The sequence below is a fragment of the Megalobrama amblycephala genome, linkage group LG13, assembly GCF_018812025.1.
Source record: "Megalobrama amblycephala isolate DHTTF-2021 linkage group LG13, ASM1881202v1, whole genome shotgun sequence".
Taxonomy (NCBI): domain Eukaryota; kingdom Metazoa; phylum Chordata; class Actinopteri; order Cypriniformes; family Xenocyprididae; genus Megalobrama; species Megalobrama amblycephala.
In genome coordinates, this window is record NC_063056.1 from 23555143 (window position 1) to 23699321 (window position 144179).

General features: G+C 36.7%; 5 protein-coding genes and 1 long non-coding RNA gene across 20 annotated transcripts in view; 1 reads left to right on the plus strand and 5 right to left on the minus strand.

Annotated features, from left to right (window-relative positions):
* Positions 1-4251, plus strand: part of oprd1b (opioid receptor, delta 1b) — a 16293-nt gene extending 12042 nt beyond the window's left edge. For both annotated transcript variants that reach the window (XM_048152265.1, XM_048152263.1), the window contains exons 2-3: positions 1206-1558; positions 2410-4251. In XM_048152265.1, coding sequence (XP_048008222.1) covers positions 1216-1558; positions 2410-2942 — 876 coding nt within the window. In that variant the 5' untranslated portion in view covers positions 1206-1215 and the 3' untranslated portion in view covers positions 2943-4251. The remainder of the gene's footprint in view (positions 1-1205; positions 1559-2409) is intronic.
* A 16819-nt stretch (positions 4252-21070) lies between these two features.
* Positions 21071-26557, minus strand: LOC125244113. Of its 5 annotated transcripts, XR_007179228.1 has the most exons (7): positions 25634-26553; positions 25155-25214; positions 24744-24823; positions 24448-24502; positions 24116-24191; positions 22005-22073; positions 21071-21711 (listed from the first exon to the last, which is right to left on the minus strand). It is a non-coding gene; the product is annotated as an uncharacterized LOC125244113 (long non-coding RNA). The 5 variants fall into 5 exon arrangements; XR_007179231.1 differs by having other exon boundaries at positions 24116-24502; positions 25634-26554; XR_007179232.1 differs by lacking the exon at positions 22005-22073 and having other exon boundaries at positions 25634-26550.
* A 4423-nt stretch (positions 26558-30980) lies between these two features.
* Positions 30981-39417, minus strand: rcc1 (regulator of chromosome condensation 1). 2 transcript variants are annotated; one of them, XM_048153319.1, is made up of 10 exons: positions 39255-39417; positions 38417-38523; positions 36769-36956; positions 36474-36653; positions 36298-36394; positions 36092-36214; positions 34097-34243; positions 33890-34009; positions 33631-33783; positions 30981-31768 (listed from the first exon to the last, which is right to left on the minus strand). In XM_048153319.1, exons 2-10 carry the CDS (start codon positions 38490-38492, stop codon positions 31593-31595), a joined length of 1260 nt encoding a protein of 419 aa, XP_048009276.1. In that variant the 5' UTR covers positions 38493-38523; positions 39255-39417; the 3' UTR covers positions 30981-31592. The 2 variants fall into 2 exon arrangements, with proteins under 2 accessions (XP_048009276.1, XP_048009277.1); XM_048153320.1 differs by having other exon boundaries at positions 38417-38517; positions 39255-39415.
* Positions 39418-40402: 985 nt separating this feature from the next.
* On the minus strand, positions 40403-88558 carry phactr4b (phosphatase and actin regulator 4b). 5 transcript variants are annotated; one of them, XM_048152447.1, is made up of 16 exons: positions 88416-88558; positions 76207-76308; positions 75394-75438; positions 59859-60029; positions 59287-59367; positions 54766-55215; positions 52927-53331; positions 50363-50494; positions 48063-48573; positions 46593-46885; positions 43544-43724; positions 42957-43012; positions 42505-42566; positions 42216-42353; positions 41908-41984; positions 40403-41819 (listed from the first exon to the last, which is right to left on the minus strand). In XM_048152447.1, the coding sequence occupies exons 3-16, from the start codon at positions 75404-75406 to the stop codon at positions 41804-41806; spliced, it is 2586 nt and encodes an 861-aa protein (XP_048008404.1). In that variant the 5' UTR covers positions 75407-75438; positions 76207-76308; positions 88416-88558; the 3' UTR covers positions 40403-41803. The 5 variants fall into 5 exon arrangements, with proteins under 5 accessions (XP_048008404.1, XP_048008405.1, XP_048008402.1 ...); XM_048152448.1 differs by lacking the exon at positions 88416-88558 and adding an exon at positions 87484-88060; XM_048152445.1 differs by lacking the exons at positions 75394-75438; positions 76207-76308; positions 88416-88558 and adding an exon at positions 69356-69617.
* An 18691-nt stretch (positions 88559-107249) lies between these two features.
* On the minus strand, positions 107250-112715 carry LOC125244239 (endothelin-2). The gene is made up of 5 exons (XM_048154312.1): positions 112489-112715; positions 111581-111731; positions 111115-111228; positions 108790-108969; positions 107250-108672 (listed from the first exon to the last, which is right to left on the minus strand). The coding sequence occupies exons 1-5, from the start codon at positions 112544-112546 to the stop codon at positions 108603-108605; spliced, it is 573 nt and encodes a 190-aa protein (XP_048010269.1). The 5' UTR covers positions 112547-112715; the 3' UTR covers positions 107250-108602.
* Positions 112716-119278: 6563 nt separating this feature from the next.
* The window catches only part of LOC125244068 (transcription factor HIVEP3), a 73467-nt gene continuing 48566 nt past the window's right edge, over positions 119279-144179 (minus strand). For 4 of the 5 annotated variants that reach the window (XM_048154000.1, XM_048154002.1, XM_048154004.1 and 1 more), the window contains exons 2-7: positions 130713-135343; positions 130381-130532; positions 125429-125604; positions 125216-125317; positions 122934-123529; positions 119279-121005 (exon numbers count right to left, since the gene is read on the minus strand). In XM_048154000.1, the coding sequence (XP_048009957.1) occupies positions 120256-121005; positions 122934-123529; positions 125216-125317; positions 125429-125604; positions 130381-130532; positions 130713-134906 (5970 nt within the window). In that variant the 5' untranslated portion in view covers positions 134907-135343 and the 3' untranslated portion in view covers positions 119279-120255. Of the gene's footprint in view, positions 121006-122933; positions 123530-125215; positions 125318-125428; positions 125605-130380; positions 130533-130712; positions 135344-139803; positions 140180-144179 lie in introns of those variants that run through there. The other variant, XM_048154005.1, reaches the window with a different exon arrangement.

The following is a 144179-nucleotide window of genomic DNA, read 5'->3' on the forward strand; positions in this document are numbered from 1 at the left end:
ATGAAAAACGGGATTGATGGCAATGCTGAAGAGTACAAAATAAACAACTTGGCAAACCAGTATTTCCCTATGAATGAGGAACTTGTGTAAATTTAGAGATGCAAACATGAGTCATGGATATACAACAAAACATGTTATGCACTCAGTATAAAAGACTTAATGGAACGTATAATAATGGATTTATTCATCTCACCACACATATAGCCATGTACAAAGAGAGGAATAAACTGTAGTGCCACTAATGGATGTGCTGTCTTCTCTCTTCAGCTCTGTGAGACTTCAAATGTCAAGTCCTCAAAAGAGATCACTGTGTGGGCACCAGACAAATCTCAAAGACAGGATAATCAATGTATTACAATTTATACCTTTGGCATTGGTCTTTTCTTCAGTAACTATTTGCATCCCTTTATAGGCAACCCCATCATTCATCAGCCCACTATTTATTTAAAAAATAAAACAGAAAAAATTATGAGCTGATTATTGTATGATATTACAGAGAGACTCTTGAGACACCATTTAATGAAAGCATGTTGTTAGCCCCTGCTGGTAGATGTTGTAACTACACCTTTTCACTCTTTCTCCATAGACAGCCATTAAAAATGAGCCGTTTAGCCATTATAGCCAAATTATCCATTATAGCTATAGCCATAATAATAATAATAATTATTATTATTAATATTGAAGAAGAATCATTATTTTAGCTGCACAGAACTCTTTACCAGCTTTAAAATAAACAGATATTGCTAACAAGTTTGAAAAAAAAAAGTGTAAATGTTTTTAATGGAAAATAACAAATAACACTTTGCAACTAACATAACAAATTTTTGTTTTAACAAATCATCTAAAAAATAATAAATATGCCAATGCATGTCATATCTGGCATTATTTTAATAAGTCAACATATTATTTATTGGAATAAAAGTTGGATGCAGTGTGAAAGGCTGTTAAATGATGATTAACTCCACAAATGGAAATATGTGCTCATGTTAATCATATCTGATATTTATAATGAAAAGGGCAAAAGCAAGAAGAGCCCCAAATCACATACAATCAGCACATCCAATTCATCATTCATCTGCATCTGTATTCATGAATGTTCATATCGTCATTGCAAACCCAGGTGCAGCTAATCGACATTCAAAAAGTATGAAGTGCTTGTGTAGCTGATTCTCTCAGACTGACTTTTGCTCTTTTTTCTTCAATAGGTACACAAAGATGAAGACAGCTACCAACATTTACATCTTTAATCTAGCTTTGGCCGATGCATTAGCCACCAGTACTCTGCCCTTCCAGAGTGCCAAATACCTCATGAGTACCTGGCCATTTGGTGAGCTCTTGTGTAAAGTGGTCATTGCTATTGACTACTACAACATGTTTACCAGTATTTTCACATTGACGATGATGAGTGTGGACCGTTACATTGCCGTGTGCCACCCAGTGAGAGCCCTGGACTTCCGCACACCCGTCAAAGCAAAGATCATCAACATCTGCATATGGATTCTCTCCTCTGCTGTCGGCTTCCCAGTCATGGTTATGGCCGTTACAGTGACAGACACAGGTGAGGACAAAGCGAGTGGGGCAAAAAGTCTGAAGTATTTGATTTTATAGCGCAATAAACTAGATGTTAATTTTGAGTAACTAACATTTTAAATCCAAATTTGCTAGTTACTTTGTATATTTTTGCTCCGATAATGAAATAGTTTTTAACAAAACCATGCTGAATTAGTTAATGCTCTCTAAACAAAACACCATAGTGTTTTGCTGTGGATGAATCATTCTTTTTGAACAAATCAGTTGAATGAATGATTCAGTGCTTGCTCATATAAAGACAATCACTTGTTTCGGGTTCTAAAGAAATCAGTATTTTTAATGAATCGGTTGATTGAACTCAATGACTCGCTTATAAAGACAGTAGCTTGTCCGACCGAAATTGCAAACTGTCTACGTATGGTTTGAAAAGTACTTTGTTGCTGTTAATATAGTGTGAATATGGGTAGTATGAACAAACTATTCATCATGTTGTCATTGTCATGTGACATGCCAGCATCAATGCATTGCTTGACTGCCATTCACAACTCTTCTCCCATGGCTTCATGGGATAGTAAAGCGTCTATCAGATACGCACTTTAGAATCTTTTTGCCTATTCCCTATATAGTAGGGAAGTAAGCATATTCTGACACAGGGAGTCACTTGTCGTCACCTGGTGGAATAATATAACTTGAATATACTAATATATTTCAGTGCTCTTGGAACGCACTTGGCCAGTCTGACTCAAGGACTGGAAATAACTGTTGTAAAAACGAATAGTTAGGGAATTACAAAACAACTGATCAGTAAATTCAATCAAGAAATGACTTTAGGCTTACCAAATCTTCTTATCTTTTTCTTTACATATATATTCTCCTCAGGCAAAACGGTCTGCATGTTGAAATTCCCAGGCCCAGATCCACAGTATTGGGATACTGTGACCAAGATCTGTGTTTTCATTTTCGCCTTTGTGGTTCCCGTTTTGGTCATCTCCATCTGTTACGGCCTGATGATCCTTCGCCTTAAGAGTGTGCGCTTGCTGTCCGGCTCCAAAGAGAAGGACAGGAACCTCCGGCGCATCACCCGCATGGTATTGGTGGTGGTGGCAGCCTTCATCATCTGCTGGACCCCCATCCATATCTTCATCATTGTCAAGACTGTGGTGGAGATCGACCACAAGAATCTGCTCGTGGTCGCCTGCTGGCATCTGTGTATTGCTCTTGGCTACATGAACAGCAGCCTCAACCCGGTCTTGTATGCATTCTTGGATGAAAACTTCAAGAGGTGCTTCAGAGAATTCTGCCTGCCCTTTCGTTCCCGCATGGAGCACAGCAGCTTTTCCAGAGCCCGTAGCGCCACGAGAGAGCCCATCTCGGTGTGCGCCAAGTCTGATTCAATGAAGCAGCCCACATGACTAGACCTGGACCAGATGCCTCCTGGTACACTACCAAGGACACAGAAAGACCTGCAGTCTGAGGTCACCCAGATCTCCACCACTGAGTTTTAAACTCCTCTTAGGTTAATAAAAGTTGACGACAAGCTCATATACCGAAAGGCAAAATCCTTGTTTTATTAGTCATCTTTTTTTCCTACGTTTCTTGACTTACTACGTGATGGGAAATGTGATGGATAGCTCTAAAATAATCAGCAAAAATTATGAGATGATTTGGACCATCAAGATTCTAATCATGCATTGGAAAAGACATCAAATATGTGGCCTTGAATGGTCAACAGGAAATGCATACATTCATTAGTGGTATATGAGCCATCAAAGTGGATTCCCGTAATCAGATTTTAAAATAAAAGTGAATGCATTTCCCTGGGATTTGTGGGATCTTGTTATTGAATTACATTATTACTGGGGTCAAACGATGCACTGAATACAAAAAAAAATTCTAATACAACAAAATAAGCTGTAAGATGGATATTTCAAGACAAACTTGCTAGTTTTTCAAAGAGCGATGAAAATGTACAGAGGTCTTTTGCCACTCCATAATAAGAGGATTTCATTAAACCTGAAGATAAAGATATATGGAGAAAGAGAGGCGTCGGATACAGAGAATGGACCAAAATTTCATCCTAAGGTTTGCTGAAAAGATTTGCAAGGATGACAGAGTACTTCCCTCAGGATGGCTGTTAAAATACACTGTTACATAAACTCTCGACACATTCATTTCATGGTGCTTGATAAGGTGTAATTTTGTGCTACTAGTGAAGGTGTTTGATAACCTTTGACTATGAAGTGCACAGTGTTTAGACATTCTGACTCTATCACAAAGGGACACTTAGATATTTTCTTTGTAGTTCTTTGTTATGAAGTATTTAGTGCAACAATTCTTGCATTTCATTGCCATTAGTACAGAATGGTTGTTTTTTGACCTTCTTTAAATCCCAAAGTCGAAGTGACATTTAACGATTCATTTTGTAATATTAGCATTTCATTCTAAATGTCAGCTTTGCTGTAAAAGGAGAGTTTAGTTTCTTGAGCTGTTATAAACAAACCTTTTCCAGTCAGGAATGTGTTTATGTATTAGCAGTGAGTATTGCTTTTCTGTAGAACCTGTATGTACTTTTGTGAAACTGTTGCATATTTCCTCATGAATCTATTTTTTATGGTTTTATTGCACAGTATTTAGACGTCACCAATTATCTTAACCGTCAATGTCTATATTGTGAAAGCTAAAGTAGCCTATTAAAATTTGTTGCATGGGTGTTGGGAAAAATAACCTTTATCTCAATAATTTTCATTCCCCACATGATAAGTGAGCCATAGTATCTAAAATATACATTTGTCATATCATATATTGAATAAGCCTGCACTCTTTACCTGTTTTAAAGATGTAAATTTTGTTTGTTAAAAATATAACACAAAAGCACTAAAACAGCTGGTAGAAATGGAAAACTACTATGCTAATTTTCTGCAGGTACTTGTAAAGGTTGGAGACTCAAGTACTTTTACATAATCTCTTCAGCAGACAACCTATAGACCCCCATTATGAAATATACTGGATAAGTGCTTTTATACTGGGCTACACACATCTGAATCAGGATAAAAAGTTAAAAGAGGCTATTGTACAGTGACTTCTATAAAGACAAAAGCTCCTGATATTTAATCTATTGTATTTTTCACTGATTTTTGTTGTTCTCATTCCAGTTGAAATGAAATGAAATTTTGTTTCACTCAGTGTGCTTATATAATAATGGAGTAATGTTCTGTAGATCACATGCTTAGTGTAGTCAATCAAGCATCTGAAAATTACAGACAGTGAGAGTTGGTCCAAAAATACATTGTCATTGAATAATTACTTAAGTCACCATCCACTTCCACTGTATGGAAAAACAGAGCATCATGGTAAAAATCTCTCATTTATTATTCCTCATTTATTTACTCATCATATCCCTTTCTTACCAAACGAATCTTGAATCTTTTTTGTTCACTGTATACTTAGATATATTGCTCATTTGGTCAAATTAAATTATGTCTGGTTTGCTTCCATTGTGACAAATAGCCTAAAAGTAATCATGTGTGGAAATCAATTAACTCATTCCTAACTCTCTCTCTGCAGTTTTCACAAACAGGATATAAACTGAAACTGTGAAAGTTGTTGATCTGCAAAAAATATTGATTGTCAGCCACAGGAGGTCAAAAAAATATTTCATTGTCTATTCTATACTCGAACTTTGCTGTTAATAGGGCCAAGCTGATTTCCCCCCCTCTTTCTGTAGCTAGTTTTGCAAAATGGTGTCCTGTTTACTGTGGCTTTCAATATATACACTAAACTGCTCTGTCTAAATTCCAACACAGTGAGAGGTACAGAATCAGTCCACCTGTTATTTTTGAAAACAGTACACTCTAAACAAAAAATGGTGCTAAATAGCACTAAAAGTAGTTCATTGGCTTGTAATCATAGGGGAACCACTTTAAGTGTTATTATAGCACCTATCTTTAAAGGTGCTATACAGCACCTTTGTCAAATGGTGCTATGTAGAACCATAAGAGTTGATTGAAAAGCCAATCAACATCTCTTAGCTTTCTCTCATCATCCAATTGTATTCATCCTTCCACACAATTTAAATTGCAACTGACAGCTCTCAGTATCTGAACTGTCTTGTTGCATCCCACCTCCACCCCATTCTCCTCCTTAGACTTTAGATCTGTTACTCCACTCTCATTATGTTGGCTATAAAGGGGAATTTACTAGAATGGCAAAAGCTGTTTTGAATCACTTTTAGGCTTTTCTGAGGTCAAAAAGTCTTGTGTAGGGGCCCGGGAATATTTACTTATAGAGATTGAAAACCATGTTATCTTCCACGTCAGGAAATACACTGTATTTCATGTATTGTTGTTTTTAATCCTTTCACCAACTAAAGTAAGAGGGAAGAACCTTTAAAGAACTATACAGGGGCTTAAACGGGTTCTTTGTATGGCAGTAGTGCTATATAGCACCTTAAAGGATCATTTTTGCAATATTACTTGAAACTGTCTTTACTAACTGATAAAAGACTATTTATTAGGTGCACTGAAAGTAATATTAATATACATCATCTGTGCACGAGGTAGGGCCTTAAAAACATCAGCCAATCGTTTACGTGATCATCGCGTAAACGATTGGCCCTCTGGCTTGTCAATGACCGCCATGACGTTCCTTGTGAAAGACGAGCGTGGCTGCGCGCTCCAGTAACTTTCCACACTCCACAGGCGCCGCATGCAATGTTTTTGTCAGGAGACAGGAATAACAAGTGCAGATCATGAGTTACCTGCGGTGAGTCCGACATAATGAATCCAAAAAACACGACACCGCGAATGCCGTTGGTAAACACTCGTGTTCCAATACTCGTGGACGCGTTTTGGGAGGCGTTCCTTTGAAATGAGCAGTGAAGGAGGGGGGCTGTTCTTACGCATGCGCTCATTTCAAAAACTCAGTAACAGTCTTTGGATTCTCAGTCGACAAAAAAAATCCTCTCTATCACCTTTAACCACCCCAAAGAACCACAGAATAACCAATTTTTGTGTGTGTGTATGGCTGCATGTAAGCATCACACAATGTCCAATAGACAATAATGTTGCTAATGCCAGTGAAGTGACAAGTATCTTTCTACTTGTGCTAGGCTAGTTGCAGACAGTCTTTCAATTGTAGAACACAACTGAATATAAAATACAAACAGGTCTTTTCCATTTACTCAAAATCACAGACTTGAATATATTGGAATCTAAAAAACTAAAGTGAAATAACTAAAAACATTAATTAAGTTCAACTAAAAATATATGTTTAAAATGAAGATAAATTAATTTAGTGTAACAACTTGCCTTAAAAAAATCGAGTAAAATTAAAAAGCCATTTTCTTTTGTGTACCCTGACACTTAAAGCAATGGTGTTTGCAGTATACCTTGTGCCATAGTGGAGATAATGGACTCTGGAAATGGCTACTGAGCCTCACAGAGTCTCAACCAGCCAGCAGACACAATCTTAGATAAGCATATTCTGAATAGCGAACACCGTCATTATGGTCAGCAAATATCATTTACGTGCTTCTCTGGTTCTTTGTGATTGTGTTTTGGAGTGTCAGTTACATAATGGCATAAACAGCGGATCAGAGAGCATGTTGTTTACACTGAGAGGAGGGAAGCATCACGAGGCACAGTAATGACAAGAGACACAGCATGTCAGCTAGATTGATCAGGAGGATCACACGCCGCACAATATTGCGCTCAACCCCTTCAGTGTCCTTATGAGATTCATTACTGAAAAGCTGTGGGCTAAATCAGAGAATCAGTGTGGATTTTAAACTCAGCTCACATTCTTGCACATTCTTGCACATAATTCTCTAAGCTAAGCAGGTCCCTATAATTTATCTGAGGAGAATATGGCATACCCATATCCAGTTAAGACCTTCCATTAAAGGTTGCCCTGCTCAGTTTCCATGGTGACGTGGTTGTTTACCCATCAAGATGAGATGCTATACAATAACGACTGGTCTAATTGTTAAAGACATGCTGATATTATAAACATATGATGCACATTCTATGCCTGAGAGAAAAGAACATATAATCCAAACAATTACAGGATGCCAGTTTTCAGTTGTGAAAACAGAAGTGCAACAATTTTATCGGTTATGGTGCACTCTATTAAAAGATAGATAGATAGATAGATCCTGATTCGGATCGCTTTTCAAACAGCCAAATTGCTGAAATCACGTGACTTTGGCGCTCCGAAGTGCGGATTCGACACACTGATCCATTATGCTCCGATGCTTCCTGAAGCAGTGTTTTGAAATCTGCCATCACTATAAGTCATTATTTAGTTTTTTGGCACACCAAAAATATTCTCGTCACTTTATAATATTAATATTGAACCACTGAATTCACATGAACTGATTTAAATATGTTTTTAGTACCTTTATGGATCTTGGGAGAGAAAATGTCATTGCTCCCTATGCAGGCCTCACGGAGCCATCGGATTTCAACTAAATATCTTAATTTGTGTTCTGAAGATTAACGAAGGTCTTACGGGTGTGGAACGGCATGAGGGTAAGTAATAAATGACAGAATTTTCATTTTTGGGTGAACTAACACTTTAATTGTTCTCCCACATTCCTTGTATCTAGCCGATCTGACATGATAATAAACCCAAACGAAAGAACATATGGCACGGTGGCTCCCGTCATGTTTCATGGAACTCTTATGACATTTCAGAGTTTTCTCTCATTACACGGACATACGTAATCAAATTCTATGACAAGAGTCCGATCTACCATGACACGTAAGGAAATATATGTGACGCAGATATCACAAAACCATTTAAACATAACACAAATTCTTTATTTATTATATCAGTAGTTAAGGGTAAAAGACTTGTCGTTTTTAAAATATTCACAAGTCTTTTGTGTCGTGTTGATTCGAGTCAAGTCTGAAGTCATTTCAGGTCGAGTCTGAGTCAAGTCTGAAGTCTGTTAAAATGCAACTCGAGTGCGACTCGAGTCCGATCCACTAACTCGAGTGCCCATCTCTAAGATAGATGGATGGATGGATGGATGGATGGATGGATAGATGGATAGATAGATGATAGATCTAGATTATCTAGATTAAAGACGCATCTCTTCAGCCAAGCATTCACATAATGCATCTCATACCAGATCAATTGCACATGACTATCTTTGCTTAATGTTATGAACAGCAGCTACGCTAATTATTCTCCATTTGCTTTTCTGTTTTACTTTGGGACACCCATCCTGAGCTGACTAGAGAAGACATCAGCTTCAGTTTGGATCCAGCCTCTTAAGAAGACCTCAGATGAACAACACCTATGAAGAGACGACGCCAACTCCTGCGAGGACTTCAGAAGATGCAATCATCTGGATCAACATGCACATTGCCCAGTTTCTATATATCCTAATTATTGTTAATATGTAATTCATTTTTCCAGGAGCTCATTGCTTCTAAGTTCAGTTAAACTGCTAACAGTGATTGTAAATGAACTGCCTAAATTATTACATTATTTGCTAACTGCATTCTTTAAATTGTAATGTTGACATGCATTCTCTGTAAAGCTGCTTTGAAACGATATGTATCGTGAAAAGCGCTATACAAATAAATGTGAATTGAATTGAATTGAATTGATTGATTGATTGATTGAATTTTAACACCGCTACTGATAACACACCAGGAAAGAGTGAACATTTTCAATCACTGATGCCTTTTGCTTTGCATTTTGCAGCACGTTTGCAGTCAAAAAGGCTCATTTATTGTTAATTTATTGGTTACAATTTATTTACGTCATGTGTAACATGTTGGCATGAAATGGAAGTTGCAATAGTCTTTTCTTACCTATTGTGATATATCCCATTTTAAATGCTTCTCTAAAAAGAAAAAAATGTAGGAGAGGACATGATTTTGTCCATGGAGAATTGATTGGATCATTGTGATTTGCTATTGGTTTGCTCATGTGAGTGACAGGTTATCTCGCCCTCACACCAGTAAGCACGTCATCAAAGAGATGTCGCTGCAAGAGGGAGTGAAAGTTGATTAACGATTATGAGAGTATTTTTTTCCATTAATAACAAATTTGGTAATATTTCCAAAAATGCATGAATAGTCCATTTTGTTTTCATTGAGACTAAGGAAAAAGCTATAGAAAATCCTTATGCTTTTAACAATTTTTGGGCTGCCAGCTGTGAAACTTCTCATTTTCCTGCCTTTTTGGAACTACATGATAGAAACTTCAGCTAACAATGATTCATTTATACTCATGAGCAAATAAGGATGTCCTTCTCTCAAAAAACATTTAATGTAGCTTGCTGGCATTAAAAATAATAACATTTAATGCCAGTGCCCTGTCCACTTCTCAGTGTAGCTACCTCATGCTGTCTCACACCAGGCATCGAAAAACATTGATGACAGCATTAAATGATGGTGGTCAATTAAGTGCTTGCAGAAGAGGCTGTTAGCATTTCAAAGCTTTCTGAGAAAGTGGGCCTTGAAGGGCTTTTCAACTGAAATACCCCACAAAGTCTCTCAGCATGACTCACTGTGGGCTGTAACATAAAGAACAGACCGAGAGCACAATGCCATTTCCCCTTCATAAATGCTGAAGTGGTGCTTTGATCTGCAAATTTTATCAATAGCGACCAAACCATTTCCAGCCTCAAGTGCTTTCAACAGTTTAGTATATACTTACATAAGCATCAAATCTGATATTCCATATATCTAACAGAGTATACATTTCTGCTGGGGAACAGAAAAAAAAATGACAAACAAAAACACAAGAGCTACAACTGACTTCAGCCACAGCCTTAGATGAAATTAACTGAAGATAGAAGAAGACATTAAATATCTCCAGATCTCAGCAGAGGAGGATTAAACAACTCCACAAACAGCATTACAGTTTCACATATTACTAACTTTAGACTTTTTTCTGTCATTCATCTACAGAAGTTCTTATTGAGAATTAACAGAAGTTTAACGCTCATGTTTGTTTCATTTGAAGTTACCATAATGGTGAACAATGTTTCCATTAGTTGGACTCTTAACTCTTATAATATGTTTTTGTTCTCTGGCTGCTGTGATCTAGCTGTTACTGAAATTTTATATATAAACCTGACTGTCATTGAAGTCTCTTAGTGGAATGAAACCAACCATCATTAAAATCTTGTAAAGAAACAAAACCATTTGTCTTTGAAATCTCGTAAAGGAACAAACATACCACCACTGAGATCACATAGCCGAAAAAAAAAACAGCCATCAATGAAATCTCATAACCGAATAAACCTGACCATCATTGAAGTCTCTTAGCGGAACGAAACCAACCATCATTGAAATCTTGTAAAGAAACGAAACCAATTGTCTTTGAAATCTCGTAAAAGGAACAAACATACCGCCACTGAGATCACATAGCCAGACAAAACCAGCCATCAATGAAATCTCATGACCGAATAAATCTGACCATCATTGAAGTCTGTTAGTGAAACGAAACCAACCATCACTGAAAACTCGTAATGAAACAAAACAAATTGTCTTTAAAATGTTGTAAAGGAACAAACTTACAGTCATTGATATCACATAGCGGGACAAATCCGGCCGTCACTGAAATCTCATAACCAAATAAAACAGACGTCATTGAAGTCTCATAATGGAACGAAACCAACCATCATTGAAATCTTGTAAAGAAACAAAACCAATTATCTTTGAAATCTCGTAAAGGAACAAACTTACCATCATTGAGAATACATAGCCAGACAAAACCAGCCGTCAATGAAATCTCAACACCGAATAAAACAGGTGTCATTAAAATCTCGAAACCTAATAAATCTGACATTCATTGAAGTCTCTTAGCAAAACAAAACCAACCATCATTGAAATCTTGTAAAGAAACAAAACCAATCGTTTTTTAAATCTGGTAAAGGAACAAACTTACCATCATTGAGATCACATAGCCGGACAAATCCAGCCGTGACTGATATCTAGTAACCGAATAAAACGGATGTCATTAAAATTTCGTAACCGAAAAAACCTGACCGTCATTGAAGTCTCTTAGCAAAACAAAACCAACCATCAATGAAATCTCGTAATCAAAAACAAAACCAATTGTCTTTGAAATCTTGTAAAGGAACAAACTTACCGCCATTGAGATCACATAGCCGGACAAAACCAGCCATCAATTAAATCTCATAACTGAATAAAACAGATGTCGTTAAAATCTCGTAACCGAATAAGCCTGACAGTCATTGAAGTCTCTTAGCAGAACAAAAATCAACATTCATTGAAATCTTGTAAAGAAACAAAACCAATTGTCTTTGAAATCTCGTTAAGAAACAAACTTACCGTCATTGAGAATACATAGTCGGACAAAACCAGCCATAATTGAAAACTCATAACCGAATGAAACAGGTGCCATTAAAATCTCGTAACTGAATAAACTTGATCTCATAACCAAAATCTCATAACCGAAAAACCTGACAGTCATTGAAGTCTCTTAGCGGAACGAAACCAACCATCATTGAAATCTTGTAAAGAAACAAAACCAATAGTTTTTGAAATCTCATAAAGGAACAAACTTATCGTCATTGAGATCACATAGCCAGACAAATCCGGCCGTCACTGAAATCTCGTAACCGAATAAAATAGACATCATTAAAATCTCGAAACTGAATAAATCTGACAGTCATTGAAGTCTCTGATGGAACTTCTGATGGTTCTCATTCGGAACGAAACCAACCATCACTGATATCTTGTAATGAAACAAATTCGATTATCACTGAAATCTCGTAAAGGAACAAACTTACTGTCATTGAGATCACATAGCCAGACAAAACCAGCCATCAATGAAATCTCATAACCAAATAAAACAGAAGTAATTAAAATCTCATAACCGAATAAACCTGACCGTCATTGAAGTCTCTTAGTGGAACAAAATAAACCATCAATGAAATCTTTTAAAGAAACAAAACCAATTGTCTTTGAAATCATGTAAAGGAACAAACTTACCGTCATTGAGACCACATAGCCAGACAAATCTGGCCATCACCGAAATCTCGTAACCGTATGATCCTGACCGTCATTGAAGTCTCTTAGCAGAACAAAACAAACCATCATTAAAATCTTGTAAAGAAACAAAACCAATTGTCTTTGAAATGTCATAAAGGATCAAACTTATCATCATTGAGATCACATAGCCGTACAAAATCAGCCATCAATGAAATCTCATAAACGAATAAAACAGGCATCATCAAAATCTTGTAACCGAAAAACCTGACAGTCATTGAAGTCTCTTAACGGAACAAAACCAACCATCAAAGAAATCTTGTAAAGAAACAAAACCAATTGTCTTTGAAATCTTGTAAAGGAACAAACTTACTGTCATTGAGAATACATACCTGGACAAAACCAGCCATCAATGAAATCTCATAACTGAATAAAACAGACGTTGTTAAAATCTTCTAACCGAATAAACCTGACTGTCATTGAAGTCTCTTAGCAGAACAAAAATCAACATTCAATGAAATCTTGTAAAGAAACAAAACCAATTGTCTTTGAAATATTGTTAAGGAATGAACTTACCATCGTTGAGAATACATAGCCAGACAAATCCGTCCGTCACTGAAATCTCATAACCGAATAAACCTGACCATCATTGAAGTCTCTTAGCGGAACGAAACCAACCATCGTTGAAATCTTGTAAAGAAACGAAACCAATCGTCTTTGAAATCTCGTAAAGGAACAAACTTACCACCATTGAGATCACATAGCCGGACAAATCCAGCCGTGACTAAAATCTCATATCTGAATAAAACAGGAATACATAGCTAGACAAACCCAGTCATCAATGAAATCTCATAAACGAATAAAACAGGCATCATCAAAATCTCGTAACCGAAAAACCTGACAGTCATTGAAGTCTCTTAGCGGAACAAAACCAACCATCACTGAAATCTCGTAATGAAACAAATCCGATTGTCTTTGAAATCTTGTAAAGGAACAAACTTACCGTCATTGAGATCACATAGCCGGACAAAACCAGCCTTCAATGAAATCTCATGACTGAATAAAACAGACATCATTAAAATATTGTAACTGAATAAACCTTACCGTCATGGAAGTCTCGTAATGGAACAAAACCAACCATCATTGAAATCCTGTAAAGAAACAAAACCAATTGTTTTTGAAATCTCGTAAAGGAACAAACTTACCGTCATTGAGATCACATCGCCGGACAAATCTAGCCTGACTACGTCAGACTTCCTACTTCCGCTCAATTTCATTTCGCTTCTGTACTCAGTCTGATACAGCGTCAGAGCTTTGTGTTTGCCACCGGTCTGGAAACAGCCGGGCCAATCAACGAACAGAGGGCGGGCTGAGAGCCGTGACGTAGATGCTAAGCGCCGAGTTTTACATTGTAGGTTAGAGAAATCGAAAACCGAAACGACCGCGGAAATGGGAAACGAGACACGGGATGCAAACTTCGGGATGCATTAACTTCGCATAATCTGCAAAAGTCGTTTACAGCCATGTTCACTCCGGTATTTCGCTCACATCATCATGTGTTTACAACAGGTTTACAGTGGAAGTTCAATCATAGATTTGAGTTCGATGCATGATGTCTGTGCTTCGATGCGGCTGTACAGGCGGATAACATACGTCATAACTAAACGTATCTGATTGGCTTACGGGTAACCAATGATTTTAAACTTCAGACAAGCGTCCCCTAGCGAGAGAGAAAACACTTCTCTATTATGCCATTCCAGACTCTGTCTACGAAGCAAAGTGAAGTAGCAGAGTCTGGTATTACCAGGCTAGGACAAATCCGGCCGTGACTGAAATCTTGTAACCGAATAAAACAGACGTCATTAAAATCTCGGAACTGAATAAACCTGACCGTCATTGAAGTCTCTTAGAGGAACGAAACCAACCATCATTGAAATCTCATAAAGGAACAAACTTACCATCATTGAGATCACATAGCCGGACAAATCCGGCCATCACTGAAATCTCATAACCGATTAAAACAGGCCTCATTAAAATCTTCTAACTGAATAAACCTGACCGTCAATGAAATCTCTTTGCGAAATGAAACGAATCCAATTGTCTTTAAAATCTCGTAAAGGAACAAACTTACCGTCATTGAGATCACACAGCCGGACAAAACCAGCCTTCAATGAAATCTTGTTACCGAATAAACCTGACCGTTATTGAAGAATCTTAGTGGAACGAAACCAACCATCAATGAAATATTGTAAAGAAACAAAACCAATTGTCTTTGAAATCTCGTAAAAGAACGAACTTACCGAATAAAACAGACGTCATTAAAATGTTGTAACTGAATAAACCTGACAGTCATTGAAGTCTCTTAGAGGAACGAAACCAACCATCATTGAAATCTCGTAAAGGAACAAACTTACCGTCATTGAGATCACATAGCCAGACAAATCCGTCCGTCACTGAAATCTCGTAACCAAATAAAACAGACGTCATTAAAATCTTTTAACCGAATAAACCTGACAATCATTGAAGTCTCTTAACTGAACAAAACCAACGATCATTGAAATCTCGTAATGAAACAAACTTACCCTCATTGTCATCACGTAGCTGGACAAATTCGGGTGTCACTGAAATCTAAAACCAAACAAAACAGACGTCATTAAAATCTTGTTGAATAAACCTGACAGTCATTGAAGTCTCTTAGTGGAATGAAACCAACCATCACTGAAATCTCATAATGAAACAAAAATGATTGTCTTTGAAATCTCGTAAAACAACAAAGGGACAAAACCGACTGTCACTGAAAATTGATTGTCATTGAGATATCTTAACTGAACAAAATCAACGATCATTGAAATCTCTTAACCAAATAAACCTGACAGTCATTGACTGGTTCTGTTTCCCACAGGATTTTGTGAGACTGTGGTGGGTGGACATCAGGCCCTCTAGAGGGGTCCGGCTAGCTCCGCCTTCCTTCAGTCTTCACCTCAGTCACACCAGCTCGTCCTCAGCCCTCAGGATCCCCGCTTCCTTCTTCAGGGGGTTGTCGCTGCGGGTCAGTCATGGTCACCAGGGTCATCGGCTCTGCTTCACTTCCTCGGCTCTACGTCTGCGTGAGGGGCTCTTCTTCCAGCGGCTGCCCATCCGTCGATCGTCATCAGGATGATGACAGTCGGTTTTCATTGTCAGTCAGTTTTGTTCAGTTACGAGATTTCAACGATTTTCATTTCGTTACAAGAGTTCAATGACATCTGTGTTATTCGGTTATGAGACTTCAGTGACGGTTGTTTTTGTTCAGTAAAGAGATCTCAATGACAGTCAGTTTTCAGTGTCAGTTTTTTTTTCATTATGAGATTTCAATGATGGTCTGTTTTGTTTCATTACGAGTGTTCAATGATGGTCTGTTTTATTTCTCTACGAGAAATTAATTTTAGAGAAATACATTTTCTTCTGTTATGAGATATCAAAGACAGTCAGTTTTGTTCTTTTATGAGATTTCAATGACAGTTGGTTATGTTCTTTTACGAGATGATGATGATAAAAAAAACAAAGCTACTAAAGTGTCACATAAAAACAGCAAAAAAAAAAGCGTGAGAATAAACGAAATTACTACGACAATTCAGCTCATTATTTATTTAAGCTGCAATGCATGATGGGAGACATGGATGAATTTGAATTGGTGCCACCCAGAATGCGCTGCAACATTTGTGTGTGTGTGTGTGTGTGTGTGTGTGTGTGTTTTCTAATCAGAAATCCCTTGGGTTATAGTAAAAATGCTGGGTCTTATGTTGTAGAACCACAGGGCTGCTGTAATCAATAATACAAATCTGACAAGATTGGGCAGTAAATGAGTTTGTTGATTTAGTTCAAATAATGGTTATGTGAAAACATAAACAACACCACCTGATCATATTTTGTCTTTGCTTGGCTTTACAACAGCCAAAAAAAAAGAAAAAAAAAAGAAAAAAAAGAAAACCCTGATCTCCATGATGGTAATTTAAACATTGTGATTTTCTCTTTTGGTGATTCTGCTTGTTAACATCAGGCACCTTCAATAATGGTCAATCATCACTCAAATAATCACTTAATTATCTCATTAACTTTAATACTCTTGATTATGGTCTCACATATACTACCAGGAGAGTTAATTTAAGTTTTTGCTGTGTACCATAGCTGAAAAACTAATGAATTTGCAAAAAAAACTTTAAAAACTCTTTGTAACCAGAGGTGTAAAGTCCAGGTTCAGAAAGTAAAAGTCCTCCTCAGTATTTTGTTCTAATTACCTGGATTTGCTAATTAGCAAGTTTTTCAATTGACTCAAGGACTTCAATGACAGTTCATTTTTTTCCTGTTACAGGATTTCAATGACGATCAGTTTCGTTTTGTCACGACATTTCAGTGACAGTCTGTTTTGTACAATCTGTGTTTCATTCGTTCAATCGTTTTTTGATTTAATATTGAAAGTAGAAAAAAAAATAAAAAAAACAACAAAAAAACCCAAAAAAAACAAGAATTCAGCTTGATTTTTTGTTTTTTTTGTTCAGGAGTAGAAAAAGGAATAAATGGCTTGAATTTGGATTTCAAATTAAACGCCCCTTTCTGCTGGTCAGCAGGAGATCAAACTGCGCCGTCATCTGTTCTTCCTCAGTTCTGCACAGCAGAATAATAGTCCTCCGCTGCTGCAGTTCGCTGTGTTTTGTTTCATGCTTGTTGCGTGTGCCAGAAAGATGTTCAAGGAGATTGTGATGCACTAAAGCAGCACATTCTGTTGTTTTCTTTATTTTTCATAGGCATGACATTTTGAATGTACACAAATAAAAAATAAATTTTACCATTTTGAATGATGTCCTACTCTTATCTGTATGACTACGACTATGATGGTCAGTTTTGTTTCTTTATGAGATCTCAATGACTGTCAGTTTTGTTCCTTTGTTCCTTTACGACATTTCAATAATGGTCAGTTTTGTTTCATTACGAGATTTCAGTGACGGTCGGCTTTGTTCGGTTATGAGATCTCAATGGTTTGTTTTGTTTAATTGCGAGATCACAGTGGTCGGTTTTTTTGTTCCATTAAGAGATCTCAATGATGGTCAGTATTGTTCTATTATGAGATTTCAATGACGGTCGGTTTTGTTTCTTTGTTCGTTTACAAGATTTCAAAGACAGTTATTAGTTTGTTTCGTTACGAGATTTCAATGATGGTCGGTTTTGTTCCTTTATGAGATTTCATTGATGGTCGATTTTGTTTGGTTATGGGATCTTGGTTGGTTTTGTTCGATTATGAGATCTCAATGACAGTCGGTTTTGTTTCATTATGAGGGTTATGTTCAATATATTCAATAACTTTGTATTGCCATGATCTGGATGGGAGTGAGGTTTAAGGGGGTGAGTGTATTGAAGACCAGCTAGTACAGAACTGTACAGGTAAACCTCACTCCCAGACTTCAAGAGGTGCACTAGCAAAGGATGATAGAGACTGTGGTTTTTAGCCTCCTTGTTAGTGTGCCCACTTCTTATGCCGGCGACCTGGGTTCAAGTCCCACTTGGAGGGGGTGCGAGTAGAACCCAGAGGGTTTATACTTATAACAGAGCAAATGTTACTCTCTGAACATATTTTTGTAAGATGTGTTGTGAAAATGAAATGTGAATATATATTTCCATTACATTTTGTTCAGATACCAAATATTTTGACAAATACAAATATACACTTCTGGGGCCCGTTTCAGAAAGGAGGTTAAGTGAAAACTCATGTTAACCTTGAAATGATGGAAACTTTGGTTTTTCCATTTCAGAATGGGAGGTCTAGTATTCAAATCAAGTATTTTTTTTAAAATCTTATTTCAAGTACAAATATCTAAAAATTCTTAAATCAAGATGCATTTTCTATAGCCTATAAGAAAATGATATAAGATATTTAGCCTTGTTTCCTGGGGGTAATCTAAATTAAGTGCATTTTACTTAAGTAAAATGATCTGCCAGTGTTAAGTAAAATGATCTGCCAGTGTGGTAATAAAATAATCTTACTGCAAACGGAAAACAAGATTAATTTACTCTAACTCCACCCACCAATGTCACACAAGGTTAAAAACTATACGCAGGATTTCACAGCTTCAGTTGTGTATGAAGTATCGCCAAAGAATATACACTAACAAGAAGCGACACTCAATAGAAAGTTCCATTGTAACACTGGCGCCCAGCAGCAGCCCTGCGTTTCCGCCATTTTGTGGTGAAAGCGAGTCGGCAGTCCACTACCCAGATAGCAAACTGACATAGAATCAACGTAGAAACGACGTTTCTCGTGACATCGAAACGACGTTGATCTCCGACGTTGATCCGGCATCAGTTTGCTCATCGGGGTAATGTTGAATCAACGTCAGACACTCCATTCAAATCTAACGGAAAATCGACGCAATTGGTTTGCTTACCGAATGTTGAAACGATGTTGATTTTCGGATGGTTGAAACGACGTTATAGAATCGACACATATTCAACATAAAATCGATCTAAGTGGTTTGCTTACCTAACGTCGAAACGATGTTGATTTCAGTTGAGTGAAACGACGTTGTAGATCAACACGTATTCAACATGAAATCGATCTAACTGGTTTGCTTATACCCAACGTTGATGTTGATTTCATTTGGGTGAAATAACTCTATACAATTAACACATTTTCTACTTATTTTAAAAATCTCCAACACTTAATACTAAAAGATAAGCCTGTTTACAAAATAATCACACATCACAATCAGTTAACATTGCTTTAATATTTACAAAATACAGTTAAAAATAGCCTACATCGTTAGAGCATACAAACCTTCTATACATAGAAAAGGCATTTACACTCAAATACACAAAGAGATATAAAAGTTAATTATAGGCTATTATAAATAATAAGTTACAAATTAAAAGCAATATTTACTCAAGTATAAAACTGGTCATGTTCTTTTGTACCAAATGTGTTATTTTTATTGGAGCACAAAAGGAGATGTAAGGCAGAACATCAAGAGACTGACAGCCTGAGTCAGAATACACTATCACTGCTTCTTTTCTAACTGTGACTGAGACTTTATGACTCTCTCCTTTTGTGTTCAACAAAAATAAAGACATATAGGTCAGTAGATGATTTATAAAGAAATCTTACCCTTGAAAATGGAGGACAGAAGAATATAGCAGATGAATTGGTTTTCCTTTGCAATTAAAATGTAAGTTCCTTGCTCTTGTAACAGGGATGTAAACTCATCAGGGGTGAAAAGGGTGACAAAGATGTAACCCACAATTTCAATACCATGGACAATGAAATATATTTTTTAATTACTTTTTTAATTTCAAAGTTTATGAATATTTTAATTTATTTTATAATTATTATTGACATATCAAAATTAAAATATTTCATTTTTATCTAAATGTAAACCAGTGTCAATTCATGAAGTGCCCCAAATGATTTAACGGATTCACTCCTGTAATTGGATAAATGCGAATGTCACTCCTGAAAATTTGCAGTGCAGGTGGTTCTCTAGCAGCGTAAAAATAAAACTGTGAATACAGAAAGCAACGTGCATATTTATTATAATATTGCTCATTTATTATAATTCTATAGCCCCCAGCTGTTAGAATAGCGACTCAATTATGCACATGCTGTATTATATCTAGCATTATTGTAGTGAAACTGAGCAACTGACAGTGGAAGGTGTAGACAACATTTCAGTGAAGTCATCAAAATGTTTTAGGAGTTGAAAACTTAGTTCCTTTCTCTCTCAAAAACACAACACAACAGTTCAACCTTTTAAATTTCAGAGTGTCTATTTACATAAAGTGCAAATAGCGTCCCTTGTTGGCAAACGCTATTTACACTAGCTTTTGGGCCACTCAAGTTTGAAAAAAGAAGCACAGAAGGCAACGTCTTCAGTGACACAGCAGTAGCGAGTAGGGAGTTCTGGCTTTTGATGCAGGTTCAAATCTGCCTTTTGCTAAGCTCGCATTTATTTTCAATAAAAATGAAAATAATGTTCTAAAAGAGGAAATAAGCTGCAAATGAGTGTTTAATAATATTAAAAGTGTTTATTGGGTAGTTAGGAGAAGGTGTAGGGAGGGTTTTATTCTACCAATAAGACAGCATCCATTTAATCATTTTAATAAATACAATCATTTACACTCTATATTATTGCATCCTGTTAATGTAAAAATACTGAGGTGCAAATAGTATCTGCCAATATTAAGTAGGCCTATAGATAGCATCTATTTACTCTTATTGCAAAGAATTGATACTTTACATGGTGTAAATAGAATCTATCACTATTTTCACCTAGTGTAAGAAAATGTGCTATTGTCACTTAGTGCAAATACAAATCACAAATTAAGAAACTCATAGGCTCAATTTTTTTTGTAGATCAGAAAAATTTGGCCAATCATGCATATTTCTTTGTGTATGATTTTGTGAATCACCTACACTGTTTGGCTATTCTCATGTGGTAACATTAAAGAAATATTAAGTGCTAGCTACAAAAAACAAAAAAAGTTTGTAATACAAAAAAAAAACATCATCCATAAAAGAGACTTGTATCCCTTTAATATAGACTAAAATATTGAATGTCAAATAGTAGCATTTATAATAAATATTTAGCTACTGTTCATTTCTTGCCAAAACCATACTTCTACAGTGCATGTAATTTCAGGGTGGTGCGGTGTTGATTACTGATTGATTAATAATGACAAGATCAGATTGTCAGATTGTATATCTTTACATTTTGAATATATTACTGTTTGTTAAAATTTGAATTCATGTGATTAAAAAAGATGCTGCAAAGTGTGACATATCAGGACTGTTACAGTGTCCGAAGAACACGGCTTAAATGTGAGCATATGAATTTCTTAATTTGTGAAATAGGATTTGTGCACCTCCAATGAAGAATTTGAAAAGGTGTAACAGCTGTTTTTGTAACTGGAGAAAAAAAGTTTGCAACTTTTAAAAATTCTTTCAAATTTTTTAATAAAAAAAATAAATAATAATTTACTGATGTTTGACTATTCTTTAAAATTAGAAATCCCACTATCACAGGTGCTCAGTTTTGCTATAGTAATACCCTCACAGAGCATGGTAGTAATCAGCCATCCATTTAAAAGCAGAGGTCTTTGTGGTGTACTGTTGGTACATTTGTCCACTCCAGGCCAACATCTGATGTCCTGGTGCCTTCAACTGGGGATCCCTGAGATCCTGCAATAGAAATAGTACAGATCAAAATCATACATCATACATACCCATTACAAAGTATCTCATCTGGTAACACAAATTATCATTCCAGGTTTAGTTTAAGTTTAGCTCAATATACAATATTTGTGGCATGATAATGCCCAAAAGAAATGATTTCAACTCGCTCCTCTGAACATTCCTTTAACCTGGCATTTTGTGAGAAGACCAATGACCTTGTCACGTCTTCTTTTACATTGTAATTTTCATATAAGATAAATAATTAATGCAAAATATGAAACATCCATGTATTTACAAACCTCATTTGGATAAATACAATGGTGGAAAACTTGAATCAGTATTACACAGGAAAGCCTGTCAGTGATCTGCTGTAAAGTAAAAGGAAATAAATAAATAAATAAAGGTGAAAGACACCGATAACACTGTAAAACTGTATTTTCATAGTGGGTCCTTTTATAATAAAGTCATTATATTATGTTTTTAAAAGATCTTGTTAATTTTGTTTAATAATATGAACAATATTAATAGCAGTAATAGTAGTAGTATATATAAATGCTAGAAAAATTTCACCATGACCTGTTTACATGAACATAATGAGAACAGAAAGTAAAAAACAGCTCCATCTGAAACTTTTCAATCAAATCAAAGGAGTACAAGCTCCTGTTCTAAAATTATAGTACACGACACACAAATGAGAGGTACAGTCTCTCCCTAATCTTACAAAATAACAACCATCCTGACAAACACATGTTGTATGAAGACTAGAGTTGGAATAAAACACCCCTCTTAGTCCTCACATATCATATAAAAGTGAATATGAAAAAGAGTTATTTTTTTTCCCCCTCCTCAAGTCCATATTGTCCTTTCATCTTCAGGAAGCCATCTTTCAGCCTCCATGCAGTGGTTGGATAAAGCTACATTAGGTTAGGACAGTCTTAAGAAGTTATTTCATGTGACTCATAGAAGTTATGTCAGTTACATGTATGTCATATGGATAGGGATAGGTATCGTTATAGTTCTAACGGTATTGCTACTGTTACTTATTGATCGGGTACTTCAACGATATTCTTATTGGTTCTTTTTATTATATACAAATTAAGAACATAATTAACATTGCTTTATACATGAAATCAACTGAAGATAAAAGACATTAAATCTCTCAAGATCTCAGCAGAGGAGGATTAAACAACTCTAAACAACAACTAACACTTTTTTTGTGTCGCGCCTCAACAGCTAAAAGCTGACCGACTGTTGCAAAGCACTTGGTCTACGTCAAAAATAGAACGGGGAACCCGCTTACTGTCGGGAATTTGTTGTGTTGCCTCACTCCTCATCCAGTGTAGACAATATCACAGATTATAACAGGTTCTATTATTAAACATGCTGAGATGTTACTGTTTATGTGATCACAGATATCCCGTACATCACAGCACACATGAGCTTTGAAGCAGTCTGTCTCAATCGAGATGTGTTATAGGCTGCCCACGATAGGTATGGCAATATCCATCGGCAACTGTAACAGATTTTAGATTTTTGATTTTTCATCTTGGGATTTCAAACAGAAACAAGATTTTTCTTGCCCCATTGGCAGATAATTTTGCTTGTTTTAAGCAAAAAGTCTTTTTTAATTTTTTTTCCCCCCAGAAAACAAGAAATATTTTATGTAATTTTAATTATCTAGAAAAGGCATCTTGATTTAACAATTTCTAGATATTTGGAATATAAACAATACAAAAATACTAAGTAAGAGAATTTTTTTGTAGTGCAGGACATTTTTAAATATATCTCCGATTGTGTTCATCAGAAAGAAGAAAGTCATATACACCTAGGCTTGATGGCTTGAGGGTGAGTAAATCATGGGATAATTTTCATTTTTGGGTGAACTAACCCTTTAAGGTCTTCTTTTATCTTTGGTTGATTTCATCTAAGGCTGTGGCTGGAAGTTTTTCTCTTATTCTGTTGTTGTTGTTTCTTTCCTTCAGTAATTCTGCTCATTAACAGCAGGACTGGTTTACGTCATGTGACAAGCATTGATAACGACACAAGAGTGGGTAACTTCTAGGCAAGGACTAAAATAGAGAAATTTCATATGAATTAATATCGATTCTGGAATAAAATTTTATTTTTTTTTAAAATCGTAAACAAATTGCGATAGTTAGGTGAATCGATTTTTTTTCCCCCAGCCCTAACATCTATATAGCAATAATGAATAGTGCGTGTAATTTCTCCAGTACCGACAGCAGAACCGATAATGTTCAAGCTTATCGATACTCTGGTCTTTCAGAATTTAGCCCCGGGGCCTGTTTAATACCAGATTTCGGTACCCATCCCTATATATGGGTAAGTTCATAAGGATGAAAGCTTTAGTCAGTCTCTTGATTTGTGACTGTGCAGCTATTGTGAAACTCACCATCTTCATGTATCAAGTGTGAATGGCATCTTGTCCTGAAGAATCACAGCTCCAAACGCTAGAGATTACATCTCATCTGGTAACAAGAGTACAGCCATAACTGTAAGAACTCTAATGATATCTTTACCCCCTGATATTGCATTGATGATATAAATTCAAACATATTAGAGGCATAGAGTATGAGCAATGAGTAAGCTGGCCAAATTTCTGAGAAAAATAACTTACATGCCTAAAGTTGTCGACCCCCTGAACCACAATCAGCATTTATAAGTAAAAAGTATTTAAGAATATATCAGTAAAAAATACATGCACGTATACAAATAAATAAATACCTTTGAGTGGAACAGTATGGCGTCTCTTCACTTGAAAACACAACTCAAAACAGACCTAGAGAAATAAAATAAAATAAATTAACGACCATGATATCCTGTTATCATAATAGTTAAATAAATGATTATAACTACAAGCATAATAACATTATACTTGTCACCTATGTTACCTCATTTAGCTGATTATTTAGCCTACAGGCCTTTCAAGGAATGTGAGACTTCTTTCAAAAACAGGTAAAAACCTTACAGACCCACAACTTTTCAAAAGTAGTGTACTGAATGATTGAGGTTTTGCTTACTATAGTCATCTGGTTCATGGCCTTTGACAGGAGGTCACTCAGCTCTGCTGGGGTGCAGGAGGCCATCTGCATGGAAGGATCTAGGAACACAACATGGAATTTGTCTCAGAGCCAACAATATTTACTACAGGTTTATTACAAGGAACCAAGCTAGAGCAGAGGTGGGAAGAATAATATACATAATATTAAAAAATAATTTCTTAAGTTAACAGAATTTATATTTTTAGTATTAGAATTCACTATTGTACATACAGTGTCACTTACATTTGGATGTCAAAGACTTCTTAATAAATTAAAAATATAATATAATAATAATTTTGCAAAAGAAAACTGCAGATGCATGGTGATATAGGTTAGATATATTGTGAAATAAATGCATATTAAATTATTTAATGAGCTTTCTCAGTTCACCTGTGTTTCCTCCTCCTCTGTCAGCTTCCCCTTTGTTGTAGAGGGGGTTTTCTGTCGACCCTGAAATTACAGTAGAGATCAAAACATGTTTGAAATAGTTTCAGTTCATTTTCGCGCTCATGTAAGTGACGTCACCGATTATCGGTACAGCAAGCGCATACTTTTAGTTTAAATAAATAAATATGTTTACTATCATTCATTGATAACTTGCCAGCAAAACCTTTACAAAACTATCAAAACATCTCATCTACACATAAAGACGCGATTAAAAGCCCAAACTTTCATTAAACAAGAGCTCAATCTATAGTTAACGTTAGCCAACCGCTTCTGAAAACGGTTGAGATTCTAACGGACTTTTTCAAAGACAATAAATCATTTCTTTTAAGTAAATATTCAACAGAAGTGTGTCAATTACACTTAAGAAAAGTGTCAGGAACAGTTTTATATACTATGTGTGTGATTTTATCGACTAAACTTACCTAAAATCAGTGAAAACAACAGCGAGAGAGTCTTGCTGCCTGACGGTTCCCCGTTTCCATGGCAACTCAGATCCGCTCCAGCGTTTGAAAGCGATTCGAACGTTCAACGCGCACGCGCATTAAAACACGCCACAGTCACGCAGCATTTACAAACATAAACATGTAGAATTATAACATTATGTAAATAAATACATCTATAATTAAAACAATACATCATTTAAAATAATTAAATAATTATTAAATCATGAATTTAAAATGCATTTTGTAGTTCTATCGACCCATTCGTGCAAAATGAGAAAGTGAAACTTTAAAAGAACTTCTTTATATTTTTTGAAAACGTGCTTGGAGTATTTTTATTGTACAATATATTAGATTTTTTTCATGTCCACTACATTGAGCACAAGACGGAAGGAACAACAACAAAAAAAATGTAACCATACAGTATTATGAGATAGAGTTCAAACACAGTATGTGAACTAGCGTTGAAGATTTTGAACACATACTGAAACAATGAGCAATGACAATCAGAATGAAAAAAATGTAAGATAGGATGGAGTCTCAAAAAACATTTTGATTCTTTTTGTTGGTCGAGTGGGTGAATTATGTGTGTACTTGCTGGTTTTGATAAATATGTGATTGTGTGCATATACAGTAGCGTCCAGGCATCAGTGTGTGTGTGTGTGTGTGCGTGTGTGTGTTGCTTTGTGTACACTCATAGTCATTTCACATTCGTTGTTTCACAATATTGTCTCTTGTTAAAAACTATACATAACATGATTCATGAATAGGTTATATTTTTTAAATATATTTTTACATATGTACACAGGCCTATTTATACATGTAACATGAAGATCAATTTTTAAGCTTTATGTTCTATGCATTTTTAAAATATAAACAGTAGGCCTATATATATATATATATATATATATATATATATATATATATATATAAATTTATAAATACACACACACACACACACACACATATATATATGAAGACTTCAGATGCAAAAGCCTCTAAGTGCCATCTGAAATTCTTATAAAATGAGCATTTTTATGAAGCTTATATGATTATGTTCAGTTATTTCACTTTAATGGCAATGATAAGGACCTATTAATTGCCATTCAAGTGAAATTACTGAACCTACGAGCTTGATAAAAATGCTAATTTTAGAAGAAAATTTCAGACGGCACTTAGAGGCTTTTGCATCTGAAGTCTTCATAATATTAACAATGTTTCTCATACAGTATGTTGCATTTATGGTTTTCATTAACGCTCCTTCTCGTGTGTTTTATGACCTGCCTGCGATACCGTTTGAGCAATCTTCGGTAGGCTATGCTTTCATTTAATATTAAAATGGATGGCATCGGACAAAAAAAAAAAAAAATCACGGAAACTTTGAGGACTGCTCATTTTATCGTCAGAAGAGCCTGCAGATTTCGCTGCTCAGTTATGTGGATTTATTATAAATAGCCACTTATATAAACTTGTTTAATTTACTTAAATAGGGTTTTTATAATGAATTAAAATTATATCAGTAAATAAGACAAAAGACATGCACGTCCTATTCCGTCCGAAAAGGGATTTTCTAACCAAGTTTCAACATATATTAGACGTTGTGATTTCGATCATATGCGTCGGCGTAGCTATCAGTTGATGAAACAACCTCATTTCGACATTGAATCGATGTTATATTTTCGACGTAATAACGTTCTGATGTTCCGATCAAATAGTGAACGTTGAATCAACATTGAAATTTGATCGGCGACTGATACTGATCTTTACAACCAAAAATAAACGTTGAATCGACGTCTGTTTGCTATCTGGGTAGTTTCTATGGCAATATCAACTGCTTTGTTAAAAAAAAAAAAAAAAGTACATTAAAGCTAAAATCCAAGCTGAATGATGACAACAAAGAATAAAATACTATCACTAGTGATCATCAAATCTTTTTAACAGTTTATTTTACATACTTTGTGTTTAAGTCTTCCACTTTTTTCACAAAACCTTTGCTCTTTAGAAACAGTCAGTTTGGGTTAAAATTATTTAAAAGATCTAGTATTAGCATTATAAACACTAAATTAATACCAACATATGAAATTAAATTAAGGACATGCATCAGAAAAATTTAGAATGTTGGACAATAAATTAATATAACAGCTTGATTTTGCAGTGTTGTCTAATGTCCGTTAAAGCAAAAGTGTCCAAAGTGGGAATTATGCGATAACGGACACAGCATTTACATTGTACAGCAAAACATTTATTGATAAACTTCATTCCAATGCTGTCTTTAAGCAACATCGCGCGCAATACAATCTTAATTCCGTTCTTTTTCTAAATTAAAAATAAATATTATTATAATCCTATCCATTTCTGATAATTCCAGGTTACTATGGTTGCGCAGGTTGTTTACACATTGAAACACATATCGTTCCCTCAACATGATCTCGAGGCTACGTCTTTACATCGCTTGACCACGACATAAGGATGTCGTTACCTCGACAAAATGATCTCATGGCCACTATTATCACGTTCCCACGAATATCTTGTGGCCACGACATATTATTACGTTCCCACGAGTTTATATGTCGTGGCCACGACAAAACTAAGTGTGAACTGTAAGTGAAGTGCCCTCTATGCTTTTGCTGCGTTCACGCCACCTCGTATTTACCGGAATCTTGAAATTCGGAGCTGTTCACGTCTTTTTGGTCCGTGGACTGGGAATTATGCGTTTCCATGGCACCACTATCAACGCCTAAATAAATCTACAGGTGGTACAGCGGCCACATGGTACATGTGGGAGCTTTCAGAAAACTCCCATCTTACAAGCTGTAATTACGAGCTCTACGAGGACGTGAACGCTTTTTACAAGCTAGAATCTCGTAACTACAGGAATTACGAGGCCGCGTGAACGCACCTTTTTGCCGAGCTCTCTTTTCTCTCTCTTCTCCCTTTTCCCATCACACATCACATCAGAAAGGCATTTATTTTCAATTAAAAAATAAGAAAAAATGTTCTAAAAGTGGAAGTAAAGTGCCTAGTGTTTAATGATAAGAGTATTTATAATTTTAATAAATCACTTCTTGCATCCTGTTAATGTACAACAATAGGTGCAAGTATCTGCCAGTAAAAAGTATAGCATCTAATTTATACTTATTGCAAAGAACTACTACTTTTACATGGTTCATTGTCGTGGTGCACGCGCTAAACCGAAAACTCAGTTCAAGTTTTAACTCAGATAGTTGAACCTTATTAAAACGGGCCCCAGGTGATACAAGGATTAGTGTTTTATTATTATTATTATTATTAGTCTATATATTTTTATTTTTTTCTTGCAAAAAGTGTTTTTATCTATTTGGCCGGAGTTTTTTGTTGCATTTACACTTTTCTGACCAGCAGGGGTCACCAGCGTGTGGTGTTTCAAATGATTCGAAGCTGAATCATTTTGCAGAGCAATTGGTTTGAAGCTATGGAAAGCTTTGTTTCGCCCATCACAAGTGTAATGTATTTTTTTCCAGTGTGGAAGTACTATCAACAATTCCCTTTGCTGGGAGTTGGATTGACAGGCGATCTGACCAATCATAACGCTCAATGTGCCGTTTTGTCCGACTTGTAGCAAAGAATTGTGCAGGTAAACTTGCGCTAGATACTGTGGTCTTTGGTTGTTCTTGTTAGTGGGCCCATCTCCCATAGTAAGCAACCCGAGCTCGAGTCCCGCTTGGCGTGGTTAAGAGGGCATGTTAAATTTTTATTCAATGGTTTATTTTTGATCAAATAAATGCAGGCTTGATAAGCATATGAGACAAAAACATTAAAAATATATGTAATGTAGGGGTTATTTTTGCCCCAGGGTTACACCCCTTATTTTCTGGGGTTTATTTGAACCCTTTATTCAGTACACACTGAAAAAAAAAAAAAAAAAAGATTTATGCTGCTTGTTCAAATTACTTAATTAAAATGAGCTAAAGCAACACAATTTCTACACATTTTGTCCCAACTTAATTTCATCGTGTTTAATCCACGTAAATAGATCTAGTATTGAAGTTTACTTAATCCGTTTGTGTTGGGATTACATGAATGAATTTTGTTCAGTTAACTGAAAATGGGCGGTGCTTGTTAGTTCCCATCATGCATTGCATATGGATAAAGAGAGAAAATGTTTAAAAATTTGAGTGACCGCTCTGTCAAAAGATAAATACACCTTGCATATGCAACCACTAAAAAAAAAAAAAAAAAAAAAATAGTATGCCTCCATAGTTTTGTGTGCTTTCATTTGTTTTCTGGAGTAGAAGGATGCCCGTGTCCAGTTGCATAAAGCACCTTAAGTGTAATTTTCCTTTATATTTTCCTTCAATCCAAGTCTTCTAAACTTAAGGTGCTTTATGCAACTGGGCACTGGAGAAGTTGCTGACCATCTTGATGACAGGCAAATATTCCAATTTAGTAGAAAAAAAATCAATGTGATTTTCTTGTGATAATGTCTAAACCAGTACATTAAGGACTTTCCTCCATCTCATACATTCTGATTTTCACTTCCTGCCCTCCATCTGAATTTCGTGATTGCAAACAAGTTATAAGAACTTCTGTAGATGAATGACAGAAATAAAGTCATTCTGGTTAGTAATATATAAAACTGTAATGCTGTTTGTGGAGTTGTTTAATCCTGCTTTGCCGAGATCTGGAGAGATTTAATGCCTTTTTATCTTCAGTTGAAGATAACATACGTGTGAAAAAAAAAAAAAAAAAAAAAAAAACTTTGCAGGATTTACAATACTGATGACCTTTAAAATGCATCACTGTTTGTGAAAAGGGTTCATTGTGAACAGAATTCTGAAACACCAAATGATCATGCAATGGAATAAAATAGCTTCTCTTCCTTGCAACTGATATGAAGAATGTAAATATTTAACCAAGTCAAAAACAAAATATGGATACCTGCTAACCTGTTAATTTCAGTATCAGCAGATGCTATTAAGTTAAAAAAAAAAAACAAAACAAGTTACATAAACGATAAAAGCTTCTGTGGTTTCTTGGTTTGAACCATAAACAACGCAAAACATAGGAATTTTGAGTTTGTGATAGTGATTCCTATATAGAAAAATTACTTCCTGCCCTCCAGCTGCATTTCAGGCCACAGCAATGACGTCATAAGCAAACCTATTCATCTGTGTAACAGAAAAGTAGGCATTTCACATTCAAGAGCACCAGTTGACAATTAAAATAGATAAATCACTACAACACGATATACACTTCCAAACCTTCTTGGGTAAAAGGCATTAAGTGACTTCTTACTCTAATAAATCACTAAATGAGTAGTTTGTGTTTTAAATAAGTAATCATAGGTCAGTTTCTGTAAAGACTCATTTTTATTAATGTCCACAGGGCCAGCAATGCATGGATACAATATTTGTTTCATCAAGAAATTAGGAAAACAGTTTAACACTGCAAAGTACAGCAATACCAAATCTGTTTTTTTTTGTGAGACATAGATTAGACCTGCTATTGTAACCGTTTATTGCTCAGACCAGAACATGGAATTTAAAAAACGGTTTGTGGGACTTTTCTAAAACACTTATTAAATCACTTTTCAGCTCATACATGCATACAATCATTCGTGACAGGCAGTCTCCAGGAGGCATACTAAAGATCTTGGTTAAAAAGAATTAAGAAAATAAAGCAAAGAAGAAACAAAAAGTCCATAAAAAAGGTCTCTGATCATCTACCGGACCATATCCAGTGAATGTTTGGGCTCCCCATAAAGCGGGATAAAAGGTTTAATTAGATGATACTCATCCTACCCTCTTCACAACCTACCATCTCCCTCATTCGCTGGCTTAGCTTAGCACAGCACAGGAAGCATTATCAACCCCAGAGTCCCCCAATCTTGATCAAGCTTTAGGTTACAGATACCACTGATACAGTAGATTGGCTCAGCTGTCTTTAGTCAAGGAGTTAAAGATCAGCTCTCCTGCTTGTCTTTGACCAGCAGGACCGTGTGCTGCCCTCCACTGGACACTGATAGAACTACACGGTTCTCCAGCTGCTTGCCCGTCATCTCCACTGGGCTCCATTCATCATCCTCCTCTCCTGTACCCAGCTGCATGTTGGTGCCCATTCCCCAGGAAAACACAGAGCCTAGCCAACAGATACCGTTGTTAGAAAACTAAAACACAGCTTTTAAGTAAGATCAAAACAAGCCAAGAGTACATTCTATGTTATTTGTTAATGTCCTAAAAAAAAAAAAAAACACTGCTCTGAGTGGTGCAATTAATGTAATTAGTGGTTGAGGATACATTTGTGCATTTGCAATTTAAAACTACAGGGATAAACAATGCTACAACCCAAACCCAAATGGTATCAAACTATAAATGCACTGATCAGTTTTGATCAGACAAGTAAAACCAAGCTATATAGTAGTAAAACCAAGCTATACTGAATTTAGGCATCGCAGCATTGTGTACAATATGAAAGATATTAAATTTATAAATGCATTTAAATATCTGCCATAAAGTAAACTACAGATTAAAAGTTTGGGGTCAGTAAGGTTTTTTTTTTTTTTTTGAAGAAATTACAATTATTCAGCAAGGATGCGTTTAAGTGATCAAAAGTGACAGACATTTAGGGTGCGTTCACACTGGTCATGTTTGGTTCGATTAAAACGAACCCTGGTGCGATTGCTCGGATAGTGCGGTTCATTTGAACATACCGGTATGTGAACGCTGCCATCCGAACCCTGGTGCGCACCAAACAAGCGGACTGAGATCGCTGAAAAGATGGGTCTCGGTCCGCTTCCAAACGAACTCTGGTGCGGTTCGAATGATACATGAACGCAACACGGACCAAAGACATGTAACCGAACCAAAAACAGGAAGACGAGACCCTAAAAAGGACAGAATACTCACGCATGTCGGTTTTTCTTGTCATAGTCGTGAGTTTGCCCATCACAGGCATCAGACGCGCGTCTCCATGCAGCAGATCATTTGTGTGTGTGACGGATGGATTCCCGCCGGTGTTTTGACTCCTTTACACATTTTATAAGCTCTTCACGAGTTCCCAGCTGGCCAAAATACCATCACATGCAGGCTACGCACCGCTACGCACACACAACGAGTGCATTTACCTCAGAAAACAGCACTGTTTTGGAAGTTCCGTCTCAAAATAGGCAATACGTCATAAAATCCGACCAATCACGTTGTGAATGTATCCCTATGCCTTAAGGTTCGGTGATAAAATTGCCAATGTGAACGCTAACCGGACCAGGACTAAATGTTTTTCTTTCTTCTTCTTTGGTCCGGACCAAATGAACCAAACAAACCGAATTACAAGTGTGAACGCACCCTTAATGTTACAAATGTACTGCTCTTTTGAACTTTCTATACAAAAAGAATCCTGAATAAAAATGCATTACGGTTTCCACAAAAATATTAAGCAGCTGTTATCAACACTGACAAGAAATGTTTCCTGAGAACTAAATCAGCATATTAGAATGATTTCTGAAGGACCATGTGACACCGAAGTCTGGAGTAATGATTGCTGGAAATTCAGCTATGCAATCATAGGAATAAATTACATCTAAAAATATTAAATTGCAATAATATCGTACAATATTACATTACTATATTACATTATATATTACAATATTACTTCTTTTTTTTAAACTTTTGCAAGAGAGAACAAAGTTTCTCAGGGAAACGCAATACTCCCATCTTATTTTTGTCCATCACCACATAGGGGGCACAGTAGTTTTTGTATATTTGATCAAATAAACACAGCCTTGGTGAGCATGCGTGTTCTCTTTAAGTTCTCTATGCATATTTATACCAAATTTGGTTGTGGTTTGAAACTGTTTACAATGCATTTAAAGTTTTGCATAACAACTTGTAGCGGCTAAAAATATTTAGAATTAGTCAAAACAAACCTGAAGCCAAAAAGGTCTCAGTTTATGCTGATTTGAGGTGTTTGGAGTGCATGTAAACCAGGACAGGGCATATTCTCACCTTGTTTGGTGACAGCATAGCTCACAGAGGCACCACAGGCAACCACCTGAGCGTCACTGATCACAGTGACAGGTGTGGGCTCACTCTTCTCCCCTGCATCCTTCCCCAGGCCCAGACGGCCATACTCCGCCCGACCAAGACTGTACACTTGTCCTGTGAATGAAGTCAGTAGTTGAAAGTCATTTGATACACTACTTGGACACATGATTCAATGCCAGTGCCAAACGTACATATTAGAAAAAGTTTTTGGATGAATTACCTTCTGAATTCAGGCACAGTGTGTGATGCTGCCCCCCAGAGAAACCCACCCAGGAGGTGGTGGAATTCTTGAAAGAACCGAGTTTCACAGGAACAAAGCAGGTGTCTGTGCTTTGGGTGCCTGTATTAAAAAAAAAAAAAAGAAATCTCTAAGACTGTAAAAGACAGACCATTTAATTTTCAGGACTGGATGAGCCAAGAATCTTACCAAGCTGGTGGTAATTGGACAGGCCAAATCCATAGACGTGCCCCTCTTTAGATACAGCAAAGGTGAAATACGCTCCACAGAAGACATCCGTGAAGATGACCTTCCCCCGTGGCTTAATGATAACCATCTGCGGCTCCAGCAGTCTCACTGACACAGAAAGAAAAAAATTATATGAACACCGCAGAAGACAGAACTTAACCAGCAAAGGTGGTAACTGGAAAAGGATAAGACCACAGAGTTATTTATATTTTACTAGCATTCAAACATTTGGGGTCATCCTTCTTTGAAAGAAAGTAATACTTTTCATCAAGGATGCATTAAATTTATCAAAAGGAAGATTGAAAACATTTATAATGTTACAAAAGATTTTATAACAGCATTTCAAATGCTATTCAAAGAATTTTGAAAAAAATTCTACACAAATATTCAGCACAACCCTTTTAGAAATATTTCTAGAGCACCAAACCACCATGTTAGTTCATTTGTGAAGGATCATGTGACACTGAAGACTGGAGTAATGATGCTGAAAAGTCAGCTTTGCCACCACAGGAATTACATTTTAAAATGAATATAGAAAAGTTACTTAAAATTGTAAATTTCACAATAATACCATTTCTAGTACTTTTGTTAGAGTAAATGCAGGCTTGCAAATTTTGGGGTCAGTAAGATTGTTTTAGAGTACATTTTAAAATGATCAACATATTCAGAAAATTCTATGCTTCCAGCTTCTATGGATTATATTTTCAATCAATTAATTTTTACATTTTTTCAATTAATCGAATAATGTAATTTATCGATTAATCTATCGTTTATTTTCTGAAAAGCCGATTAATCCTTTGGTTAAATTACTAATAAATAATAACCGTAACTAAACTATGTATGAATTATTACCTAATGATACTATTTATGACTAAAGATAAGGTTTGTGTAGGCCTAATTAGGAAAGGTGTTTACTATTGCTGCATTCACAGTCACTTTTACACCATTTCAATCAGCGCTCTAAGGTTCTACGACAGAAAGCCAGCTCCTGCATCAGCATCACACGCACGCGTTGTTCTGCTCCACTGAACAGTGTCAGCCAATACTGAGCTGCCGTTCTGATGTAGAACCTGGAAATGCTGAGTGTAAACAGCGAACGAGAATGACACAAGAGAAGATATTGATGAATAAAGTCGCTATTTTTGTATTGTTTTAGCGCACAAAAAGTATTCTCATCGCTTCATAACATTATGGTTGAACCACTGTAGTCAAGTTGACTATTTTAACTATGTCTTTAGTACCTTTCTGGACCTTGAAAGCGGTGGTTAAATTGCTGTCTATGGAGTCATATACCTCTCGGATTTCATCAAAAATATCTTAATTTGTATTCCGAAGATGATTGAAGGTCTTTCAGGTTTGGAACGACATGAGGGTGAGTAATTAATGACAGAATTTTCATTTTTGGGTGAAGTAATCCTTTGTAAGCGGTTGCAGAGAGTATGTTTGAGCCGCGTGTCTCACAAGCGTCGCACCCACAGCATTTCAAAAATGCTGTATGAACGCAGCTGTATTAAGCACAAAATATGAGCCTGACATCCGTATTCTAGTGTTGTGTTTATACATTTATAAAAAAAAAAAATAATAATTTTGAGGCAGAAGAGCCCTGGGATGTTTTCATTTCAGATGCTCTTGCACAGAAGTTGTGCTGCTGTGGTAGGCCTATGCCATTTCAGTTTTACAGAGTGTGCAGGGCACCATTTTATTTGGTCTCTTTTTAAAAAAAAATTCCCACAATTTAGGTTGGGCTCGATAACCAACCGCTGATTTTCAGCATGCCCGAGAGTCAGAGCCGCCATCATCGGAGATGACCATAAACAGTGCGACGAATCAATGAATTACATGCAAATCAACTAATTTATGTAAATTGATGTAATCAATTACAATGACACATCGTTCCAGCCCTAAAATTCATTCACATTCCAGTAGTGACTATTCGATCAACATGGAGATACATACTCAACCCCTTCCTGCCTCCACGGTTAGCAAAGTGCTCAGCCACACGGCCCAGCTGGCCTTGTTCTCCACATCCTGAGGTGTACAGCTCTCCGCTCACAGTCAGCATCACCAAATGGTCATTTCCTTTAGAATGAATTCAAAACATCATGAGAAAGATTTCAAAGAGAATGACTACTAAAGTCAAAGCTTGAATTCCTATAACCCACCTGAGACTATTTTAACCACTGGCTTTTCTATAGGAACTTTGACGGGGAATGTGCATTTTTTCATGGGCTCCAGGAGTCCAATGACACCATTATTGTCCTGCAACAGAAAGGAGAGGTCAATCAAAACTGGTACATCTTTTCCACTTTGTTGCAGTATACATAAAGGCTATACTCACTCTAAAAGAGCCCCAGACATAGACGGTCCCCTCCTCCGTGAGGGCAGCGGTGTGACTGTCTCCTGCAGAAACCTGCACAACCTTTTCCCCAAGGTCCACCTTTGCTGGCACCATCTCTGAGCCCTCCTCGGATGTATCACGACCCAGAGCACCTTCATCATTACAGCCAAATGTATAAATCTACACAAGGATGAGATAACAGGCAGGGCATCAGAAAAAATATAAAATAACTTTGAACAGTCTTGTTAGTTGGGTTTTTTGAGGTCACGATTAATGTTATTTGTGCTCAGCTTACATTTCCAGTGTCGCTGAGGCAGACTGTGTGCATGCCTCCAGCCACAGCCTGCACGATACCCTCAGGAAGAGTCACCAGAGCTGGTTTCTTCCTCTCCAGCACATCCTCCCCCAGGCCAAGCTGCCCAACATCACCCTGCCCGAGAACAAGCACCAGGCCCTTCTCCTGGCCATGACTACTGTGAGAGACTACAAACAACCACAGAAAAAAAGCAGCATGAGTTTTCAAATCTGGATATTACAGAAAAACTACTACTGCATTTTTGTACTTATTTGATTCCATAAGGGGTCGTTACATTTATGACATGTGCTGTAAAGCGGTAGACCAATCACAACAGACAGGGCCATCTGACCAATCAGAAAAGGAAGGGTTTAGATAGGAAGTTTACACCTGGTATTGAGATAAGTTTCGGTCGATCGGATCACAAGTAGACAAGGCAGACACATACCCCTTTACACCTGGAGTTTTAATCAGTCTCTTTTGTCCACTTTCAACCACTCCGGTCCCGATTTCTTTGAGGAAGGGTCTATGGGTGGCTAAATGTATGGGTTTTTTTCAGATCATTCGATCTAATGGACAAAATAAGCTCACGCAATTTACATGTGAACGTGCCCAGAGACGATGGAAAAACATACTGAGAGCAGCAACTTTTGTTTCTGCTTTGATAGCCCCAAGACCATGCTGAACGCTGTGAGTGTGTGTTAGAAATCAGGAATGGTGAGAGAACATTGTGCTTGGTACATTTTCATCCTCAAATCAAACTTGGGTCTTTAGCCGACAAAGCTTAAATCCCATATGGCTAGCGCGCTTCCTATAATGTTCAAACAAGTCAGTAGGTGGAGAGAAGGCGACCTTTTGCGCTGTTCGGACATTCGTCCACATGAGCGTCTACACTACAAAAGCAATTCGGTTGTTAAGTCTGAAGTCACGCGGCAGCGTTTCCGGGTCCAAACGCTCTCTCATATACCACAAGAAAACAGACGATGCTAATATACACACATGATGGGGTGTAATACTACCAAAAAAAAATTATAATCATAACCTTTAATCGCCATACCAAAATCCCAGATGGCCAGACAGTGATTCATCTTATAAATCGTTAATATATTAATGTCTGTGATGCTGTGAGCACAGAAAATGCTGTGTAGACTAAGTATTTTAAATTTTAAAATGTTAAATGTTTAATAAGTTAAACATGAATAAATAGTGCTCATAAACGGCCATGGAGATGGCATTCTCAAGTGAAACGAGCCGAGGCTTGGACCCAGAAACGGCGTTCCTTACGTCACGACTTAAGAAGATATGGTCAAATCCATTTTCGACTATCTCTGGAAGTGGTCAAATTGGACATTCTCAAAATGTTTTACACCCCATTTACACATGCATTTAGCATCATCCACTTATGATTCGATCAACCTAAACGCATCTTAATACCAGGTGTAAACAGGGCCAAGGTGTTTAGATAGACCCAATCCTTTATCAAACCGTTTCAGAAACTGCAATTTTTTTTTTTTTTTTTTTTTTTTACTTTGGATGCATGCAATGCAAACCTACAGTAGGAGACCTACAAAACAAAATTAAGAATGCTTAAAACAGCATAATAGGGGCATCATTTTGACTACATGAAAATTGAAACAAGACTGCTTACCTTTTTGTTTTTTCGCAACTGTTGAGTTCTCAGTTGCTGCAATCGTTTGTCTCTTTACAGCTTTTTTTGCAGGCATGGTGACTCCAAATTCTTAACAAAACCTAAAACTATAAATAAAGACATGTTAACAAAAGTAACTTCTTCAAGGCTTAACTAAACAGCATTTGAGGCCTACAGGAAAAAAACAGGCCAGCGCTGCTAAAGTCATGAAACAAGTTAATTTCAACTTTATACTATTATAGTTCTCAAAGATAGCAGTCTACCTAGATAGCATATTAAAGCATTATGTGCGCCAATTTGGTCTTATAGGCGCACACAGCTTTTTTGAGGGGCATTATAATAGCTAAAAATGTGGACAACATAGGCAACTGGGTTTTAGGACAGACACTTTTTTTGGCGCTGACTTCACAGACTATGACTGACAGCAGCAAATGGTTGATGGCGGTTTATCAGCCAAACATGGCATTGGAAAGAACAGACGATGGTCTATTTTTTCAGCTTTTATGCATAATTTAGATGCAGGAAATGAATTTAAACATGGCGGAATAAGAGCCGAGTTCAAGTTCAAAGTCATAGGAACAACCCGCTAAAAGTTTCAACAGATCAAGCCTTGTAAAGCGACACCCTGGAGTCAAGAGTCTACACGGTTCACCCCGGCAACATTTAGTCTGACGACAAATTATTTCATAACTCACATCGCACAAGCATCACACTTTAAATGGGATTAAGAGCAATGAATGAATTAAACAGGCTCAATCATGCTTGTTCGGCAACAGATATTTCACAAGGACTATTTGCATTACATTTCCTGTGACTATGAGAGACAATTTCATCTTACCGTCGGTAGGCAGCTGAGAATGATAACCAACACGTATGAACAAAAAATGCCCGGGTTCAAAGCTTTTGCTGGCTCGAGAAGGTTTATGAACACCAATAACTCCTTGAGAGAGTGTAACGCACGCGTGTCTCACTCCTGTCTTGCTTCATGTATTTCACTGGATTCGCGCTAATATACAAATGAACAGGCGCCGCCTATTGGAAAGGCGGGTAGGACAATTTTGTGGTTGAAGAATGGCTGCGAGCAGATACACCACAACCAAAATAATAATAAATGAAAAAACTGAACAAAATCAAATCCAAAGCACATTTCTAATTATGTGGTGGGACTTTTTTTAAATCAATGCAAAAGGTGTGTAAAGAAATCATTACCTTTTTTACATTGTTGTTTTTATTTGGATCTTATTATGGTATTTATTGATATTTTGAATGAGCTTTTATTTTTATATTTTAATTTTATTGAAAGTGTGTTATGTGTTTTAGTTTATTTAATCTTTATATTTAGCCTTCATTTATTTTTATTTTAGTTTTAGTAAGTTTAATTCTTAAAATTATTTTAGTTGACAAGGCAAAATGTTTTCGTCTATTCTTCATATTTTATTTGATATCAGCTTTATTTTAATCACTGAAAACATTTTAATATTTTAGTATTAGTTAACAATTAAAATATTGGGTCAGACATCTGAAAGCCACTACAGATGTAAAAATGACCATATACATTGTGACAAATGCAGAAATGAGGAATATTACCCATTTCTGGCCCTTCCTCGGCACTAACAGTACTCTCTAAAACCTCACTGCACCTTTGATGTTACATGCTAATTGTGGCACATTTTTTATCTGCTTTGCAACGTATTATGTGCATAGCGTGTTTATTTTCATAACTGCAATTTTGCAACTGTAATTTCTCATATTTGCAATGTAATATCTCATTTGGACATCTCAGAACTGTGAAAAAGGATCCAACAAAGACCGCAATCTGTCTTTGATTGACATCTTTATTTCTGAAATTCGGGTCCCCAGAGGAACTGTGGCAGAGATTATTTTAAATTCTAAAATGTGAATCATTACCCATTGGGTTCTGTGCACAAAATGATAGTCAGTATGTCATAAGAATGCATTTGTAAGTAAGAAAGAGCGACACAAACATTATTGGTAAGCATTTTAATTTAGATTTAGTGTTTACACCTAAACAGCAAATTTACTGTCAGTTTCACATATAATTAAAAAGCAATAATATACACCGCTACATTACAATGGAACATTCTGCTCCCATTCTTGTAGTGCTGAATAATACACTAATAATTTTGTGCTTAAAAAAATAGTAACCTATATGAGTTTCAATATATTTAAAATATTTTTTAAAATAAAAGGAAGACAAGATATACACAAACAGTCAGTTTCATCTACAGAATAGATCTGTACAGCAGAGCAATTCCTATAATCCTACTGGCCAAAAACAACATAAATGACAAAATAATGGCAAAAAAATGAAGAAGAGTTCCTGCCGCAAAAACCTCCCTGTCAACAGTACTTTACAAAAACGTCATTTTTAGAGCTGTATCAGTGCGTGTCCGGACTAAATTCATTCTCCTTTTAAATGGGTAATAAATAATCAGGAAATCCTTTTTATTTAGAAATAAAATATTTTGTAAACATAATTTGGACACTTCTTAAAACTGAAATAGCTGGACCTCACTTTTACAGAGGTGATGCAATTAATAAAAAAAGATTGTAAAAGATAACAGATCACAGTTTCGCTGTAGATCAATAGTGAGATATGCAATGCTTACATTCTATCTAAAAATTTAACCTATGTTCTATTCTTTTCAAACAGTGAGGACCACAAAGTAGGGGGAATCTGTAACCCTGTCTCGAATAAAGCGAAAGTTATGAAAAAAAAAAAAAAAATCTTGAGCCTTAAAGTATCTAACATTTAGAACGTTCCAAACTAAGAGAAAAATTACAGCAGCCTATACAAACATACACAAATACACAATTAATGTCCAGGCTCAGGCCTTATTCTTGCAGTTCCTCTGTCTGCCCTGCTATTTGTCAGTAACTAACACTTATTACTGTATTTATTATTGTCACATCATTATTATTACTATTATTTTTAACTTTGTTACACTTCCCTGAAAGGAAATAAAGTTTATCATATGAAGTAAAAGCAGAAAAAAGGCCATTCAGAGAGTAGAGAGAGGAATATCTGCCATTGGCACAAGTAACATCCTCTAAAAAGTCCTTCATCGCCTCTCGTTCTTGGCACGTGGGTCCCCTAAAGTCCAGGAGAAATACTGCATCTGTCCCCCAGAGGTCACCCGTCCCACACGTCAGTGGGTGGACAACTGAGAAACGGTCTGTTTTGATTTTGTTTTGATTCGTTTCTGAATGCTCCAGGTGACCCTGTGGCATTGAAGAAGTACATTCATAGTAAAAGCAGTCTGAGAGGCGCTCTGACACCCTGAGGCTCCTCACCAGAAAAAACAGCCATTTCATCCCAATATCCACCGGCCTTTAAGTGCTTCGTTTTCCAGTTAAAAGACGCCGCTAAGGACGATGGAACCTAGAAACGACACAAAACCACATAAAATCAATGGTTAGATGCTTTGCACTTTTCTGTATTTTTATGTTGCAAGTAACAATACACTTACCTTGTGTAAATTCTGCTTTCCTCGTGCACTTCCATCTCAGAGCTCTTAAACTCATTGAGCTCTTTACGAATAGCAGCCTAAACAAAGAGGTTTAGTGTTGGGGGTAACACATTATAAGTAACACGAGATATGTAATCAGATTACTTTCAAAAGAAAGCAGTGTGTTTGAAGACTATTTATATTCTCCAGGACTCAAGTCAAATGATATATAAAGAGCTCTAGATCTTTATATAGACACAAATGTTTGTGTGGCTGCATATGCAAGTTATGCAGATGTAAATGAGATGCTTTCGTTTTTGTAGTTGTACCTTGTCTGCGGGGGTGAGTTTGGTCCATGGCTTGTCAGCGCGGCGGTCATAGTCCTGAGCGCACGTGACCTCCACGTACTCGTGGAAACGTAATATTTTCCGAGCCTGTAGTTCGGCTACAGTCGGTCGTTGACTCAACTGAAAAAATGAAAAAGAAAAATGCATGTCACAAATGCTGTCGAATGTTTGATTGGAATTACTTTAAGCAAGATCACTGTCAATGCTTGCTAAAAATCAACTTTAAAATTATATTCCAGGTCAATTTTAATGCAAGCAAACCGAATCGCACCTTTCTGGTGAGTCTGCGCTTGATCTCCCTGACCTCTGCTTGTCTGTCCGCTTCGTTTTTGGCTGGAAAAATGAGAGAAACCATCAACACCGATTAGGCTGAATCAGATCCAATATCATAGAAAAAGTACTGAAAACTGCGAGCACATAAAGGACAGACAACTATTAAAGTACAAAATAAAAGTGGACAGGAAAGTATTTTAAATCTATGAGAGAAACACAAGCAAGGACTTCACTCTATTTAGCAGAAAGCATCTGTAATAATATCTTATGAACAAAGAGAGATGGAGAGTGAAATATATGTGGGTCAGTGTCAAACCTTCAGTGAACACTGAGGGAATAAATGAACAAGAATAAATGAGTAACTAATGAAACGAGAAAAAAGGGACAAGACGGAAGCAGGGAAATAAATCATGATACAATAACTGGAGTGAGCATAAAGAGGCAATTTACGCTGGAGAATGTTTCTCTGTTCCAACTCCTCAGCAGTAGGTCTCTGGCTCAATCGTCTACAGATAAAAAAATAAAAAAACAAACAAAAAACCTCATCATTCATATTTTCTCTTTATTTTGCACAATATGATAAACAATATTTTAATTATGTTTAAATATAATTTACAATGTAATGTAATGTTTTAATATATATTACATTTAATGTAATTTAATAGGCACGATATTGTTCTGTTTATTATAAGCACACAGTGCAGTTTTGTCATCTGTCACTTTCAATGCTCAAGCTCTTTAAAGCATGATGGATTCTGATTGGCTGCCATTGTTTCGACAGCTGGAAACAATCATTGTGAAAGTGATTCCAACGATATTGTTTATCTGTGCCGTTATAGTTGTGGTATGGACTCTGCTATTCTTTTACATTTAGAGCAGTTTACATAACTATATCTTTATCATTATAGTTATTGTTCTTGTGGGCCTTAACTTCTCGTTGGTTCTTCTTCCACGAGTATCAGCCTATGGCCGATTCACAGTTCAACAGTTTTTCAGTGTAATCATTTATGTGGGTGTGTGGCTGAGAGGGCTATTACCGAGTGAGTGCACTACCAATCTGTGTGCGGATGGCCTCCCACTGCTCCTTGCTCTGCCACGACAGACCCGTGTGCTCTACTTTGGCCTGCCTCTCAGGAGCCTGTCTGTCTGGGGCAGAGGGCCGACTGCTCAGCTTCAGCGCCAATGTGTCCTTCCTTTTCACCCTGCTGGCCAGAGCACCTGCAGCGAGCAAACACACATATACACACGCATGCAGTCAGAAGTTTTGGCTCTCTTATACGGACAGATGTCTGAATATACAATCCTACTAAAAAAAAAAACTGTGGAATTAATACAGACAGCAGAAGGCCCATTCTAAAAACACAGACACAAATGTATTATACAAATGAACACACATTTAATAATATATACACAACAATGTACTATATATATATATATATATATATATATATATATATATATATATATATATATATATATATATATATATATATATATATATATATATATATATGCAATATGACAAGTAGCCACACTCGTAGCCGTGCGATATGGCTGTATATCAGCACGGCTGTGATTTGGGCCACAGGCCGAGTGCCGTAGGCAATCACAGCGTGCTGATAAACAGCCATATCGCATGGCTACGAGTGTGATATTGCGTTTATACAACAGTTCGACGGCACAAGTGTGTAAATAAATAAGAACAACAATGGAGTGTCTTTAAAAACCCTCTTTTGAGAGGAACTACTTCCTTCCGTCACGGATTCAAATCTCAAGTTGACAGTTTAACAGTTGAGCCCAAGCCTCCGTTACTAATTCTAAAACATCACTTTAAAACTAGTAACGAAGATTCATTGAAGTTCACTGTAATATGTAGAGTATTATGAGAAAGAGATATCCTGAGCCAATGTATTACCTGCATCTAGCTGATATTCTTCAATCTTATATTCATAATCACAAAATCAGTTTGAATGTCTGCTGAGAAAAGCGATATCTTTTGTCTTTGTCCTTTTAACATTTAAGACATTCCCATGACAGTGCTAGTCGATGCATTTGTCAGTTGCGTCTCGTAAAATGTTTAAAGTAAAAACAACGTCCTTGTTTCTTTGTTTCAGTCCATTTCAATATAAAAGTCTTTGCGATTGACTGACTCACTCTCATGCTGCCATCTCATGGCGTATTAATGTAAGTTTCACTGAAGTTACGAAACTTTTATATGAATAAACAAACAGTATATCTACACCAGAGGTTGCGTTAACCGAAAATTTTCTGTCATTGACGGAATTTTTTTTTGCAGTGACAGAAAAATCTGAAGGCCATCCGTCATTTTGACAGATTACACTGAGGCTGATGTAACTTGTAACTGTAATTCCCACCCCTGTCCAGTTGGTGGCGAGTGTGCTCCAGTGTGTCTTCGCGCTCCAGAGTAAAATGAAAACGATGCGTTTGATTACACACAGGCAAGCACCCAATTTTTAAGTCCATTTTATAATAATAAAGTTATAATACTTATACTTAAATAATTAAAGGTGCCCTAGAACTTTTTTTTTAAAAGATGTAATATAAGTCTAAGGTGTCCCCTGAATGTGTCTGTGAAGTTTCAGCTCAAAATACCCCATAGATTTTTTTTTATTCATTTTTTTAACTGCCTATTTTGGGGTATAATTAGAAATGAGCCGATTCAGGGTGTGTGGCCCTTTAAATCTGGTGCTCCACGCACCAAGAGCTTGCGCTTGCCTTAAACACCATAAAAAAAGTTCAAACAGCTAATATAACCCTCAAAATGGATCTTTACAAAGCGTTCGTCATGCAGCATGTCTAATCGCGTAAGTACAGTGTTTATTTTGATGTTTACATTGATTCTGAATGAGTTTGAGGCTATGCTCCGTGGCTAACGGCTAATGCTACACTGTTGGAGAGATTTATAAAGAATGAAGTTGTGTTTATGCATTATACAGACTGCAAGTGTTTAAAAATGAAAATAGCGACGGCTCTTGTCTCCGTGAATACAGTAAGAAACGATGGTAACTTTAACCACATTTAACAGTACATTAGCAACATGCTAACGAAACATTTAGAAAGACAATTTACAAATATCACTAAAAATATCATGTAATCATGAATCATGTCAGTTATTATTGTTCCATCTGCCATTTTTTGCTATTGTCCTTGCTTGCTTACCTAGTCTGTTGATTCAGCTGTGCACATCCATACGTTCTGCCCTTGTCTAATGCCTTTCATAATGTTGGGAACATGGGCTGGCATATGCAAATATTGGGGGCGTACACCCCGACTGTTACAGTATGTAACAATCTGTGTTATGTTGAGATTCGCCTGTTCTTCTGAGGTCTTTTAAACAAATGAGATTTATATAAGAAGGAGGAAACAATGGAGTTTGAGACTCACTGTATGTCTTTTCCATGTACTGAACTCTTGTTATTCAGCTATGCCGAGGTAAATTCAATTTTTGAATCTAGGGCACCTTTAAATTTCTAATCCAGCTCGTTTTGTTTTAAATGGTTTGTTTTGTTATTTTTCCTGTTGACTATCAAGTTTATGGTCAACGAATTTCTTTTCTAGGTTACGTGACATTGTTTCCAACTTTGATTGAACTGATTAGGACGTGAAACAGATTTCGGTAAGCTACTGTGTCTTGCAACATATTTTCTGATGTTCATTCATGTTTATTTTGTTCTGTAAAGTAGTAAAGAGGAAGGGATGGGATGATCGCATTCAGTCATGATCCGCGACAACTGTTAAAGATTAAAACTGAAAAGTGAAAGTTAAAACTGAAAGTTGAACAGTCTCTGTTCAACTTTCTTTTCATAATATAATAAATGCATATAATAAATAAATGCATAGCCTAGGCCCATTTGCTTATCCTGTAAGATCGTGAATAAAAATGAAAATATGGATGAAAAAAAGACACTATTAAACGTCTTATTATCATTTAAATCTAAAAATTAAAATGACTGGTAATAATTGGTTATGACGGAATTTTCACTATCCTATCCGTCAAAATGACGGACAGTGCGAAAGTCTAACGTGACCTCTGATCTACACATGCAAACACATATATATACACACTTGGTGGGCTATCATCCTCCTCGTCTTCATCTGATTCATCATCCTTGTACAGCACGGGTCCGTCTGAATCGCTCTCCTCTGGCTGCTGATCTTCCTCATCTTCCTCTTCCTCACTGCTGTTGTTTCCTTCAGGGATGATGCTGACGCTCAGGTCCCCCACCAGACATCTGCGGCTACGAGGCTCAAGATCTGGTTGGGACTGAGGGGATGGGAGGTGATCAGGTGGAGGTTCCTCATCATCATCATCGTCATCCTCTTCCTCCTCCTCTTCATCAGAGTAGTCATCCTCATCCCTGAGCAAATAAAAATCCATTTCATATTGGACCCATATGCATATTAATGTACTGTATTTGCAACTTTTTACTGTCAGGGACATTCAAGAGAGGATAAAAAATATTGTGGAGAAAAAGGGAAAGCAACATAAAGATGGATTAAACCAGCCTCTCCCAAACTAGTATCAAGGCTCAATGTGTGGACACCAGTACAACATGTTTCTGAATCAACATCTTTGTTGATCCTGGAACAACATTCCAATCAACCAATCAGATTTGAATGACAAGTTTAAGGTTTATGTCAAGTTTAAGTTTACAACCATGATTAGGTGCTTCTACATCAGTGTTATTCACCTATCGGATCCCTCGGATTTTAAAGGTGCCCTAGAACTTTTTTTAAAAAGATGTAATATAAGTCTAAGGTGTCCCCTGAATGTGTCTGTGAAGTTTCAACTCAAAATACCCCATAGATTTTTTTTTATTCATTTTTTTAACTGCCTATTTTGGGGCATCATTATAAATAAGCCGATTCAGGGCTACTGGCCCTTTAATTCTCGTGCTCCACGCCCACGGAGCTCACGCTTGCCTTGAACAGTGCATAAAGTTCAAACAGTTAATATAACCCTCAAATGGATCTTTATGTTGTTTTATAAATGTTGTTCCAGGATTAACAAAATATGTGAAAATGTATTACATGGCAAAATCACACTGGCTCAATGTCTATGGAGGGTCAAGCAGCAGCAAGAGCATGAAGAAGAAGGACAGAAAATTACTAGTTCAATGTTTATCACTGCTATTTTAAAAGTTTTGTTGAAATTGAAGTAGTGACAGAACTTTTTCTTCCTTTGTGGCATACATTTGAGTGTAATGAATTATCAAAAAAGAAAATAAATGTAGGGCGGGGACTTGGTTCTATCAATCAATTGTTGATTGGAATTTGACTCATGAAAGCTGGATTTAAAAAATGAATTCAAGTTTGCAGTGAATTGTGGAAAGATGGGGTTTAACTGCACTAAATGATTGGAGAAGTCCAGCATACACCATTAGAGAGAAGTCTTAGATTTAGATTAAACGTTACAAGGTTAAAAACATAGGCTGCTGTAAAACATTACAAACTGACTAAATATTTTTATTTATTATTTAATTTTTGATTGACAGCTCTAACCGAAAGTAAAGAAAGTGCCCAGATTACACTCACAGTTTGAGAGGCTGGATGGTCACTGGCAGTGGGCGGCCGCCCTGGTACTCCGGCGGTGTCTCAAACAGCAGTGAGTGGGCACGCTGGGAGCCATCTGGGTGTGGGAGGGTGGGTCCTGGGCTACTGAGCGCCCTCTGGATCATGATGTGTAAGGGAACGGGTGCTTGACGGGCAGGCGGTTCCTCTGGAGGGCTGGGGGGGTCAAAATGGACAGGAAGTGGCTGGGGCAGGGGGTAGGGGTAGGAGTGTTGGTGGAGGAGGTGATGGGTGTGGGCCCGTGGAGGGGACGGGGGGATGTGTGAGGGGAGAGGTGGGGATGGGGGAGGTGGGGGCAGCTGGTAGCCCCCAGGGATGTTGGCCCTCATGTCCTCGGACAGAATGGAGGGAAGAGAGGAAATGGTCAGTGGGGAGTCTTCTGCATTGCGCTTGGTAACAGGCGTGGTTCTCTTCGGGGGCATGGGGGGCGAAGGTTTGACTGGTACTAGGTTGGTGCCTCCTTGTGAAAGTTCAGCTGTAGAATATTATGCATAAAGAAACATTGTAAATTTAAGTAAGTAATTTTTCCAAACATACTGTCTAAAGGTCAAACATTACTGTACTATTTACTCTAATTAAAGGAACAGTTCACGTAAAAATGAAAATTTTGTCACTCACCCTCATGCCATTTCAAATTTTTGAGACTTTTTTAAAATAAATCTTGTCAATTAAATTAGTTGGTCCAGTTCACAAGTTCAACTCCCTTAACTATTAAAAATCATTCTTTTAACTCAAATAAATCTAGAAATAAAATAAAATATGAATATTAGATGAAAAACTATGTAGAAGTACCACAATTACTAAAACTAAAACTTAATTATAAATTAAAGCTAAATAGAAATATAAAAAATAAAAACACCAAAAGCACATAAGTCACTAAAACTTGAAAATATATATCTAATAATAGCTATATAGTGAATTAAATAATAGCTCATTTAAAATATTAATAAATATTGTAATAGTAAATAAATAATACTAAAATAAATACTTCACTGGAGAACATCAGTGAAAAATGGTTAAAATTTCCATCCGTTCCTCACAAAACGCTATGGTATGACTTCATAAGTCATATGGACTACATTTATGATACTTTTAAAGCACTTATGTCTTTTTTGAGGTATGAAAGCTCAATGTAACTGCATGGTAAAAAGCATCCAGTATAGGGCTGGGCGATATATCGCATGTGATTGTGTGGCTTGTCAGTGAACTACGGCTCTGTTTATTAAATGCCGCTCCATTTGAAAGCAGGTGATGGTGATTTAGCGGTAATCAGGGAACCGGCTTTACTGACGAAATGCGCGTGACAATCACATACGATATATCGTCCAGCCCTAATCCAGTATGGACAAAATATATCCTTGTGTTCCACAGAAGAAAGAAAATCATACAGGTTTGGAATGAGACGAGGGTGAGTAAATGATTACAGAAATTTCATTTTTGTTGAACACAGACTTTAAAATTTTCACATTTCAGATCAGTGATATCATATTAGTAGAATTAAATGACTCCCATTCCGATTCGCCAGTAACGCCACCGAAGACCAACTAATTCTTACAGAACACATTCTAAGCAAGCAAGTTCATTGACGAAAAGCCATGTGACTGCTAATCAATGCAATCAGAATCCCATGTCACATGACTTACAGATGAATTGCTCTACACATAACTGCCGAAAATATAGCGTAAGTATAATGAAGTACAGCGGCCAAACATTATTAATGAGAAGGAAGCATAAAGTAAGTTCAACATGCAAACTGCATGTTAAAACATTCTTTGCATTAGCCTGGCTGTCTTTCTACAAATCAAAAGCATAAATTTTAGCCCTAAAGCTAAGCAACCCGCAGGTTTTCAGCATGTGATGAGGTGGACTGGATTCATTCCTCGTTCTCTAATCTCACAGCTGCTTGTGGAGCAACTGTTGCCTGGAGTAGCTTATGCAGAACATATGCTGGCATCTGGCATGATGGGGCATTTCCAGCAGCGGTGGCTAAGATCGGCTCAATTCCACAGGGGGTCTTCTAGTCGTTTAAACACCTGTTAATAATGTGCTGCACGCTTTTGACAGCTTTAATGCCCAAAACATGCGGTTTTGCACTTGAGAATGTGAGTGAGAGAGAAAGAGTAGCAGCAAGGGGGGCGTGTTAGTCTCACGCTCAGGTGGTGCACTAAAGGCATGCTATGCTGAGGGTGAGAAAGATGAGGCTAGCGCACACAGCAGCAGATGAAGGACGCAGCTTTGGCGACAGGCCTGGCCTCGACGTTTACCTGTGCGCATGCCTCCTGCCCGCCGGCAGAGGTAGACAGGCAGGGACAGGTAGACGTCATGGTCACCCTCACGCTTCCAACAGGACCAGTAGAGGGGGAAATCGCTGCCGTCACCCCCGTGCAGGGTGGAGGCTGGCGGGGGACAAAAACACAGTCCCCGGGCATCAAACAACATACACCTTTACAAAAGCAGTGACGACTTACTCCTTTAATTGACTGTAAACAGCACAACAGTGAGACTACACACACAGAAGGTTTTTAAAGTCAATGTGAAATCAAAACGGACCCCATTCATTTTCCTAATGCACGTTCCTGGTCTTTTTGTGAATGATTAATTGGTGCAGCTTGTTTAAAACTTTACAAAATATTTCAATCAAAATATAAAAGCTTAACATGCTCTTCCTCTGAAAACACTTTCCTTTTCTAGTGACATCACTTCGCCTGAGCAAGCTATTGGATAACATTAACCAATAGCCAAAAAGACTAATTTCAGGCATTGAAATAATTACTTGTTTTATCCTTTATCCCATTTTTTTCTTGTTGAATATCCTGGAAATACATTACATTATGGAAGTAAAATGGGTTGCAAATGGCAATTCACATTGACTTTAAATGCATATGTGAGATAAAGAACCAGCTAAAGCCATAGATATGATCCAAATAAGTCACCAGCACCATTATCTTCAGAACTGCCATTACACCAAGAAAAATGCCACAGCACTGTGCAACCAGTCAAAGTAAAAGAAAACCTATGCATTTTAAAATGTTCTAGTTAATTCTTTTTTTTTTTTTTACAATAGCTCTTCTTATGCAACAGAGCTACTGTCTGGTGTCTGTGGTTCAACATCAAGATCTGAACCATTCCAGTGTACTGTGACCCAGCAGTAAAACAACAACAACACCACATAAGGGAGATGTACAGCTCTGCCTGTCAGAGCCACTGACTGACATGCTTATTGACTGGTTTCCAAAGGGACAGCAGGAGGCAGTGTGGAGACTGAATGTTTGATACACGATGTTTAGACACTACAAACCATGAAAAGATTGATGCTTTGGCTTCCTTTTGAGCTATTTTTGTTGTTGGAGGACAAAATAATATACCTTGTGCCTACGAGCAAATTACAGCCATGCTGATATTCGATTCAGCAGGACTGTTGTGTTATACTGCTTAAATATATAATCCCTAAAATAAAACAGAATATATTGATGACGTTCAACATCTCTTTTTCCCTAAATAGGTTCCAGTTTTTCATAGTTCAAGTCAAGGGCTAATATAATAAAATAAAATTCAACATCAGATATTGATATCAGCGGGATGAAATTTTGCATGCGGCTGCCAGGAGAACTTCTCATATGATTAAACAAAGAAACGCATTCAGTAAACAATTCTCCCAAATAAGAAAGAGTTCCCACTAAATTGAAACAAACATGTCTATTGTTTTCCTGCAACAATCAGGGACAAATGACAAATCCAAGATTACGGCATAAATGAAAACATTGTCTTTAGTAATAACTCGGTATCTCGCAATCAAAGACTATTATCAAGTTGATCAGCTTAAGGGTCATGAACCCAAAAGCAAAAACTGGCTCTGTAAGCAGAGAATAGCAGAAATGTATTGCCGAAGTGTAATAAATACATGGTTGGGTTCTCTTGACGTATATCACACGGATTTAATGTAATTTACACAACAAATCATATTTCTTTTCTGAAATATAAGAATCAGTGCATTCTGTATGAGATGCTGTAGTGTTAATCCTGTGAGCAAATGCAGTAGGTTTGCTTTGACACATTTTAAAATATCAATACTAATATTCAAATTATATACATACAGTTACACACATAGACAGAAATTACTAATATTGCAATCTTTAAGTATGAAAGGATTTCCTTGTTAGCCTCTACATAGGTGGTTTAGGGTTGTCACAGTAGGTGAAGTATCTGAATTTTACTGGAATTCCTATTTTAATTTTAATAAACTGTTTCGACTTCCCTCACAGAGCATTTTATTCATTTCCTCATTTACGGTATTACGAGTTTGCCTAACACAGCACTCTTGACTATGTAAGATAACCAAACAAATGTTTCCACTGCTGATCAGTTCCTGACTACAATATATATGCACTAAAATATTATACAATATATAAATACTATATTATAAAAATATGCATAAACTGCATAAATGTGAGTTTTATAAATATATGTATTGACAAATTATTTTATAAAACATACTCATTTTAATACAATTAAAATGAGTCATCTATGGTGGTTTGCAGCACAGTAAATGCGCCAACCATGAAAACGTTTTATATAGTTATCCTAGAAACTGGTAATTTATAAAGGTCAAATAATTCATAACAGTGATTGCTAAAAATATTGGTAGGGATTATCAACATTGAAGTCTCTTAACTTTTGTAGAGACATGCCCTATCTACACCCATAGAGAAGATTATGAGGACTTTATCAGTGAGCTTGCATGAGGAAGCAAATTAATTGTGACTAGTAATTTCACTGACTTTAATAGAGGTCATCTTATATCTCGTATGACATGTTTGTGACCACTCACCCAACATGGCGGGGTTGTTGCTACGGTTGATTGGCTTGGGTGGAGGGAGGGGGGGCTGTTTTGTGGGCTGAGTTGGGACAGCGCCCATTGAGGATGGCCCTGAGGAAGTGGTGAGGGGAGGGCCACTGGAAGCTTGTGTGTTGGCACCAGCTGAGGAGACGTTTCGTAGCGGTTTTCCAGCTGTGCTGACAGCTGAGGAGGAGGAGGAGTTGGAAGAGGCTGAGGAAGAGGAGAAACCAGCTGCAGGGTTGTGGACAGGGGTGCGAGGCAAGCTGTCAACACCAGGTTCCGGGGTGGAGGTCATAAGCCATTTCGGGGGCATGACAGATTGCTTGGGGGGCAGAGGCTCTCGCAGTGTGTCCCTCAGAACCTCTGAGTTAGGAACATATTGATTGCTGTCAGACTCTGTAAGGGAAAAAATAATATTTAGTTACATGAAAAACTGATTAATATATTTACTTTGTGCTTCATAATAACTCAAGCTGATCTGAAGTAAGGATTATGTTTATTACTTCAAAGTTCAAAATTCACAGAATAACCACTTCAATGAATCGATTCAAAACTCTGATTCAGCCATTTATTTGTGTCAGCATTGCTATTGTTAGCTAAAACTATTAAAAATAATTTTTGCTCATTTATATGAGTATATAAATAGTAATATAATATAAATATACTCAATATAAATATTAATACAAAAAAAAAAAAAAAAACAACTGAAAATGAAAAATGTTGCCTTGGCAACTAACTAAAATTAAATAAAGTTAAAATTTAAATACTAAAATTACTTACACAATTAAAATTACACCTAAATATTAAAAAGACAAAAGCTAATACAAATGAAAAAGCACATAATAAAATTACTAAAATTTAAAAGAGTGAAAACTGAAAATGTAAAAAAGGCAATTCAAAAAATGAATACATAATAATAATAATAATAATATATATTAATAATAATAATAAAAATAATAATAGTAGTATATAATAATAGTGTATAAAACACTAAATTAATCATAATCATTAAAACATGTTCTGGCAAATTCCTATGTGGTATTTTTAATATATTAAAATGTTTTACTAAAAATAAATGTAGGTGCATAAATATATTTTATTATTATTTTCTAATAGAAATTCATATTAAAAATATAATTATTATAAAATATATTATAATTACAATAATGAAAAACTGTGGAAAACATGCCTTGATTATTATAATTGTATTATAATATTGTATATATTATAATGATTCTTATTGAATTGTTTTCGTTATATTAAACAGTTTTCATTGCTACAATGGCAGTTTGGTTGAAATTATAAAATAAAAAAAAAATAAAAAGAAAAAGAATACAAAAGATTTCTAATCTTTTTAAGACAATTTAAGACACTACAGAACAAAATACATAAATATCAAAACGCACATTGAATACCATCAGAAAGCTGAAAAACATTTCTATAATTCTTTCAATAAGCTACATTGCTCTAAACGTAGAGCAACATTTGAATGGTGACTAAATCTAAATTAAAACTGTCTCATCAGTCCTAGTGGTGAGACAGATCTGCCTACAGAGGAATGGTTTGGAATTAAATGATAATGTTGGCTTTGATGAGGATTGAGGTGACTGTGGTTTATTAATTAGGAAAGAACAGGAGAACTCAGCTTAGCTGTGCTCAGTTCCTAAATAAGAACCTTAGCTGGAGCAGAACCCATGGGAACACAGACACTCGTCTCACTCCAGTTGGCCCAACAGAAGGTGAGGAAGTGATGGCGGAAGTGTGGTAGAACAAAGAAGAGGAAGGTAGAAAGGGAACTAGAGAAACATGAAGAGAATTGATCCTACAAACCTCGTCTTCCCCTTCCCTCTTCGACAGACGAGTGACGGGGAAGCGTCGGCTTCCAGTCTGATTCGGGGCGAGTCCTGCGCCCATCCTCAGATGGGGCTTTCATTAGCCCAGGCCTCTTGTCCACTTCAGCGTGAGGTCTTCCTCCACGTCGGATATCATCTCCCTGCCAGGCTAGATTAGATTTCCAGTCCTCCGTCCCGACAGACCAACCGCTTCTCCTGCCTTCGTCCTGATTGGAGGCCCGGGGGCCCAATGCTCCGCGATGATCCCCATCAGAGGGGGCGCGACCTCTGCGGTCATCATGCTGCGGCAGCCAGACAGGGTTGACCCTGAATTCAGATTCAGAGGGCGAGTGAACCTGCTCTAGCCCCAGACCTCCACCAACTCCTACAGGCAGAGTGTGACCATTCTTCACATAGTGTGGCTTGTGGCCATGGGCCTCACCTGATTCTGTTAACAAAGAATTATAACAAAAAGATTAAAACATAACTACTTGGCAAGTATCTGGATTAATATTATATTATAAAAGGCAGGTCAACAGTTTTACTATTGCCATCCTCAACATTAGTCAAGATTATCTATAGTCAGCGCAGTGCACTTTTGCCACCGCTTTTTCATAACACCAAAACAGATTTTCATTTTATCTTGTGTTACAGATGTTATTTGCAGAGTTGAACGCAGCCTAGTAAAACGTGAGGGAAACTACAACTTATTCTGGACTAAGATGGAATGAAGATAATGCAAATTTGAACAAATTTCAGCAATCCTGACAAAGTGTTTGACAACTTAACACCAAATGGAGCCTGTCATTTGTCCGCCTCATTCCTGACGAGCCTACTGCGTTCTGAATTATGGATGGCACTTGTGGTTCGAGTAACTTTCATTCAAAAAGACTGAAACCAATCATTTCAATTCATAAGGTTGCCCTACAAATAAAGCTTATCCATCAATTTTCCTTCATGTTTTATTTCCAGACATCATGAGAATAACATAACGGCTGGTATTTTAACGTGACGTTACAATAAAAATATCTATGGCAAGAGCTCTTTTCAGTTGCTGCATTATTTTCCTCATGATTATTTTATTTTTTTTCCCCCCTTGCATTCAACTGTAATAGTATAAAAATGGACAACATATACTGCACAATTGTGGTCTGTTCTCCCGATTTAATTAAAGATATATACAATTAATAATTCACTGGAATGCACAAAGAATCCTCAGATCCTAATGTCTCTTTCCAGGTTTGCTTTCACAGGTAAATACAATTTATTATCTGTCAAAATGACGGAAATGACTTTGAAATAGTATACGCAATGCTGAAGTTAATGAACATTTTTGATTAAGGCAATGTATGTTACATAATACAGATACACATCACTATAGTGATATTCAACCCATCCGTTATTGCTGTGGAAAGAATCGCTTGTTACTTTCTCGTGGAAAGAAAGTACCTTGTTGATGCTTTTATACTTTTAAATGTCCTTTTAATATTCAATGGTTGAAGGGTGAGTAGAATAATCTCATGATTGTAGCCATGATTGTAAAAAAACAAAAAAACAAAACATTATTGCGTTCATGGAGCGAGCCTTTCACTGATTGTTTACAGCTACACCCATAATTCGCACCGAGCATCATGGGCCGTAGGAATAAGGTGGATAGTCAAGTTGTTAAAACTTAATTTGGTTCATTGATGAAACCATGTTTTCTGTATTCAAGCTCTTTTCTGTCAAAACACTGTTAAAGTAGCCTGGCTTATATTGTGCGCTATATTATATAACGTCTTCTGAATATGTTTATGTCAGAAAAACATACTTTTCTCTTCTGTTGTGTGTCTTTTATGGTTCTTTTTGGAGTTTGACAGCATTCACTTTCTAACATCTATACTCCATGGAGGAAAGAAAGTCATCCAGGTTTTTATTTCATTACTTTAATTAAAATGTGTGTCATTAATATTTTTTCTGTCAGGACCACTATCGTCAAAGATGATCGGCAATTGGCATACAGTCTGGATTGGTGGTATGGTTCTGTTCTGGGCAAGAACTCCCTGCCCATCCATGTAGTCTAGCATGAATAAGAGCAGGGAGAGCAGCAATAACCCCCCCTACTAACAGTACAGAACCAACATAAATGTATTGTATATGTCATTAATGTTGAATATTTTAATGTACACATAATTTAAGAATTAGTTAAAGTGGGAATCAGAAGGCCAAATCCTGACTGGATGAGAGGAGGAGCTGGGGATGGAGAAGGGTAATTAGCTCTTGAGAAACGTGATAGCTGCTGGTAATACTGAAGGACTTATATATGAATTCTGTGATAGGCATTGTATTCTTATAGGTAGATGTGGATCAGCTGAGAGTCAGCTGATGCAAGCTTGACTGATGTGACCTGCCAGAACTAATGCTACGCTTGATTATTATTTAGTATCCACGAGCAAAAATGCAGGTCATGAGGTCATGCTTTGTGAATCAACCCATATTGATTAATTAACAGTAGGGCTGTCAAGCGATTAATCGTGATTAATCGCATACAAAATAAAAGTTTGAGTTTGCATAATATATGTGTGAGTAATGTGTGTAAATAATATGTATATATAAATACACACAAATTAATGTATATATTTAAGAGATATATGTTATGTACAAAAAAACATTATTTTTATATAATATAAATTATATAAAAATATAAATAAATACATATACTTGTAAATATTTCTCAAATATATACATGGATGTGTTTGTATTTATATATACATAATAATTACACACAGTACACCCACATATATTAGGCAAACTCAAACTTTTATTTTGTATGCGATTAATCGTGATTAATCGTTTGACAGCCCTACAGTATACACACAGACACACACACACACACACACACACAAAGGATGTGCACAGACCGAAATAACACTCTTCACCTTTAAGTACAGTGTTCATTGAATACATTTTTTTTTTTCTCCTGAGAGCCTTGCAAAGAATTTGCATTTAAAAAAAAAAAAGGATCAGGTTTGAATCAGGTTATATTCTAATGTGGTTTGCTTCTGAAGTACGACACAAGTCTCTATCTTCAATTGGCTCTGAGGTACAGGTTGCGTCTCCTCACACATCTCTCAGAGGTTACACGAGCAGCTCTCAAATAAATAGGCCTCCAAAGCAGCCAGTTCACAGCACATGACTTTCAAAGCTTTTTGCTGCAGGGCACAATTTGCTCCACTTTCTTGTCTTAAGAAAAACTGCATGTCATTTCCTTCCCAAAATATGAAGACTCAAAAAAAAAAAAAAGTATCAAATTGAAATTTCCACACTTCATCTGCCTTGAAAACTGCCGAATTTGTCTCATCTCCCCTGACTGCTGCCACATTATGTGGGGGTGAGATGACAACCTCACTGAGCTGTCTGTCTTTCTCTGATGTGAAGGGAGTCTTGAAATGAACTGAAATTAATGTACAGCACATGTATCAAAACAGCTTTGAAGCAGAGAACTGTGATTCAGCACTAATTGATGCCACACATCTGTAAATGAGGGGGAAATCATTCCCAATGTTTATTTTCCTTCTGAGGCCCAGAGTTTTCACTGTTGGTATGTCCAGTATCCTCAAAGACCACAATGACAGGAATGTAAGAAATACAGCGAGACCACTCAGAAATTAAAGGCGCAAACCCCCTGCCTGACACACACACACACACACACACACACACACACACACACACACACACACACACACACACACACACACTTGGGTGTTTCTTGGGTGCTTTTGGACCTATGGACTTTTAATAAGAAACTCTCATAAAATACTTTTCATACAATCACTAGTTTACATATGATCTAATAATAGTGTCCAACTATCATATACATTTCTCAAATGAGAATAGTGTTATTTTAGTCATTTTTCCTGGACCAACAAATGTCTTTTCCAAAATGGCCAACTCTTTGCCAACTAAAACTAATTTCATACAGTAGCTAGAATTTTATGAATCCAAAATAGATAGATGGAATAGGAATAAGTAGATACTAATATTTTTTTTAATGCAATAAGTAATTGCATGATTTGGCCAAAAATTACAACTTAACTGATAGACAAAAATTGGCTTTGGTTAAAATGACGTGACAACTGATTATGATGCATTTTTAAGATGGATTCTGGGTGTGAGGAAAAAAACCAACAAAATCTACACATGAAAAGCATTTTAAAAGTGTCAAAAATCTGTTTAAGTAAAAATCAAACCCTGGGACATTAAAGTGCCCATAGTTGAAGAAACACCCATTTTCTTGAGCGCACACACATCTAAATGGGGACGCTGCATTGACTTCCATTGTTTTTATAGACAGATAGTTATAAATACTGTAACCTTACCTAACCTTAACCCTAACAGCAAACTTTCTGCACTTTATTTACTTTTTATATCCTTTTTATCCCCAAAAGGAGGTTTTGCCAGGTTTAGCTCACTTTAGGATACACATTTCTTGGTACAATATATCGTTACAGACACACACAAACACACTTTTCTCTCCTACCATTGTCAGGAAGCTCCTTTAGCACTCCCTGCTCGATCAGTTCCTGTCTTGGCCTCCTCATCGACATCTTTCTTTCCAAAACTGTGGGGGGAACAAAACACTATATATAAAAGCTAAACTCTCAACTGCACACAGCTGTATGCAACTTAATGGTTTTGAACCACAGATTAGTGCATCTCCTGCAAAGGCCTTGTATGATGAGTGCCTTCAGTGTTTATGGATTCAGGCTAATTACTGAATATTATCATTTGAATTACTGGACATTTAAAACACATTTAGACATCAAAAATAAACCAAAATAAGGACAACTGTTTACTTTTGTATGTTAAACATTTTTAGTACAGTGTTGGATGAACATTTAATGTCAGGTATCAAGCCCTCAAGCAAAACCAGTTACGAACCACTGGGCAAAAGGATTTTGAAATCATCTCATTATTGTTCAAAACATCTGAGAAAACATTCATATCAGCAAAGGAAAGAAAACATTAACAAACAGTAGGGTGTGATTTTAGAAAAAAAAGTCAAGGAAACATATTTTCCAAAACAAACATGAAGAAAAAAGAACAAAGGACCTTCTGAAGTTTCCTGAAACTTCTCGCTGCTTTTCTTCTTCCTCCATTTCCAGGGTTTGAAGATCTTACCCAGGGTAGAGAACTTTCCCTTGCGCTTGGGAGGAGGGGTGCCTTCCCCTGCCGTGCCCCCTTCGCTCCCCATGGTGCTGTGCTGGTGGTCACCCTCATCATCTGGAGAACAGACAGAGAATTAGTGCCTTGACTGACCCGTCAAACACAGGGTATATCAATGGCTCCAAGAGGCCTGGGGTCAGATGGTTTATGTTACTTTGTGTTGTGCAGAGTGTTTACGTAAGCATATTATATATAGCGTGCCACATCAGGGTGAATTATAATATTGTGCCATCATACGAAACATGACAATCATACTGTCCCATACATGCAGCTGTGTCCTGTGCACTGGATCCAGAGACGCCCTCAAGCATGAAATACTTGACACCACAACCCTTCTCCAACCTCAATATCAAAACATACTAAACTGCTGAGCCTCCTAAGAGTCACTATTGTTTTAAACCCCAACGCAGAGTGTTTTCTGGCGGCTCTCGTGAGAAGACGAGCTGATCCCCATTGCGAACCTCAATCACATCTCAGCATGGTGAGCTGGCCAGAGGCCACTGCATCCCCATGTTACACACTCACATTCCTCTCAGGTCCAGCACTGCCAAGAGACTCACAATCTCATATCTTTGGCCCATTCAAGTGGGTGCCGAACATGGCTTTGAACTTTCCGGTTGATGGGGATGGGCCTCACTGTACTCTCTTTTGTACACTGTGCATCACATAAGTACAGTAAGGTACAGGACCAGGGCCATTTAAAATATTTTTCCATTTAGAGATTATCGGACTATAACAGTGCCTGCTTGGCTGTGACTGTTATTAAACACATTCTCTGTTTGAAATACAAGTGACTTTTTAGCACATTAAGCCTACTGTTTAAAAGTTTGGGGTCAGTATGATTTTTTTTTTTTAAGTTGATATAAAGTGACAATAAAGACTTCAACATTGTTACAAAATACTTAAAATAAATGCTGTTCATTTTAACCCTCTATTCATCAAAGAATCGTGAAAAACTATCACGGTTTCCATGAAAATATTAACCAAATCAGAATTTTAGACAATTTTAGTAATGAATGCCGAAAATTCAGCTTTGCCATCACAGGAATAAATTACATTTTAAAATATATAAAAACAGAAAACTAATTTAAATAATAATATTAATAATATTAATTCACAATATTAGTGTTTTTACTGTATTTGATCAAATAAATGCAGCCTTGGTGAGAGAGAATATTATTGTTAGAGTAAATTAATTACTACAGAAAGTTCCATGAACTTTCAAAAATTATAATCATTTTTACAAAAATATTAATATTTTCCATGACTTCTTCCAGCATGAAAAATTACACTTTTGAAATTCCCTGACATTTTCATGTGTTCCAGAACTGTGGGAACCCTGTAGGCTGTTTTTATTTCAATATGCAGTCGAATTCAAGCATTAACAAATATAAAAGAAAATCATTTTGTAAAGAAAATCATATGTTGGCACTAGTGCTGTCAATCGATTAAAACAAAAATTAATATTATTAATAATCACACCTAACATTACATTTCTTTAACATTTTTAGACTGTAATACTTTCACATTGAATCTCCAAAATAATGTAGAAACAACATAAAAATGGTATATTTTAAATATATTTGTTTAATTGCATCTTTTTACTAAGCACTATGAATGAAGGCCAACATCACTGATACCAGTACTGACACTGATGATTCTATTAAATTGATTTTTTTCCCTAAATTTTAATCATTAATTATAGCCATTCATCATCACGGTATAATTGAAAGCTATCAATTTTAACAATTAATAGGCTTTAAAAATATATAACATATTTAAGTGAACTTAAAACAATTTTTACGTGAACCCATTGTAAAAAAAAAAAAAAAAAAAAAAAAAAAAAAAAATGTCACATTTAGCTGTGCCTTTAGTATTTTAGGGCTCAACACTAAGGTTTTTTTTTTTTTTTTTTCTACTAGCCCAGGCAGGCCGGGTTTTTACATATACACATACATACATAAATATATATTGTTTTTTTTGGTTTTGACCCATGTAACCGTGTAAACGGTGCTTTAAGATTTTCATGTAGGTCTAACAGGTAAATACACAGAAACTGAATAATCAAACATTGCACAGTCTTCACTGTAGATTATGAAATCTACAAAAGTGATTCAGTCAAGAGCAGTGAGTGATTTTCTCTTTGTCTGTTGTTCTTGATTAACATTAATAAACATTAAAACAGCAGCAGGTTTATTAGGCTGCTGTCACTTTAAGACCTGACACGGATCTGACACACATGACAAATTCTTTATGTTCATTTAACACTTTTTAACTCGTGTAAGACTATGCTTACAATGATAATTGCCAAAAATTGGCATTTTGACATAATTCTGTGTACTTTTGTCCATTCAAGCATGAAGGAGAACTTAATGTCCGAAGCAGCATTCTTTGCACGCGTTTCGGGTGTTTATTCACAGACAGCGCGCCAGTACAGATTTTAGTAATTCTTTTGCATCTTATCACACTTTAATGGTTTAATAGCACTTGAACGAATGATAGCGTGATCATATACTGTAGCGCAGCCAAAGGATGACAGAAAAAAAGGATGCTGTGTTAATTGTGTTAAATATTTAAATAAATAAATATATCGCAAAATTAACACGTTCATTTTGACAGGCCTAGTAGTCACTATTTTTTTCCTCTAAAAACACGGAACAATAAATGACCACAGATGGAAAAAAAAAGGAAAAAATTTAAATTACTAGTCAACCATCGTGATCCATTCCTAATCTTCAGAATGTTGAATTTAGCACCTTCATTTGTAAAGAGCTGTAGTTCATACTTGTTCTTGTTGACTTTCAAACATTTGCTAAATCATTACATGTATACTATCTAATACTTGTCACTGTAATAACATACTAATACTCGCCTACACTCTAAAAAATACTGGGTTAAAAACAATCCAAGTTGGGTTGAAAATGGACAAACCCAGCAATTGGGTTGTTTTAACCCAGCGGTAGGGTTAAATGTTTGCCCAACCTGCTGGGTAGTTTTATTTAACTCAACTATTGTTTAAAAATTACTGCATTGCTTAATTAAAATTAACCCAAAGTATGTTGGAAATGAACATTTATTAATGTTCAATGAATAATTATTAAACAATAAACATTTATTAAATTGCTTATTAATAAATTTATATTAATAAACTATTAAACTATTAAATTTATATTAATAAAATATTAAAGCTTATTAATAAACATTCACCTTTTGTCTCTTATTGTTGCCTCTAATTGCATCTGGTTTTTAATTTCCCAACTATTTTGGCTTCATTTTAAGCTAGCCATATAGCAATTTTTAAACAATAGTTGGTTTAAATAAAACTACCCAGCAGGTTGGGCAAACATTTAACCCAACTGCTGGGTTAAAACAACCCAATCGCTGGGTTTGTCCATTTTCAACCCAACTTGGGTTGTTTTTAACCCAGCATTTTTTAGAGTGTAGTAAAAACCTATGCTTTTAGGCAAGTACAAATATAGACAACCAACACCTGCAACCCACAAATCAACAGGGAGGAAAACTCAAAGCAAAGAAGCTAAAACAGACAACATAAAGACTCATGGGGTTTGGAAAACATATCCAAATTGCTCCTTAATTATTAAAACACTAATAAGTCCCCCATTACTACATTTTAGTGTGTAAATGCAGTCTACCTGGACTCCAGCTGCCATGGCAACTTGTTTGAAAGCAGCAAGCCATACAAGCGTCCACTTCCTTTCCTGTTTGGCGTCTCCAAATCGAGGAGTGAAAATGTTGAAGTAGGAGTACAAATGAAAAAGTTACAGTCCTAGAGCACAATGTGACTGAACATAACCATATATCCAACAGTTCAGATGGAAGACGCTGTCTGAGGAACAGGCAGTCTCACAACTCAAAAAGTGTGAGGACTCCCAGTTTCTTGAGTACATGAGAAGTGTAAAAGCCAGAATGGACTCCTTATGTCTAACAAAGGGGAACACCTTCCAGAAAAGAACCAAGAAACACCAGCCGTCGCCACATATCCATGATCATATCCTAAAAGCACAGCCGGCGAGGAGTCCCAGCCTTTGGAAAGACAATCAGTGAATGACGCACATCCACTGAGTTCGGTGAGAAAACAGAGCAATGTGTTACGCAGATATCATCCAGCTGCATTAAACTTGAGCGTCAGCAGCTTGAGTCAAGATATTAGCCCTTAATGGATCAGACATCACTAATAGCGGCACGATAAGTGAACCAGTAGGAAACAGATCCGGAAGACAAGGCTCCAAATGATACGCGGAGTAGCTAAAGATGCGAGCGAGGTGTTGTTTAAAGAACAAATCACGCAGAGGCTGTGCATTAATGGCAGGGAGAGATTCAGATTGCCATGGAAAACGGAGGGGGGCGAGGCCTGGGAAACAGAGGGAGGAAACGGCACTCCACCCTGATCCTGAAACAGGGAGGGAGAGGGGGGAAAGAGGTGAATCAAAAAAGCCCCCCTCCCACAGTCCACCACAGTGTGAAATGGGGAAAAAAAAACAGAAAACAGCAGATAAAACAAACATGATAGTTTACTGATGTGCAGTTGAGCACTGATATGCACTTTATTTTATCAGACAGACTGCTGAAACTATCATATATGAATAGAGTGCCACTGTTCTTCTTACACTATTGAATTGGTACTTGTATCAAAAGTTTTATTTACACTGCCATTCAACAGTCTGGGGTTGGTAAGACTTGTTTTAATGATTTTCAAAGAAGTCTCTTATGCTCATCAAGGCTGCATTTATTTGATCAAAAATACAGGAAAAAGGTAATATTGTGAAATATTACAATTTAAATGAGCTGTTTTCTATTTTAATATATTTTAGAAAGTACTTTATTCCTGTGATGGCAAAGCTGAATGTTCAACAGCCATTACTTCAGTATTCAGTGTCACATGATCCTTCAGAAATCATTTTAACATGCTGATTTGATGATAATAAGAATCATTTATTGAGCACCAGTGTTGAAAACAAATATTTTTGTGGAAACCATTATCCTCTTTTAGGATTCTTTGATGAACAGAAAGTACAAAAGAACAGCATTTATTTGAAATGCTTTTTTTTAAATAATGTAAACGTTGTATTGTCGCTGATCACTGATCAATTTAGCGCACTGTTACTGAATAATAGTTAATTTCTTAAAAAAATGTTTTACTCATCCCAAACTGACAGAATGGTAGTGTATTTTTGTGATCATTTCTATAATTTCCTACAGTTGTACTCAGTTCTCATTGAAAATCTCTATTATTTCATCAAAAATACAAATAAAACACAAACCTAAAACCAAAAATGAAAAAATAAGGCAAAAAGAATAAGTAAAAAATGTATTGTGGTACATATCATAAGGTATCTGACAATACCCAGCCCTATAACACACCAAATAAAGCTAAAATGGGAAAAACTCTATTTTTCCCCTGTTTAAAGATTCTAGTACTTTCAAAAGAACTGTTCCTCAAAGGATGTGGCACTGACTGCTTATTCCACCATAATGAGTTTGGCTTACCCTCTTTTGGCCAAGTGATTTGAAGGACCTCTCAGCTACATTACCTAACCAGACTGACACAATCAAGCACTTAAGCAGGACAGCAAGAAATCCATTTTATTCAGCCCCAGCACATCACATACAGCAAAACAGAACCCAACTGTCTTCCAAAGAGTGTCTCACACTGTTTTTTTAAGTGTCCGTCGACAAAAGGTGTACTTTTAACAACAGTTACATTTTAAAAACACCATTCAAGTCCATTGCATTGTTGCCCAACGTGAAGCTGTTTTTTAGCACATCTTATGTAAACGGCCTAAAACAAACATATCCGATCGAGGTAGGTGCACCGGAAATCGGACCTTGAGATCGATTAGTTGCCTTGTCATTCAGGCAACCCACCGACTAGTCGCCTAGTGCTTTTGGATGCATGCACATGCAAATCCAGAGCCCGAGGCTTGAGGTGTATATGCTAAGCAAATGAGAGGAGGAGTGTGTAGGCAGTTGTGTTGTCGGAAATAAGGCCGGCATTCAGCCTGGAGCAGCTTGTTTCATTATGTAACAGTCTGTCTCCGCAGGGAGAAACCATGAAGAGTCAATCACTGCCCGGTGCTACACACCACCCCCTTATGCATTGCTGTAAATGCACAAATAACTACAGGCTCTCATTCCAGACAGCCTTGCTTGTCTGATAATGTATATTTCTCAAAGCTGTGCTTCAAATGATCAAAAAAAGCATATTAAAAAAAAGAAAATTGACTGATCAGTGGGATGCCTGAACCACTAGTTGAATATTTGACTGCAAGAAAATCAAATGCATTTTCTTAGGGGGCTTTTACATAAGATGCATTTTTGCATTCACAAACAAACAAGTTCAAAAACACAGGAGTGCAACAAAAGAACCGAATGCAGGGGTCTCAAGACAAGAAACGGCATGTTAAAACAGCAACGACTTGAAACGGAATATTAAAAACGTAACACTTGGGATGAGAAACTCAAAATACCACATTAAACATGCTATGGCCAAAGACGACTTGTGGAATATGTATGGCTGTAGTGGTGGGCATGAATAGAAAATATATTTTTTTCAAGAACGTTTTTTACTGTGCAAACTATCCAACAACATACAAAATTAAGACAAATAAAGCAAAATATCATGTATAATATATATAATATAGAATATAAAATAAAAATTCATTGTTATATTGTTAGCAATTAAAAATATATATTTGTAATTATGAATAATATATACATTTAAAATAGAAAAATCTAAATTACAATTATATTATTAATAATATAATTTATTATATTCTATTATTATTATTATTATGATATTTATATTATTAATATATTAATAACAAAAGCACTTATATTATTACTTATTTATAATTATATACAGTCAAACCAAAATGTATTCAGACACCTTGAACATTTCATTCATTAATACAGTTTATTCACTATAGTTTTAAAAAAAATGGTAATAAAATATGACAAGATCTCAGAGTTAAACTGTGTCAGAACAGAAGGAATTAATTTTAATTATGTCAGATAACATGGTCAGGTCAAAGTGACTGAATAATTTTTGGTATGAAGAATTTTTGGAAATAAATATGTCACAGTTTACTTTATTTTGCTATCCTCACTTACATAAAATTATCTATAGTGTCCTGCACCCACTAGTAAAAATATATCAAATATAAAAAATGTCAATCATTTTTGGTTTGACTGTACACTTAAAAATACTTTAAAAAAATTAAATAAAAAAATATATAATATAAATATAGTATAAACATAATATAAAAAATAATATTGTATTTTGTAATACTGTAAATATATAAATAAAAACTACACACACATAAATAAATACTACTAGATAAAATAGTCAGTTGTTGGACAACATTGTGACCCACCCCTATTTGGAACTATTTTTGTCTGAGGTTAAGCTCCTATTGGACACATTGTCGTAGGGATAAAACGTTTCAGTTGCTTCCAGCGAATTGACATTTTGCTGCAAGGAGAAACCACTGGAAACAAATACAGTGTCGGCAGAGACAACAGTGAGCGGATTCTGCCAAGAGAACAAAGATGCCTGTATTGTGACATGAAACCTAGCCGTGCTGTTTGGCTGAGGAACATTAAAGACTTGATTGCTTCCTCTGTGCAGTAACCGAATGTCAGCTGTGCTTTGTCTCCCTGTTTGTCATAGCTATCGGTGGTGTCTCACACCCTGCACTGGGGGAAACAGTACAAAGATCATCGTAATTCAGACTTCAGGCTTTTATCCACATTTAAAGTCGGCATTAAACGGAAGTTGCGATCGTCTTTGTGACGTAGGCCTATATTCGAGTGAAAAGGCTTCTCGAACAGGAAAAAATGTAAGGCGGGACTTGCGTTTGTCCATCAGGAATTCATTGGATCTTTGGTTTGCTGTTGCTGTGATCTCATTTGAGTGACAGGTTGTCCTGCCTACAAACCAGTAAAAAAAAGTGCTCACGTCAGGGCATATTAATTTTTAAAGAATAATGATGCACATGAATAAATTTCTATAATAAATATTGCAACTGTCAATTTGGATTTCATGGTGCCTTTAATGTTTAATGGTACTTTCAATTGAGGTAATCAAATAATGATAGTTTAAACATGAAATGATAATACTAACCATTGGGAATTGTAACATGGTTTATGTCAAACCGGTAACCATTTCTTCCCTACTGCTGAGTAATAACCAGTTCCTGCTGTGCTGAAGTCAAGCTGAGGTAATGCTTGCTGAGCTTAGTGCTTCTAAAACCTAGTGAGCTGCCTCACTGCTTACTGCCAACATTGGCAGCTGCTTTGTAAGACAGTCTCTTAACTGTTTTGTAACCTAAAAAGTTTCAATAGTTTGCCATTAGCATGTTAAGCAAAGAGCGAGATATTCTAATAAACAAATATCCACCCTATTTTCACATACAGCCATTAAACTTGAATGTGCAATCCTTCCGGTGTCAGTCGCTTTCAGTTATTTTAGCTGTACAAATACATTATGCTGCTTGAAATCACAAATATCATATTATTTGAATTTATTATTTTAATCACAATAATAATAGTTTTAGTTTATTGCACTTTGTTATTCTTTTAGTCATTTACCTATACTGGCTAATGAATTCAAAGTCTTACACATTCACAGGAAATAGCTGAAAAATAAGGTGGATAAGTAGCACAAACAAAAATTGGGTAAAATAATAAAATAAAATATAATAATATTTAAAATTAAATACTCAAAAATTATACCAATTAATTAAAATTATATTACTTTTTAAAATCAATACATTTCAAAACTGAATGATAGTAAGTATTTATAAAACAACAGTTGTGTCACAAATGACGCACTATACACTATGCACTTATACACTGTGTAGTCAACTGTATAGTGAATGAACTTTATAAGGTTATTTTGTCATTCAACATTGGAGTCTGATAGCCCCTCCCCCCTCCGCTTCATAATTAAAGCTGCGACAGTCCACACTTCATTTTTTTGGTTAAATAAGTGCATCATGCAGTTATTAAAAGTGCCCTTTTTATTTTTGGAATTTTTAGTGTGAACACACTACTTGCACTATTTATACTACAAAATGGCATAGAATAGCGCACAAGTACGTGAATTGGGACGCACCTAACATTTCTTATTGCTTCAACTTCAACACCACCTTTTTTTTTTTAACTGAACTTGTTGTAGTGAATTCTGGGATTGCATTCTCCAAAAAGGACTGCCTACACTAATGCCACCTTCTATTTTAGCCAAAATAAGGTATCTTAGAAGGCAGCATGATTAGTTTGGCTACCTTTTGAAACTACCTTCTTGTCTGAAGCTGCCTACAATGTCTTAAAACGCTCATTTTTGAAGTGTTTTCTTGACTCACCCAAGTGTGCGCAAGAGTTTTGAGGTGCAGTCTCTAGAGGGAACGTCTGTCCCATGCTCCAGCCCCCTTTAAGGGCCTCCGTTCGCAGCTCCTGTCCAGGTGCACCCCAGTGAACAGCAGCAGCAATTCAGGGTACCCAAAGTCTTCTGCTTTTCCTTTCAGTTTCAAAGTACTCCTTTCCTGTCACCTAGTGTCGCTCTCATGTTTCCTTCCACTTTCCAACCCACAACATTTCCAAGGTCCTCTCTTTTCTTTGAGTGGATCTCATGCCAACTACACTTCTTTTCTTCCAGTGTCCTTCAGCCCTCCTTCTGCAACTCTCTCCACCCCCTCTCCCTCTCTCACACAGGCCCCTGCCTCCACACCACTTTCTCTCCCTCCACTTCATAAACGAGCTTGCAAAGCAGATCAGTGTAGACGCCAACGGATGCCTATCATTCCTTAAAGCAGAGGTCAAAGTGCAAAGTGAGTGTGTGTGCGCTTGCGTATGAGTTCTAATGAAAAGCAAAGGGAAAAAAAAGAGCACGGGATTAAAGGGAAGTTCTGCCAAAAAGGGAGAGATGGTATCAGCTGGGCAGACATTTGACTTTGTGGTTATGGAGAATACAACTGACTGATCATCAAAAACGCTCTTAACACATCATGTTAGTCAATATTTTAACTGAAATGTTAAATTTCACTGACATTACAAAGAAAACATTGGATAACCTTCATTGGCCATGCACACATTGGATAGTTTCAGGAGTGACAAGCGCATTTAAATACGGGAGGGAGTCCCCTAAATGATCGTTCCGTGAATGTGACTCAGTCCCGAAATTGTGATGATTGACATCATGGTAACCATAGCAATGTTCTGGCGTCTCGCATGTTTGATATCCACTATTTTCGACCAAAGACTCATTCTGCAATTTTATCTAAAAAACATTGACAGAGGAGTCATGTTTTGTTTATGCTTGAAGCCTGATTCACAGAGCGAGCTCCTGCAGTGTTGCCATGTCCATATATTATATGCATTTTTGGCTTGTTGTTTGAGCTTGCTCACTGAAAGGGAAGATTATTAGTGATTATTTGCCTAAATTGATTCTATTCATTGTATAAATCGATCATGTCTCTTCAGAAAACTGGACTAAACCACTCAATTCATATGGATTAGTTTTACAATGTCTTTATGAACTTTTTGACATGTCAAAATGGTAGTTGTGTAGCTGTCAATGGAAGGACATAAATCTTTCAGATTTTACTAAAAATATCTTCATTTGTGTTATGAGATGGAAGAAAGTCTTACGGGTTTGGAATGACATGAGGGTGAGTAATTAATGACAGAATTTTTATTTTTAGGTGAACTAACCCTTTAAATTATATTTTAAAATGTAATTTATTTCTGCGATTGCAAAGCTGTAATTCTCACGTCACATGATCCTTCAGAAATAATTCTAATACGCTGATTTGGTGCTATTCTTAAAGTTCTGACTATTCTTAAAGTTGAAAATGGTTGCTTGATTAATGATTTTGTGGAAACAGTGATACATTTTTTTTTAGAATTCTTTATAAATAGGAAGTTCAAAAGAACATTTTTGTAAATTCTTAAATTTGTAAAATCTTAAATTAAAATTGAATCTTAAAGGTGCCATCGAATGTTTTTTTACAAGATGTAATATAAGTCTAAGGTGTCCCCTGAATGTGTCTGTGAAGTTGCAGCTCAAAATACCCCATAGATTTTTTTTAATTAATATTTTTAACTGCCTATTTTGAGGCATAATTAGAAATGCGCCGATTCAGGCTGTGGCCCCTTTAATTGCTCGCGCTCTCCGTCCCCTCCCGAGCTCTCGACTCTATCACTGCATAAACAAAGTTCACACAGCTAATATAACCCTCAAAATGGATCTTTACAAAGTGTTCGTCATGCAGCATGTCTAATAGCGTAAGTATGGTATTTATTTGGATGTTTACATTTGATTTTGAATGAGTTTGATAGTGCTCCATGGTTAACGGGCTAAAGCTACACTGTTGGAGAGATTTATAAAGAATGAAGTTGTGTTTATGCATTATACAGACTTCAAGTGTTTAAAAATGAAAATAGCGACGGCTCTTGTTTCCGTGAATACAGTAAGAAACTATGGTAACTTTAACCACATTTAACAGTACATTAGCAACATGCTAACGAAACATTTAGAAAGACAATTTACAAATATCACTAAAATATCATGATATCATGGATCATGTCAGTTATTATTGCTCCATCTGCCATTTTTCGCTGTTGTTCTTGCTTGCTTACCTAGTCTGTTGATTCAGCTGTGCACATCCAGACGTTAATACTGGCTGCCCTTGTCTAATGCCTCGATCATGGGCTGGCATATGCAAATATTGGGGGCGTACACCCCGACTGTTACGTAACAGTCGGTGTTATGTTGAGATTCGCCTGTTCTTCGGAGGTCTTTTAAACAAATGAGATTTATATAAGGAGGAGGAAACAATGGAGTTTGAGTCTCACTGTATGTCATTTCCATGTACTGAACTCTTGTTATTCAACTATGCCGAGGTAAATTCAATTTTCAATTCGATGGCACCTTTAAATTCTATCTCACTGACCCCAATACTTTTGAATGCTAGTGTAAATTTTAGACTTGGAATATTGTATACAAGTTACAAAAACTACTTTTATGATACATTTGTTTTGCTTGAAAGCTCAACCCAATTGCAATTGCATGGAAAAGAGCAAGCTTCAGCATTTCTCCTTTTGTGTTCCACAGAGGAAAGAAAGTCAGACAGGTCTGGAATGGTGAGTAAACAATGACAATATATTTTTGGGTGAAATGTCCCTTTAAGATTGATACTGAATCTAGGTCCCCTAAACAAACTCTCTCTTTAATTCGAACATTAAATCTATTAGTCTACGCTCAGTGATCAGTGGATCTGGACTCCTGCCCTCTGCACGGAGCAGAGGGTAATGCACTTCAGCAAATCTTCATCCACAGGAATTCCAAGAATGCAATTTTATCCAGCAGAGTACATTAGCAGAGAACGGGAATGTGGAAGTGTGTAGCTGTGTAACTTGACTACAGCAGATCGCACTCCTAATCCCATTTCCTACAGCCTGACATTATTTCTCATTCCACAGCGTATAACTAAGCAATTCTGTCCCAAACTCTTGAATTGCATTGATGTGCATATAAAAGCTTCTTTTAGATGAGAAACATCAGTCATGGACCACATCCTCCCTGTGATCAACAGTGCTCCAGATCTTTGGTCACCATCCATGACCATGTGTGATCGTGCAGCCTAAGGACAAACACACCCAGATGGATCTCAAATGAATATAATGATTCACCAAAATTCACTATATTTGACCTAATGTCCTGTCAAATCTTAGAAGGATGCTCAAGTCAAGAGATCAAGTGTACATTACTGGAGCTTCATTAGTTCACAAATGAATAACAGCAATAAAAGCTGCGCAAGTATATTTAAGTGACTTCACCCACAATTGAAGGAAAGTTATTCAGGCTCCCTCTTTACATGACTGAAGCTTGTATACACAAACATATAGGAAAACTCATATCAGTATCCATGTTCTCTCAACATTCATTAGAATGGTATTTGTTTGTTATCATGCAAACTTTGTTTAATAATTAATAAGGAATAATCTCCAGGATGAAAGTATTAAAACAGTCATCACTTCAGCTGTCGACTAAATATAAACAGCAGCACACCAGCTAGTAGGGTTGTCAAACGTGCCATACTAGTAGTAGTTAAAAAAAGAAGAATGTTGACCATACCAGCATTTCTGCAGTACCGGTAGTACAGAGTACTGCTAATAGACGCTGCTTTCAAACGCTCTCTTTCGTAGCGTTGACCATTGTAGCCAATCACAATCATTTGAGTGCATGAACACAATGGCCTATCAGAGATGCAGTAAGTTAGTCAGAACCGCTTAACAGAACTGAAAACGGACAAAGTTGTGTTTTGTTCAATGCAAGCCACACACTTGCGAATCCTATTATTATAACCAACAAATTCAGTGAGCTTTCACTTTAGAGATTGACAGCCTTGGTGATTATAAAGGGAGGTCTCTTATCTTGCTTTTTGTTTATTGCCCATTCACAATCTGAATACAAGTTCAGTTTTTCTTGCTGCCAAGTACACTGCAATTTTTCTGGATTGACAACCTCATTTAAATGTGCGATTGTATCGGAAACGGCAGCAATTGACAGTGGTAACCAATGAACGAGACAAATAAGCAAATAATTTTTTTATGTACGTAATTCAACCGTTTTTGTTCTAGTACAAAATTGGTGCCGAGAACCACAGAATTTCACTGTTATTAGTACCAACTACTAAAATTTTGGTACCTGTTGCAAACCTAATAGCTAGTATTTTGTTTATAGTTTAACATGGTTACTGAAATAAATAATTCACACAAAAAATAAAATTGTCATAATTTTGTCACCGACTTTTTATTTTTCCAAACCTGTTTGAATGACTTTCTTTGTGAAACACAATGTAACCAATGTTGTATGGAGCCCAACGTTTTTCGAAATATAGAAACAGTTAATTTGAAATTGTAATAATATTACAACATTACCATTTTAATGTATTTTTGATCAAATAAAATGCAGCCTTGATGAGTATGAGAGACTTTATATATATTTAAAAAAAACATAAAAATAAATCTTAACAAGCGTTTAAAATGTATGTTTAAAAGAAGTACAAACTCAAGTGATCTGTGATTAGTTGACAGATCCAATGCATTGACTAGCAGCAAAATCAACTAGCTGACTCAACCACCAGTTTATGGATGCGAACATGGCGAAAAATATAGCATTGGAATAGAATTGGCTAATGCTGTAATAATTTTACCCCCAGTTTCACAGACAAGGCTTAAGCCTTGTTCCAGACTAGAATGCATGTTTGAGCTGTTTTAATTGAAATCAACTTGCACGGACATATCTTAAAATATGTCAGTTCCTTTGTTTTGTCTTAAGATGCACACCAGTAATGCTTTTTTCTATGGCAAAATCCTTGCTTAATCTAAGCCCTGTCTGTGAAACCAGGCCTTAGGCAGAACACGTCTTTCAAAATATTTGAACAAAAAATTAAATGTTTGTGGCTTTGATGAAGTAACGAAGAACCAAGAACAAACAATCCATTCTCTCTGTGGTGCAGGAACTATGAAATCCCCAAGCCATGCAACAATAATGCTGAACTGGGGGCAACAGAAAGAGCAAGAGGGAAAAACTGCAATGATACAACAAGACAAAAGAGAACTAAAGAGATGAAGCAAGCAAAGACAGAGGCACAAACAAAAATAGCTTTGTGCTACATGGTTTTGACATGTTACATAAAATTTGTACATCCAAGTTGGATAGATCACAATCACAAAAGAACTCTGACCTATTCATCTCACAACTCATCTGTTATCTTTGCAACCGTTCCAAGATCAGCCCCACAGTAAGAACACACATGCATCTACACTGGAAAAAAAAAAAAAAATGACTCAGAGGACTGAACTGAAACCCTGCTTTTCTCTGTCCCAGTTACAGCACCTACACTGGGCGCATTTCCAATGAGAGAGAACGAGAGAACAGAGAGAGAAGAGAATCAGCTCGTTGGTTCTACCTAGACCCAGAACCTGACATGACCTGGAAAACAAGCTCTATGAATCTGTTCAAGGTGGGAACTGCTTTCATGATGACCTTCCTTAGGGAGTGGCACAGAGCTCTTTACCAGTGTTTTGTTGACGAGCAGGAAGCTTTAGACCATTACTTCTGCAAACATCCAATTTTAATCAAATGCAGTTGTTCCTCATTACACTGCTCTCACAGACAAATAACAAATGCATGACTACAATGGCTGCATCCTAGAGTATAAATTGTGTAGTAACTGTGCTTTTGACAATAAACACTGCACCAAAACGTGTTAAATCAAGATCGCACATTAGTTTCTGGACCGTATTCAACAAATCTACAAATGGAACAGTTTCTTCTCAATTATTCACCATCATTAGTATCAAGACAGAGCAAAGTAAGGCAATAAATACTCACCTCGATTTTCCATTACAGAATCTGAGACAAAACGATAAATGGATCCTGTAATTAAAGCAAAACAAACAGATAATTACATAAGCAGGTCCTTCATTTACAGAGCCACTCATTATTAATTATTACAGACAGATAGCTTGGCATTTAAATGATTTAATAAAGCAATAAGCCGCAAGAGGATGTGCATTACAGTCAGCTTACCACTGGTAAGGGGTATTCTTAAGCATAATAGGTGCGTCCCAATTCGCGTACTTATGCACTATTCTATGACGTTTTTAAGTATAAATAGTGCAGTAGTGCATTCACACTGAAAGTTCCAAAAACAAAAAGTACTCTTTAAATACCCGGATGATGCACTAAATTAACGGAAAAAACGAAGTGTGGAATGTTGGACACTTTGTGCACTCGACTGTCGCAGCTTTAAATCACGTAGCGGAGGGGGAGAGAGTATCGGACTCCGTTGTTAAATGACAAAATAACCTTATACAATTCACGCACTACATGGGTGAGTGCATAGTGCACAAGTACATAGTGTATAAGTGCATAGTGTATAGTGCGTCATTTGGGACGCAACTATTGTGATTCAAACTCCTTTACCCTTGGAAAAAACAGTTTTCACTGTTGCAGATATATTTCAAATGTGAAGGTTTAGTGACCAAAAAAAACAACACAAAATAAAAAAAAAATAGAATAGAATAAAATAAAAACTAAGGGATGTTTTTCCTTCTTGGGTTCATAAAAAGGACACACATCTCTCTTGAATCACCATTGGGGGTTTCAATACAGAATTTACTCAGAATGAATGGGCAGACATACAGTGGTGAAGGTCATTGGTGGTCATCCGTGGTGCCTCTGTTCGTCTATATCAAAGGGTTCAGACCAGCAGACAGGGTGCATTCGCTCATCTCCAGGGGTTTCCTGCAATATAGACATAATATGTGTAACTCACTTGATCGGAGGTCAGCTGAGCCCAAACACATCTCTTCAAATCCTTACTGGCTGTGGTCACAGGTTCATGACAGCATCAGTAAAGTGTGTTTTCCTCAAGTACTCTCATAGTCCGTGAAAGCTTCACTCCCAAACTCCTTCATATGCTACGAATGATGCTGGTTATTTTACTCCAAGTGTAATCTTTGTCAATCTTGATAAAAAAAATAAAAAAATAAAAATTGGAGATTTGGTGGTTCCTACACTAATTAGTCGCACGTCTCACACCATTAAAGGTGCCCTTGATTATGTTTTTAAAAGATGTAATATAAGTCTAAGGTGTCCCCTGAATGTGTCTGTGAAGTTTCAGCTCAAAATACCCCATAGATTTTTTTTTAATTAATTTTTTTAACTGCCTATTTTGGGGCATCATTATAAACGCGCCGATTTTATGCTGCGGCCCCTTTAAATCCCGTGCTCTCCGCCCACAGAGCTTGCGCTTGCCCTAAACAGTGCCTTAAAGTTTACACAGCTAATATAACCCTCAAAATGGATCTTTACAAAGTGTTCGTCATGCATGCGGCATGCATGCGTCGGATTATGTGAGTATTGTATACTGTTATATTGTTTACTTCTGATTCTGAATGAGTTTGATGGTGCTCCGTGGCTAACGGCTAATGCTACACTGTTGGAGAGATTTATAAAGAATGAAGTTGTGTTTATGCATTATACAGACTGCAAGTGTTTAAAAATGAAAAAAAAAACAACGGATCTCGTCTCCGTGAATACAGTAAGAAACCATGGTAAATTTAACCACATTTAACAGTACATTAGCAACATGCTAACGAAACATTTAGAAAGACAGTTTACAAATATCACTAAAAATATCATGATATCATGGATCATGTCAGTTATTATTGCTCCATCTGCCATTTTTCGCTATTGTTCTTGCTTGCTTACCTAGTCTGATGATTTGGTTGTGCACATCCAGACGTTAATACTGGCTGCCCTTGTCTAATGCCTTTTATAATGTTGGAAACGTGGGCTGGCATATGCAAATATTGGGGGCGTACACCCCGACTGTTACATAACAGTCGGTGTTATGTTGAGATTCGCCTGTTCTTCGGAGGTCTTTTAAACAAATGAGATTTATATAAGAAGGAGGAAACAATGGAGTTTGAGACTCACTGTATGTCATTTCCATGTACTGAACTCTTGTTATTTAACTATGGCAAGATAAATTCAATTTTTCATTCGAGGGCACCTTTAAGGTGGCAAGAACTTCATCCAACATATTTAAAAAAGCAGGTTTCACACCTCCAGGTTGCACAATTGTTGGGACAAAAAAATGTTTGTTTAAAATAGCACCAGCAAGCTTGAGAAAAGACCAGAAGGTAAGACCATAAATAGAAGACAGGTAATTATCTGAAAGGCGCTGATGGAAAGGATAGATAACAGGGAAATAAAATGAACGAATGTCTAACAGAGGGATACACAAAACAGACAGGGCACATCAGACTGTAATGGACTGTCAGTAGAAGTGGAGGATGGATGAATCGAGGAGAGAGAGAGAGAGAGAAATGCTAATGAATATCTCCAGGGGCATTGATCGATTAAACCGAACGCAGACAGACAGCAGTCTTACCGCACTTCAACTTCTGCTTCGTCACAATGAAAGATAAGAACAGCAGAAGACTGCACGGCATTTACCTGAGCCCAGCTAATGTTGTTTGTGTGATATGTCTTATTTAAAAACCAGAATACAAGTTGACACAAAATGCAGTCAGTGCCAATTGAATACTGGCTAAAATAAAACAGGTAGGAGAACTTTACAGTGTATTCTTTATGTACAGAGAGTTTTGTGTACAGAAAAGGAACGGCATAGGCGGAGCTTGTGTAAGGCTGGGGAAGGCTTAGCGGGGGTTTGGCCAAAAATGCAGCTGCACATTTAAACTAAATCTAGTAAATTCCTTATTAGTGAAAATGAAAATGAAATGAAAAGTGTCAATTGCGGAATTTAATATAGATCTGCTCATGTTGCGTTATACTTTTCACGCGTTTTACAGCGTTGCGCACTCTAACCAATCACACACGATTCTGTTGAGCTGAATTGCAATGGCCAATCAGAGGCGTTCAGATTAGTCATCGCTGAAACGCCGGAGTTTTGTTCAGTGCGCGAGCTGAACTCGGAATTCTGACTGAAATCTGCACTCATCATAAACTGAGATTTGGTGATTGTGCTCTTGACAACATCGAAACTAATATAAACAGGTTTTCTATTTACAACATATTTGCAGCAGCGTTGAGCAATGTAGCCAATCACAAACATATGCGATGATTTCTTGAACGCATACGTTTTTGTCCAGTGCTGAGATCTGCACGCTCAAATCCTCTCGTTATAATTTAACTTAGTTATTATGTAGGCCAAATAAGATATTCATTGTACAGTCAGCTTAATCAATTAGCAGAACTTTGTGAGAATTTGAAGATAACTTTTTTTTTTTTTTTTTTTGGTGTTTATGCTGGGATACACATCCTGATAGGCGACACGTAACTATTTCATGACATGGAGTACGGCTGCACGATATATCGCATGAGATTGTCACGCGCATTTCGTCAGTAAAGCCGGTTCCCTGATTACCGCTAAATCATTACCTGCTTTCAAATGGAGCGGCATTTAATAGACAGAGCCGTAGATCACTGAAAAGCCACGCAATATCGCGTTAATATCTTAGATGAATCGATATTTATAAACATACCCTAGAAAAAAACATTACTGGTGTGAATCTTGATGGATCCTGCATCTTGCATATTTTAAGATATGTCAGTGCAAGTTGCTTTCAGTTAAAACAGCTCAAACATGCATTTTAGTCTAGGACTAGCTTAAGCCATGTCTGTGAAACCGGGGGTATAAGTGTTTTTAAGGAGGAATCGCATCTAGCTTTACCCTAGTTGTTTGGTTCACCCTCCGCCTATGGGGAAGGTTTGTCGCTGAAGGGTCATTTATACACTATGATCGAAACTACAGTAAAACAGTCATATTCTGAAATATTATTACAATTTAAAATAACTGTTTTCTATTTGAATATATATTTTTAAAATGCTATTTATTCTTGTGACAACAAAGCTGAATTTTCAGCATCATTACTCCAGTCTTCAGTCACATGATCCTTCAGAAATCATTCTATGATTCTAATATGCTGATTTGGTGCTCAAGAAACATTTCTTATTGTTATCAATGTTTAAATCAATTGTGCTGCTTAATAATTTTGTGGAAACTCTGATACTTTTCTTTCAGGATTCTTTGAAAAATGTATCCCCCCCACCCCCCAATCAAAAAATTGATGACCCCAAACTTCGATATTTATGTATTTGCTCTAAAGAAGCTTGAAAGAATGTTTTAAATTCGAATAAACCATAATACTGCGAAAATCTAAAATAAAAAAGGAATGTTTTCACATTATTTTTTGACAACAAAAAAAGAAGAAAATTAATTTTAATAGCGATGCACCAAAATTAAAATTCTGGCTGATCATTATTATTAGTGGATTTAGCTGCTTACCATTATGGTACCAATGTGTGAATCTCTATATCCATTAATATCACAATACGTAATAGTAAACAGCAATATTTGCATACAAATACATTCATTAAATCAACCATGATGCAGTTTAATATTTAAGTTATAAATAGTTCGAAACTGAAGGTTATTGAGGCTCAATAATGGATGCTGGTATGTCCCTTATGAAACATGACAGTCAGCTGAGGTCTACAGAATTTGCATCCGTACATTAAGCAGGCAGGAATGCAGTAAACATGAGACAGGCATTGCTAGAGTTAAGCAGCCTGTTTCAGCTACGATCATTATCCCTTGCAGCCTCACATTTTTGAGGTTTCAGACACCAAAATAATCCTAAAACCCTAGTCATTTGGTTTGCGACTTCCTGAAGGACTGTATGATCATACCTAAAGCACACACTAGACTCAAACTACAAAATAAGCAAGTGAAAAATAAAAAGAACAAGTCTTAAAGTGCATGTTTTTGTAATTTAATTTTTATAAAGAAGTTGAAGTTTTCATGTGCAATTGTGGTTTAAAGGCAAAAAAAGGCTCTTACATCACTCCTGATCATAAAGCTAGTTTTCTCTTATCACACTGTTCTTTTAGGATGAGAAAAAGAAAATATATTTCATTTGTCTCAAGACTCTTAGAGAAAGGTGTATTGCTATTATTGTTGTAGATGTGGACACACTATAAAAAAACTCGCCTGCAGGGAGCACACACTGCCCCTTATGCAAATCTCATTGAGAACAACATGGTATACCGCTGCGACGATGCAGTGACCAGGCAGCTGGAATACTAATATTGTCCAACTCATTCCTGAAAAATCAAGCAGCTTTTCACAATATTGAAACTGCTCTTCATAAATGTAAAGCCGGGTTCACACTATCCGATTTTGGCCACAATTTGGCTGCCTGAGACAAATTTTGAGAATGCAATTTCCAACCTTAAAAATCAGCCAAGTCTTCTTGCGTGCATCCATTTTTAACGCGTCTTGACTGCCATATAGTCTGACATTAATGATAACTGAGATCCCACAGTGTGACATGGCTCACAGCAGGGATCGTGTTCATACAGTCTGACAAGCAACAATCATAAAAGACTATTATAAACTGTAGTGTGCTTAAGTTTCATAGTTATGTTGCTTTCATTTATGGTTTTGAAGCATGTCACAATAAGGATTTGAAAGCAGCTTTATTTTGGTCTGTACAGGAATTCTTGGTAGGTTTATTTTTGTTTGGTCTCTGAAGCCTTACATTCTTGTTTTGGGCCAAGTGGTTAGCATGTTGTGACTGTGGTATTGAAACCTCAGGGTAATATTGACCAAAGCTATGCATACATCAAATAATCCATCCTCCCATGTAATCGTAGTCTAGCCACTGCGATAAACTAACTATGGTCTTTTAGGTCTAGGTATCTACATTAAAGGTGATAGAGAGGATTTTTTCGTCGACTGAGAATCCAGAGACTGTTACTGAGTTTTTGAAATGAGCGCATGCGTAAGAACAACCCCCCTCCTTCACAACACATTTCAAAGGAACGCCTCCCAAAACTCGTAAACACTCGTATTGGAACACGAGTGTTTACCACCGGCATTCGCTGTGTCGTGTTTTTTGGATTCATTATGTCGGACTCACTGCAGGTAACTCTCTGCAGTTGTTACTCCTGTCTCCTGACAAAAACATTGCATGCGGCGCATGTAGAGTGTGGAAAGTTACTGGAGAGCGCAGCCACGCTTGTCTCTCAAAAGGAACGTCACGGCAGTGATTGACAAGCCAGAGGGCCAATTGGCTGATGTTTTTAAGGCCCTACCTCGTGCACAGATGATGTATATTAATATTATTCCTTTCAGTGCACCTAATAAATAGTCTTTTATCAGTTAGTAAAGACAGTTTCAAGTAATATTGCAAAAATGTATAAAACAAAACATCCTCTTTAGCACCTTTAACTGTGTCAAATCAACTGTTTGAATTAGGCCTATCTCAAAAACACAAGAATAAGATGTTCTCCTTAAAGGATTAGTTCACTTTAAAATGATTTACTCACTCTCAAGCCATCCTAGGTGTATATAACGTTCTTCTTTCTGATGAAAACAATCGGAGTTATATTAATAAATATCCTTACGCATCCAAGCTTTATAATGGCAGTGAACGGGACCAACAAGTATGAAGCTCAAGAAAGTGCATCTATCCATCATAAACATGTTTCACGTGGCTCCGGGGGGAAGCGATGCGTTTGTGTAAGAAAAATATCCATATGTAACAAGTTCTTAAGTAAAATATCTAGCTTCCGCCCGACCGCCTTCCATATTCAACTTACGAAAAAAGTGTAAGTTGAATACAGAAGGCGTAGGACGTATAGTGTAAGCATTTTGAACTGTGAGAGGCGTTACACTTTCTTTCTAAGTTGAATACGGAAGCTGGTAGGGAAATGAGCATGCACAATTAAGTATTCAATATCAACTGATATATAATCAAATAACTGACAGACAATGATAAATGTAAAAAAAACAAAAAAAACAAAAACACAGTAATAAACATTGCCTTTCAAAATAACTGATAAATGCATGCCACTCTCTGAATTAAACATTCAATCTTAATGAAGCATGTAGCATAACACTCTCATTGCATATTGTCTGCTATTTCACACACTACTTGCTGTGAATTTGAAGAAATGACGCTGATGTGGCTTCATTCTGATGGGGAATGGCTTAGGAATATGTGCTGGATAGGCAAACTGAGAGAATGAATTGGAGACACTTCAGTGCCTTAACGGGGAGCAGATGCGTGTCTCTCAGATAAATCCGTTCTCACACCCCTGGACCAGAAGCATCAACGCCAGTGAGTCATACTGTAAACTGGAACAATGTGCAGGGTGCTTCCTTAAAAGGTGAGAATATATGTTTGCATGCAGCGTTCATGTGTGTAGTGTTTGCAAGATGAATGTGAATATGACATGAATGCAAAGCTAATAGCACTGGAATAGAGGGTGAGCATGTTGTCATATTCCCAAACGCAAAGAGAGTGTCACCTCACGAACCTGACACATGGTAATACCTAACACATGCTAATCCCTGACACACACACTCACTCATCCTTGCAGCCTCCCTCAGGACATGAAGTGTGAAAAAAGATGTAACTGGCCTATTTCTTCTTCGGGTGCTTAACTCCTCAGCCTCCGTCGTGCACCATTTAGGATGTGCGCTCAGGGAACTAAAATCCTTCATACTGTAAATTAAACATGGCAAAATCAGCATGGTACCAAACTGTCGGGCGCTGCCCTATAAATGATATAAAAGCAAAATAAAATTAGATTTAGATTAGGTTTAGATGGAAATACATTGGAAGGATGACCTTGCAAGGTCCTTTCAGTTAGTTTTACATGTCACTAACGGTAATGGTTTCTTATCAGTTTCAGTCGGCGAACAGGAAAAATCTGGAGGAGAAATATAACAGATGTATAACAGACACTATTATTGTATCTACTCATCTCTGATGCCTCGCTCTCCTTCAGAACTTTTATATGTGAACAAATCCAATCCATGCGCTGAACAAAAATATTCTTGAGCAAGAAACAAGATATGCAAACAAACACTTCATTTGGTTTTCAAGTAGGGCAGTGCAAAACACATTTTCAAAATCAACCAGTCAGTGGTTTGCCTAGTTGGGGTCTGGCTATAAGGTAAAGTTAAAAAAATTAAAATAAAATAAGCTGAATTCTAAACACAGATCATATTTCATGAGATAACTCACAAATGACAATATTCTATTGACAAATTAGATGAAAAAATATAATTTCTAAATACTTTAACCATTTTTACAATTTCAATTTCACAGTTGAAATTGGTCTTACAAATACAGAGCTGCCTTTATATTTTAGAAATGGATGTCCCTTACAAAGGGATCAACCTACTTGGTGACCCCAAAAAGTCTGAAAACCAATGAACTAGACTAACACAAACAATCTTCTTTTATACATGAATAAAAGACAAACAGCAAAATGAAAAGCAACAGATTGGAACCATCCACAAGACAAGACGCTTTAAAAAAAAAGAATTTCTTAACACTTATGGTAGGATGCTACAAAAACGAGGTGTGATGCAGAATGCAATGACCAAAGACTTCCTTCTGAACATAGATGGCTGCAGGAGTGGTGCTTTAAAGTAGGCTTTTATGAAGATTTTTATTAGAGCACAATGAAAACATCCAAAAATACACCACCATTACATACATTAAACTTCACTGATTGACTAGTCAGTTGTTGGACCAATCCAACCAATCCAAAAATGATGTCTGATGTCACATAATGATTGACACAATTAAAAAATGATAGAAATTGTATCAGAGCAGATGGTACATTCAAACACACCCCCAAAGCTCAGTGTTAAGAGTGACACTATGGCACCACACTCTCATGTATAAAACTAGGCCTACAACTCGACTGCCTAAGAATAGCTTAACACACATAAAAGTGGGTTTAGTGTCCTACATCAAGCTGCCTGTAGTAACACATGGTTGATTCTCCAAACACCAAAGAAAAAAAACTGACAGAAAAGAAGAAAGGATGACAGAAAGTAGAGTCCTCTTCTATAAACAGAACTTTCAAATCTAAGGACGAGTTCTTCAACTGGATGCGCCGATTCAATTACGTAGCACGGAAATGGGAGCAGCTGGTACGCTTGTGTGATCTTTAAATAGCATCCCACCTCTGCGTGTCAAGGCTCGCTCGTGTGTTTAGGTTTGGGCAGAGACAGCTGCCGATGGCTGAGAGAAAAATCGTTATATGCACTGGAGGTCAACGGAGAGTTTTAATTTCACAAACTTATGCCAATTGCGGGGGAAGACAGTATCTACGGTGAACTTCCAATTTACCAATGTAACCCAAACGCAATCTTACTGTAATTTCAAAAATCGCTCTAAAAGTTCGCCTACCTCTCTGGCCGAGAACTCAACCAGAACGCAAGAGCTCCGCTGAGAGAACTATGAAGCGAGACCTGTGTTTCCTATCTCCAAACCGCATATCACACCCCCGGCTCCCTTTAGAATGACTGGACAGTGCTGTACGTTCCCATTCCGAACCGCCTATACGTCATTGCCACGCCTGCCCCAGAAAAGCTCCGCTCACCCCAGGGACCTGTGGCCCACTTTCCAAGGAGCCCAAAACACCAGTCCGAACCAAACTTCAGCCCTCCTCTCATTCCATTTTGTACATAGCCTAAGAAACTAACGGCACAGACAACCCTGATCAAGTCATGTTCCAAGGAAAGGACGGCAATCCTTGTTTGAGCAAAGGCACTCTCCATTTCCCACAAGTGAAGTAAGATCTTGTTTTTAGAATTAAGGGATAGTTCACCCAAAAATTCTGTCATTACTCACCCGCAAGACTTTTGTTTATCTTCGGAACACAAATGACAATCTTTTTTATGAAATCTGAGAGATTTCTGTCCCTCCATAGAAACAGCTACGCAACTGACACTTTGACGCTTAAAAAAGTTCCTAAAGAGATTGTAAAACGAATCCATATGAATTGAGTGGTTTAGTCCAAATTTTCTGAAGAGACACGATCGCTTTATATGATGAACAAATTGAATTTAGGCTTTTATTCACATATAAACATTCATTAACTCGCACATCAGTTATGGTAATCGGAAGCTCAAGCGTGTTTGTTTGACGTGCGAGAACCAATGAGGTTCATTTTCGTGTGTTGCGCAGCAAGTTTGAGCTTCCGCAAGAGGTTTGTTCTCGCGTGTCAAGTATGTACAGTTGAGCTTCTGTTTATGTTTGCTGATCAATATTTATATGTGAATGAAAGCCCAAATTAAATCTGTTCATCATGTAAAACAATCAAGTCTCTGTCTATGGAGGGACAGAAAGCTCTCAGATTTTACCAAAAAAGATCTTCATTTGTGTTCTTGAAGATGAACGAAACTCTTACGGGTTTGGAACGACATGAAGGAGAGTAATTAATGACAGAATTTTTGGGTGAACTATCCCTTTAAGTGGTAGAGTGAGAAACATTCTAATTGTAATTCATAATTATTTCATGTTATGTTGAATTAGTGGCTATTTCGTATGAATTTGTATAATCACATTTGTGCATTTTCGTACAATCTGCAGTGCTTACGTCCCTCCGGTTTAGTGGTGGGCCTTAATGCTAACTTTTTTTTTTCTAAAAATTGAATCTGTATGAATCACATTGTATAAATTCATACAAAATTGCCACCTCGTAAAAAAAAAGTTATGTTTTCTAATGACAATCAGGCCTGCTTTGCTCCACATCACATTTGTATGTTTTCTAAAATCTGCTTATACCCGCTGATGGTTAGCTTTAGGGGTGGACCTTCATGCTAAAAAAAAAAAAATCTAAAAAAAAAAATTACTTTCCATATGAATCACATTGTACAAGTTCATATAAAATCACCACAACCACAAGCAGGCCTTATATATATTCAACAATCAGCAGTATATATTTCAGTACTGCAGAGAGATTTTTGCTAGGCATAGCATGCTTAAAACAACAGAAAATACAGTAAAATGAACTACAATACTGTTTATCGAGGCTTTTATGAAGCAACATAAACTACTGAAACCTTTTCACCCAACTACTCACTATTCATTATCTGACTGACAGTCAAAAGCTACATTTTGGTTTTTTATGAGTTATATATAGATCAATTATAATTTTGATCTAAATGTGATCCACCCCCTCATATACTGGACTTCACAGAGATAATGTGATAAATCACAATGGCCTAACCCAGATAACCATTGTACAATGTGCAAGTCATCATTTAAAAAAAACACAGAAATCACTTTATTTTCAGCAAAGCCACAGTGTGAGAGTACAACACAAACCTGCTGTTACAGTTTCACCATCACTGCGCATGCACTGCTTATGTATGCGGTGTGAAACAGGCTGTCCTAACAGAACTAACAAAAATCATTCTGAATACATAGACAATACACATTCTCATAAGCCATCAATATAAGAAAAGCAAAAATTAAATGACATAATTTGCAACTTAAAGGATATTTATACCAGTCTATCAACATCCTTCCCAAGTAAAACAAACTTGTGTCTTCAACATCTACACATCTCTCTGCAGAAACCATTTAGATGTATGAAAAGACCACCAAAGAGTTTAAACAAATGAATTTCAATTTGAAACATGATTGGGTATATAAATAACTATACTACAGACAAAATATAACCATATAACCTAATCATCTACATAGTCCCTTAAGGGGATCCATGAGAATAGAGAAAATATAATAAAACATTTTCATTACATTAACTAATTTCTGACTGTCTAATTAAAGACCTGTTAAGTGTTATATTTTGTAGTGAAGTTAGTTATAATGTTCATAATCAAAGTTATTATAAAGAAAACACATTTTAATCATAGGCTGAGCTTTCTTAATGTCTCAGTGTCTATAAAAACTGAAAATCCCCGATCTACAGGATTCCACTAAAACACACTGTTATCATCATTTGTGTCCTCCTTAAGCTAGAATACCAATGCGAGTAAAATAAGATGGTCTGCACTAACCACACTGAATATTTCTTAATAATATTAAATAGCTTAACAAGTGTCCTTCACCCTACCTTGCAACCGGCAATCCATCTCAATCTTTCGCTCATGCACACCAGAGAAATTAGAGCTTCACTCGAGCAATGAATGAGTGATGCTCTGATGGAGCTGCGAGCTAATCAAGTCCTCAAAACGACTCGTGCACAAAGAACAAATCAGATGCTGAAAGGATGAGATCTTCCTCGATGTTACGCAAGATGACGAGATCAGTCTCTGCATGTGATAAGGATCAGACACCGGCTCTCGTAAACGGTTCCGTTAGATTTTGAGTAACAATGGAGAAAAAAAAACAGGCGGTAGATGCGAAATGCCCACTGCGAGTGGACGCGCGTGCTCCTCATCGCACATATTTCAAATGGACATGAAAATGAGGGGAGATACATTCAGAAAGCACTGGGAATTTTCTGCTGAATTAAAATGAGGAGCTTCGTTCTCCATACATTTTTTCCCCCCGTAAACAAATACGTCTGCGTAAAAACAGCTCTCGTGCGTTGCTGAAAAGTCAGCTGATCATCATAACGGAAAACATTCTCAGATGTGTTATATGTTCAGTGATGTTTTCAGTACTTCCCAGACTAAAGGGGAAATGCACCGTTCGTAGTGCTTAATACATGCATTTAATGCATGCATTGAAAAAAAAAAAAACAACAACAACAACGCAAGCGTGCAAAGATGATGGGGAGCATCGCGATGAGCGCAGCGCCGATACAACTTTGATCACAAGTATACCGCATTGTTTTTTTTTTCTCATAATAATAAAACACAAATGTTTGACTGTATTTGTGGAGGGAAAGCATATGACGAAAATAAATTGTTGTATGCGCACGAGTACTTTGGGCATAACTTAAAAACATAGCAGAAAGCTGAGATATGCATTGAAATAACTTTCTTTCCCATGCGATTAACCTGCGCGTGCATCATCTGGTTAATAGGCAGCATCTCTTACCTTGCCCTATTACGTCTAAGGCACTGGCCCTCCTCTTCCCTCGTCTAGTTTCACTTCATGTACACGACAACACGGATACTTTTTCCTTACTCTCTTTTTCCAACCCCCATTGAAACTTTTGCCAAAGATACCGGAAACCGAGGGACAAGAAGTATGGTAATTGTAGTTTTTAGTTTGAAGAACCTATGTACGCTTCCATTGTCTGCCTCAACATAATTGACTACATTACCCATGAGGCGCTTCAGGGGAAACGAACCAATGCAACTCATTCTACCTTTTTAGTTTAAATGTTGAATGCATGTGAATATTTAGTGTATTTATGCATTTATTGTTTGTAGAGTTGTGGTGTTGTAGTGAATTGTTAATTACAGAAAATACTACTCGATATCTTATCTTTAACATTTATAGATATATCGGAGTAAAACCGTGTACGAATCGTTAAAGTAAAGCTAAGCAAAGACAAGAAATTGTAATGGAATGTTTTTATTCTTTTACTGAAGTTGAAGTGTTCGCTCTGAACGTACTGTGTATCATGTATTCTAATAGAAAGACATTGCAATTAGCTTACAACGAGGTTAGCCTACTGAATATGGCCATTTAAATATATACTTAAGGGGCGGGCTATTTATCTAAATTTACGTGTTTAAACGAATATCATGGTCTTAATATTATATGGGACACGATATGTTAGGGTAAAGAGAGTTATATATATATATATATATATATATATATATATATATATATATATATATATATATATAGGTATATTGGTAATGTTACACATATTGCTTGTAAACATTGTTTACAGTCAGAACTAATTGAATTATCAATTCTGGCTGTATTTTTAATTTGTAATAATCCTGAAGTAACTTTACAAAATAAAGCCTTTTCTATATTTTTATTCCCCCCTTCTGTTAGGTGTAGAATATTTGGTGGAAATTTTGGGTGGAGTTTTCTATCCCAGCAGAAAATCACTCATTTGAGATTGGTTTTATAAAAGTGCAAAAATATAAAAAGAAATTCAACAAATCTGGCATTTTTATTTAATCAAAGAAGACATGTTATAGAAGAAAATTGATTGGTGTATAAAAACCATCATTTCTATCTGCGTGTGTCTTAAATAGGTCATCCTGGCTAAATTCTGCAATGTCACACGAGGGACAGGTCTTGCGAACATTTCAACCAAGTATAATGAGTCAGAGGAAATTGAATTGTGAGATAACCTTGGTAGTTAAAATGTGCAGATGGGTCAAAGGGAGGCTGTACTCATGAGACATGAAACCCCATGACTCCACCAGTGGTTCATGCAACATAATAATGAGTAAGCAAGAATTTCACCTGCATGTAACTGTATGTCCAAAAAAAGCCCAGAGCATGCATTTACTTAGTTTAAATGACATTAAAAAAAAGTTTGATCATGACTGAAATTTGAAGAAGCAACTGTAAAGTTTAATAAGAAACTGTGGTTTGCTAAGCAAGTGCCATGTAGTTGTATGCAACAATACAACAACAATTTAGTTGAAAACCACTTAAAATACAAAGAAGCAATACCTTTGTGATTAGTATTAGAATGCCTGAAGTGCTTTTAAGATTTTATAAGTCAAAACTAATTATGATTGAATATCTGCTGACACCCCAAGGTTTTTATTTAGCAGCATGTTGGTTCACATTTAACTACACAAAAATGGAAGAAAAAGAAAAAGAAATTACAGGTTTGTCATGTAAGTGGAGTCATTTAAAAGTAATTCCTGTAGGGATTTGATAGTAACAGAGTACTGCCATCCAGTGGAACCTCTGGAGAAGTGCTAATGGAGGGACTTTTTTTAGTAGAATAAAATAATTGTGAAACGGACTCTGTTGTAAAAATAGAGTGTTGAAATAAATTTAGGGGAAACCTTGTGCAATATCACCCATGTTTCAGGGAGCTTTCCTGATTAATTTATTACAAGGGTCATTCTACAGAAACGTCCACTTTTCTGTCCCTAGACTTTACAGAAATATTACACTTGAAAAACACTTTAGGATTAAAATTTTTTATATTAATATGAAACAATATGTTATTTGAACAATTAAACCCTCTTGAGCCATCAATGTGGCAATATTTGTTTTTTAATTAATTATAAAAATTCCAAGCGCCACAGAAGTGCTCATCCCCACAGTCATGTACAGAGGGAAAGTGCTTTATTTTGAGCTCAGAAACAGGTTTTTCTACCATTTCAAGTACAATAATGTATACATAACTATCAAATATATGATGTAAATGACATAAAAAAAAAAAAACAAATGCTGAATAAATATTATAAAATATATAATGAATGTAGTGGTCCCCTGGAGTTGTGTCACTGGTGTTACCTGTAACAAAAATCTCTTATTTTGAAATAAAAAATCACACTGATGACATCATTTGACTTCCTTCTTCCTATTTCCTAAAGATCAATGAAGAAAGGCCTCTTTTCAGTTATCAGAAATTTTAATTAGAAAATCATAATTTCATATGAAGCTTTTAGTTGAAATCACAGGTATGACCTACTTTATTGATAGGGAATTTTTAAAAACTAGAATACAAATGGATTAAATTACTTAATTTAGTGAGTATACCACTTTATATATACAACTTTATTCAAAGCTATTCATTTAGTTATTTTGCACAAAATAGCGCTAAGTTTACATGATTATAACTTTTCTTTCTCATTGTTAATCCTCCTTTGGGCAGGTATGGCTAAATTGAGGGTATTTGGCTAAATTGAGTGCAGCTGGGAAGCAGCGACTTTACAGACATTTTTAAAATGTTGTTTATGATCTTTTACTGACTGCTTTCACTAAGTGTCAATGATAAGTCTTTGAATTGAATTAAATTGAACTGAATTGAATTGAATTGAAAAACTTTATTAATCCCAGTAGGGAAACTGATTTGCCACCAACTTCGACAATACAACCAACAAACTCAGCACACAAATAACACACAGATAAATTAAGAAACAATAAATACATGATTAAAGACCAGTGAGACATGATACAGTTCCACAATTAAGAAAAAATTAACAATGTTCATTAAAATATCTGACCGCTGCAGGGACAAAAGACCGTCTCATTCGTTCACTAGAGCACTGAGGCATTATTAATCGCTCACTAAAAGAGCTTCTAAGTCCTTTTTGTGTAGTGGATGGCCTTCAAAAAGCAGAACTATTTTTAATTTTGACCTTGTCCTCTTCTCTACAATGACCTCTAATAAGTATGGAGTAAGACCAATAATCAAACCAGCCCTCTTGATCAGCTTATTTATTCTATTTTTGTCCTCAACAGGTATGCTGCCCCCCAGCAAAGTACAGCATAAAAAAGAACACTAGCTAAAATCCCTTGATAAAAAACATCTAAAAACTTTGTGCTGACATTGAATGATCTAAGTTTTCTCAAAAAGAAAAGTCTCGACTGGGCCTTCTTCATTAGGACTAGGGATGTCCAGATCCGATCACGTGATCGGAAATCGGGCCCAATCACGTGGTTTCAGACTCGATCGGAATCGGAGGTTACCTCCCGATCAGGACTCGGATATATATGTATTAGGGGTGCAACGGTTCTTGGTAAAAAATCGAACCACACGGTTCTGTACGCACTTGTACCGCGGTCCATCTCGAATGACGACGCATCTATTGGTTAATATGGTTTGTTTAAAATAGCAACGTGGAAAACAGACAGAGTTCAGATAATGTATGTTTCAGTCGATGGATGCACAAAACGTTACAACAACGATAATCAGAAAGCGTGGACAAAACAGTCACTCTTTGTAAACTGTAAACTGCGAGTGCCGTCTGCTCTAATGTCCAGTCATTTACGCCGTCATCACACGGGTATTGATAGCGCGCGAGCGCAGGTGAGACCTGAACAGCACACGTTGCTATCTGTGTTTAAACTAACTCATTTAAGCCTTGCTGATTTAAACCTTCAAAAACAAGACGCGAAAGAGAACTCGCACGCGCTGTGAGAAGATTTGTGTGCGCTCATCCGTAGCGCGCACACGCTTATTAAAGTCAGCGCGCAAATACTGAGTTCTCTTTCAAGTCTTGCGCTTCGGCGGCCACATTCATACAAACAATTATGTCAACATGCCCGTCCTAGCGAGTTTCCTAGCAAACATAGTCGGTTATGTCTTAAGTGAACGTATATTAGTCGAGAAAGACAGCGCATGTGGAACAGTATACTGGATCGTCATGTGCATGTCTTAAAGGGAAAACAGCTATTCCTGCTGCCTGTATTTAATGTTAAATCAAACAACAAATAACAAAGAAATCACTCACTGCTCTTGACTGAATAGTTTTTGTAACTTCAATAATAATCAATCATTATTTATTTTATACAGTAAAGATAATATGCAGTGATATTTTATATTTGATTACTATTTGATTACTGTTAGATACCTGTAAAACCTGAAAAGCACTGTTCCTGGATCTGTTTTTTCGCTCTTCTTTATTCTTTTTTATGTAGGCTATTACAGAAGTATCGAATCGGGACTCGGTATCGGCAGATACTCAAAATCAAATGACTCGGACTCGGACTCGAGGGCAAAAAAACGTGATCGGGACATCCCTAATTAGGACATTAGTATTCTCTTTCCAATTCAATTTTTCATCCAAGTGGACGCCTCAAAATTTATATGACTGCACAATTTCGATCAACTGACTGTTAATTGTGACTGGAAGGACCTTCTCTTTTTTCTTTCTAAAATCGATCACAAGTTCTTCAGTCTTCTCTACATTCAGTTTTAAAAAGTTAGACTCACACCAGCTGAAAAAAGACTGAACCTCCCTTCTGTAAGCCAAATCATCGAAAATCAAGCCAAAAAATCAAAAAACATGATCCTGACAGAGCTGGCAGTAGTTTCAAGATGACTATAAATGTTATGGACCATAAAAAGTAAAGCATCATCTATCCCTTCCTATATGCAAATTGCAAGGGGTCCTGAAAAACAAACACCTGCCTAGTCAGGTGATCCAATACAACCCTCTCAAAACACTTCATAATATGAGAAGTTAAAGCAATAGGCCTCAGATTGGCAAGGTTGTTGGACACCTTGGCTTTTTTGGGAATAGGGACAAGGCAAGATGTTTTCCACATAGCTGGAATCTTAGCAGAGGACAGAGACAAAGAAAACAATGAACGAAGGACGGAGCATAACTGGTCAGCACACATTTTAAGGGTGTGTGGATAAACACCATCGGGGCCTGCTGCCTTATTAGATTTAATATGCTTTAACTGCTGACAAACCTCTTCAATGTTAAGATTAATAGCTGGGCTACAATCCTCAAGGCTGTTCTGCCTAAGATTAGAAAGAATATTCTCATGTAGAGAAGAAAAATCAAATTCATCAAACCTGGCAAAAAAAGCATTGGCATCATTAGCCTGTATACCCAGTTGACATAAACTTTGATTGTATACCAAATGTAGAAATTTAGTCCCTACTTAATTATAGTTGAAGAATCTTTGGTCCTATATAAACGTCACTGGTGATTCATTGTGTCACTGGTGTTACTGTTTTTTGTCTGTCACATTAAATGAAATGTGTCATATGTGACATGGTAATAATTTTACATTCATTGAATTCTGCTACACTCAAGAATTAAGATGTAAAGGATTGAATCATTACTTGTTTATAACTGTTTTTCAAATATTTACATTGTTATAGCAAATACATGGTTGCGCAATTGAATTAATGTCATTCAATCACACCTTTTTCAATGGCATTTTTAAAAATGTTTAAAAATGCCAGAGAAGTAAAGGTAACACCAGTGACAAAAAAGTTGGTACATGCGGTCTTTAAATAAATGCAAACACACACACACACACACACACACACACAAAATAATAATTAAGCTGTTATTTATGTGTATTCATAAAGTTAAAGTGTAATATAATAATGTGGTCTACGTTTAAATGTTAGAAAAAGAAATACATTTTAAGACATTTGCCATACCAAAAGTGGACGTTTCTGTAGAATGACCCACAAGTAAGATGAGATGTTTCTTTTACTGATTTTACTCAAAAAAAAAAAAAAAGTTTTTTATTCGTCAAAAAGAAAAAGTCTTATTTTTTGCTTTAATTCATCATTGGTTCCAGCAGGAATGAAAAAAAGCAGCAGGTTCTGTGTACAGCAGTCTTTATTAAATAACAAAAAAAAAAAAAAAAAAAAAAAAAAACCAAACACACAGAACTTCTCAAAAACTTGAACAGAACAACCAGTATACACTGACAATCACAGACAAAGGAGAACTGAAAATGAGGGTTATAAATACACAGGGAAAAACTGGGCTAAAGAGATCATTAACCAGAGACAGGTGAAACACATAAGAGCAAATCAAAAACCATGGCAACGGATGAAGTAAGACACAGGAAATTGAACTGGAAACAGTGCAAATCAAAACAGAACACAACTCAAACAACTAAGGGTACGTTTACATGACAACAATGTGAAAAAAAATAAAAAACTTTCTTTGTATAGATGACAACGCTGTCAAAACCATCCCTGTTCACATGGATCCACAAAAATGACTAAAATGCTTTCACCTGAGTGATCCCATTGGATCAACTGACTTTTAATGGGTAGTATTTTTAGCGCCTGATTATAATTCCTGTAATATCATGTTATGATTATATAACTTTATAACTTTAACTTTAAATCAGTTATAATGACCATTAATGTCTTTTAAATTACATGGTTCATATACTAGTATATACTGTAACTGAAGCTATAGGGAAATCAAGCATTTCTCATTCTTACTGTTTTTTAGTTAGCTTATAGCATAGCATACATCTACCTGATTAGCCTGCTAGCTTAGCTTATATTATATTAGGTATGTTTTTTGCTTCCAATATAAATCCTAATTACATGTTTCAAATTAATGTTTGTGTGTACTTAGCATGAAAATTTATTAAAAATGTATAATAGTATTATTATGTACTATACCACATTGCTATTATTGTGTAAAATGAATTACTTTTACAGAACATAGTATGTTGCAACAATCCCTATCCTTATAAAAAAATTATTTTTAGGCATGGTTGTGTTTCCAGATTGTTATGTAATACATAGGCATTTGTTGTTTGTGCACTTAATGTATTAATACATTCTTACAATAGGTTATAATTAGTCAAGACATCGCAATAACAACTTTTGATCAGGCAACTTGATTTCTAATGACAACGGTATCGTTTTCAAAAATCAGGCCTCCAAAACTCCATTGTTGTGTAAATGAACGGCCAAAACGCATAAAAAGTTTCCGTTTTTAGTTAAAAACAGTGTCATGTAAACAGCTACTAAAACACAGAACAGACCTGACACATTCATTGTGGAATATCATTATGATTTTAGCTTTTAAATAGATTTGAATTTCTCAAACGCCCTCAACTGCTTATCTAGAGCCACGTCAGTAATGAGGTGTGGAAAGTTTTCCATAAAATTGACATATTTTGCATAACTTCATTTGGTAATCAATACGCTTGAATGTGCAATCTTTTTTGCGAAGTCATGCATGATAATTTTATAATTCACAGTTACCCAACATAACAAATCAAAGTTCATCTTCTAACAGCTGACAACGCCTTGCATGACTGAAGCAATAGTTTTAAACGATAATGATTGGCAAAACAAGGTGTTATGCATATTATTGAAAAAGGTGAACCATGAAAGATACTCCATTAAACAATATCTAGAGCTTCTTTTAAAAGCACAACGTATTCTAATGACAAATATACTACTGACGCTTAGAACACAAACTTAGCTTAAAAATCCAAGGAGAAAATTGTAGAATTGAACACGACATCCATCAATGAACCACCAAAACAGGAAAGGCAGAGGGTTGGCTTCTGGTGCATGTCCTCAGCCAAATCTGGTGAGAGGTTGAAAAACTGAGAAACCCATCAAACATGTTCCATGGAACTTTGAAATAATGATCCTCTCTTTGTTTAAAATTTCAGACTAGAACAATGGGTGATAATGTTAACATTATTTTATCCAGTATAATCATACATGATGCTGTTTTCCAAAAGCTGGTGCCTCTTGTGCTACACAGTCTTTAGAAGCTGCATTGCTGTTTGATAATTGCTTATATGGGTATTGTAAAGTCATCCAGGCTACTGGTTCTGCTCTGATAAAGGTCTACGTACTTTGCTCAGAACAGGGATCGGTGGAGACAAAATACCTCTTTGATAATGTAGCTTTTATCGTCATGTTAAAATGCCATCATGTTTCTCCACAGAACTGTTTTACAAAGAGCGCTGAACAGACCATGTTGTGAAAACTTCAACTGGTAGTTCAACAAATGCAAATAAATAAAGTAAAAATAAAATATTAATAGATTGATCGTTTAAGTGATGACTTTGTTGATCCCAGAGGGAAAATTTAGTAATATATTGTTTGCAGTCCTCTGTAGGCTATTCATACTGTATCAGATTGCCGATGTGAACAGTGTCATGGACTGCATGTGGATACTTGCTGAGGAGCCTCCTCCATTCTGTTCTATTAATAGCGCAGTAATAATGTAGTGACAGTGTAGCAAGCATAATGTGCTGGAATGTGTGTGTTTAGTGGACAAAATCTAGAGATCTCTCTACCACACAGAATATACTTTCTTCTTCTTTTTTTATACAGATGTTCATTCCTAAGCTCTGTGAATAATGTGCTCTCTAGGTCAGGGTTGAAAACATTATTTGACCCAAAAATTCCTCACCATGAAATGCCTCAAATCAATCCCAGATGCTGTATCCCCCTTGCACCTGCTGCTCCTCATACTCCATACCCCAGGGTTCATGCTCGCAAAATCACGAAACATGCACACTTGTGACATTTTAATACATGGGAAGGGGGATTATTTGCATTCTCACAGTTTTTATTTAGAGTTCTGCTATACTGTGTTCTTTGAATTCTTATGCATCTCTCACTGCAATGAATAACTGAAGGAAGTGAATGTTATATTGTTTGTGCTGTTAAGATAAACACAAAGAGTTGCTAAACACAAACTATTGAATTTATACACATTGTGTCTTGAACAGAATATCTGAATACAGTCGAATTATTGATAGCCTATTATACACTAGGGGGCGCCGGTTTATAATTAAGTAATTTATTAAAGACACTAGGCCTACCGATCTGAACTGTCAAGTCCGAGCCTTAGCCTCATATATCATGGGACATCTGAACCGTGTCTAATTAACCGGCCAGATTCCTTATGTCTGTAAATAATAGAATATATCAACATTAGCACCGGAACATTAATTCAACCGGCTTAGTTGATTACTGGCATCGCAAAACTCAATAAGTTCAGAATACTCAAAACATTTGAGGAAACTTATTACCTCATAACATCTAAGTAAAATAACTCATTTTTTTAAAGTTGGTAGAACTTAAAATTTTTGTGACAAGTGGGGCGGGGCTGAGAGCCATGGAAGCAGATCAAGGCCAGTGTGGTGCACAGGTGTCTCTCACTAACAATCCCGTCACCAGCATCCCTTTCCCAACTCATCATAATGTTAATTACATACAGTTAATTTACATAAACATCACATTCAGATCTTGGTTAAATGTTACATAGCAAATAATATGATGATAATAATAATATTATTAGAGAGTCATTATATACTTGCATATATGTAATCAAACAACATATGTGGTCTTAAATGTTTTGCAGTTCATCCTCAACCTATCCACAGGCTCTACTCTTCACCACAGTGGTAACCCTACAAAACTAACTTAACAGAACCCCCCGAATCCCAACATAACGCAACATTAAACATTAACTTATATCTCCATATGTTAATCTTGTGCAAAAACATACAAAATAACACTTAATTTCAACAGTTATTTATATGGTCTGACGCAAAGCATGGTGGGAATTAGAAATCTGCTGCAGCTCAACTCAATCATATTAAGTTCAGCTTAGTTCAGCTTACTACAAATTTTGAGTTCATGCAACTTTTTTCTATTAAGTACAATGAACTTTCATTATTATTTGAGTGTAACAAACTCATTTAATTTAATTAATTTCACTGTTCGGTTTTACAGTGTGGGACACGAACCCCAGTAAAATATCTAACTGATAAATCCTTATGTGTCAGTGGGATTTACGACCTGAGAATCATTTTCTCTGATATTTCAGCAATCAAGTTCATTCACGCATAGACGTTGGCAGCGGTTTCACACATAAATTCTAATGGGATATATTGTAAGACTGAAAACAAAAAGAGCGCTGAATGAGGTCAATATTTAGGCTACTTGAAGCGCTGAACTGCATTCACTACGCCAACTGCATATGACAACAGTTCAAATTGTTAAATAAAGCCGTTATTTTTGTTTTGTTTTTGCACACAAAAAGTATTCTTGTCGCTTCATAACATTAACGTTGAACCACCGTAGTCGCATGGACTATTTTATCGACGTCTTTAATACCTTTCTGGACCTCAAAAGGTGCAGTGATGTTGCTGCCTATGTGTGGTTCAGAAACCATTCAGATTTCATCAAAAATATCTTAATTTGTGTTCCAAAGATGAACGAAGGTCTTACGGGTTTGGGACGACATGAGGGTGAGTATGCCAGAAATGTCATTTTTGGGTGAACTAACCCTTTAATACTTATTAAAGGATTAGTCCACTTTTAAATACACTTTTCCTGATAAATTTACTTACCCCCATGTCATCCAAGATGTTCATGTCTTTCTTTCGTCAGTCGAAAAGAAATGAAGGTTTTTGAGGAAAACATTCCAGGATTTTTCTCCTTACAGTGGATATCAATGGCTACCAACAGATTGAAGGTCAAAATTACAGTTTCAGTGCAGCTTCAAGGGCTTTAAACGATACCAGATGAGTAATAAGGGTCTTATCTAGCGAATCGATCGGTCATTTTCGAAAAAAATACAACCATTTATGCTTTATAAACAAAATATCGCCTTGAACGTACTTTCCGCTTCCGCATTCTTCATAACGGTTTCGTTTTTTTCCGTAACTTGAATAGGGAAGGCGTAGGACATTCAGCGTAAGCGTTATGAAGAATGCGGAAGCGGAAAGTACGTTCAAGGCGATATTTTGTTTATAAAGCATAAACGGTTGTATTTTTTTCGAAAATGACCAATCGATTCGCTAGATAAGACCCTTATTACTCATCTGGTATCGTTTAAAGCCCTTGAAGCTGCACTGAAACTGTAATTTTGACCTTCAACCTGTTGGTAGCCATTGAAATCCACTGTAAGGACAGTAATCCTGGAATGTTTTCCTCAAAAACCTTCATTTCTTTTCGACTGAAGAGAGAAAGACATGAACATCTTGGATGACATGGGGGTGAGTAAATTTATCAGGAAAAGTGTATTTAAAAGTGGACTAATCCTTTAACTTGACAAAAAATAAATGTACAAAAATGTATGCTTAAAGGAAAACATAACACAAAAATTAAACCATGAAATGAAAAGCATGAATGAAAGCATACAATGACGAGGGCAGGGGTCCTTTGTGGAGCTTGACAGCCCCTGGTCACTATGTTTCAATTGTGTGATAGGGAGCAGCGTGAACATTAGCTATGTAAAATTTCTCTTTTTGTGTTCAGAAGAAAGAAAATCATACAGGTTCAAAACAACATGATGGTGAGTAAATGATGACAGAATCTTCATTTTATTCCTTTTTGGCAGCTACTAATAAATTAGTCATCTGGTATGTTTGCATAGAGGTGCAATAGTGATTTACTGATAGTCAGTTAAAATTTATTTTACTTAAAACCCTCAGGCACTGCAGGCCTAATAAAAATACAGATATTTCATCGATCAGACAGCACAAATTGATGGAAAGGTAAGGGAACTCTATGACTAGGAAGAACTGTTTGTTTGTTGGGTTATGAAGGAAATAGCAACTTCCTGTTGTGGAGACACTCACACGTTAGCGAGAAAAATGAAAGGGGTTGATTGAGGCCAGTGCAACAGTATATAAACACTGGCTTTGACAAATGTCCCAAATGCTTTGGAATGATAAATTGGCTCCTGCTTCCCAAGAGGGACTGTCAAACAGGGATCTGACTAATGATATCTCTTAGACAAAACTCCAATGTACCATAGGGATAAGCGACTGGTGTGAGCGTAGTCTAAAATTAATGTTTTTCCTCATCTGAAACTGTATTTTGCATTACTTTGGGGATATATATATATATATATATATATATATATATATATATATATATATATATATACAGCCAAACCAAAAATTATTCAGACAGTTTTGATATTTCTGATATATTTTTATTAGTGGGTGCAGGACACTATAGTTCATTTATGTAAGTGAGGATAGCAAAATAAAGTAAACTGTGACATATTATACCCAAAAATTCTTCATACAGTGGACTACTAGTAAAATTTATAAAAATTTGAAACCAAATATTATTCAGACACTTTGACCTGACCATGATTTGCTTAAGTGTTATCTGACATAATCGTTTTTTCTGACACAGTTTAACTCTGACATCTTGTCATATTTTCTTACCATTTTTTTTAACTAGCGCATAAACTGTATTAATGAATGAAATGTTCAAGGTGTCTGAAAAATATCTGTAGAAGAAAAAAAAAACTCTGACAATGCATTTTTCCCTGAACAGTTCTAGGAAAATGTGTGACTAAATGGTCATAAGAGTTCTTTGTTCTGCTATTATCTGAATGCTCGTGACAATTTACTTTATGGCAATCTATACTTTTTATATCAGTACTTTGAAAGGTATTCAACAAGAGTGATATAAAGATGTAGAGTATTAAAAACTATAATAGTATATGTCATGGCAAATGTACTCTATGAACTACATAAGTACTCTTATGTAGTGCACAGAGTACATTTCCCATGGATGAAACTGGTTCGTTCATCTGCTGCTTATTTAACAATCTGGCACATGATCAGCATTCTGGGTATATGTAACTTGGCATTGATCCCTCTTAACAGCTATTAGATAAAAATCACATATAGCCTATAAGCAATTACTGATATCACTCTACGTAAACACCTCACCTGATTATATGTCACTTTGCAATACAGGATCTTTATCAGAGAGTTTTTAGATATAGAAAACTTTGACATCTGATGGTTAACCGCAGATTAACCAGGTCAGAAGCAGAAGCTTCTCTGAGATGCAGTGAATTAAAACAGCCAATTAAGAACACAACAATTACATTTTCTTCCTGCTGTTCGTGCCTGCAGCTGTGACTGAGGAGAGAAAACGTGCCATGCTTTCCATTATAAACCGCCGTATACTTCATTTTGCTTCCTCTTATTTACCTCTGATATGCCTTTCCTGACATTCTCCTCACTCTGAATGCAGCGGCAATTGGGATGGAATGTGTAAAGGCATCCTGTTTTTCGAGTTGTACAGACATTGAGCTCAAGGGAGAGATGGACGCTACTGCGGCTGCCATTGTTTCAAATGTCACTATTGTTGGCGGCATAAACCTTGTGAACTTGTGAAAGTAATTTATTATTTGTGCGTTCAAAAGGAATGACATCTCTGTTCAATTTAACCTCAAAGTCATTTTCCACAAAGAAGACAATTCTGTAATCATTTACTCATCCTAGCTGCAATTAAGCATTATAAAAGTATCATAATAGTTAATATTTTGTGCTGTACTGTCTTTTGAAGCCGTTTGAACATTCACTGTGAGGAACAGACTGAAATGAAACTTATGGTGCGTTTCTTGTTTACCGAGGTTTGCGGGGGAAATCCAGTGCTTTCAGTAAGAATCCTTGCAATCGTGAATTGAATTGCTTGAGAGCAAAAGATTTCCCCACACAGTTTTCGTAACAAGTTCAAGTTGGTCATGCGCATTTGCTGTGTTGATCAACAGAAAGCTGCTTGGTTGGAAAGTGACTTCTGTTTCAAACATCACTAAACTATTGACAATAGACCTTTTTTTGGTAACACTTTAGAATAATGGTCCGTCATTAATAAGCAACTATGCAGGAAGTAATGCAGGACAAATTAGTACTGCTTTAACACTTCAGGTACAACTATTTACGGTGGCCGAGAGAGCTCAACACGCTGCAAATGAAGAAAACACATGCAAATAGAAAAAACACCAGCAAATAAAGAAAACATCTTCATCAGTTTGACATCACATGCGCTGCAAACTCCACAACACTTACAAAAAGACAAACGCGCTGCAAACAGACATCTTTGTCTATTTGTAAGTGTTGTGGAGTTTGCAGCGCGTTTTACTATTTCTAAGTGTTGTGGAGTTTGCAGCGCGTTTGTCTTTTTGTAAGTGTTGTGGAGTTTGCAGCGCATGTGTTGTCAAACTGATGAAGATGTTTTCTTTATTTGCTGGTGTTTTTTCTATTTGCATGTGTTTTCTTCATTTGCAGAGCATTGAGCTCTCTCGGCCACCGTACTTATTAGCTAATCAGTAATTACAGAATGAGATTGGCATCATTAAGAACTAGGTAACTATCACAAATTATAAAGAATTACTAATTAATTAATAATCACAACATTAAAGTGTCTGAGATGTGAGCAATTATATTTTTTCACTCTCAACGTGGTCATGAAATGCATCATTAATTACTCAACTGTTACCTAGTCACTATGCAGGAACTACTAGCGATCTGGACCATTATTTTAAAGTGAAAAACATCTTTTTCACTTTTAAAATAATGGTCCAGATCAATAGTTCTTGAAAATTGTCCTTTTTTACTCGAAACATGGTCATAAAATGCATCACTTATTATTCAAGTAACTAGTCATTCCTCAAGAAGTACTAGTGATCTGGACCAAAAAGATGTTTTTCACTTTAAAATAATGGTCCAGATCACTAGTAGTTACTGCATAGTGATTAGGTAACACTTGAGTAATTAGTGATGCATTTTATGACTGTATTCAGAGTAAAAATTATGACTGATTACGTCTCAGACACACAATAATGTTCTTTACAATTTGTCAGTTAGTTAATAGTTATTAATAATGCTAATCTCATTATAGGTAATTATTGATTAGCTAATAAGGAACTATCATCTAAATATTACTTACTGATTAGTTAGACTTGTTTCTATATTAGTTAATAGTAGTACCTGAAGTGTTAATATAGTACTACTCATTAGTCCTGCAGGTTACTTATTAATGACGGACCATTATTCTAAAGTGTTACCCTTTTTTCCCCCACAAAATTTCACTAATGACCGCATCTTTAATCTTGATAACTTTTCCATTCAGTGTGCAGTTTACAATTGCAACCATATCATCAGTAACTCAAGAACTAATCATTCTGATTCATGAATGAATCATTCAGACCAGTTTTGTAAAATGAATCAACTGATTCGAAAAGATTCAACACAAATGAATTGTTTGCTCATGAACGTGCCAAGGAGAGTTTTGCAGTGTCAAGATTTACAGTGAATAACAACTTTCAAACAACTTTTGTTTGTCACATAAATCATATGACTTCAGAGACTTGGAATATAGTGTACGAGTCATTAGAATTATTTTATTATGTATTTAAAGAAGTGGCCAGAAGAAAAAACATGAGGGTGAGTAAATAATGACAGGTTTTTTAGTTTTTATTCAGCCCCTTTTAAAAAAACCCCAGCTTAGATCCATTTGACATGAGTAGTTTTCGTCCGATTTCAAAATTGACTTTTATTTCAAAAATATTAGAAAAAATTGTACACACACAGTTTAATGACTTTTTAATTAAGAATAACATCTGCGATAGATTCCAGTCAGGATTTAGAGTTGGTCATAGTACAGAATCGGCTCTTTTGAGGGTGTCTAATGATATCCTACGAGGTGTTGATTCTGGAAACTGTGTTGTCTTGCTGTTGTTAGATCTTACGGCGGCATTTGATACAGTTGATCATAACATTCTCATTGATCGTCTTAGGGATCAGGTTGGTATTCAGGGCTTAGCCCTGAAATGGTTCTCTTCCTATTTAAAGAATAGGACTCTTTCAGTCAGCTTAGGGGATTATTTTTCTTCCATTGCCCCCCTTGTGTGTGGGGTTCCACAGGGCTCAATACTAGGACCAATTTTGTTTTCCCTTTATATGCTCCCTCTAGGTTCTATTTTTGATAAATTTGGGATTCAGTATCATCTTTATGCAGATGATTCTCAAATTTATGTACCACTGAAACATGGGCATAAAAGTACCATTCAGTCTCTTCATGCATGTTTGGCAGAAGTTAAAGGTAGTACAGGGGATGTTTTCGTCGACTGAGTTTTTGAAATGAGCGCATGCGGAAGAACAACCCCCCTCATTCACAGCTCTTTCAAGTGAACACCTCCCAAAACTCGTGCACGAGTGTTTGTTTACCACGGGCATTCGCTGTGTTATTAAGCCGGGCACACATTTAACGACTAGCTAAAACATTCTGACTGTGCTCAACATACAGCGATTGTTTCCTGCTCCTGAAGCAGATTTATATTCTTTCACATGGAATTTGAACCGACTGTAATCGCAGACGGAACGCAACTGGCTCTGACTGGACGCGTTTGAGCGCGATCAGTCATAAGTATCAATTTACATTCATAATCGGCCTTACAATTGTTAAGCCGCGCACACACTTAGTGGATTCATTATGTCGGACTCACCGCATGTGACTCATAATCTGCAGTTGTTACTCCTGTCTCCTGACAAAAACATTGCATGCGGCGCCTGTAGAGTGTGGAAAGTTACTAGAGCGCGCAGCCGCGCGTCTCTCACAAGGAACGTCATGGCAGTGATTGACAAGCCAGAGGACCAATCCGCGCACGTCTCTCACAAGGAACGTCATGGCAGTGATTGACAAGCCAGAGGACCAATCCGCGCACGCCTCTCACAATGGCAGTGATTGACAAGCCAGAGGGCCAATCGTTTACGCGATGATCGCGTAAACGATTGGCTGATGTTTTTAAGGCCCTACCTCGTGCACAGATGATGTATATTAATATTATTACTTTCAGTGCACCTAATAAATAGTCTTTTATCAGTTAGTAAAGACAGTTTCAAGTAATATTGCAAAAATGTATAAAACAAAACATCCTCTGTACCACCTTTAAGTGCTGGCTTGCAAATAACTTTCTCCAATTAAATGAGGATAAGACTGAGATCATTTTATTTGGAAATAAGGGGTGTGTGGATGATGACTGCCTGGGGTTGTTTCCTGGGAAAAAACTGTCTAGCATGAGGAACCTTGGTGTCATTTTTGACTCTGAGTTCAAACTTGAGCAGCAAATCAATGCTGTTGTTAAGAATAGTTTCTTCCATCTTAGATCAATATCTAAATTGAAATCTATTCTTACCTTTAATGATATGGAGAAGGTTGTTCATTCCTTTGTGTCTTCACGTTTGGATTATTGTAATGTATTGTATTTGGGTGTGAGTCAGGCTTCTCTCTCCCGTTTGCAGCTCGTTCAGAACTCAGCTGCTAGACTTTTAACGGGTACTAAGAAGAGAGAACACATTACTCCGGTTTTAATTAAACTACATTGGTTACCCATACGATACAGAATTCAATAAGAAGCACTGTTGTACGTTTTTAAGTCTCTGCATGGTCTAGCCCCTGAGTATGTTACTGATTTAATCAGTCGCAGTCAATCCAGCAGATCTCTGCGCTCAAATGATCAGTTGCTTCTTGTGGTTCCACGTACGCGTTTAAAATGTAAAGGTGATCGGGCGTTTTCTGTTGCAGCTCCTAGGCTTTGGAATGACCTTCCTCTGTCTCTAAAAACTTGTCCTTCATTGGGTGTTTTACTTATTTGTTTTCTTTAGCTTTTGACAATGCTTTGTAAGTGTGTATGTCATATGTCTGTTTTTTGTTTTTTATGTTTCTCTTTTATACTTTCTGTACAGCACTTTGGTTCCACTTGTGGTGTTGAAAGTGCTTTATAAATAAAGTTGAGTTGAGTTGAGTTTTATTTTTGAGTCAAATATTCCTTTAAGGCCGTTTTGCTCTTAAAACACCCCAGGTTCTTTTACCTGTGTTGCTCAATATTTGATGATTAAAAGCAGTTTTATAAGGCCTCTCATACCAGTACAATGATGCAATGTTGACGTTTACATTTTCCTTGGTATTGTGCTCAGTTAAATTGCAGTTATCTCACCATCAGTCATTGCAGCCCATTCATGTGGCTGCATTTTTCACACATAATAAACACATTTAAATGAGCAGACATGGTCAGAGACCTTGAGGCAATAAATGTTGTCATTTGCTTAATGAATGTCTGGATTGGTATGATATGCATACAGCAGACCTGCAGAACAATTAAGTAATGTGCAAGCTTTAGATGTACCATAGTCTTAGACTAAAAATAAGAATAAAATACTCAGTATAAGGTCTTGGGTTTTGGAAATTAGCCTTATGTGCACTGTTGGCCTGTATAATCTATCATGACAGGAAGATGGAAACCATCAGGACTGTTGTTCGCGCATTGCTATTGTCTACACTGTTTCTTTCCCATGCGCCTGCAAGCTTCCTGGCTAATTCACCTGTTCCACATGAGTCTATCTTTCACATCACAACAACATGTCAATGTGTTCAACCTAATTACTTTTCAACCATGTACACACCCTTTGAGATTTCATGCCAAGGTACTTTGTCAGCCGAGGAATGGGGAGTGATCCAAGGCAACTATACAAACCTACATTTGTAAGAGATAATGCCAAGAATGTTGTAACATGAAGTTTAATTGTGGGCTATTTCTTTATATTCTAAACAATCTGATAATGTCCAACAAAAACATCATAAAAACAAACTGTTATTTTAAAATGAATTTATTAGAATTTTTTGCTAACAACAGATTTGATACATCAGAAAACAATTCAGAGTTCAATCTGAAAATAATAAATACATTACTTATGGGATATATACATTTCAATATATTAAAATGAAGCATTACAACAAAACCATATTGCTGATATACATAGAGAAATCTATCTCTACAGAATTCCTAGCATATTGAGTAACTTATAATTATAAACTATGAAAAGATATGTAATAGCACAAAATGAACCATAAAGTGCATACATCTTGTGTACATTGTTAGCTCTCTATGTTCCAGTGCTATTCAATAAATAGGAAAGTACTTAAGCTATTTTTGGCAAGTTTAAATCTATTGTCTATCTTGTAGTCATAACAACATATTGCAACAATATAACTGTTAAAGGTGGATGGATGTGAAAAACAAGTGCACAGTCCATACAAAGTGGTCAAACTTATGCATTCCCAGCAAAATCTCACAATTTTGAAAGGGCTCCCTGCAGAAAACATAATAAGTATTGTAGAAGTATTGCTGGTCACCAGTATATGTTGTAATTTACATGTTGGCTTCCAGCATGGAATGTTAGCATGCTCTTTTTAACATGCTCTTTTTTTAACCAAGACTTCTGTGAGCAATCGGTTTAATAAAAAACAAAACAAAACAAAAAAAACATGCTGGTCAACCATCTTCACCAGCTAAGTAACGACCAGCATTATCCAACCTGCACTGGCCTTGCCAAGAAGAAGGAAAATTACTTATCACACCCCCATATATTTTCGTTGGTAACATTCCAATGCTCCTGGGTTGGGTGTTCAAAAATCCATTTGCCTTATCCCAAGATGTCAGCCATTTTGGCTTGACACTCAGTTTGAAACTATTGTCTCAGGTAAATATTTAACTCAAATATAGCTTAGGTCATATTTTATCTATCCTAAAATATTATAAACATTTTATTTATTATTTCTCTCACTCTTCTATTGTTTTGTCTCTATTTAAAATAAATGCATAGATTTAGATCGGTTCCAATGGTACCATTAAATAGCAGAAGTACTGCAGTTTCTCAAAATCTGTGCTCTTCCAACTAAATTTTCATTAGCACTTCATCTGTCTCTTTTATCTCTGACTGTTCAAACTTGGTGTTTTGGACTAGCTACGATCCTGTCAGATAGCTTTAGCATAGCTTCTTAGCTGTCCTGTCTGCATTACAGGACTGTCGATAACACCTAACCCTCTTTTGTCCCAGTGTTCAAGTCTCACTTGCCCTCAACTCACAAAGATCTCCTTCACAAGCCTTCATCTCTCTCAAACATGTTTCAAAGGCTCTCTTTCCACAGGACTGTCCTTGAGGAACGCCGCTTCCAGACCGCAGCGTATATATGTTCTGCTGCCCCATGTTGCACAAGGGTCATCTTTTGTTCAAGTGCTCGCACTCCTATCCCTCCTCCAGGTAATGACTTCATCTGTAGCCAGCTTTACCAGCCTTGGATTTCTTTTCCATGGCCCTCGCTCTAGCCTTGACAAAGTTCCTGAAAAATCAGATTAATTTGCTATAAGTAATGGTGCTAATGAGGACACATTCACAGCTCTTTCAAAGAATAAGGTGTGTAAACATGAATTACATGATTTGTGCAATGTGGCCTTACCTGAGGAAGGTTATGACGTCAGACCGAGCCCCAAGAGAGGAAGACTTCCCTAAAACCAGAACTCCTGGACTTGCATTTTCGAAGTTATTAAGTGTGGTCTGGTGATCAGATTTGGGTTGTTCCTTTTTTTCACGCACAGGTTCAGATGGGTGCACCAGCATGATGGCAGGGTTTTCAGAGCTTGGAGAAATGTGCACAAAATTTGTCAAAATTAACTGAAAATAAATACTGCATTGTCTTAGATGACTGCTATATTGACTAATAAATCCATTTAAAAGGTGTTGGGGAAACTACTTCAAACCTGTAGCTACAAGCTAATCACAATTTACAAGTTACAGTCAAGCTAACCTTTAGAAAAACAGTTAGCTATACTACAAGCTACAAACAAAAACCTAGCTGGAAGGCTACTTGCCCAATATGATATGACATTAAAGTTCATCCATTAAAGTTCATCCATTAAAATTACTCGATATCCAGTTGAAAAAACCAGCATATGCTGGTTAAGGTAGGTTTTGAAGCTGGTATGCTGTTTTGAGCTGGTTTATGCTGGCCAAGTCCTGGTCCTATGCTGGTCCATGCTGGTCCTAAGCTGGTCCTAGGCTGACCAGCATGGGACCAGCATAGGACCAGCATAAATCAGCTCAAACCAGCATACCATCTTCAAAACCTACCTTACCAGCATATGCTGTTAATTCATATAACCAGAACTTTCCAATGCTATATATGAATATTTAGAAAATTTCCTCAGTTCGCTCAGCAACAAAGCTGTGTGTGCTATACAACGTGACAATAACAGCACATAGTGTAGCATTTAGTCATGCTACATCGCTACTTGTTGGGGAAAAGTAGCTTTTTTAATGTATAAAAAATGCTATTTTGAAAACAGCTGAAAATGCTATTGAAAATCTAACAGCATTTCTACTTTTAGTAGGCCTGTTCACACCAAAGAAAGATGATAACTGTAATGATAACTATAACTATAAAGTTGTAATAATAATTCTAATTCTATAAGAATAGCGAAGTCCACACCACAACTATAAAGATAGCAACCTAGATGAATCGTTAAATTTACTTAGAACAATTTTTTCCAGTTGATGAACTATACAACACTGACAGCCAATCAGAATCCACTTTGAGCATTTAAAGCGGCAGACTACATTACAGCGCATGCTTAACAAAAATATTGTCGTTAGATGTGGACGCTAAACTTGCTTTTCCACTAAAATTACCCAGAGCATTTGTCCCAGGAACTTTTTTTCCCCTAGACCTATTGCTTCTCTATTTCCATTGCGGTTGAAAGTATCGTGAAGATTAGTCCGTTGATGTAGGACTGTACACGACTTTCCAGTTCCCACTGGATTTCGTCCCCCCAGACTTTCAAAAATGCTGCGTGGAGTCAACCAATCAAAATGCTCCGTGAACTCAACCAATCAGCATGTTCAGTGCCCAAGTCCCACCCCCTCTTGAGAGCAGGGACTTTCAGAGGGGGAAATTTTTACCCGAAACTTCATTTACACTCTGGTCCTTGCGGTTGAAATATCATCCCAAAGTCCCTAGTTTCTGGGGAAAGTTCCTGCGGTGGAAAATCGGCTAAAAATAGTTATCGCTAGTTGTCATTCTTGGTGTGAATGGGCCTTTACTCCCCAACACTGTCCTACACTGGTTGGCTGGACTTACAGTAGGTTTCCCAGCCTGGCCAAGTTGATGTTTAGCTGTTTTTTTGCTAGTCCCAGCCTGACCAGGTAAGACCAGATAAAAATTGGTCAAATCTCTATAAACCAGGCTGGGAGACCAGACAAGTTAACAGCTAGTTTTAGCTATTTTTCTTGGCAATCAACAAGGAAAGTAGTTCAGTTTTTTTGGCAAGTTTCAATCTTCTAATCATCTATCTGGTTGTCATAACAACAGATTACAACAACAACACAACTGCATAGTTTATGAATACATTACAGTGGTTAAAATCTGATAATAGATAAGACTGATTTATTAACTAAGCAGCCTGCCATGACAATTTTTTTTTTCTTACAGGATCAAATAGCGGTCATAGCTTGAAAGCCGTTACTAAAACTCTGACTCATTGGATGAAACTCTCTTAGTAATTCCAATTCAAATACATTTCACTTGTCATATCGTCTGGATTCTCCAACTGTGTTTGTCTGGTATCACCTCACACCCTAATGACAACTCCGCACCCTAAACATGCACACCCTTATAGTAAAAATAACCTTCCATAGAAGAATGACTGACTAATGAATGCCACTTCCTACAAATTTGCATGAGGACGTTCATTGACTGGGCGTTATGCAGATGAGAGATGGGGTTTACCTGTAGTGGCAGAAGCTCTTGCATGTCCGATCTGCAGGGTTGGCGCAGAAGCAGCGGCCTGTAGATCTACGGCGACGAGCCAGTGGACTGCCCAATCCGTACACAGTGGTCTTACTGCGGAGGAGACAGCCAGAGAGCATCCAGTCATTGATTAACTCATCAGAAAGGAATAAAGCACAATGGGACTTTGTACTGTTTTAACTTTAAGCATAAGAATTGCAACCAGTGCCAAAAGTATTCTAGATAAACAGCAATAAAGTGCTCAATAACTCAAAAGTAAATCTTTCTGAACTATAAAAGCACAAAGTCACAAAGGTGCACTGATGTGTTTTACTTTTCATATGTCCATGATGTTTCCTTTCACACACTGGAGCCTCTAAAGAGTCTTCGGTATTGGTTGAACTTCCGTTGTGGTTTACTTACATACGATTTACGCAGGTTAACCCATGCATGGATGAACACTCACCTTGGCGTGTTCACCCAGATGATGTCCAGATGGCAGAAATAGTGGCATTCGGAGTCCAGCTGGTTGTTGCAGGAGCATCGTTTGCTCCTGACCCTATGGGTTGCAGATGGGTCGCTCAGGTCAGTCTGGGGCACTAGAGGCAACCCCCAGCCTGTAGAAAAGACATATATTGCAGTCCATAAAACTTCCCGTTATCATTATGGGCCAAAAAGCTCCAGCAGAGACTATATGGCTGAGTCTCTGAGAAATGATGAGCCTCATACACCACATGTTATTATTACACTTTTATGATTTTGATTTATTACTTCACTCCATTCCCACTGCTCTCCGTTATCTTATGTAATGACGAACAAGGTCTCAGACGTTTGATCTTAATGAGTCGCGGGTAACTTTAAAGTTCAAAGCTATTCACACACATCTGTGCTGAGTTGTTAATTTTGGCTTTAACTGTCAACGCTGAGATGACTGATTAGTACAAAATGAATATGAGCCCCGGCTGTGTTCACATATTGTTAGATAGATCAGAACTGAATTCGCTGTCATTTCTATTATTCTGTCATTTTAATAGGTGCATAAAATTGTGTTTAAATGTTTAGTACAGGCAAAATAAGTGCACAAAATTTGTATTAATGTTTTGTACGGGCAAAATAAATGTACAAACTTTTTCTCAAGCCTGAGAATGAAAATGAAATTAAAAATCCTTAAAATTTCAAACTTAAAGGTTTATAATCAATTAAATCAATTCAGAATTGAACTAATTTAAATCTAAAAAATATTCATAATATTCTATATATTTAAATATGCCATATCTATTCCCTTTTGTCTCTATCACTTAATTAAATATAGAAGATAATAAATAACATTAAATAAACCCCGCAAAATATAATACAAACATAAAAATGTTTTACCTTCATGAAAAGATGTGCACAAGGTAAAAATGAAGATCAGAGTAGTTCTTGATTCCATGTTGCATGTACGTATGAATACGAATCCAGATGTTCACCTAAGCAATTCCAATAGATCTCCCTCAGCTGCAGGTGCTTGTCTAATGTTGAACCGTCCTGTTTGGCCACACTTATAGCGTGTGATATGCACCACCCACTGGGTGGTAGTTACACAACTCCAGCTTGTCTCTGCTGCTCCCTCGACAAACGGGGTCACTGCATTGTTTTGGAGGAAGAGACCCGAGGTTCAAGACAATGATCAATGATGATTGAGAGTAACAAAAAAATCTCCATCTTTCTTGCCTCAAATTAAACAATGACTAATTAAACTGACTAATGGGACTCAGGGGTATAGGAATGAGGGCCAGCAGGAAAAGAGGAGTCACAAAAGATATCAGCAGATTTGCTGCTTTGCATGAATGCTGTTGCATGCACTTTGCAGGAAAGACAGCGTCCCGTGGAAAGAAGGAATGTTCTAGTGGGTAACTCCTGTCTGTGAGGTCCAGGTGTGGGTAGACAGTGTGGAAAGTAGCTTCCTGTGCCCTCTGGTCACTATTTGTTTCTGATTACAAAAATTAGTCACAGATATTCAAAAATTCATTTGATTATTTTGTGTCACCATTAAGGGCCAGCTTAAACCAATATATTTCCTTCAGATATTAAATAGCTGCTGTGGCACTTTTGATAAAAAAAAAAAAAAGTCAAACTTATGAATCAGTCTATAATTTGTGCTATAAATCATTCACTTAAGGCTGTACGACTTATGATATTTATAAAATTCCAGTAAACTAAAATGACTGATGACTATTTTATCTGATATTTTTTATATGACAATTTTTGATCTGATGTTTATGTTTCTGGACAATAATCAGACTTATTATTACAGTTAACTAAAACTAAAACCATAAAAAACATTTTTGTTACTTGAAATAAAAGCTATCTGAAATAAAATATAACAAAACTTAAACTTTTTTATTTTAAATAAGTTGTTGCGATGAAAAATTCACATTTTCATTTATTTAAACTTGAGGTACTAAAATAAAACAAACTGAAAAAAAAATATAACTAATAAAATTTTAAATGTAACTAATAAAAATGACAAACAGACAACAAAATTACTAAAACTGCAACGAAAATTAAAAATCAAAGTCAAAACACTAAAAAAAAAACGATATACTTTATATACTATTTACTCAGTGGTACTAAAATAACATTGATGATAATATATAATATTAAAGTTCATTAAAGATCATTACCAGGGAATATGTCGTCTTATAAAACTAAATAAAAATAATGACATGAATTTGATAAAAGCATCTGCCAAATGAATAAATGAATATCACTATATATATATATTTCTTTAAATCCCTATTAAAAGTGCATCCCATTGTACGAATGACCATAAATGTTGAACTGCACACTGCACTGTCAAAGAAATCTGCCTTACGGGAACTGAGGCTGAGCAATGTTCATCAGTACATGAGCTGTTGGGTTTCCGTGATGGTTGGCATGACCTGTGCAAAGATAAGACAGGGGCACAGAGCATTGCAGGTATCGGACTGAGTTTGCAAATGCAGCCCCCTAGCGTGGGATGTGCACACAGTGTCCATTGACAGCACTTTCCAGCACACGTGTGGAAAGTCACCAGCAGCCATTGTGGCTGATGCAAATGCATCATAACATAATCTCACCACATACTTTGATTAGCATGTTTTATCATTTGTATCATAAATCAGAGATTGAAATTTGCTAAAGCACATCGCTGCTGAGAAAAGTCCCTCGTGCTGATAGGAATATTAATATGGAAATCTTGTTGAATTACTAATCAGTGCTGGACGTACAGATTGCATACATTATCCCACACTCAGATGGACAGATTTTATTTCGAATTGCAAAGGACAGAACATTTTGAATCACTTAACTTATAGTTGACAGTCCTAAAGACTTGAAATCATGGGGAACTTTTTTTTCATGCATAAATTTGAGCTCATTTGCAACCAGTTCAAATGTTTTTTTTTTTTTTTTTTGGATCTCGTATATACCGTCTTATGCTATTTATGAGCAAGAAATTAGCTTTAGCAGACATATGGCTGAAAGTTTTCTTCTCAGCGCTGCCAAATCCTATCTTCTGCAGATGGATGAAAGAATGTGTGACACTGAGGAGGAAGTCACTGTAGAGTGATAGAACACATTCCTCTGCATTCCACAGACAGAGGAAATGTGTTCATCCCTCCAAAATCCTATCATGTTCTTTCCGGTCTCTGTTCATCAGAGAGCTGCTCAGAAGAGGGGAGTGAACTGTGATTATTAAAGACACTTGTTAGCTTCTTTATCATCCTTGAAGAACGAAGCAAGAACGCTTAACACAGAATATGAAATTTTTCTTTATAATGAACTTTGGTGCATAGCTCTTTGGAATACTTGATTCTGATTGGCCAGTCACATTTGCAGTCAAATATTTTTATTAATTCAAAATATATATATAAATATATGTTACATATTATATTAACAGCTAAAAGGGTTAGTTCACCCAAAAATCAACGTGACTGCAGTGGTTCAACCTTAATGTTATGAAGCAACGAGAACACTTTTTGTGCGCAAAAACAAAACAAAAATAATGACTTTATTCGACAATTTCCTCTTTACCCTGTCATTCTCCTGCGCAGTTGATGCAGTGCAGCTTAGTAGAGCCGGCGTTCTGACGTATAGACCTTATTTTCCAGAGAAACATGCTCGCCGCCATCTTTAGAATATTGTCTTTGAACTTCCGTTTTTGCGGTAGGACTGTATATTTCTATGGCATAGCTGTTGAAGAATAATTAGCTGGTGAAGTGGATTTACGTGTTGTAGAGTTAATGAAAGTTATCATGAGCATTGTTATGTTTAAAGCAGATGTCTTAACAAATGTCAGCAGACCGGAAAGATTTTAAAATGAGCAGTTCATTCATAAATACAAAAGATAGCTGTGGAAATTAAGCCGGAAGTCAAAAGACAACGAGCGCAGCGCTAAAAAGGGGCGGGGCTACATAAGGTCTATAGAACATGTAAGCTCTGCAATGTGTCTTTAATGTAAACTGTGTAGGAGAATGACAGGGCAGAGAGAATAAAGTAGAATATTGTAGAATTGTAGAATAAAGAGTTTTGTTTTTATTGCACACAAAAAGTATTCTTGTCGCTTCATAACATTAAAGGGATAGTTCACCCAAAAATGAAAATTTGATGTGTATCTGCTTACCCCCAGCACATCCAAGATGTAGGTGACTTTGTTTCTTCAGTTGAACACAAATGCTGATTTTTAACTCCAACCGTTGCCGTCTGTCAGTCTTATAATAAGAGTGGACGGGAACTCGAACGATAAGAGTCTAAAACACTTCCATAGACAAGTCTAAATTAAACCCTGCGGCTCGTGACGACACATTGATGTCTTAAGACACGAAACGATCGGTTTGTGTGAGAAACTGAACAGTATTTATATAATTTTTTACCTCTAATACACCACTATGTCCAACTACATTCAGCACTTGATTCGTAAGGTCTGATCGCGCTCTGACAGCGGCAGTGATGTCTAGCACTCATTGAAGTATATGCGCGAGACATCACTGCCATTGTCAGAGCGCGATCAGGCCTCACTAAGCGAGTGATGTTTTAGAGGTAAAAAATGATATAAATACTGTTCGGTTTCTCGCACAGACCGATCGTTTCGTGTCTTAGGACATCAATGTGTCGTCACGAGCCGCAGGGTTTAATTAGGACTTGTCTATGGAAGTGTTTTAGACTCTTATCGTTCGAGTTCCCGTCCACTCTTATTATTTGACTGACAGACGGCAACGGTTGGAGTTAAAATCAGCATTCGTGTTCAACTGAAGAAACAAAGTCACCTACATCTTGGATGCGCTGGGGGTAAGCAGATAAACATCAAATTTTCATTTTTGGGTGAACTATCCCTTTAAGGTTGAACCACTGTAGTCACGTGGACTTTTTTTTAACAATGTCTTTACTACTTTTCTGAACCTTGAATGTGGTAAATTTGTTGTTTTCAATGGGAGATTAAAAAAAAAAACCTCTTGGATTTCATCAAAAATATCTTAATTTGTGTTCTGAAGATGAACAAAGGTCTTACGGGTGTAGAACGACATGAATTTTGGGTGAACTACCGCTTTAAGTGATTTCCTAGATAGTTGTGCTATAGTTTAATGTTTCTCAGAGCACTTTTCAATCTTTTTCTTCTCATGTAATCAATTCAATCTCAAATCAGTATTTCAAGTAGCCATGTAATGAGCTTGATATTGTACAGTTAGGCATTAAGACAAAGGAAAAACGCCTACATTATCCTTCACTTATTCACATATTTGATGAATATACCATTCAAAAGTTTGGAGTTGGCAAGATTTTTTAAAAGTTTTTGAAACAAGTCTCTTCATTATCACCAAGGTTGCATTTATTTGATCAAAAATACAATAAGAACAGTAATATTGTGGTACATTATTGCAATTTTTTTCTATTTTAATATATTATAAAATTTTATTTTATTCCTGTAACGGCAAAACTAATTTTCAGCATCATTGCTCCAGTCCTCAGTGTCACATGATCCTTCTAATATGATGATTTGGTGCTCAAGAAACATTTATGATTATTATCAATGTTGAAAACAGATGTGCTGCTTAATATTTTTGTGGATTCTTTGATTAATTAAAAAGAACAGCATTTATTGGAAACAGAACATTTTTAATAAAAGTCTTATATCAGTTTGATGCATCCTTGCTGAATAAAATAAAAATCTTACTAACCCCAAACGTTTGAATGATAGTGTTTATGCAAATTCAAAATCCACTGTGCTCAACTAATATGTGCAATATTTAACCTGTAGTTTCAAACAGTGTCATGGACAGCAACACTCGCACAGTTGAAAGGTTTTGGCACTGCTATTATCAAAGTAAACAGGTTAAAAAATACTTAAAACGCACTAGGATATATAATGATTAATGATTAAATATATTTATGAAACCAGTGAAAATATTCAGTGACTCATAAAAAGTGATATCTAATTGATAGTGCTTCACATGAAACCAAATAAAAATTTATATTGATTCAAAAATCTATTTATACTTGAACTTCCTGTTCAGTACATTCTATTGAAAAAGCAGAAGCAAATTAACCTGAAAACAGCAGGTACTCCCTTATAAACACACACACAAGCACATGGTGTGCCCAGACTGGCACCAGAGGGAGGGAGGTGTAGTATTAGCACTGTAATGCTGTTAGGGTGTCTCTGTCCCCTCCTCCCATAAACACCTTTGTTTATCTTTAATTACAGACTTTCTTAACCCTTCACCCTGCCCTTGCACATTTAATTCTGTTCTACACTTTCCATCCTCAACCTCCCACCATCACTGAGACTATTTTGAGCTCTACCTTGACTTATATATATATATATTTTACAGCATTTTGATAACTACAGTAAAAATGGATTAATTTGCAAATACAGCACTATTTCAATATATAAAGTAACTTTAACAAATTGACTGGTTTTTACATAAAATGATGAAAAACTTGTATAAGAACCACACCTGCATAGCTTTGTGCCTATATCTTCCAGTGCCAGTCAGGCTGTCGCTAAAACAGAGACTGAAAATAAAACAAATTGTTGTGCATTCTTTCATTTAGTGGGATAGGTTAATGTTTAGTCCAGATTGTATTCAAGAGAAAGTGATAAGGCCAATAAAGATACTGGGATAGCACTTGCACCAAGGTTGAACCAGATTAAAATTCTAATCATTTGACCCATTTAACCTGTAGATTTCCATCGATAATGATTGTACTACTCACATTTTTGGCTTATGACATGACAACGACAATTAAACAAAGGCATCCTGGTGGGATCATATAACTGAGGTCAGGATCATTGTTTCCACTGCGTTTCTCAATGGAGGAAACCAGATTGAACATCATGGAATTATTCCTAGAACATTGCTGGTTCATTGTCTGATCCTCAGTAAATACAAATGTTCAATAAATACTGTAACAAATGTATTGCTCATTGTAATTTAATGCTTTTACTAACATTAACTAATGAGACCTGATTGTAAAGTGTAACCAATTTTATATAATGATGAGCAATTAATTAGAGATAGAGGTAAATCTGATATAAGATGGGCTGCATTGCATATAATTACTTATAAATGACTAAACATTTCATAGTCTTTTGTATACTGTATGTTTATGCCAACAACTCATCATACCTGAATCCTTTCAGATAAAGCATTTGATGAAATGAGAGAATGACTTCAAGGTCTGTGCCATAGCAAACACAAATCTATCACTCACAGTTGTGAAACTCTACATGGATAAAGCTGATAAAAAAACTAAAAAGTTTACATCTCTGAGTTTGAAAAGTCTTAAGAATGAGCGAACTAAAAAAAAAAAAAAAAAAAAAAAAAAAAAAAAGACTTATGAATTAGCTTTGGACCAACTGCTTTTAGGAAGTGAGCAGATGATCTGCCACGTCTCAGGCTCAAATATTTTTCGCTTGGGAATAAAATTCTTGAGGAAGCCCAGATAATTCAAGCAGCTATCTTTTTCTCCCGGAAACTATAAAACCTGTTTTGAACAGGCCATGAATGCCTCCCACACAGCTCACATGAGTCCACCTGCTCAGGTCCTTGTGGGAGAACTAGAAAACTAGAATGAAAGTCACACGAATGGACAGACTGCACCATCTGCTGGTCACAAAACACTGGACACCACCATAAGCAGGTTTAGTAATTCCTGGTGTACCTTTATTGGTTCAGAAATGCAAAATATCTGTGACAAATTTGGAGGGCATTTGATCCATCCAGAACCTCGGCTATTGACCGACTTCGCTGAAAGTCCAGTTTCTTCATTTCTTCAAGTCTTGAGGTCATAACTAAAAAAAGTAACTATTAACAAAAAGTGTAAAGAATAATAAAAACGACAATAGAAATCCCTTTGAAAACTAAAGTAAACAAAACATAGGCATTTTCATATTTTCACATGGCAATAAATATGGACCATAGACTTTCTATCTGTACAGAGACAATTTATCTAATCATTTAATCACTTGTATTATAAAAAATATGACTTCAGTGCAATTTCCCTGCAAGGCTCTCCACCGAAACCTTCATCTCTTGTCTATTCAACAGCAACGCTTGTCTCATTTACCCTCATATAAAAAGAAAATCTTCCCGCTTCTTCAAATACCAGCTCATTTGAAGCAAACAAACAAAAAAAAAAAAAAAATCTATATTCATAAAAATGAATTCACAGCCTTTCATCTTTGACACTTCAAGCAGTAAATCTGGACAGAAAAAGGCACACATCACTAGAATTTGCGCAATACTGGACAAGAGACGAAATATTGGAATTACTCTCGATTTAAGTTTTCATCTTGGTCACTTAGAAATGTATTCATATTCATACTTAATGTTTTACAAGTACAATTTTTTTTTTTTTTTTTACATATACATGTTCAAATAGATATATTAAGATTGCAATGTCAATAAAGATACAGGAGGGACAGACTTAATCGATTTACAGAAATATTTTTTAAGAAAAAAAAGTGCATCATATTACAATCTTGAATATTGCAGAACAAACATTTACCAAGTTACCAATAGTATTGAAAATTTTGTATATAAAAAATAAGCGCATTACAAAACAAAACAATAGTAGTATTAGCAGTAGAAAGCATTTCACCATTGTGCACAGATGCTTTTAAGTGCTATCTGGATCACCTTCCTGGCTCTGAGGAGCACTGCCAGATCCTGAACATCCTTCTGAAAAAGAGCCACGTCCCCTGAGTGGCGCCGCTATCGGCTTTTCTGTCTCACGCAGCTGTCTGGTTTCACGTGAGGAACTCACTCCTTTCCCCTGCGAGATCCTCTCGGCTCCTTCATCGTTGTGTGCCGCAGCTTTTCTGGATGTTTCGGGACCGAAGGTGTGAGTTTTTTTGGCGGAGCTCAAGTCGCCATATTGCTTTCTGACCTTTGCAGTCAGTTGCTCCCCTATACCTTGCTGTAAAGGGGGGAGTTTGGGTAACGTCGAGCTTGTACTGGGACAAGACAGGTCAGGCCGACTGGCTCCCTCATCTTGGCTTTTTGTTCTGTTGTCCGCCAGAGTTCTTTGCGGACTGGTTTCTGGAAGTGTGATCCATGGATAATCCCTCCTGGCGAGAGAAAAAGGGGAGTCGTCTTTGGGAGAGGTGGGCGAAGGGGTGGAGGATGACTGTCGTTCCAGTTTGGGGCGTGATCGGGGTCTGAGTTGCACCATTTGGATGCCCCCAATGGGAATCATGTGATAGGGCATGCGGGCTTGATCTTGGGAGTGTAAAGGAAGGTGGCTAAACATGCGGTCCACTGTCCGTGGTGTCAAAGGAGTGGGAGGAAAAGGGTTGCTTGGAGAGAAGCGTAGGGATGGGGAGAGCAGGATAGGTTCCTGTTGAGTTGGTTGAGTACCATGCTTGTCCTGTAGGGGGAGACGTGGCATTGCAATCAAACTTGTACAAACAAAATATTCAAATATTTCATGTAAACGTTTTAAAATCAACATTTAACATAAAAGGTCCTTGTTGAAAACTGAAAAATCTGAAATAACATTATGAGTACAGTATAGTGAAAGAGTAATACAATGTTGGGAATTCTTTGTTTTAGATATTAATTGTCTGTGCATTCCTTTAGTGGAGTGTTATAAAAAGAACACATTTACAGAATAACATTTTGACTGGGTTGCACCGGATTCATTTTTTATTCTTTAAAAACATTGTTAGTGCATTGCTAATCTTGTAGATTGTGTTATTTTTAATAAGGTTTTCCTCAACAGTATATATTTTTAATGTAACAGCTTTAAAGGATTAGTTCACTTTAAAATGAAAATTACCCCAAGATTTACTCACTCTCAAGCCATCCTAGGTGTATATGACTTTCTTCTGTTTGATGAACACAATCTGAGTTATATTAATAAATATCCTGATGCGTCCAAGCTTTATAATGGCAGTGAACGGGGCCGACGAGTTTGTGCAAGCGATGTGTTTGTGCAAGAAAAATATCCATATTTAACAAGTTATAAAGTAAATTATCAAGCTTCCACCAGACCACCTTCCATATTCAACTTGCAAAGAAAGTGCAACGCCTCTCGCAGTTCAAAGGGCTTACGCTACGCCCTACGTCTTCCGTATTCAACTTCCGAAAAAAGAGTAACTGAAGCGAAATCAGGAAGGCGGTCTGGCGGAAGCTAGATATTTTACTCTATAAATTGTTAAATATGGATATTTTGTTAAATTTGGTTATCACTTCATTTTAGAAGCCGTGTGGAGTAGGTTTATGATGGATGGATGCACTTTCTTGAGCTTCATACTCATTGGTCCCGTTTACTGGCATTATAAAGATTGGATGCATCAGGATATTCATTAATATATCTCAGATTGTGTTCATCAGAAAGAAGAAAGACATATATGCCTAGGATAGCTTGAGGGTAAGTAAATCTTGGGGTAATTTTCATTTTAAAGTGAACTAATCCTTAAAAATGGTTTAATTATCATCCACAATATATATATATATATATATATATATATATATATATATATATATATATATATATATATATATATATATATATATATATATATATATATATATTAGACTTTTGTGAACACTGCTCACTAATACTGCCATTCTTAAAGTAAAGACAAACAACAGCAACATAGGCTCATTGGAAAAACGTTCCTCTACCTACATTTTTGCACAACTTCAAAAACATATACCTATATCATACCTAACTCACTGCATTTCCAGTAGAAATGAACACTAGTGGCAGTACAACACCATCTCATCTTTAATTAATTTTCACACAATTATTGATTAATAAACACTTTCACACAGTTCCCACTTTTACCATAGTGCATGATTTTTTAAATGAATACATTTTGATGCTTGCATAACATAACTAGCTACATATGTATAGCTTTTCTGACATAAGAAACTTGCACTGTAGCTCACCTGGTACAGCATTGCACTTGGGATATGGAACGCTCTGGTACAAGTCCCGTGAAACACAAGTCACAATAACAGAGCTCAAATACTAAATGAGCTCAAAGCTGAAATGGCTGCTTTAGCAAATTTAATAACGTAGCAGGTACATTATTTTCAAATGTGACAGAGCATTAACATTTAATTTCTCAACTGCTGCGATGAGTACAACAACCAACATGCGGCCATATTCACGTTCATCTGTTTCTGACGAAATTGCACTCATTGGACATTTCACTTTGAAAGTGCTGCGAATGTGCAAGAGGCAATGTAATAATATTTTGCATAAATATCACCACAGGCACGTTTATTTTCCAATGAGCCTGGATTGAAAAATCATGGCCTAGTTTAAATTGTTGCGTTACCCACCTTTAGACCCTCAGTAGCTGGTGAGCCAGGCTCCCAGTGGAGCCCTGCGGGTGAGCTGTGCGGTCGATGCTGGGGCTTTAGGGGCGTAGGAGAGCAGAGAGCTCTGGCACTCCTGTACCGTGCAGGGGATACAGGCCTCAGAGGGGAGAGGGCTCTGATGGGTGACGGGCCCCTCTCTGGGGAGGGAGAGAGATGACGGCTAGGTGAGGACAGTTCCAGCCTGGGAGACAGGCTTCTAAGAGGAGAGCCCTCACTGCTAGGGGAGAAGGTCCTCGGGGAAACCTCCCAGCCTTTGAGAGAGAACGCCGCCCTCTTGCTGCCTGGAGACGCGGCTCGCATGCCAGGCCAAGGCCTGTGGGGTGAGGAGTATTCCTCTTTTGGTTTAGGGTCAGAGGGCTCAGTCTGTGAGCCTTGGCCACTTTCAGAGAGGTCACCAGTGGATTGACGAGTATCAGTGGAACAGGCTGAAGATGGTTCATCATGGGAAGAGAAATCCTCTTCCTCATCCTCATCATCTTCTGCTTCGGAATCTTCAACATCAGAGAACTGGTGCCCCTCCTGGTCTTCTGACTCACACACTCGTTCCTCACTGCCCCCTGTTGGACATATAGCAAAGGAGTCAACACAAAAAATAACTAGATACAAACTCACAAATGAACTAAAGGGGAGACCAGGACTAGGTGTCACACTTTTTAATCCAGTGAATATTTTTCAGGGTAGATTCATTTTTTAAATTCATTTTTGTAAAGGCACGTATCGCCGTTAAAAAGTTTGTAATTTGTAAGGTTTTTAATTTTTTTAAAGTAAAAAATACAGCAATAATTGTGAATTATTATGACAATTTTAAATAATCGTTTTCTATTTTAATATATTTTTAAATTTTAATTTATTCCTATGATGCCAAAGCTGAATTTTGAGCAGCCATTATTCCATTCTTCAGTGTCACACGATCCTTCAGAAATCATTCTAATATGATGATTTGGTGCTCAAGAAACATTTACTATTATCAACGTTGAAAACAGTTGTGCTGCTTTATATTTTTGTGAAAATCATGATACATTTTTTCAGGGTTCTCTGATCAACAGAAAGTAAAAAAAACAAGAAAAAAAAAAACAGCATTTGTTTGAAATGGAAATCTTTTGTAACATTGTCAATGTATTTACTGTTACTTTTGATCAATTTAGTACATCCTTGCTGAAAAAAAAAAGAATTTATTATTTAAAAAAAAAAAAAACTTGCTTACCCCCAAATTTTGAATGGTATTATAAAACATTTAAAAGGCATGTGGCAACTTTTCCCAACTTGACATATGACATTGAAAAATTCCCTTGTCCTGAGAACACAATTCAGCCTACTGGTTAAAATACGTCATTATATAGTTGACATTTGTCTGAATGTATAGTAAGTGTGGTTTTATTGTGTTCACTTTTCATCAAACAGCTACAGCAAAAACAGCAAAAATACATTTGTGTAATTTTGACTCAAAGCCCTTGTGACAACTTCACCATGCGACAACTAGTCCCGGTCTCCTCTCATAATCAGCAGTGCACATAATTATATTTTAATCGCAAAGGAAAGCTATATATAACACTGAAATGCAGAGGGGGAAAAACTGTTTTTGAGTTGTGTTTCATTCATCAGCTACATTTAAAATCTAGTGAATGGAGTGTGGCTGAATGAAATGTCCTTGGAGCTTTTAGTTGCACTAAGAATGAGAAATGTCAAGAAAAAGACAAAGTAAAGAGAGAGAGAGAGAGAGAGAGAGAGAGAGAGAGAGAGAGAGAGAGAGAGAGAAAGAAAATGAGACAGACAGGTAGAAAGGCAATTTTCACTTCTGGCTTTATATAAACATGGCAAACTGAAGGTCAGTCTTGCTTCTCTTTATGGCAAACTATTTTCATTGGCCTCTTTCAACTTTCAAGTCTGAAAGCACACAGCAAGGTTGACATCACTTTTGCACCAATGAAGTAAATCACTCCAAAATATATAGATCTGGTAGAACAAGTAAAATAAGTCTGTCACCCAAAGGGAAAGCAATCTAAGGGTTTGAAATGTACACAAGCCATCTACGTTGTGTGAAGTATCATATGCATGTACTTCATATGTACATGCTGTAACACAATATAGCATGTCTGAAAGTTTATAATTTCTCACATATGTAATGTAAGGAATCTTTACTGAGAAACATGGAAGATGGTTTAAATGATCAAACTGCAGTTACACATTGTCGTTCACACAACCACTGTCTATCAAACCACAACAACTCTTTTTGGCAACCCTACCTGCTTCCTCAGTCTCCAGCTCATCCACAGATGACTCGGACACACCCATCTCCAGGCATTTCTTACCGTGGGCCTTGGACTTCATGTGTTTGGTAAGGTTCCCTTTGAGGAAAAGGTATTCTCAATATTGACACCGAATATAAAAATGACACCATTTTGTGATTAAACAGGCCGATATGGGAAAGTAAGAATTTGAAAGAGATACATGCCTACCTTTGGTTTTAAAGGCAAAGTTGCAGTGCTTACAGACGTAGGGACGGACATCTGTATGAGTGCGAATGTGCTTTTTTAGCATGCTGGGTTTCTTGCAGCGAATCCCACATTCCCCACACACGTATTTCCCTCTTCCCCTACCCCGAACATACACATAGTCCTCATTTGACTTATACCTACTCAGAAAAGAGAGAGAAAGACAGACAAAGAGGTTGATAAAAATAACAGATAAAAGATTTATAAAGTTAACACATTCACGAAGATAAATAATAAAAAGATAGTGTTTCACTTCACTGGCAGGATCCTCATATGAATTTCCAAAACATGAAATCCCTCATTATAAGAGGTATCGACTGCCACCATTTATTTTTAGCACTTGTTAGTCCACCGATGGTCTCAAATAATCCACACTTTGGCTCATACTAGGTGTTTTTTGCTGGCAAAATTCCATTTGAGGCTGGGGAGCTAAAACTGTCCCTATATAAAATTCCATAAACTCCATATTAAGCATTTACTGTAGTCCTCTTACATAGTTTACACAATAAACAACGTATTGTACTTTAGATTTCAGCTGTATTAATTTGAAACAAAGGACATTCTTATTTATTCTAAAACAATCCGGAATTAATAAAACATAGCTTTCAAGAGTAAATTTGGCTAGAACCAGAAAGAGAGAGAAAGAGATGGATGAGAGAGAAAAAAAGTTACACTGAGGCTAAATATGCTAGCTAACATACAAAAATATGCTAGCTAACATGCTTTTTATGTTGTATTAGACTATTCTTCTTAGATGAGATATTAACCTAATCTAAGATAGTATGATAACTAAAATCCTCATTTCATATCTATACATTTATATATTTGGTAAAAGCAGCCATGTAATAAGCTGTAAACTGTAAAGCCAGTCAGTCAGTATTGCAAAATAAACCCCTTTCTGGTGATATAAGGTCCTAATAACAAAATATAGTTAATATACTATATTTAAAAAAAAAAATAAAAAATATGAATTAAAAAATATAAATAAAAAGATTTATTTGTAACATTTTAATTTTTATTAAAAAATTTAAACAAAATAAAATGTAAATTATTAAAAAGTAAAATAAAATAAATTAGAATTTTATATATGATCAAATACTTTATTATTATTATTATTATCATTATTATACACTTATTTTTATTTATAATATTTGACATAATAAAATGAAATATAAAATAAATATATATCAAATAAAATATAAAAAATAATAAGTATATATATATTTTAACATTGCAGTTAGAGAGAATATATTAATGTATAATTGCATTACTGACTACTAGAGTATCTGCTTTATATGGCAGTTAAGCCCGATAGCAGTAGCATGGGATGTGTTTGGGTAGACAGCATATGCATTTTGAAAAATGTCTGCTGGCTTTCATGAAAAATATAAAAATGGATGGGGTGGAGAGAAAACGACTTACTAAACATCGGTTTCTAGGTACAAATTTAAAAAAAAAAATTTGGTACAAAAAAAAAAAAAAAAAAAAAAATCTAGTACACTCCATTTTGTAGGGCCCAGCCTTCATTCAGGGCACTGCAAATGCAATCAGAGTGACAAGATTAAAGTCTTTTAATATACAAACACACCTGTCGACTATTTTTAGAAAGGTGTCTTTGAAAGGGGGCTGATGACTACAGACAAACTGGTACCTTTGATTGTCCTTCAATAGCATTGTGTTCTACTTATGAGGAAGAAAGCAAACAACAAATACTGTTATGAGAGGTGCAAAGACAAAAGGGTGCTGATGGATGTGAGAAGTTTTGGAGACAAAATGGAGCGTGTGTGCGAGACAGAGTGCAGAGTCTGATGTGATTAGGGGGTGCGTGGGTGTGCTAGGCAGAAAAACCGTATGAGCAAAATAAAGGCAGCGAGAGAGACAAAAGAAGCAGGGATAAAAATGCAGGCCGTGGTGAGTTGTTGCCGCAGTTTAAGCACTCAACCACATTGAGAGCCCCGCATAAGCAGATGAATGCAAGAGACCCAGCTAATGAATCCAAAGCTTTTGATGTTTACAGGTCAGCTTTCCTATCTCTCCTTTTTGTTATCCATTCATCCATCAATCAGCTGTCCTTTCATTTTTATATTAAAAATGATATTCAAATCATGTACTACAATCAAGGGCTCCACGATTGTGACAAAAATCATTGCTGATTATTTCCCTCGATAATGTACTCATGACTATTAATGTTTATTAACAGAATTTACATTAACATATTTATCTAATGTGGTATTTTGATGATCTCATCCCATTACACATCAAATGAAGATATCACTGCAAGTTTCACTTTAATGTTGCAGTTCAGCACAAGTTTATTGATGGTCCATGAACTCTCACAAAACTCGCCTGTATCAGAAAAAAGCATTGCAAAATCTCTCTTATTTACAGAAACCATGGCCATGGTCTGAAATCTTTTGGATCTGAAATAATTACAAATGACCTACGAAGCTTTTCGCTTCTATTTTATTTTAATTTGTTTTGTGTGTTAAGTGGTATTTTTAATGTAAACAACAATTAGTGTTCCTTAAAAAAATATATATATATTATCCCACAGTGGATCTGTGTGGAGTTGAAATTTCAGCAGTTATTCTAGTCATTCAAGGTGAAATGTTGTTTTACTCTTTAACTGTGCTATGCAGATATAGTTGGCACAACACTAATGAGCAGCAGACTTGAAAAAAATCTGCAGAGCTACTAAGTTAACAGCACTCTTTCTCTCTACACTCCATCCAAATTCATACCTTTGAGCAAGGTGTGAATTCGGCAGACAACTGAACAAGGCAAGATAAATGAAGTCCCTAATGGTTCATAGTCTCACCTGTACTACCATGTCTTTGTCTCACACACAGCAAATAACAAACAGAAAAGCTCAAGCTGAGAGGCAACTACAACTGCTATAATTGGTACTTACAAAAATGCAATTTCATGGCAGGGAAAATCATGAATAAACTGCACTATTAGTACTCTTTAACATGACTGCAACTGTATATTGTCACTGTAGGGTGGAACCCTCATATCTCCATATTTTTTTTCTACATTTTTTCACCCATTAATCGTTACTATTTTAACGTTCTAAGCGCATGGTCTAAAGCGCACAGCGCAAGTGCGCTTAGGACGTGTCCGAATCCACTTTTGCTAGTTTAAAGGGTTAGTTCACCCAAAAATGAAAAAGATGTCATTAATCAATTACCCTCATGTTGTTTCACACCCGTAAGACCTTCGTTCATCTTCGGAACACAAATTAAGATAATTTTGATGAAATCCGATGGCTCAGTGAGGCCTTCATCACCAGCAATGGTACTTCCTCTCTCAAGATCCATAAAGGTACTAAAAACATTTTTAAATCAATTCATGTGAGTTCAGTGGTTCTACCTTAATTACTATAAAGCGACAAGAATACTTTTGTGCGGCAAAAAACAAAACAAAATAACTTTTCAACAATATCTAGTGATGGCCAATTTCAAAACACTGCTTCGAAGCGTTACGAATCTTTTGTGCCGAATCAGTGATCCGGATTGCGTATCAAACCGCCAAACTGCGGAAATCACATGACTTTGGTGCTCCGAACCACTGATTCGATTCAAGTTTAATGAAGCAGTGTTTTGAAATTGGCCATTACTAGATATTGTTAAAAAGTCATTATTTTGGGGGTTTTTTGGCGCACAAAAAATATTCTCGTGGCTTTATAATATTAAGGTAGAACCACTATACTTACATTAACAGATTCAAATATGTTTTTAGTACCTTAATGGATCTTGAGAGAGGAAGTACCATTGCTGGCAATGGAGGCCTCACTGAGCCATCGGATTTAAACAAAAATATCTTTATTTGTGTTCCGAAGATGAACGAAGGTCTTACGGGTGTGGAACGACATGAGGGTGAGTAATAAATGACATTATTTTAATTTTTGGGTGAACTAACCCTTTAAGGATGGGAAAAATGGTCGGTGTGCCTGGCGCATTGTCTAAAAGGGTTGTCCCTGTTCTCTTAATGAGTCATGGGTGTGTTTTGGGCATAACGCACAATAAACCAGCCAGAGTTTTGTCTCCCATTCCCTTTAAAAGCCAGTTGCGCTCACGCCATGGCGTATTCGCTATTTACAAGGCGGAATTTAACTGAACACGTCTATAGTGAGGAAACGGATTTGCTGGTGCGCGAGCAGACCATCTATGGGCAAAGCCTTATCTCTATGCACACAATAAATAACCTTTAACATTGTAATCCTTTTATTTTTAATATTTGGCATGTTTGAGTGCTGCTGCACTTCCCTGTGTGTATAATAAGCAGAATGTACGTGCGTTGTGCACCTGCATATAGGCGCATATTACTAAAGCACTCTTTAAATAACAAAACAAATATTGCGCCATTGACTTTAGACCATGTTTCAGTTGGTTAATGGCGCAGTCTATTTCAGCTGCCTCAAAATAGTAACGCGCCAACAATGCGCCTGGACACACCTCTTTTTCAGACCAGCATGCCCATGGGCGCACAAATGGGCGCAAATGCATTTGCTATTTAAACAAAGTGGTGCGGGATGTGAAAATGATAACTGCGTCGGGCAGAAACTAGCAAAAAACACTTGCGTTGCACCTGCCACCTCATTGCGCCGGGTGTATGATAGGGCCCTATGTCTGTCTGTGGGTTTTGCAAATATTTCACCATAATAAGAGGTATTAAACTGTCGGCAAAACCTCATAACTCCAGCCCATCTCTATTGTGAATGAAGTGCTGCACTAGATCAACTATTTTCAAATAGTGCACTTCCAATAACAAGCTACTTCTTTCAGTGAGCATGTGTAGACAAATGCTTCATTGCTATTTTTATGTAATATGTTATTGTTAGTAGCTAACTATTTTAAGTACTGTACCTTAACCTGACTACTACAGTTTCAAATAACTCATAAGAATTTACTCACCCGCCCTCAAAAATGCAAATACGATTACGAGCTGCCTCACTTTGTGTTGAGGTAGCAGGCACGTCATCAGTACTCTTCTTATCATTTTCCTCTCTTTCATTCGATGGTTCCTCTTTTACTTTGACGGGTGTGTTGGGTGGAGAGGCACATACCTACACTCCAGACAGACAGGCTAATTTACCAACACTGTAGAACATCTACACACCACTTACAAAACACATAGATATAAAAATGCAGACACTTTCTAAACTTTCAATATAATTTTTCATATACAAAAAAATCTCAGTGATGCAATTATATTTGTTGAAATGAAAAATTACAGTGATGTTTACCTCTGACACACTGGTTGTTTTGCTGTCAGTAGGAACCAGCTTGTCAGTCATTGGTGTTGGAGCTGTAGCCATAGTGTATGTCTCAGCACTATGTTTCTGTTTGGAGCGCAGCAGAGACAGTAATATTTTGGTGGACAAGCCAGGTATATTGGGGTTATGCGTGCTAACACTCCATGAGGAATAGACAGAAGTTGAATCTCTATGTGTAGATGGGGTGGGCTTTGTGTAATTCAGATAGCACCAGCTGACAGATGTAGTTGTATGCAAACTGGGGTATGATGGTTCAGATCTTTCAGGACTTGTTACCCTTGGAGCATACCGGTGTCCTGCCTCTTTCCTTCCCTCCACCTTTATGTTTTCAGTTTTGTGTTGGGTTAAGTTCTGCTTGCTTAACTTTTCAGTTTCTGTTACTTCTCTTGGATCATTGTCCCTCCCTGCTGTCTCCACTGTTAGCCTCTGCTTATTTTTTCCCTGACTCATCTCCTGAGATTTCTCATCACATTTGTTATCATTATCTTCCTTGTCATCCTCTTCTTTCTCCTCTTCCTCTTTCACCCGTTTTTGGTGCCGCTGTGCCTCTAAACTGAGTTCTAGACTACCTGCAGGTGACAGCATTCGCTTACTTCCTCCAGCACCGAGCTGCCCACAGCTTTCATCTGATGAAGTTCCTGCTCCATGCTCGAGAGGCAGCGGCAAGGGAATGTAGCTCTTGGGGATAGGTGAGGGCAGCCTAAGGTAAGATCTCTGAAGCTTGTCTTCCTCCAGCTTACCCATTATGACCATAGCTGTGCAGCAGATTGGATGTTGCGTTGTGGCTAAAATTTGTGAGATGGTTGTATACATGGCACTAGCATAGGTGGGAATGTGAGTCTGTAAGCGCACAGGCACTACAAGAGACACTACTGGCACAAGCTGTTGAAGGCAAGGAGCAATCACGGGATGGGCATTGTGGCGAATGACTAGCTGCTGCTGTGAATGACTGGGACTATGCAAGGAGGAAGGTGATGACCTAGACTCCCTGAAAAGAGGCCCTGAGGGGACCTGAATAGTCAGACCACCTGGCATGGGAAAGCAAACATCCTGAGCAACATCACTTGATTGAAGTGGGAATAAAGTGGTGAGTGGCTGAAGGGGTAGTCCCAGACGTTCTACATACTCTATTGGTCTTGGATGTAGCAGAGGTGGCTCACTGTGAAGGAAAGCTTGCTGAAACATCTGGGGGGAAACAACCGCAGAAATTGCTGTAGTGACTGGGAGGAATCTAGTGAGCTGACTTGGGGAACAAAAATCAGGGTTTGCTTGTTGTAGGGGGAAAACAGCTGGTGGGAGGGCAAGAGGGGATTGGAAAAGCTGCAAGGTCTTCCCTATATGCTCCGAGCTAAGCCTAGAGGTCCTGCCTCCCATTCTATGCTCTGTGATTGTGAATGGAGGATGAATTGGGTAGGACTGGCAAACAGCTGAGACACCAGGTTTAGTAGATGGCTCCTCCTGGTCAGGCTCACCAAGGGTTCCATGCTTCACCAAGAGACATTTCCTCCTCTCCTTCCAAGTAGAAGAAATGCGCTCTAGAGAAAGGGAGCCATAGTCAAATGACTTACTTCTTGCTTCTTCTACATGTGCAGGGTGTTGAGGACTTGCAGATGCTTGTTCAGATGTTGAACGGCGCATCTCTCTCTGAGAATGATGGTGCTGGTGGAGACTTGATGGAACGGTCAGCATGTGAGACCCTTGGGAGCTCCATGTACCACTTTGCATCTCAGAGTCTGGCCTTCCTGATTCCTCAAAGGATGCAGATCGACTGGAGGCATGGGAAACATTGCTCTCTTGGCTTGGGCTATGTGGCAGGGATACTGACTCAAAGCTAGATTCTCCGGATGATTGTGTTGCCTCAGCCAAACGGAGGCGCTTCTTCTTTGGCGGTAGCTTCTCTGCAGGGAGCTGAGACAGACTTTGGCTACGCTGAGGCCACTGGAATTCCTCCACCTTCTCTGACTCTTTTAAGATGTACGTGCTCACTGGATGAGAGACCATCTCGGTATCTGGCTCCTCTGTAACCAGAATTTCTGGCACTTGAATGTTGGGTTGACGGATTAACCGGGATGTGAAGGATGGTTTTGGCTCCTGTGATGGCTCATGTTCTGGCTCTGCTTCCTGATTTGCCATTGAGATGTTTTCCTGTTTTTCAAAGGATCTGGTATGCTGGATAACAGAAATTTCCTTCCAGTGACCCCTACGTTCTAGCTCACTCTGTGAAAGGCCACAAGGTGTGCCCTGATTATCAATACTGCCTAGCATCAATGGAGACTGGGTACTGAAAGACACAGTTGTTGGACCCGGACTGGGCGGGTCTTCCTCAAGACTTTCCTCTTTTTTTTTCCTCTTGCGCACAGCCATTGCCATGGCTTTGAACTTGTAGCTCATAATCTGTGGCTGATTCTCAATAAAAGAACTGCCTTCCTCATGCGGGTCGTGTGGAGATTTACTCATACATGCTAATCTGTGTTCTGCGTAAGAGTCCTGCTTCTTCAAGCGAGCACCACACATTTCACACTCACATAGGTGGAATTCCTTATCTTGCTTTTTTCCTGATTCAATTTCTTTCAAACAAGACGGAGGATCTGCATCTTCTATAATGAGGTCCACTCCAACTGGCACCTCAATAGCAGGTTGGCGTCGTAACATTCGTTGATGTGGCCCAATCCTCATTTCAGCTGCTATGGCCTGCTGATCATCAAAAGAATGACTGAGACGAAAGCTTTGTGAAGGTGTATCTGAAGTATTATCAGAAGATGGCACTGATTGACTCCTATAGAGAAGAGCACTGGAGCTCTGCCCAGCCAAAGTTTCTGTTTGAGCCAAGTATGAGCCAGGTAATTCACCTGCAAAACTACCAGGAATAAGTTGTACAGCAGAGCCACAAGAGCCTGGGGCATCTGCTTTTGGTTCAAAAACACAGGGTTCTTTGGGTGAGGAGAACTTAACTGACTCAATGCTACTTCTTCTAGAGAGCGAGGAACGTCTTGGTTTGACACTGTCAATTTCACTTGTATCCACCACAGCTTCATTTATAGTGATTAGCTTGGTTATATGCTCAATGACTTGTGTCTTAGGAACAGTGAAAGGGATTGATTTTTCTTGTTGACCTGAAGATGATGATAATTGCAGTTGTTGATGTGGAATTCTTTGTTGTTGTCCAAGTCGTCCATACTTTCCTAGAATTATCTCAGCATATGTTTTAGCACTTGCATTTGGTGGGCTCACTTGGGAGAGCTCAGCACTCCCAGAACTGGAAAAATAGCCAGATTCTGTGCTCCCCTTACTGCCAGGACCCAGTGAGGATCGTGTTTCATCTGAAGAGGTTCTGGGAGCTCGCTTCCTCTCGCTTAATCTCATTGCTAACCTTTGCTTGACCGCCTGTGAATCCTCAGTTTGGGGACCCTCCTCTATGAATGACAATTCCACTTTGCAGCTTTTTTTCAGAGTTGGCCTACCCTGTGAGGTAGATGGTTGGTGTTCCCCTGTCTCATCCTCAGAACCTGTACTCTCTCCTTCCGTACCCTCATCTTGATCATCTCCCAGTGCTCCACCTTCTGGCCCAATAAAACTGGTCTCTTCACGACTCGAGGCCATGCCTGCTTTTATTCGATGAGCATGGGATTTGCGGTGTTTATACAGGTTGCTTTTGGTCTTGAAGGAGAAGCCACATGGGACACATGGATAGGGTCTCTCTCCTGTGTGGGATCGGATATGTTTTTGGAGGACACTAGGCTTTGCACAAGGACGGCCGCAGTATGTGCACACATATTTCCCTGGTTTTTGTGGTTTCCGTTCTCGTCTACATGGGGTGCCTTCCTGTACTTCCACACTAGGAAGAGACTGAGTTTGATGAATATTATGAATTTGGGGAGATGGTTCTCCCAGGGCAGAACAGCTGCCTCTTGAAGGACCAGGAACTTCTGAAAGCTGCCAAGATGATCCACTTGCCTGTGACTGTTGCTGCTGCTTCTGCCTTTGGAGCATTTCAAAGCGTTTTGGCTGCCTGTGTTGAAGGCGGCCATGTGATCCATGGACAGATTGCGAGGTAGCTTGTTGCTGTAAATGAGGCAGCTGTGCTGCTAACAAAGACTCTGATGATGGCTGCTGTTGCCCACCAGACCGCTCCCCATCGGTTGACTGCTTTTCCTCTGCCTCCATAGGATATGGGGAGGAGGCTTCAAGGATGCTATGGGAATGCTACTTTGAGCACCAATCTGATAAACATCATTGCATCAATACTCTTCCGATAGGAAAAAGTCTTTACACTCGCTTTAGGGGGCTAATTGTGTTATGCCATAATTAATGTAAGATACCGGATAATGTCTTAACTGACAAAGGCATAATTAAACAGTGTCAGTATGCAGCCGCCATATATGTGAGTGCTGGTTGTTTGCCAAATGTCTCCTCTCCTGTTCACAAACAGCCTTGGTGAAATTCATCATTATGTGTCTTTTGGGCTGATGCCTGGCAAAGGGGCTTGACAAAGAATGTCTCAAGATGCTTTTGAGGCACTTTCTCTGCTGAAACGTGAATAATTATTCAAGACCTATTTGTCTCCCATCTTCAGGTTGTCACATGTTAGAACTTCACTGGCCCTGCAGAGACACAGAAACATAAAATAAGTGGTGAGTTGTTATAATAAACAGTGTTGGATAAGCTATACAAAAATGCTAAGCTAAGCTACCAACTACTGCTTAGCTACTTTTGAATGATTCATTTAAAAGAATCAACTAAAAAGAGAGATTAATTTGCAAATCATACTGTATATCCATATTCCTGATTCTAAACTTCTAAGGAAGGAATACCAGAGACATACTTTTTTACAACATTCAAATGGACAGTGAAACATGCTACTTAATTGATGATAAATTTAATAATAATATGCTTAATAATAATAATAATAATAATAATAATAATAATAATGATAGTAACACTACCACCCTTAACATCTTGCTGTCACAAAATCCTACTGAAATGTTAAAAACATTTTGTTGCAAACAACACAAATGAAAAACACTAAATTCTGAGCTTTGAGGTTGATAGTTTGGACAAAGCAAAGCCCTAGCTGTAAAGTGATCCATGCTGCTGTAGAGCCAGTGGTTTCAAAATGATCTCATAAGCATACACAAGGAAATTGCTTAATTTCATTGACCTATAGTATTTCTCTTTTAAACGTCCAAACTGTTCCTTGCACACACAATATGAAGACTGGATATGTAACCTTAGCTTCGTAAAAAGAGGTTGTAACAAGTTGTCATCCTTTTAGCAAAAATAAAAACAACAATTAATAATAAAAAAAGACATACATCATACAAGAGACTATAACAAGACATCAGGAGTGCTAGAGACCATCTATTTAGTGTACTTCATAATGAACACTGTGCTTAAAAACTGGTCTAATTATACTTGAGCATGGACAAAACACTTGTGTCTTTAATACACTCATAAATAAGAGCATTGATGTTTACCCACCAGAGGGAGTTCAATCGGCAAGTGAGACTATATGTGACCCTGGACCACAAAACCAGTCATAAGGTTCAATTTTTTGAAATTGAGATTTATACATCTGAGATACAACTATTTGAATATTTGGAACCTGAGGGTGCAAAAAAAATAAATAAAAAAAATAAAAAAATAAAATAAAATAAAATAAAATAAAATAAAAATAAAAATAAATAAATAAATAAATAAATATTGAGAAATTCGCCTTTAAAGATGTCCAAATGAAGTCATTAGCAATGCATATCCACTCAAAGAATAATTTTTTGATATATTTATGGATCGAAATTTGCAAAATATCTTCATGGAACATGATCTTTACTTAATATCCTAATGATTTTTGGCATAAATGAAAAATCAATAATTTTGACCCAAACAATGTATTGTTGGCTATTGCTACAAATATACCTGTGCGACTTATGACTGGTTTTGTGGTCCAGGGTCACATATTTTAGGCTACATTTTAAGATGCACAACAAATCCATAAACAGTAGTTTGTATAGTTTATTTTTGAACATTTTGTGATTTCTTAGCACTCTAAGAAGAAAAGATTTGTCAGAAAATATGGTTATTATTTTTGTGAATAATTCAGCGTTTCAGTTTCTGATTAAACTGGCAAATATACATATTTTTTTAATTAGTATTTGAGTCTTGTTGAGTTCTTTTCCAGATAAAATATCAAAGTTTATCCCATCATTTTTAAAATTTTGTGAGGTTTATGCTAAAAAAAACAAACCCTTTTGACAATGTGGTTAAAAACAACTTTATTCAATATTTATATTTATATTTTACTTCCAGTAAATTTATCGCATTTAAATATTAGGATTTTAAAATATTTATACTGGAAAACATTTTGAGTGAGGGGCCTTACATATTTTACTTATATTCACAAAAACTACAGCATCTTAGGTTCCATTTTTTGGTGTTCACTGTGGGAAAGGCAGGGAGCAGAAAAACAAAAAAACAAAAACTGCTTTCCTCTTGAAATAACTTGACAGATTCTTGACTGAGTTTGCTTTCTCAAACAGCTGCTGCTGGCTGAGTGATGCGCAACAATTTAATGAGCTTTCTCAGAGCAGAGGTAGGCTTTGGTTACATAGTGTTTTTATCAACAGCAAGCAATTATTGAAGATGCAACAACACTAAGACCTTCATCATTATTCATGACATAGGTATATATCTGACTTCAAAAGGACTGAACCACAAATTTATAATGAACGCATCTGATTTGCACAGGTTTATTACTGTGATTGGGGCGTGCTGTGCATTATAGAATTACACTGCTTGATTGCTGGAATTTTCATCTGGATTGATACAAACAGATGTAAACTAGAAGGGCACAGAGAGAGACAAATGTAGACAGGAGACATTGTTGTTATCACTCCATAATGGATGTCCATACATCATAGATCAGTGCGAGACAGCCTAATGACCTCTGACACTGTATTGATGCGGTTCTTAAACAAGGCGATTAAGAGGGTTTCGGATGGGGAGAGCGCAATGTGAATTATTCATGGCCGTCTATGAACAATGCACTGGACTGGGAGACCCAGCATTACAGCATTTTCAATGCAGACAAGGAAACACTGAAAGGAAGTTCACACACACATACAAATCTCAAATCACTCAGATCCCATTTCAGTGATAAACAAAGCAGAAGAAGAAAAAAAAAAGATCAGATTTTCATATTTTCATAATTCATATAACTGGAAAAATGAGTCATTTATATTCAATTCAAGATTATTTATATAATGCTTTTCACAATACATATTGTTTCCAAGTAGCTTTACAAAAATGGTTGTTTCAGTGTATTCTGTTAACAGCCAGAGATGAGAGTGTCAAAGTAATGTCCATATGGCAGTAATAAACAGCTATAATATGTTATGTGGTTAGTTAACATTATGTAATGAATGATCAATCTCATAAATGATCTGCATTAGAAAAGTGACCTGAAGTCAACAGGAATTGGTGATTTCTAGCTTCATTCCATTACTATCAAGAAATAAGTATTGCATTAATTGAATATTTGCTTGATTAGGTCTAATCTCACTTAATAATGATAATGAAATTGGAGCAACAGACAGAATGATAATGAGACTGTGACATAAGAAAAAAAAGTGGAAGTAAAGGGTTTGGACTGTGCTTAGCAAATAAATTAGTAAATTAATTAATAAACCAATAATGCTGGAACTTGAATACTGGAAATCCAAAGAAAGAGACACTCATTTTGCACTACTTTTTATAACAGGTTCATGTAACATCAACAACAGAGAAACAGAGAAAAAACAAATCCAGACAGAGGTCAAGTGAAGAATGAACTGAAGGCACAAGGAGAATGTGACAAAAGATGATGCAAGATACCATCTCTTTATTCTCTCGCTCTCTCTCTCAAACATATGGAGGAAGAGGGAGTATCAAACAGCTGGGACGTCCTCAAGCTGACATACAGACCCTGCTGTACTGACACTTCACTCACTTCCTGTTACCTAATTTACATTAATGTAAAAGTTAAAAATATAAACATAAAAGTAAAATAAAATAACTTTTCACTTTTGCCATTACTTTAAGCAATGAGATTTATTATTTTCACTAATCTAAGACAAAACACCAGTAAACAACCACCTACACTCTTAAAAATAAAGGTTTCAAAAGGGGTTTTACAAAGTGTCAAAATAAGTTTTTTTTAGTCCCCCAGAGAACCAGTGAATAACCTTTTTTTTCTTAGTGACATTGAAAAAAAAAAAAGAAAGAAAAAAAAATTCGAAAGAACCATTTTTTTTTCCACTATAAAGAACCTTTTAATGGATTGGTTCTAAAAGTTTTATCTAATGCAGGAGAACCAATGAGGTTCATTCTCGTGTGTTACGCAGCGCATTTGAGCTTCTGCTTTTTCTTATGCGGCAAGCAAACTTATGGTTGATGTTTATGTGAATAAAAGGCTAAATTCAATCTGTTCATCATATAAGTGATTGAATCTCCTCAGAAAATTTGGACTAAACTGCTTGATTCATTAGTTTTATGATCGCTTTATGAACTTTTTGAAGCGACAAAAGTTGTAGTTGCATGGACTGTAAATGGAGGGACAGAAAATTTCTCAGATTTCATTAAAATATCAATTTGTGTTTCAAAAAAGTCTCAATGACAATTTGTTTCATTTTTGGGTGAACTAACTCTTTAAAGTGTAGTTAGTATTAATCTTGCACAAATGTTTAAACAGAAAATAGACTGCTCTAAAATTCAAGGAAAAATGGTAACATAGTTTTGGTTTCACTTTTAAGATTTGCTGGCATAGTAATCTGATCTGGATCATGTATCATGGATGAAATAGTAAACCAGCATTCGTATGCAAATCTCACACATTGAGAAGATAATGTAAAATGAATGTGCTTGAGTATAGGAAAAAACAAAACCGCCGAGCCATTTCTTAGAATAGCCCACAGAAGCTTATAGACAGGAGTGGAAAAACACATTTTAAAGCTCTTTTTTTTTTTTTTTTTTTTCTCTGCCTCCCACTGTCCTAGTGACAACTCGCCAGATTTGATAACAGAAATGTCACCTTGTTCGTCGTATGTTAATTGCTCCACCAAGAATGATATAAATATCTCCTGACTGGATGTGATTGGCTCGCTTCTAGTGGTTTCCAGGTGAGCTGACCCTGCTGCTGTGGAACAAGGGGTCTTTAATGGAGTTGAGAGTAGATTCAAGGACCCTAGAGGCCACATGGCAGCTTGTCAAGACTGTAATACATAAGGAGACCATCTTGATTCAAGAAGCTAATTTTGTCTAATGCTTGTATAATTACAATACAAAATTGATGGCAGTGTTATGGCTTTTAAGTGATCATAATAATCCAATCACGCTGTATATGAAATATTATTCATTGTCTTCATCATGTCCGGCCCATTAAAATTGTGTTTTTTTTATTATTAGTTGAGCAGAATGACGGATAAAGAGTTAGTGCTTCTCTTTCCAGCTCTTACTCTTGGCAACCTGGCTCCGGTTCCCATGGAGACAGTCCTACAGCTAGCCGCGGCAGATGGAGGGTGAGCTGGAGGTCTAAATTTGTCCCCCAGCATCCTATCTGAGTGTAGTGGCACGCCGGCAAGAGGAAGTAGATAAACAGGCTGACCTCCACACGCCAGTGGCAGAATCTCATGACCCCACGTGTCCCCTTGCTGAGACCTCAACATGTTCATCAAAGACAAACCGGAGGAGGCGGTGCCGCTGGCCCATTCTGCCAGAAGGCCCCTCCTGAATGTCACACTGCAGGAGTCATAGGCACACCTCACCACCCCGCCTGTACTGGCACAAACATCAACATTCAGTAAAGATCATGGGGGGAAAGACATCACGACCCCTCTGGACCGTGCTGGTTATCGTCCCTGTCCAACAAACAGGAAACATCCTGACGGAATAATCACTAGTGACTTGTTTAATTAGGTGCCAGGAACAGCTATGTTTATAGACTAATGGGCAGACGATATGAATATCATTTGCTTATGCAAAACAGTCCGCTAACGCAGTCTATTCATGTATAGTTGACTGTAAAAGCATAGAATTACACCTTGTGACTGTTCTCAGAACAAGGACCTCATGTGGATGACCACATGCCACACCCTGTTGCAGGCCTGCTGTCTGTTGGCTCGGGGAAGTTTGTGCTTGTGTGGACACCGTGATTGAATTACTACAAAAAAAGTGTTCGCTCTAAATCTGAACAAAGACATGAGCTTTCCAATTTTGTGTAAGTATACAGTCCAAAAGCAAAGCTGAATTTGGACAAAAGAGTAGAACAAATAAATAGGCTTTAGGATTTAAGATATCAAAAAAGAGAAAAGGAACAAATGCATTAATAGCTATGTAATACAAAAAACAAATATACTGTACAGTACTGTTTAAATGTTTTGTTCCTCTTTTTTTTTTTAAGAAATTGAATACTTTTATTCAGCAAGGACACATTTAATTGATCAAAAGTGACAGTATAGACATTTACTGTGTTACAAAAGATTTCTTCCAAATAAATGCTGTTCTTTTGAACTTTGTATTCAAAGAATCTAGAAAAAAAATGTATCAGTTTCCACAAAAACATTAAGCAGCACAACTGTTTTCAACATTGATAATAATAAGAAATGTTTCTTGCGCCTCAAATCAGCATATTAGAATTCTGATGGAATAAATTACATTTTAAAATATGTTAAAATAGAAAACAGTTATTTTAAAGTGTAATAATATTTCACAATATTGCTGTTTTATTTTGCTCAAATAATTATAGCCTTGGTGAATGTGAGACATTTAGAAAAAAATAAATACTGAAACTTTTGAATGGTAGTGTACATATATGGTGGCATTTTATCTGTTTTTATAGTTTCACAGCCCTCCATCCCTGATATATATTTCAAAGCAGCTATTTTAAAATGCAAGGGGAGGAAACAAGTCAAGTCATGTAACATTTATATATATATATATAGTGCTTTATACAATTCAGACTGTTGCAACACTATTTTCTTGTTTATTACTGTGGAGCTGCTTTAATACATAAGCCTAACAGACTAACAGCCTAACATAAGCAAAACAGGCCTAAAGGGGTCATGAATTGAGAAATAAAATTTTCCTTGAGTTTTTGATATATCAAATGGTCATACTACAGGAATATACTGCAAGTTTCAGAATTGAAAGCTTTTTTGTTAGTCCAAAAACAAGAAAACCAAGCCCAGATTATAACAGGTTGTGGAATGTGCCTATATATTAGTCATAGATAGTTGAAGGACCGCCTCTGCAGAAGAATATCAACTCCTACATCTACATTGTTACTACTGTAGCCAGTAAGTGTACAGATTATGTGTACATGTCTAGCCAAAATCACCAGTGATCAGTAATTTCTGATATGTAATGTAGGCATTGATTCATGTACAGTCAGATGTTCTTTGTCTCAAAATCGTTTATAGTCAGTAAATCAAACCAGTGACTAAGGGAGTTTTCAAGCCTGAGCATTTGTTTCAGAACCTGGTGTGTTTTCTCCCTTGGCTCGGTACGTTTAGGCATATGTGAACACGGCAATCGCGCTCGGACCGCACCAAAACAATCGTTCCGAGATCGCCTGAACGAGGTGGTCTCAGCCCAATTGCAAACGAACTCGGGAACGGTTCACTTGTGGTGTGAAAGCAATCCGACCCAACGGACCAACGAACCAAACAATATCATATTTCATAATGGGAAATGTGTTATATAAAATGCAGCAGTGTTTGATTCTGTGAGAGAGCAAATTAGTTAGGATACTGCAGTTAAAAACCAAGAGCGCCTCTTCATCTTAAAACGTTTAATCGCGCTTCTCTGTGCAAGAACGCTGTCCCGACCAAGCCTTGATTCCCGCTCTAGCTGCATTATAACATTCATATACAAGTGTTTTCATGTGTCTCGACACAGTCTATTAGACAGCGCAGGGAGATACAGAGAGATTGCGCTTGAATTAGGACTAATGTAGTACATAATTTAACAAGAATGACAGCTACATTCGTATAGTGTTTGGTGTGTCTCGACAGTAGGTAAAAAAAAAAAAGCTACAATATGCTCATGATGCGAACTTGTCAATCATTATAATCATAATGGATGACGCAGAGCAAACTCTGACCAATAAGGGGACAGTTGTACAGGCATGTGACTTGCATAAACACATTTTGGTACACTTTGAAATATTGCCTTGTGAAAGGAAACCGAACCAAGAAGAAAATGCAACATTGTAACACATCAAGTCCCTGTTTAGGAACAATGCAATTGATCTACAGGTGTGAAAACACCCTAAATGGTCAACTTCATATTGTTTCTCTTAGTAGGATGAAAATAATTATTTAAACTGTGATTAAATTATATGTAGAAAGTGATCAAAGAACGCTCCCTTTACAATCGCTGGAGCTGTCAATCAAACAGTGCGAGGTTTGTCAGTGAGGAAGAGTTCTGAACTCTTGCCAAAACTCCCGTTAGAATCAATGAATCTCGTTTACATTATTGTGTTTGCACTGTTACTTATGATGAAAGCATTCGTTAGTGTGCAGAAATCAAGTTACAATGAAGAGATCACTGCATTCATGCACCCAACATGTCTGTCATCGGCTATATGCTCATCACTGCAACCTTTCATGCCATGATCTCAATATAATGCTATAACCACCAATTTTCACAATTAGTAAACCTTGAGAACTGTAATGGTAGACTTACACATGTAATACTTAGCTATTTTCATATGCAAAGATGTTAGCCAATGACAGCAGTGGATGTTTACATTGAAGTCTCACAGTAGGACAAGCCCCTTAAAACAGAGCGTTCAAATCAGAGGGCTAAAATCAGGGTAGGAAAAATGCCTTTTATTTCTAAATTATGACAATTTTTGATGTGAAAGTCATACTTACCTTATAAGTGTACCCCAGGAAACATTATAAAATAATAAAATAATGCAGTTCATGACCCATTTAAAAATGTGGGGCTACATATATCTGGAACTATGCATCACAAGAAAGACTACTTGTAAAGCACCACACCCGCTGAATAACTATGAACCATTTGGTTTACCCCATAGACATTCAGATGCTGACAGACAGACTTGTGAACAGGGGAGTTCAAGAGACTTTTTGTGTTTACTTTGATTAAGGAGCAACAAGGGCAAATCAGGTCAGCAGGTCTTCAGTTTCACCAGCCCAAGGTGCTTTCTGAGCAGGTATGCGTATCAGCAAAAAAGCACAAGCCATGCTGGATCTGTTTTATTTGTTCAGCCTCACTTTATTTAGAACAGAAATGAACAGTTTTAAATGAATAGTTCACCAAACTATACTAACTACAAATATAGTTTTCTGATGCTTTCAAGTTTAAAAGAAAATGGATGTAAAAGCACCATAAAGGTTCTATACAACTTTTCAATTCAATTCAAGTTTATTTGCATAGTAC

Bases quoted from the DNA above. Each gene is read 5' to 3' on its own strand.
- rcc1 (XM_048153319.1), bottom strand. From the start codon at position 38,492: ATGCCTGCAAAAAAAGCTGTAAAGAGACAAACGATTGCAGCAACTGAG. The intron at 36,957-38,416 runs GTAAGCAGTCTT...GGTTGTTTGTAG, and splicing joins AGTTGCGAAAAAACAAAAAG to TCTCTCACAGTAGTCATGGC. The intron at 36,395-36,473 runs GTGAGTATAGCC...TTTCTGTTGCAG, and splicing joins ATGTCTGGGGCTCTTTTAGA to GACAATAATGGTGTCATTGG.
- phactr4b (XM_048152445.1), bottom strand. From the start codon at position 69,410: ATGGGACAGACGTTCCCTCTAGAGACTGCACCTCAAAACTCTTGCGCA. The intron at 53,332-54,765 runs GTTTGTAGGATC...TTTCCCTTACAG, and splicing joins AGAGGGAAGGGGAAGACGAG to AGTCTGACAGCAATCAATAT. The intron at 43,013-43,543 runs GTAATAGCCCTC...TTTTATCTGTAG, and splicing joins ATTGGTAGTGCACTCACTCG to ACGATTGAGCCAGAGACCTA.
- LOC125244239 (XM_048154312.1), bottom strand. From the start codon at position 112,546: ATGGAATCAAGAACTACTCTGATCTTCATTTTTACCTTGTGCACATCT. The intron at 111,229-111,580 runs GTGAGTGTTCAT...TCTCCTCCGCAG, and splicing joins ATCTGGGTGAACACGCCAAG to TAAGACCACTGTGTACGGAT. The intron at 108,970-111,114 runs GTAAACCCCATC...CATTTCTCCAAG, and splicing joins AAGAGCTTCTGCCACTACAG to CTCTGAAAACCCTGCCATCA.